Source organism: Vidua macroura, chromosome 2, assembly GCF_024509145.1.
Source record: "Vidua macroura isolate BioBank_ID:100142 chromosome 2, ASM2450914v1, whole genome shotgun sequence".
NCBI classification, from domain to species: Eukaryota; Metazoa; Chordata; class Aves; order Passeriformes; family Viduidae; genus Vidua; species Vidua macroura.
In genome coordinates this window covers 87,669,026-87,781,065 of record NC_071572.1, presented here as the reverse complement: position 1 = coordinate 87,781,065, position 112,040 = coordinate 87,669,026, and the positions used below count along the sequence as shown (strand labels likewise).

General features: G+C 38.2%; 3 protein-coding genes across 17 annotated transcripts; 2 read left to right on the top strand and 1 right to left on the bottom strand.

Annotated features, from left to right (window-relative positions):
* Positions 1–50,995: 50,995 nt before the first annotated feature.
* AASDHPPT (aminoadipate-semialdehyde dehydrogenase-phosphopantetheinyl transferase) lies at positions 50,996–81,848 on the bottom strand. 3 transcript variants are annotated; one of them, XM_053970237.1, is made up of 6 exons: positions 81,727–81,848; positions 80,306–80,531; positions 67,022–67,143; positions 66,129–66,290; positions 59,482–59,559; positions 50,996–54,846 (listed from the first exon to the last, which is right to left on the bottom strand). In XM_053970237.1, the coding sequence occupies exons 2-6, from the start codon at positions 80,514–80,516 to the stop codon at positions 54,688–54,690; spliced, it is 732 nt and encodes a 243-aa protein (XP_053826212.1). In that variant the 5' UTR covers positions 80,517–80,531; positions 81,727–81,848; the 3' UTR covers positions 50,996–54,687. The 3 variants fall into 3 exon arrangements, with proteins under 3 accessions (XP_053826212.1, XP_053826211.1, XP_053826214.1); XM_053970236.1 differs by lacking the exon at positions 81,727–81,848 and adding an exon at positions 81,316–81,480; XM_053970239.1 differs by lacking the exon at positions 81,727–81,848 and adding an exon at positions 81,043–81,131.
* Positions 81,737–99,392, top strand: KBTBD3 (kelch repeat and BTB domain containing 3). Of its 7 annotated transcripts, XM_053970231.1 has the most exons (6): positions 81,819–81,859; positions 86,398–86,446; positions 87,734–87,789; positions 89,315–89,447; positions 90,750–90,991; positions 93,763–99,392. In XM_053970231.1, the coding sequence occupies exons 5-6, from the start codon at positions 90,768–90,770 to the stop codon at positions 95,381–95,383; spliced, it is 1,845 nt and encodes a 614-aa protein (XP_053826206.1). In that variant the 5' UTR covers positions 81,819–81,859; positions 86,398–86,446; positions 87,734–87,789; positions 89,315–89,447; positions 90,750–90,767; the 3' UTR covers positions 95,384–99,392. The 7 variants fall into 7 exon arrangements, with proteins under 7 accessions (XP_053826210.1, XP_053826209.1, XP_053826204.1 ...); XM_053970232.1 differs by lacking the exon at positions 87,734–87,789; XM_053970233.1 differs by lacking the exon at positions 86,398–86,446 and having other exon boundaries at positions 81,823–81,859.
* A 1,956-nt stretch (positions 99,393–101,348) lies between these two features.
* On the top strand, positions 101,349–110,086 carry MSANTD4 (Myb/SANT DNA binding domain containing 4 with coiled-coils). Of its 7 annotated transcripts, none has more exons than XM_053971660.1 (4): positions 101,349–101,907; positions 104,992–105,104; positions 105,794–106,422; positions 108,076–110,086. In XM_053971660.1, the coding sequence occupies exons 3-4, from the start codon at positions 105,961–105,963 to the stop codon at positions 108,649–108,651; spliced, it is 1,038 nt and encodes a 345-aa protein (XP_053827635.1). In that variant the 5' UTR covers positions 101,349–101,907; positions 104,992–105,104; positions 105,794–105,960; the 3' UTR covers positions 108,652–110,086. The 7 variants fall into 7 exon arrangements, with proteins under 7 accessions (XP_053827635.1, XP_053827634.1, XP_053827636.1 ...); XM_053971658.1 differs by lacking the exon at positions 101,349–101,907 and adding an exon at positions 102,478–102,556; XM_053971657.1 differs by lacking the exon at positions 101,349–101,907 and adding an exon at positions 102,582–102,743.
* Positions 110,087–112,040: the final 1,954 nt, after the last annotated feature.

Here is a 112,040-nt window from a genome sequence, read left to right as displayed (position 1 = left end):
GATGGTTTTTAATACCTTCTATGTGTTTTGTTTATTAGAAATAATTCATATGAATCATCCACATTCAGAGCCACTGACTGCTACTTAATTATGATGCTATCAGTGCTGAATGAAGAATGACTTGATGGAAAACAAAATCCTTCATACAATTTATCATCCTGAATAACAACCCCAAATAATTAGAACTGTAGACTGCCACAGCATGCAGATGGTGCTGAAAAGCCAGCTATCTACAATCAGTCTAATCAATATGGGCTTATCTTGGCAAGGGTGTTATTCAGAGCCATAGAGAAAGGCTGTCATGCTTCCCTATTTTATGAGCTTCTCTACCCTTAAATGACTGTTGAGAGGTCTTTTTACTTTAACCTTATCATTTTCCCTGTATGTGGCATAAATGACGTTCAGAAAAGTATGCTCACATTCTATTGTATCATATGACAAATGAATAGAGACAAAGAAAAAGAATACAAAAACCACAGAAAAATTGCTAGGACTCAAAATGCCCATTGATTTTGACACAATGAGGAGGCTAAGTTCATAATCAAAAGAACAACAAAAAAACATAAGAAAATCAATATTAAGGTTTCCTTTGCCACCTTATTTGACTCTTTACATGACTTAAAAGATGGTTTTACATTCTTTTGTTCAGGCAATTCTTATCTGACATTTGATTTTTCCTCCCATTTTTGTGTAGTTACCATGCCCTACTTGCTGTTTAGCCACTTTATTGAGGCAAATAAAGCTGGCTTTTACAAAATCAGACTGAGGAAAAGGTCGGTGTTTTAATTTTTGCAGATCAATAAAAGCAACCTTTATAATATTTTGACTGCATGATTATTATTATTAACTGCTATTATTTATTATCACTATAATAATCATAATAATGAAATATATGTTTTTCTCTGTTCTGTGAAGAGTCAGAGAGATCTGCAAGACTGCTAAATAGCACCCAGAAACCTACACCAAGATTAAAATTACTGCTTCATCCAGTTTTGCATAAAAGCCCTTCTCACAGCTGGTCCTGCAAGGAGTTGAATGGTGATACCATTTCATTTTCCAGAGTGCTCTTAAGAGCATTGATGGTCAATAACATCTTATCTAATCAGCACAAAGAGGCAGAGAAAGTCTGTCAGTCTTGATGTTTACAGTGGAGAATCGTGGACATCTCTGGGGACAGAAGCAGCTCCTTGGTGGTGGAGGGGAGACATGAACAAAAAGGTGAAAGGGGACTCCTCATCTCCTTGTGACAGCTCCTGGATCTCTACAGAGTCAAAAATGCTGCATTCAGACCTTTTCTTTCTGTACCTCTTCCTGACCAAGGGCACTGCAGCAAGGGCACTTGGTCAAGTCTGGCTGCAGGAGACAAATGGAGCAAATTTGATTGCTCAGTGTAAAGGAAAAATTATGCTTCCCATGAGTGAAATCCAAACCTGCTGTAATACAACTGACATCAGCCAAGCTTTCTTCGAGGACTACAGCTAAATCAAACAAGAAAGGCTGAATTAAAAAAAAGAAAATTAATTTTTTTTTCCTTTATTGCAATTTTGGGAAAAAATGATCTGAGGTCTGCACAAATATTCTGTTGTGTGTATGGCATAGACAGTGCTCTCTAGCCCTGTTCTTGATTATTTTTTTTCCTTTTCTTTATTCATTAATAAAGAATTAGCTCAAACATGCATATATATTGACATAATTTGGGGTTGTCATGGCAATGATGCTATACCAGAAATAAATGCAGTGTGAAAGTATAGTGTAATTATAATGAGGACTCAGATTCAAAAGGAAATATTTCTGAGGCAGCTTTAAGTCAATACAATGTAAGTACCTTATTTGTATGCATTTGTGGAGATCTTATTTTTATAACAGATCCCTAGGCAGAAAGGGCATTACTGAGGGCTCACTGAAGACAATCAGATTCTTGCTGTTGATTTTAGCAATTGTTCTTTCAGGAGTGTACATTCATTTTGCTGAGCCTGTGCCTGTCAAAACACAATAAGCAAATTTATTCCTTTCAGCATTTTCATTTTCAATGCTCTCTTAGTTTCAGGCTTTGGCCAATGAATATCAGGGTAGATGCAGGTGAAGGGCAGCATTCTTACAGCCAGTCTGTAAATTCCTGCCTCACTTCACCTCAGGTGAAGGGCATGTAAAGGAAGATGTATGGAGAGGAGGAGGAGAGGGATGAAGATTAAATGATTTACAGTCACCAACGTGCTGCCCTTGAAAGAACAGCAAGGAACACAGAAGAATTGATGTGGGGCAGTTGTGGCAGACCATGCACAAAGCATCACTGGGCAGGGGAGGAGGACGAATCACTGATATGCCCTAAGGCATATCAGGCAGGTCTCATGTCTTGGAATTTCTCTTAATTAGTGTCATGATTTGGAAGGTAGGAGTGACATCATCAAAGTGCTTGAATTTTCTGAGCAGTAAAAAAAGGCTGACCTTGATAATACAAGTTCAGGATAGAGGATTGTCTCGCTTGTTACAGTAAGTCAGTCCCTTGCAAATATTGCTGCTGAGCTGTCTGCCTGAACACAAATGATGCTTCTATCACACCCTTTATGGCTGTGTCTCCTCCTATGGCATTTTTACCTCAAGTGAGTGTGGCAAAGTGTCCCACAGGAGAGTCACAGAGAGACAAAAATATCCATGGGAACAGTGCAGGATGCAGAGCTCACACTCTGGTTACATGGAGAGAGGAGAGGAGAGGAGAGGAGAGGAGAGGAGAGGAGAGGAGAGGAGAGGAGAGGAGAGGAGAGGAGAGGAGAGGAGAGGAGAGGAGAGGAGAGGAGAGGAGAGGAGAGGAGAGGAGAGGAGAGGAGAGGAGAGGAGAGGAGAGGAGAGGAGAGGAGAGGAGAGGAGAGGAGAGGAGAGGAGAGGAGAGGAGAGGAGAGGAGAGGAGAGGAGAGGAGAGGAGAGGAGAGGAGAGGAGAGATTTCAATTGGAAGTGATCTACAACAATCATCTAATCCAACTGCCTGAACACTTCAGGGCTGACCAAGCAATAAAGCATTAAGGCATAGAGGGCATTGTCCAAATACCTCTTAAACACTGACAGGTTTAGGGGATTTTCATATAACCTGTTCTGGTATTTGACCATCCTTTTGGTACAGAAATTCTTCCTAACATCCATCCTGAACCTCCCTTGCTGCAGCTTCGAACCATTCCTGCCACTGTATACCAGGGAGAAGAGCTCAGCATCTCCCTCTCCAAGTCTCTTCCTCAGGAAGCTGTGGAGAGCAATGAGGTTACCTCTCAGACCCTTTTTCTCCAGCTAGACAAGCCCCAGGTCCTGAGTTGCTCCTGAGAGGCCATTCCTTGCAGCCCTTTCCCCTGCTTGGTTGCCCTCCAGATGCATTCAAGTGCTTTCACATCCTTCTGAAATTGTGGGCATGGAATTGCACATGGTCCTTGAGGTTAGGTGGCAGCAGTGCTGAGCATAGAGGGACAATCCCATCTTCTGGGATTGTCCCATGGCTGGACATGTTGTGCCTGATGAACCCCAGGGTGGGCTTTGCCCTCCTGGCTGCCAGGACTCACTGCTGGCTCACACTGAGCTGCTGCCCACCAGCACCCCCAGGCCCCTCTCCAAAGGGCTCTCCAGCCACTCCTCTCCCAGTTGCACATGAACCCAGTGTTACTCTCTTCTAGGTGCAGGATCTGACATTTCAATGTGCTAAATTTCAGTGCTGGCACAGCAGGCACTAAACACCAAGGTTTCTCCAAAAATCTGTTACACTGAACACTCAAAGCCCTTAAGCAGTCACAGGCAAGGAGAGTTAGCCTTTTGGTTTTTAAGTCAGGTCACATTTTTACATACATATATCTGAGTGTGTGTGTGCGATTTTTACAACCATATATTTTCAACTTATTTATAACACATAATAAAATAATATCAAATATTAGGAGCAGTCTTAAAAGGCATAGATGAATAAGTAAGAAACACTTGGTATTAACAGAAAGGAGACAGTAAAATAATATATTCAGTGAGTTCATTATCACTTACAGGTGATTCTGATGCATCAAATAGCAGAATTAGAGTAGCAGGTTGGTGTATCCAGAATAATCATTCAAGGAGATAGATTTCCTGACAATAAGAGCATGGTTTTGGTTCAGGAATTGATTTTAATGGATATGCTATGGCTAAAAGACTACATAGCATTTTGAAAATTGAGGACTTGTTGTAGATGGTGCACCTTGCAGACAGATGATTCTGCCAAAGACTAGATGTCTGGTTTTCAAAGGGCAAAAGAAACTTTGAGTGACATGAATCTTTAACTTGTAGAACAGGCACAGGCTATTATCACAGTACACTTTTGAGCAAAGAGGGGAAAAATAAAGAAATTAAAAAGCTTTACATGCAATTTAGAGAACTGAGACACAGAATTATTTTTTCTTGCACAGAACATTGCTACTTTGGGGTCACTGAGAAGCAAGAAGGGTTTCCATGCCTCTGACATTAGTTGAGGAGGAAAATGGATTTGTAAAAGAGAAATTGTATTTCAGTGGCACTTGGGCAAACTAACTGACTACTAATTAGGCCCTGGGATTAGACTCCTGAAACAGGGCAACTGTTCTGTTTTCTTCTTAAATAGCAATTAAACTTTGGCTGCACTGCCTTCATGGATCAGTTCTGAATACAGAGAACTGCACTACTACACTGTTCATTCTATATTTAATTTATTTTAAAAGAAAACTACTAGATCAGGTACAGAAATGTTCACAGCCTACTTTTACTGTGTGTCTGCCATAAGATGTAATTGAGAAGAAGAAATCAATATAGAAAAAAACCCTTAAAAGGTTGAGAATATGTACCAGTAGTGTCAGGTATATGACAGGCATCAAGAATGCAGTAATTTTCCTTAAACAGTCATTATTTTTAAATGTAAAATTTAACATAATAATGTGTATTAATTAGTAACTGAGCAAATAAAGGAATTTAAGTATATAATCTAAAGTAATAACAAGGAAAATTAATTGTAAATAATAATTATGTAATTTATCTTTGAAAAGTAGTTCAGTCTATTGTGGTATCACAAGCACTAAAGTCAAAACAAATTTTTGTTATACAGGTATCTCCAACATCACTGAAATCTGAATTAAGAATAAATTAAAGGTAGCTTAACATCTCCAAGCACTGCTTCCTCCACACCGCTGGACCGTCTCTTGGATTTTGCTTACGGTACCACACCCTTTACCGTGCTCCTGACTTCTTAAAAAATTGTAAATGCAGTGGAACAACTTATTTGTACTTCTTGATTCTGACACCAAGTTGTTGTTCCAAATATCTTATTTCATTTCCTCTACATGTATTCTGTGTATGCATTTTTTTCACAGAAGTCAAGTTAAAGAATTCTGTATTCTTTTCAAGACACCTAATCTCATTTTGAAGACTGCAGTGCAATGGAAAACATGTCACTTCTCTATGTAATCTCTACAATTGGAAGTTTACTGATAGAAAATTACAGCTAATTTCAATGTTGAGTGTGATGACCTCAGTCCTAAGATGCCGCTTAATAATACTAATACTACTGTCAGTTAACTTTTTCCTTAATACTGGTAATACTACACCACAATAAAATAATTTCTTCCCCTTTTTATCATTTGCTGTTATAATAGTGAAAACTCAATAGCACTGCTGTGCCTTTAGAATCCCAAGCATTTGCCACTTTGTGATCCATCCCATCCTCTTCAGAACTGAGGGCAGCCCTGCGGTAGTGATCTTCCCCGTGAAATGGATAGACCTGCACAGCCATCAGGCAACACGAGATGGACCTGTTCCCTTCCTTGGCCTGAGGGGAAAATGACTCCCTGCAGCTTAGAGCCCTTCCTGCTGCCTCAGCTTTTTGACCTTGAGCTTCATTAGGATGCAAATGCAGAACCTTAGTTACCAAGCAGGGAAAAGAAACAGTGACTAAGTCCTATCTCTAAATACCTTAGTGGGCAAAAGGGAGCAAAGGGTTGTGAGGGTTCCAGTCTTGCCCATATAAACATAATGAAATTAAATAGCCAGATGTATAGCAAATGCATTTAGAGTAAAGATAAGATATACATCTTTAAGAGAGAGGATTACTGATGACTGAAGCCACTACCTAGAAGTGCAGTGGATTGTCCAGTGGACATTAATTGCTTGAAGTCACTTAAAAGAGAAGTGACTCTATCTATATTTTTCAAGATTACCTGTCTTAATTAATACAATAAATGTTTGGAACACCTTTATGGAAAAGCACCAGAATCAAGCTACTCCTTTCCAACATTCAAAACCACAAATCATAGGAAAAGATGACTGATAAACCCTATCCACTGCTGGATAGGCATTTGTTTACTGATGAGTTAGCACATAACAAGGTGGAGTTTATCTAATGTTTAACTTGTGGGAAACATTGAAGTGCAAATAAAGTAACAATATGAAGTAATAGTCAAATATTATTCATAAAGTATCCTTACATGCATACAACTCCCCCCCCTCACCGTCTGTAACATGCAGTCAACATAAATTCAGATCATAAAGGGATCACAGGTCACAATCGCTGCTGCCATTCATCATGAGACACAAAAAGAAAACAGACTCTACAAATCATGTGAGGAAGGTTCATGGGACTGAGGAGAAATATCAAGAGTCTTTATCCATGTAATATGCCACATGTGGCTCCCTGTTGGATCTGTTGCCAGCAGTGAATGACAGCTCCAGAAGCACGAAGGACTGAAGCATGGAGGCTTGGACAGCTTTCAGGTGTGAAGAGCTCTGCTAGAGCATCCTGCTTAATGGGAAAGAGCAGCTCCAAAAATCTCTCTGGGTATAACTGGTGGGTTTTAGCTCTGAATTTCACTACAGCTCAGAGACCACTAGGCTGCATAATATCCTGGCTGTAAAACTGAAGGAATGAAGTAAAGCAAGATGGGTTTAATTCTGTTTCTTTCTTCTTGCTAAGTGAAGTTAGTGTATGCTTCCTGGAAGTTCATACTAATACTGTTAAATAGTAGCATTAGCAACACAAACAAAAGAAGGTGAGAATTTACTAAGAAGGTGAAATGGCTTAGGATTTCTTGCCTTTTGAGTTAGGAGAAATATTTGGAATTTGTCTCTAAAATTTCTTTAGGAGTCTAAAATCAGGATCTTAAAAAAATAGATTTTTAAAACTTCCTCATGGTTCAAGCCTTTTTTTGTTTCTTGGCATTCAGGTTTTTGGCTGTTAAGGGTTAGGATTTTTTTCCCTCAAAACTGATGAAAACACACATAGGTTTCATTCCCTTTCTGAAAAACCACCAGGTGCTTGACGAATCCTCTAGGCATGAAATATGGTAGCTCAGTAGGTGGCTAGAACTGATGCACTTTTCCCTTTAAAAAGACATAAACTTGATTTCAGTATGAATAATATCCAGCTAAAGTAGCGATTCAATTTCGTAAAGAGCGAGTTAGAATGAGATGATTCTTATCCCACTAATGAGGACATTTGGAAGATGAACCAGAAATAGAAGTACACTTTGTACACAGAGCTAAGCCTACCGTGGACTTGGGGAGGAAGCAGCAGAGGTTGGAAAGCTGCATGTGGGGAGTACAGATGGAAAGTACGGCAAAGCCTGGCTGAGGCTCCTCTGTGGCCGTGGGTGGGAGTGGCATCCTCGAGTGCTGAAGGTGAGGGTATTTCTGAATTGCTTTCCCCACCTCTGTCAGCTTTCCTGAGTCCAGGAAGGTGACAGAGGATTCCTGCTGGCCCATGTACTGTGTACACAGGCCACTGTCTCCAATGAGACAGTCCAAGTGCTCGCTTTCTCCACTACCTTCCAGCATGGAGGCATTAGCAAGAGTAAAATAGGGCTTTGTTTACAGGTGGTGGGTCACTGCAGGTACCCAGCTGAGGTTGCTGACTGGGGAGCAATCTAATCTCCATCTGACATGCAGAAGGCTCACTGGAGGGGAGACATAAATCTCCTCACAAGCCACTCTGGAAAAGAGAGTGGGCAAGGACAGGAGCAATTCCTGAGTCCAGTGAAGGCTGCCACACCAACTCTTCTTTCTCACCTCCTGTAGTTTTGACTGTTATATCACCTGTTCCCTCTTCTGTTGCATTGGATTTTTTAGTTTTCAATTCTCTCAAGCATATTTTAATAGTGCATTAAGTCACACTCTTTATTAGAGACACATTTTTGTCCCTGATTCCCAGGCTGAAAACTGTCACTTCAAATTATTTTGGAGCCCACATGCCACAGAATATACACCAAAGCATGCAAGGCTTTGAAAGGCCTTCAGAGCTCTAAATATACACAGTTGTAATACAGAGGAAAAGACATTTGCTTTGATTTTTTTATAATCTTGAGTAATAGAACGCTGATAATGGAAAGTAATTGGAATTTTGGTCAGGAATTTAAAATATGAAAATATAAAGTGAAATTTCCATCTCCTAATTTAGAGAAAATGAGTACTTTCATCTTCACATTCTGGAGGGCTTTTTTGCAAACACCAGTAAAAATGCCTCATTATCTTCTCCAAGCCTCCTCTTAAAACATTTCTTGCCCTAATGCCAGGAACAAACTTACAGTGGTAAAACTGCTGCTGCAATGATCTAATGACACTCATGTTGACTGATGTTGTGCTACTGATTCCTTTTTGTTTCCATCTGCCTCTTTCCATCTGTCCCTTGTCTTGGATGGTAATGTCTTGAAAAACAGAACTTTACTTTTATTCTTTGATTATCTTTCTGCATATTTCTGTAAATTCTTCATTTCTGTATATTCTGCATCTACACATTCTAGGAAGAAGAAAAGAAGAAAATGTAAATACATTAGGATATTTGTATTGGCTCAAACCAAAGATATATCTCAGCAAGTCTCCTCCTCCAAGAACAGCCATCAGCACAGGAGTAGTAAAAGTAGGACTAATGACGACATCCAGATTTGAATGACCTGAAACTTTGGGACTTCCTAAACTAGAGATGTTATTTTTGTTTTTAATAATCATGGATTATGACATTTCCCATCTAAACTTGCAATGTTCATGTTTTCCTGTGAAAATGTGTCTCATATCTTAATTAGACTTTATTTTGTTCATTTTGAACCCTGCTGAGCAGTTTCATTCATCAACAGCTTTAAAAACTTGTGGTAGCATGGACAAATCCATGGTAATATTACTTTAGCAAGGTGCTGAGCCTGCAGTGTATGCTGCTGGCCCAGATCACTGCACTAACTGGAACCCCACTGATTTTGGTGAAATGTCTTGCAGCTGTACAACATTCACTGCTTATCTTTCATGGCCTCTGAGGTATTCAGTGACGTTCATATGGGTGAACTTCATATGGGTGAAGAGAAATTCTTGACTTCTCCTCTTGAGGAAGTGCCTACCCATTTTTCATTTCTCTGCACAGGAACAGAAACAGGAGCAGGGCATGTGAGGCAGTGTTTGAGGAGCCACAGCTCAGTTCATCTAGTGTTGTGCAGATTGTCTCACAGTAGACAGCATCAGCCAGTGTCTGTGCCATCACCTCAGACCCATCACTCTCATGTATGCTTGGGTACTGATGACCTCTCACACATGGGCAGATATCCAGCTTGACATGTCTGGGAAAGCAGACAAAAAAAATCTTGGGTAATCTCATTATTTGCTGAGCTTTGGAGCTCTCAAAGCATTATAGTTGTTCAGGGATGTGAAGAAAAGCTCCTTCAAGGCCGAGGTAAAATACATCTGGATGTGTCCATGGTGTTATAATGTTCCATATCTGAGCACATGTTGGAATGACTGCATCAGGAGTAGTGGCTAAGTGTTTTAAATATGCACCATCTGTGTTTTCATGCATTCTTGTTTCTGTTATTGGGATACTGAGATCTCCTATTTCTGTTATTAAGGTCAGATACTGAGAGCAGGCAGTGCAGGAGAGACACATTATGCTCTCAAATATAGTCCTAAGAAGCATCTGGGGCCTTGTGTTCCTTTCCTTGATGAGCACATTCAAAAGCACTTTTGGTGGTGAGAATATCTAAAACTATATTCTTCTAAAAAACCCCCAGAACTAAAGTCGGAATCACCAGCCTGCCCTTTGGAATACCAGAGGCAGCTTCACTGTTTAGATCCTGAGTAGCAGAAACTGATAACAGAGAGTAGTTTTATGTGACTCTTCTGCCCAGAACAGTAGAAATTTCAGATGGATCAGCATTATCATTGAATAATTCAGTCATGGAATAGCCTGGGTTGGAAGGGACCTTCAAAGGTCATCCAGCCCAACCCCCCTTGCAGTGAGGGTAGCCAAACCCACCGCAATACAATCTTTGTGAATGCGGGGTCTAACAGCAATTGCTCTGTCAAAAGTTATGCCCTGAGAACTGAGACTGTAGTCAGCTTCTGGACCAGTTAATGTTGAGTCATTTTTGCATTATGAAACAGTTCCACTGCAAGTGAGAGAGCACAGCTAAGGGGATGCTAATTCCATCAAGGAAGACATAGGTGAATTAATTCTGCTAAAGCTCTGAGATAGCAAATAGTGAGCAAACAGATCCACATATTTTCTGCTCATCCTGCTCTTACCTGGTCAAAATTAAGAGAAACAACTGAGTAGGGAGAATGAAAAAAAAATAGATGTTGATGGGTTTTATTGAGAAAAATAATTTCAATATATCTGTGTAGAAGAAACCAGAGACTGCAGAACAAGACAAATTTGCAGAAGGCTGTTGAGAAACCAAAGTCTAAATGCATACAGTCAAATTGAAGTTGTGGAGAACATTTTTTGACAAAGTTGCTCAGGAGAATACTTTGAAAGGTACCTAGATGTGATAGAAAAAAATGGTGGAATTAAACAAACCGGCTCTCAAGAAAATAATACGTGACTGCAGTATGGTCTCAAAAAGGTAAAAAAGCCCAACCATCCTTCACACATTCAGTTTTATGTTAAAGTTGAACAAATAACAGATTTTTTTATTATTACATTAATCAAAGTATAACAAGTTTAAGTTCAAATATGATGAAAATAATAGAAGTTCTGTTTCCTCATTAAAAGTTTCCCATTATTTTAATGAAAATTTACATTTTCCTATAAATTAAGTTTAGGTAAATATATAAATAAAATATAACTTACTTGAAAAAAGAAAAGTAATAAATTTAAAATATATTTTTTTAAAAGTAAGTCTTAAAAAAATACAAGTTCTAGAATGTAAAATACATAACAGAGCTCATTGTAGGCACAAATGAGATTTTGTATTTATGCTATTTATCCTATTGCTGAAAACTATTTCAACTCTTAATTTCACAGTTTGTCTTTAGACATCTAGACAAAGCCCTAGAATTGCTCTACCAGAGGCAATTTCCAGAGACAGGAAAATCGATAGCTGGCCCTTACTGCTCTTTTTTACTTCATTTTGTGAGGTGAATAGCAAGAGAGAAAGGTGACTTTTATAGGCTACAAACACAATATTCCAGCAGTGGCTCCGGCAGAACATGCCTGACCTGACCCTTACCCCTGTTGCCCCCCTTGCTTGTGTCACAGTCTTCTCCTGGAGTCCTCTCAGCATTTTGCCCCAGTCTCTGCCCAGAGGTGCTGTGTGGCAATTTCTGTCCTCAGAGCAGGCATAAGTGTTGCATAACCAGTCCAAACAGAAGTGTTACCTTTTTCCTCAGATTTCCTCAAATGTTTCAGAGCATGTTAACTTATATGGACCATTTCTATGACCAAAATGTCAAATTTAAATGTCTCATTTCATATACCTGAGTCCCTGTCATGGAGATGTGACAGTTATTCACTGCCACGCTTTCCTGAGATGGTTAATCCCTACCAAGGGTGGTTTTGCTTCTCATTCCCTACCTGGGTCTCAGTGCTGCTCATAGTCCCCTGGAAATAATTCCTGGTAGAGACCATACTTCTCATTTTCATCTTCTGGAATAAACTGCCCTTGGTATCATTGTTTTCAGATATCTTCATTTGCTGTTGTCACTGTGCTATGAAGTTTTTCTGGAATGATTTTTTGTAAAGAGTTGTTTAGTCACACAAGATCTCTGGGAGATGAGTAACCTGCTTAGCTGCTCCATTATGCCAGTTTTATGAGACATGAGCCACTTCAGTTTTTCTCAGCAGACAAGGATCAACACAAACCTGTACGAGCCCAGGATAATGTGGGAATTACCTGGCACAACAGCAGATGGAGAGCACACCCTGGTGCCCAGGGCAGCCAGACCTGCTGGTCAGACTTCAACACAACCTTCCTGAAGAACTGAGGGCAGAACCACATCTTGATGGCTGATGAATGCCCATGACCAGGGGGATGGAGGTGAGGATGAGAAACAAGCACTTCCATGTGATCTTACTGCTGCACAAAGATGGCTTTATTGTGGCCATGAATACTAGACTGCTGGGGAAAACACACTTTTTTACTGCTTACAGAAGATCTGTATTTTCTGAGACAGCTTGACAACGCCCAAGATCCTACAGGCAAGTAAGCAGCCTAAAACCCTTTATACTCATGTAAAAGGAGTCCAAGAGCTGTCTCAAACACAGAGGAAGACTGTTCAGCTGTAATTCTGGATTTCAAACAATCTAGCCAAAATACAACAGACACAGATATCCAATATGTCACTCATAATCTTACCAATACCTTTATGACTAAACAGAGCACTTAGGAATGAAAATATTCTTTTCTCTCTCTTGCTGGGTTTGGGTAGATTTGGCCTTATAGCTGTTTATATAAATATGAAATAGTAATCTAGCCAGCAATATAAACTATGATGTTTAATTTTGGGATGCCCTTTAGTATTAGGGTGCTCCTATGTCCTGGAGCATAGGAGCTCATATGTCAGGGACTGACTGTGGGATGGAGTGAAAATTACTACAAGGTACAGCAATGAAGAATAAATAGCTTCATAAAAATGATTTGTGAGTTTCAGTGGGTCTGTGACACCAAGTGAATGGCTGCAAATTTTACTGTAAAATTCTTACCTTCATTCTCTGCTTGAAGGTACTTGGTAAAAATGCATAAAAATCTACTTTCCAAGAAAAATCCTTTGGAAAAATTATGGATTCTTTACAGAAGCTCCATTTATTTTTTCACAGACTTGACATTTTTTAGGAAGAGTTATAAATTCATAACAGTTTTCCTGAGTGCTGAGATTTTGCATTTGGGAATATGAGCAAAATGCAGGATGTTCACAGTCACAATTATCATTGTATATTTATAAGTAGGGCTCAGAGTTGTGACAGCATTTGCATATAAAATCCAAGATATTTGTGTATTCCTTATATCTTTAATTGATTGCATGTCCCTATTCTTCATTCAAATGCATTTTAATCTTGGCTGAAAATTTCTACCACAAATTATCCCCTATGCAATTTGCAGTTTCTGATCAGATTTTGAAAACAAAATTACTGCCTTTGTGCTGTGTATTAATATTAGGTATGATGCAATTTAGATGCAATCAAACATTTAAGTTAATATTAAAGGAAAGCAAGCAAAAAACTGGATGCAAAATCTGGATGATAAGTCACAAAAGCGCATTACATTTAAGTTCACAGGGAGGGTAAAGGACTAGGAGAACAGTGGATTGAAGACATTATTCAGATTTTCAAGGAATTGTTCTTTTTAACTGCTATTCCATGGTGTTTTACAACAGCCTCAGGTTCTTCCATTCAGTCAGGGATGGGATAGGCCATTACTAACTCCCTAGAAGAAATTTCTCAACCATAACTACCTGACACTACTCTTATATGCTCTGAAGCCAGAGGACCACAGGCATTGGAAAAGGTGATATAACACTGAAAGAGAGAGAATTACTTCAGCCATTTTCTCTCAGTGAGTCATTCTGAATCCCACAATCTGCCACTTGCTGGACCTTCCATAACCCTAACACAGAATGAATAAATTCCTGGTGTGAGTGCCATGGCATGGAGTGACTTTTCAACACTGTTACAAACCCAAATAAATGCATAATTTATGCAACTGAAAATCCAAGAATTGTCCAGAGAAGACTGTTGAAGGATAAAGCATCAACATTATTGAAATTCCTTTGTTAGCAGTTTGTCGGTTTATTCATATCAAAGAATTAATGCAGTTAAAAATACAGGATTTTTTTAATGATCTAATCAAACCTTCCTGTGTCAATAATATACATACTATATGTTTCATGTCCCAGAACTGTAAAGATAATTTAAAATTCTCAGGCTGCAGATACATGCTTTGTTGTATTTGGAAATATTTTTATTTTATTCAGTAAAAGTCATTATTTCTAAATCTGTAAATCTATCAAGTGTGAGAGCCAATGAGCAGTATCTAATACATACATACCCTACTGAATAATTCTCTGGCATCTTCTTTCTAAAAATGTAATAAAGTAATTTATTACAAAGTTTGTTTGGTAAACAGAAATAGTTTTATATAAGTCTGTCACTGAAAATGAAGAAAAGGTCTATTGGAATGAACACCACTTTGAAAAGAGAAATGAAATGGAATTAGAGGTAATTACATTTCAGATAATCTGAATAGACAGCACATCTACACAAAAAATTCAGAGCAAATAACTTCTGTTCATCTTGTGACTGGTCTTTCCTTTCTTCACTGTCAGCCTAGCATGCTAAGGCTAGCTTTTGAAAAATTAGAACAGATTGTTTGAATTATCCAAATTCATCTTGCAAAAAAGGTCAAAGTCAGATTGATAAAATGTCATTGTGGTCTGGGATTATCTTATGGCTGTGTTTACACATAGCCCCACCCATGCTGTCTGCAGACCGGGATGTCTGGGGGTCCCCAGGGCAGACACCCCAGTACCCGACCTACCAAGACACAGAGTTCCTTGGTTTGTGCACGGGCAGGACCACACTAAACACAACCCAAGTCTGAGAGTGAGTTAGCTGTAAGACTACACTTTCCCATGAGAATTGAGGAGCTTAGAGCTCTTTTAATTTATTACTCTCCAAACAGCACTCTGTTTCACACCTGGGCCATACTCAAATGCAAAAATGCACTATTTCCTTGGAAAGAGCCCTACCCTTTTATAACCACCACCAAAAGGAAAATTGCCATGGTGTGTATTAATTTCTAATTATAAACTTGTTGCTTACAAATAGCTATTTTTAACAGAAAAAAAATCCCTCCTTTCACACTCATTTCCAGAAGTAGGAAGCTACACAGGAATTAACGAGCATTATTCTATCTTCCACAAATCTGGTATGTAACTAAGGAAAGATATTTTACCTTCATATGCCTCATATTATTCTTCCACAAATGGAAATAAAGACACTCTTCTTTTCTTTGTAGAATCCTTTAAAATCTTGTAACAAAATGTTCTAGAAAAGAGCCTGTTACTCCTGAACTGGTTGTTCTGCACTGTTTTCTGTCCATGCTGCATGTGTTTGTGACAGAAAACTGGAAGGAAGCTCTTAAATCAATGACTCCAGTCCCCTGCTTGAATTGCATCATTACTGTATATTTTTTTCCAGAAGACAATTGAGCTTTATCTTGAAAATATTTAGATGCCTTCTATTGAAAGTGTCATTAATTGCATGTAATGATGATAAGGAAATATTGTATTTTTATTGTTTTGAGCCTAAAAGCATTCCTGCTCAGTATATATCAGTTTTGAAGTTTACTAAGGGTTATTTTTAAGGATAGTTTTTCTCTTTCTCCCTTCTGTTGTAGTACTGTGCTTTGGTTTAAATATCTCAATGTAATGTGCTTGTCCCTTATTATATGCCACATTTTCCTTTGCAACTGCAAAGGAGTGCACAAAGGGGAGAACATGGCTTTGCAGAACAGCAGAGGAAGTCTCACAAAAAGCATTAATGCTTCTCACAAGAACCATTAGTATTTTTTTACCTGCACTGAACTTCAATCTGCCATGCAGGTAAAACAGACTGCCATGCAGGTAAAACAGATATTTCTAGCCTCTGCTAGAAATATCTCCCTCAAAACATCTGAGGAAAGCTCTTACTTTTTTATGTCCACTTCCCCGTGGTATCTCAGAAGATACCTGGGCTCACATAACACCATTTCTCTGCCTCATTCAGCTGATGAATTCCTTATTACTGCAGAAATTCTTAAGCACATGGTCTTTCATTTTATACACCATTAAATTTAATTCCACTTCCATCACTGCAATCTGCAATATCATGCTCTTCTTCCTAGCCTGACTGTCTGCTGGGAAAGTCATGATAGCAGTGAGTTCTATCATAGCATATTTGTTTTTGAGCTAAGATAATTTATGAAAATACTAGTAAATTAATCTCACAAGCAATTTTTGAGGAACCTCACTGTTACCTTTCCCTGGTGACTTACCCTCTGGAGATCACAATTTTCATTTTGTCTTTGTGCATTTCCCTACCCACCTTAAAGTAGTTACACTAATACATTACCCACATTGCAATTAGCTCACTTGTCCTTCACTCTCACTACGATTTTCTTAATGTAAAATGCCTACTATATTCAATTTAAAAAATAATTTTACTTTTTAAAGAAAATTAGTAATATTTTTACAGAACTTTACTTTGATAAAACCATATTGCATTTATTTATTTATCCCTGTGTCTTTTGTAATTTTTTCTATCAAAATTTGATTCAAAGCTGTGCAATCAAATTCATTCTTCAAATTTAAACACCTGAGCTGGGCTTCCAAATTTTAATTAATTAGTTCTCTTAAAAATGGGTAGATTCCCCACATGCAGAGGAAAAAAGCAGACATTTTCAAAATTCTTCTGAGGGCAAACTTGTCTGCATTACTAGGGTATTAATTAAAACACGAGCTAAAAATCTTCAAATACCATTTAAAAATAGTAGGAAAATATTTTATGTAATTTTATATCTTTGACTTGTTTTTCTTCTTTTCACCATTCTTAAATCTGTATTAACTTTTTTTTTCCTACAGTTTTCCCCCATGTAAGAGTGAAATTCATCTCAACTAATCTTAATTACTAGTTTAATTAGTTACTTATCCAGTATGTAGTTCCAAAGGCAGTGGTTCCAAATTTGCTTACAGCTAAAAGAGAGCCCAGATCTTCTCAAGGTAGCCACCCTAAAGCATTGTTCAAGATAGGTGAGATGAATTAAATTTGGTTGTAACATATTTCTTTCCACTGACTACACAAGAAGTACTCAGATCATTATAATGAAATTAGATGCTTAAAGTTTAAACAGTTAACATTTCAAATGGTTTAAATTAGGCAAGATTAATCCCACCCTAAAATATTGTTTTTTCCTTTTTATATTACCTCATTTTTCATCAGATTAACTTTTTAAAATTTATTTTTACAATCTTGGCTGTCTGCTAAGCTCCTTTGTATTAGGTGTCTCTCCTACTTATAATATAATTTTTCTATTTATTGCTATTCAAGCAGCTGTTATTCACCCATGCTCATCATAAAGCAGGACAATCCCTAATATTAACACATATATTAATGTATCTTTGTTCCTGCTAGCTTTTCCCGTGTTTTCTGCTTTGACTAATTTTCAGTTTTGTTCATCCATATTTTAATTTTTTGTGTGCAAATACACTTGAGTGGTTTAGTACATTTGTGCTGTAGTCCAGCACTCTATAGTTTCTTTCAGAATTACAAAAAAATCCATAAAAAGTATTGTAAAAATTGTAAAAATCATTATCCTGGCTCAAAAAGATCAACCAGCTTCTATTTAAATTGAAGAGATTAATTAAAAAAAAAGTTTAAAGATCTATTTGCCTTGTGCTTTTTAAGTCTTAGAGAATTACAATCCAATTATATTTCTCCCCAGCCATACGGAAAATGTGAAATATGCATAAATGCCAAAAAGGAAAAGAGGGAGAGATAAAGCAGTGGAGGTGCTACAGAATAGCATGAGCACCAAAGCTAAAGAAATAAATTTCTTGTTTCATGTTAAAATACTGAGTGATGGTAACAATGTTTGAGAATATTGTTACTTAGTTTTCCCTATCTCTTTCTGTGGATGATAATTCTGTGAAAAAATCCTCTATATATTTCTGTGAGTTCTTAAATTCGCCACTAGTCTCATTTTGATTGGTTTAAGGCATACTACATTTCAGAGCACCTTAGTCCAGCTGCTAGATATTTCCCCACACATAAAGCCGTTTTCAGTTTTATTCCAAAGTAAATCTATTCTGTTGAGCTCCAGGTCCACTTGTCTGTTACAGAGTTTGACACATTGACATCCCCTCTGAAAAATCCCATTGAAGTTTAGGGCTTCATGCAATTTTCATACATGTCTCAATCTCTTAAATCTTTTCAGAATGCTGGAAGCATGAGTGTACCCAGGCTGGGTAATGAAGCGAGCCTTACTAAATTCCCTTTAAGTGTCTGTCTTAATCCAGGTGATTGCTAAGAGAAGAACAGCAAATAATTGTTTGAAAAATGAGATACGATCCTAGATTCCCTAAGAGTGCAAGAAAAAGATAACCTGACAGGTGGGTTAAGAGGCATGCATTTGTTCAGACAGGCACACAGCGGTGGGTGAGCCTGGCATCCTCCCTATGCCTTCAAAGAGATCTCATTAGGCATGTTAATTGTAGTTGTTATCTATTTCTGATACATAGCACCAGGAGCCTCAGCAAGAGAATTCCGGTGGCCTCACCACATGTCCAGCCTCAGTGGTCAGAGGAGCACAAATAATTACATTATTTGTGGGCAGGCACCCTAAGATGGACCAGCTGGGTCTGCAATTTGTCCATGTGTTCAGAGGGGAGTCCTGCTAAGGCATCTGTATGGCTTCTGATAGCCAGGCCAGTTTGGGTGTTCTTTCACAACATTGCTTTTGTGCTGTATTCTTATTGTGTTGTAGCTGTGTTGTTGGATTCTCAAAGACTCTCCAATAAGATACAGAATTTCCATGACTTTTCTTTAAATTCTGAGCTGAGTATCAGAGATATGTGGTATACACACCAAGTGTGCCTAGAATAGATATCTCAAATTTTCAGCTAATGACAAGACCTAACTGTCTTTCCTACTGGCATTTTCACTTATATTTGTCTCTCCTTTTAGCCTGCTTTTAGAGACTTGTGGAGAAAAGGAACGCTTCCCAAAGAAAGACAAATGAGATAAGCTATCAAATTAGTTCATTTCAGCTGCTTTGTTCAAGTGACAGCTCAAAAGGACAGCAGGCTAAATGACTCAGAAGCATGAGAAGAATTTGAGTACAATTTATAATCTTGATACCCATTATATAATCTTTGTTTTGTGCTGTACATCAGAAACTGTATCATTAAATAAATTTCCAACCATTTTATTATTTTCTTTACTTAAATCTATTTTTAAGAAATTCCTTTTTCAACACATAAAGATTCATTTTTTGATGGATGTCTGGGGACAGTTCACAGGATTTTTATACACCTGTACATCATATGCTGCATACAAAGCAGAGACACATGCTTTAGAATGGTCTTAATGGTTTCAGTCAACTTTTGGCCCCCACCCTTTTTCAGATTTGAGCTCTGCTGGCAAGTCCATATGCATTGTACTCGCTCACGTCTTTGTCTTTTGCCTCAATTTATCTCAGTATTGGTGACTGGGACAGTTTAGTGCAATTTTTAGCTTTCTTTTTCTTTCCCTTTGAAGGTCAGATCTTAGGAACCAGAGTGGCAGAGCTGAGCAACAGCATGCTACTTCCCTGTGCCTCTGAAGGTTGCAGGGGGTACAGGCAGGAAAAAAAAACACATGACAGATGCTTATGAATGACAGACCCAGATCTGAGACATGTGACAACTTTTATCTATGCTGCTTGAACTGAATCAGATTGGGCATCAACTTTATCCACAATTAAACAAGTAGCTGAGTTTAATAAGAGCACTGCAGTGCTCTTAATGGAGCTTAAATGCCTAAATGGAGACTGCAGTGATAGTCTAGCCTAAGAAGGCGTAGAACAAGCCATTGCAAATCTTGACAAGAGGCATAGAGATCAAAAACTTAAATATCCTAATGGTCTACACCATCTGTTCTATAAATGTTGTATAAATGCTTCCTTTTCAGTCTAATTTATTACACCATTTTTTAAAAGTTCATGGGAAAGAAAAATATATGTAAGTATATGATTCACTATTCATTGGTATTTATCCTATATTATATCTTTTTTGTCTTCGTTTGACAAGCTCAAATATTATTTATAATTAACCTTAATTATTCTGTATGCACCATTCAAAAAAATGCAAAAACTACCCCTGAAGACCTAAAGTAGGAAAGCGTTGTCATACTCATGTTTTTCATTGCAGCTCTGGAATTTTTATAGAGCTACATGTACCTCCTTTTGCAAAGGAATTTAGCCCTGTCAGGCTGGGTAGCAGGGAAGATTCGTCTGGATGATATCTCATTCTCTGCATTGCAGAACTGCAGAATGTGGACTGGCCATGGTGAGGTTCACCTTGTGCAGTCTGGAACAGGCTCCAGTTCTAGCACCTTAGACTGCATATAAGATGCAACTGTTGTTCGAAAAAGCAGAATGAAAGATTTAGTGCTTAAATTAAGCTTTGATCGTCAAAAAAAATCAGGAGTACTAGGTATCAAGCAAGATTTTTTACAAGATTTTCATACCAGCAAAATGTAGCCACAAATATCAAACTCAGTTCTTCAATACACTTTCCCATTTTTGATGTAAATATATCTATTTTTATGTAAGCATATCTACTTGAGTATCTGCCCAAACTCTTGAGGCTCTTCTTTATAAATTTTGTGCAGTGTCTTCTGACAAACTCTGGTTTTAGTGGTCATTTCAATGCACTGCAATTCATGAGGCACTGATGCTCACGAGTCATGCTTACTTACTGTGTTATAAAGGAATTAGTTTTTCTTTCTCCCTCTCTTTATAAACATCACATTTTCTGTTTCAGAGAGATTACCAGCATGAAAGAAAACCTAATGGTGGGCCAATGGGTAGAAGGAATTCAGTTTTTAATGTACCGCATCAAAGACTGATGGCAAGGATACAGATGCCTTTGGGGGATCATTGGTAGGCAAGTCATTATTCTAGTCCTGCAGGCTTACATGATTTGCTATGCATAATTGAAGATAGATAGATTTTTCTTAAAGTTAAGAACAATACTAGTGTGTTAACAACACATTGAAGCAACTCATTCCTTATTGGCCACTATTAAATTTCAGCAGTGTTTCACTTCCCTTAATACTGCAGTAACATATTTTCTGGAAGAGTTTTTTACAGGAAGTGATTAAAGAGAAGGAAAAGAAAGTCAAAAGCTAAACTGAAAGTTTCTCTGTAGTTCAGTTTTTTACCAGACAGTGATATTGGAGGAAGAAGTGTTTCTCAGTACTGAAGATTTATGAATTGCACGGCACCTAAAAATGAATGCTGAGAAATTAAAAGGCGACTAAGGATTTTGGACTTACAAAAATTACTGAGATTTATATGGAGAAAGATTTAAAAACCTCTGAGGGATATTCAGAAACCTCTGCCACAGAGGTGATAAATCAGACTGATTGTGATTGGCAACAGAAAGAAATAGTGAAAAGAAGACCTGAGGGGGGCGTTACTAATAAACTCCCCTCAAAATGTTGGAAATTGAAGTTCTAGCTAATAAAAGGACAGCCTCTTTCGTGTGACACCCTGTGGAGGAGAGACCTGCCCTGAATTCGCTTCATGGCTTCCCAACAGACCATTATACTGCTGATGGAGACTGTACCAGGCATACTGGCAAGCTGCCTGACTGGTGGCTACCCTCCCTTTGGAAAACAGAGCTTTATTTATAACCTGAATTTATCTAATTCCAGTTTCCCATCACTAGAGTTTGTAGTGCTTCATTTGCTAGATTCAAGAGCTCTTGTCACAAGCCAAGTTAAAATGGAAATGGCAATCTCTTCCTTTAAAGTTTTCTGAAGCCAGTCAGTACAAGTGCTGCTCCTCCAGCTCTGAACCCTCTGGGATGGATCCTGTGCCCTTCTCCTCATCCCAGGCACTTTTTCTTCCTCCTGTCCATTACTGTGATCCCCCAGTAGGTATGGTGTGGGTGCTGGTCTTCTGCTCTCACAGAGCTAGTGAACCAGACACCTAAGGCAAAGAACACATGTTTAGGTCAAAAGCTTTCAACACAAAGAGAAAACATTTCTGTTCTGTTAATCCACCATTTCAGAGCTATTCAGTATCCCCTAATGCAGTCTGGTCCCTCACTGCCATCCTCAGGGTTTGAAAGGAAATTTTCATCAGCCCATCCAAATTAGCCAAGGCAAATATGGAACTGTGGTTCCTTCCAGGTATTTTTTCTTTTTTGCTACCTTTTTGCATTTCATCTCAGCCAGTTTATTTCATGCAGAAAACTTCTGTAACTCTGGAGACAGAAGCGGTCTGTTCCATTTGGCAATCATCATCAGGGCACTAAGAGACAAGACAAAGCATTTATGAATGTTTCACAGTGAAAGTCTGGAATTTCTTGTTCTGTTGTCATTGGCTTTACTGCTCCAGGAGGACAATTTCTGTATGCTGTTCTCTTTTTATAGCATGGTCCAAATTCAGGACAGCATTGAGCTGTTTTTTAGCATTTTATTCAACAGTTTGAATGCAAAAACATGACTGAACTGAGTCCTGTATTGGGACCTTTTTGGCATTAAGCTAAATGAAAAATTTGCACTATGGAAATGTAATTTACATCAAAAATAAGAAAGTATATTTTCCTTTTGCACTTTTCTTCTACAAAGTGCTTTCAAAATATTAATAAGTTAATCCCACAGTGATTTTGGCATTCAAACTTTGATTAAAATTTTCTGTAAATGTTAATGTGCCACTGAACTTTGAAAATGCAGACTGTACTGGAAAATGTGTTGAAACACTGTAGACTGGATTGAAAATGTAGGCTGTAGGCTGTAGGCTGTACTCAAAATGTATTCTGTCAAAAATGCTCATCTGAAGCATAAAAGGTAAAGAATGACAGATTATTCTTAATAATATTTTTCAAAGATGCTTAAAGGTCAGATGTGCATTTTAAATCTTTTCCCTTCTGAAGAGAAAACTCTTATCCCTTTGAAGTCTTGTTATCAAGCCCTTCTTTGGACTTTCTGTGACCCAGACCTTCCATTTCATCTCATCCACCTCTAAACATGTGTGTTTGTTCTTCTGACTCAGTGTTAGTGAAATCCTTCTGTGGCAACCAAACACAAAGCAAAAATGAGAATTTCTTCATTTGCAGATCAATTTTTGTGTAATGAAAATGCTGATATGCTCAGAGAAAACACCTAGAAGTTGTATCAAAGCAACCAGCCAACAATAAAACCAATGTAAAACAATAAGTCTTCTCCAAGTAAGCTGAGCATCCTGGGAAGCAGGAGGGGCTTCAGAAATTCCTCAAGGACATTGTTTATGGAAGGTACTTAACACCCTGTATCTTGGGCCTGTGTCAGTCCCTACAAACAAAGATTTCAGAGCATTGAGTAGTATTAAAAAATTACAATTAAAGTACATGAGAATAAGCATTCAGTGAGCTTGCTCTAACATCCTCTGGTGTATATCAGGAGTAATCCCAGTCAGTTTTTGAATTCATCCTGTAATACTCCCAATGGAATTATAAACAGAGTGATACTATAAATGGTGTAAAACTAGAGTTAGAGCCTGAAACAAGACCTTGTTGAATGTATGCCAAGGTGGCTCCTCGTTCCATGAGATTACATTCCCTCTTACACAGACAAAATGAACATAGGTAAAAAACAGCCAAAAAAGATCTCCTAGTTTTATCTCTCCTCACACAGAATTTTGTAATGAGGTCCCTGTCTGAGGAATACTTCCCAGATGCTATATTTCCTCACTGTCAAGCATTTCCAGCTGGCTATGTAAGATCATGCACTTCTCTGTCAGGCTCAGACCCACCTGAAAAAGTTCCATTTAAATATTCACTTTTTGTTCAGCATGCTTCATGACCATTGCAATTATTTACAACTCACATACTAAATTTCGTATGTTCGTGTGCTGTCTTCATTAGCTCTAATGAAGACAGAAACAGGCAGGAAGGTAAAAAGAGTCAGATCTGCAAAGGGATTTGGAGACTAAATTTATCTTTCCCATCCAGTATAGGGGCATCTGCTCCACGTTCAGGCATATTCTTGGAAATTCAAAGATGAATTGTTGCTTCTGTTTTGAGAAGTGGAGTAGGAGCAGCAATTGCTTAGGATTATTCTGTCCTGGTGGGCCCAGAGGAGTCTGAGCACAACTGAGAGACGTGAACTCTTAAAACTGACTCAAGTTGTTCCAGAGACAAAACAGCCCCCACATGGCCAGACAAGGGAAGAAGATCCCATTTGCCCTGACTAACACCAGTTTCAGTCTGATCCTCAGTCCAGATCCTCAGCTGATAAATTTGCCCTACAGAAAGCTCTGAGTGTTTTTCAGCTGATGAGAAGTGAACTGACAGCTGGTGTATGGTCTCTGTCCCTTAGGGGTGGCTTTTCCAAAAGAAAAGCTAGGCAACTTTCAGTATTAAGGTAATTTAAAAGAAAGAGGAAAAAAGAAAAAAAAATTCCTTCCCTGCCACAAGTTAAAAAGCATAACCAGGGCACCAGGGTGTGTTTCTTATGCAAGAAAGAAATAATCTCCTTCTGCTGTTGACATCACTTAATGAAGAAAATTTTGCAGCTGGTGAACAACAGAAGATATTTTCTTAGGGATAAAAATGGATGTTCTCTAAAAAATCTGACTGAAATCCTGCTGTGGCAAATTTCTGGAGACACTGGGACAAGGCAGCAAACTCACTGTAGAAGAAAGACTGACAGACCAACCCATGACTTAGATCAGAGAGCAGAGCAAATGATGCAGTGCTGTATGATGCAGACCTGTATGAATTATTTGCTGTGATTATTTTTGTTGAATTTAGATGTTTTATGTCTTTGCTGAATGGTTCAGAGAAGATAGGGTCTTCTATTTTTTTTTCAGGTTTCTTTATTTCTATGTAATGCATGTACTGGATGGGTGTGAGCTGTGAAATCTTGCTACAAGCTGGTTGCAGGACAAAAAAAAACCCTAAACAAAAACAACAAAAAAACCAAACAAAAAAAAACTCCCACAAACAAACAAACAAAAACCCCCAAGACAAACAAAAAACCCAAAACCAAAAAAACCCCACCCCAAACAAAACCAACACAAATTGATACTTTTAGCATCTTTGGAGAATTGTCAGGTTCTCATAATAAATGGTGAATACTGGATGTGAGTTCTAGGGGAGAAGTGTCATTATACAGATGGCTTTTTTTACAGTAATTTTTGCTGGGGAAAAGAGGCAAGTTCACAACTATCCCAGCCAGAAGCAAGGAAAGGGGCTTAACTAAGGTATACAGGCCAGGAGAAAGACTGCTGAGGTTCATGCAGTCCTTGGATTATAACTCACAATGTTCCTCCAAATGGGCACCAACAATATGGCCCGGAAGAGCTGGAGTGTGCTTGGAGTGACCACATAGCTCTGGGGAAAATAGTCAATACCATGGGGTCCCAGGTGGTTTCTACCTGGTCCTGCCTGAGAGGGAAGGACTGGAGGAGAATGTGATATAGATCTTGGAGGTCCACAGCCAATTCCATCACTAACATTGTCAATAGGGAGTGTTTGGTTGACAGGGCCCTTAAAACCACAAGACCCTGTTTGAGGATATAGGATAAGTGTGGAGAGATGGGAAACACCTGCCTCAGTGGCCTTCTCTAACAAAATGATTGTTTCTGGATGAAAGGAGAGCAGCATCTCCCACAATATCTTTGGATGCACGTGAGGACATGATGGTCTGGAAGGTGGACGAGCAGATGGTTTTGATGGGTGGAGAGCAGTGTTTAATGGGCTGTACTCCTTCTGGAGGCCAAGTACGAGGGGAATAACACATGTCTATCAATTATCTAAAGGAGGAGACAGAATTCCCCCCTCAGCAAGACTGTAGATAGCACCAAACCTGGGGTGCAACTGGGATCCAGGACCATGTGACAGGGAAGGCTTTCCCTATGCACACTCTGCTCTGCTTGCCCACTGTTGCCCACTGTTGATGTTGCTGAAAGACTCCCCTAGCTTCTTCTGCCTGGAGGTTTCAGGAACAAAGGGACATCATGATAATATAAGTTTTAAAAGCTTTATTTGTGTTAGCTAACTTTCCTGCTGCTTCTTCTTCTCTTCCTCCTCCTGGTAGCTTTGAGTGTTGCTCATGGGGAAGATGAACGTGAGAACTCTGCCCACATTTTAAAACTGAAGAGACAGATGATGAATTTGTCATTTACAAAAAGCTTTTACTTCTCTTCTTGATGCACTGAAGAAAGAAGTGCCTCCTCTTGAAACCAGCAGGAGTGCATTCCCTAGAAGGTTTCCCATTTAGCCCTTCAAATCTCTAGGACTCACCTGGACTTCTTTTGCCCTGAGGTCTTTTTTGTTCTTTGAGGCTGGAGTTTAAAGAAGGGGAAGTTAGTTTTGAGGTTTGCCTCTCACCTGCTCCCTCTTCTCTTGTTTTTCTTGCTTTCTTTCCTTCTTGTTGTGTGTTTTGATGACTTATACTTTCAGAGAAGCAAGGTGCTTCTGGAAATGTCTGTTGCTATTCAGATGCCTGGAGGAAAGAACTTTTGTAGGAAGCTGCTGAAATTACTACTAAAATCATATTAATTTTATGTTCTGCTGCTTTCCAACTTTAATCACCTCTGATACACTTAAGGGCATGGTCCTGATCAAGAAGTCTTGTTTATTGCTTGGCCTACATTTCAATGGAATATTCACTTAACACTTTTTTCCTTTTTGGAGATTCAGGGACTCAAGAGATGTGGGAAGAGCAATTGCCAGTGAAAACTGATGCAAAGAAGTTGTTGAAAACATCAGTCTTCTCCATGACAGTTGTTACACATCCCCTGTCTTATTCATCACGAGGGGTGTTGCAAAGTCAGCAGAGCCATGCAGAAGTCCTTGGAGGTCTGCCACATGATGCTACCAGAAGATACAGCACAGAGTAGTCTCATTTTCTGGCACACACATGTCCTGATGCGGAGAGGAATGCAAGGCGGAGTTGGAGGCAGTGCAGTAATTGCTTTTGAAATTAGGATCTATAGGAACTTATTCTCAAATTTCCCTAAGTCATATCAAAATGCTTACATTGTTCAATACATGGAGGAAGGAAATTTCCCTGTGTTATTGTTTGGGAAAGATACCCTTAAATCTCATTATACTCAGCTTTTTCAGTGCTGAATCCCATACTATTACGTAGCTCCCAGAGAGGATGCTCCTGGGAAAATGCAAAACATTGAGTTACAAATCCAAATGGCAGCAGCTGTGGACAGTGGGGTTGGATCTTCTCAAGTCAGCCCTCCTCAGCCTTGCGGAGCCTGCAAGCCTCTACAATGAGGTTTAAAGCTGCACATCTGGCACTGTGCAGGTGGCAGAATACAGAATACATTGCACGACACTGCTCCCAGGGGAAGCCAAGGGGCCTATGTGAGCACAACACAGTGATCACTCCATGGCAATGTTGGACAGCATATGCATTGCAGCCTACTCTGGCAGGTCAGAATTGTCTCTCAATCTGTGCCAGCAGATTGGAGCAAACATTATCCAAATTTACTTCAGGAGGCCATGTTTGCAACCCAGCACTCTGTGCTGAGCTCTTTGCAAATGGGGAATCTGGCTTTGATTACTGCTTTGATATAACTACTTGTTAAAACTGGAGGCTTAACATTTAGACTTCCAAAAAAGTAATTCAGGGCTGTAGTTCCTTACGTTCTTCATTAATCTTGCAATATTTGGTGTTTATAAGGCTGCACAGATGTAGGAACATGATTGTCCCATGTACCTTTGACTTGATCTGTAACCACAGCCAGGTGGGTGCAGGTGCCGTGGGACTCCCTTTGTCCATCAGAGCCACGAGACTGTGTGTGTGCTCATACTTCAGCCTCTAACCTTCTGGCATGGAATGGAACGAGTCAGAGCCTTTGATGTTTTCACTGATTGTGTCAGCTGTCCTTGTCATGGTCACCTGAAAGCAGGGAAATATTCGTTCCCATGCAATTAAAGGTAGTACATTTTAACACACTCAGGAGGAGTGAACTGGGCACAAATAACAATTTATTCAATTGCCTGACTGAACTTCTGAAACTATCCAGAGACTGATTTGATAGTGCTGGAATTTTTTCCCCATCATTTGGTTTTTTGGCCATGCATTACCTCACTGGCATGCTCAGTGGAGGAAAAAAATAACAGTTCCAGCCATTAACTCTGACAGTGTTATATGACATGCTGCTATTAACCTGAAGGAGTGAGAAATGATTTTTTAGTATAGGGATTGCGTCTTGGCACTATAAGTCTTCACAGACTCCCCCAAAGCATTATTTGTAAGCAACTATCTTTTCTGCATACGGTACAGCCTAGAGGGTTTTTTGTTCTCTGGAAGTGAACATACAGATGCTTCTTGCAAAATATAGCCATAGGACTTCTAATCTTGAGTTTATTCTAAATAAGAAATCCTTTCCTGTAATGGAAAATCCTGATCAAATTTAATTCTGAGAGCTGAAAATCAGCAGTGATTAAAACTTCAGTATCTAGACCAAAGAAACATATGTTTTAATGATAAATTCAAATGGTTGAATTAAGCAGCTCTATCTGTCTAATCTTTGATCTTCAGATTTGTTCTCCAGCTCTTTTTCTAGTACAGTAGACAAATACATTAATGGACTCTAATCTGGCAGTTAAGAACATAACAATGTAAAATGGCTTGAATTTGAAGTAAATCAAATTCAGACTGGAATACAGTGAACAGTTTTAATAGTGAATGTTGTACCTTTTGATCAGATTATTATTCATAAACTATATAAAATTATTAAATTATAGAGACAAAATGATCCAATTTAATTTTGAAAATGAAAATTCCCTGATAGCCTTTTGTGTCCAGAACATACCACATTCTTAAAAAAAAATTTAAATGTGTTAAATCAGTGGCCACCTGAGAAAATAGTAGATCCACTACTACTGTGCAGCAATGAACTTATTGCTCATGCCCTACACAATACATCTGTGCAAGTATGTCCCTGTTACTGAGTTGCCTCTAAAATGAAGTTGCCATTGTCAGAAGAGTTCCAGTCCAACTGTATTAAGGGCATTGTCCAAATTTCTCTTAAACACTGACAGGCTTGGGACACTGACCACCTTTCCAGGAAGCCCGATCAATGTTTGACCACTGGTAAAGAAATATTCCATCTAGGTAAAAAAAATATTTCTTAATGTTCTGTCTGAAACTTCCCTACTGCAGAGCTGAACCATTCCTACACAGCCTGACACTGGACACCAGGGAGAAGAGCTCAGCACCTCCCTCTTTACTTCCTCTCCTCAGGAAGTGAGTGAGTCAGGAGTGAAATGAGGTTGCCGCTCAGCCTCCCTTTATCCAAACTAGAAAATCCCCAAAGTCAGCTCAGGTGTATTCAAAAAATGGTCAAGCTTCAGAAGTTTGGAACATTTTTAATTGGAAGTGTTTTACAACAAGTAGTCCTTGGGGCTGGACATACAATTAAGTCCCGATCTCATTAGGATCCATCCAAAGCAGAAGGCAGAAGCCTTGTGTTATGGTCACACAGGTAATGATGGAGGCAGAATTGTCCATCATGGTGGCAACTTCAAAAGTTTTGCAAGAATGAACAGTTGCAGACAAAGAATTGCAAAACTCTGTCTTCTAGGGAGCCTGGCCATTCAACAATTCAACAAACACAGTCCTCTTGTCAAGTCCAACATCAGCTCCCTGTGTGCTTACTCATGCTGAGGAATGCCACCACTCCTAAGAGTAGTCTGCTTTCTGTCTTCTTTATTTGCAGATCTTTATTTCTGCAAATAAAGTGGCCACCCCTGTGAAGACAAGTTTTAAGCTGATTGCAAACTGGCCAGTTTGTAACCTGTTCAGCTGGTGCCATTGAATAGTCTTCATTCTAAACTGTAGGACTGCTGAATCTTTCTCTTGTTCCTGATGAGGAACATATTGCTCACCAAACTGACTCCAGATTATCTGTGTTCAGTCTTACACCACAGGGATTATTTCAAAGACCTCAAATGGAAGATGAATTATAGCTTGGAACTTCCTTAGTAGTTAATGAGTTGTATCCCTGTGATGAACACATATGCTTACCACCAGCAACTGTTAAGACAGAAACATTTTCATGTGTTAAACAGAATGAAACAGAACCACACACCAATCAGGTCTCTGTGACAAATAACATGAGATGAAAAGAGTTCATGAGATGCAGATTGGAGAAGCATACGAGCATGTGCAACCAGGCTGAGCCAGCTAGTTAGTACAAAAGCACATTACAAGGGTTATTTTTGACATACATTCCTAGAAGTCTAACACTTGAGCTAGCTTCACACCAAAGAAGAGCAGATGCAACTCACACTTTGCAATGGTATTTCAATGTTTGCACTCACCACAAGCAGAAAGTTATTGACAGTCATTTTGTTGGACTCATTAGAACAGAACCTGTTTTCTGCAATATTCAACCATCCTTCTCCTGTCAGAATTGAAAGTAGACCATGATGGCAGACTAAGGCGTCTCTTCACTGTTTTGATGATCTATGAGTAAAAAGGCAGTGGCTAATCAAGGTGCAGAAGGCTAATGTGAATGGAAGCACAGAGTGCCCTAAGATGTTGTTGACTTTCTTTTTGCTGCTATTTGTTGGGTATTGCCAAAACTGCTTGCTTTGAATAAACAGCTCTGCAGAACTTTTATTTTTGTAAAATTCTACTTTTGTTTCTCCAAAAAACCAGTGAGACAAATCAGGTCTGTGGATTCTATGCGGCTCAGATAGCTTTTAAATTTGCTAAATAGCACATTATAACTTGTTTATAGTTGTTATTTCTTCACTAAAACCTAGATGGACTGGTTAACCAAATGTTTTCCACTTCTGTCATATCTGCTGGAGTATGACTTGCTTCAGTAGAATATTCCAGTGTTCAAAACCTACCAACAGCAGGGTACCAGAAAATAATTTGAATCATAGCATTTTCTTGACAGGACACTGACCACAGGCTGGCAAGGATCTTTGAAAGTTTCCAGGTCTCTGAAAGTTTGTAAGTGCTGTTAGCTCAGGACTTCAACTGCGTTACCCAAAGGTGTAAGCAGTGTTGGGGCTCTGACTGCACTGAGAGGCTCTGCAAGTGCTTCCCCTCTCCTGTGGATTTGGCTGCCTGTGTTCCAAGCCTGCCCTGATAGAGTGTGGCTGGGTACCTTGGCTCAGACATGCAGCACAAGAGCTGGAAGGCTTTGGGGCCTCACTTCTTCACTGAGGATCTGTGTTAACAACCTCAGTCCTTGCCCGAGCTTCGTTGCAGGGGTGCCTGCACCCAGCATTGTACCACACTTCCCCTGCCCCTGCCTGGTGACCTGAATTCCTGGCTTGGCCATGGTCCTGCCTTGCCACTGCAGACCTATCTGACAATCACTGGACTGTGGTTATGGACACAGCATGTGCTCTGTCCTTGTTGTCTGAGTACCATGGAGCATGGCACCTTGGCGGAATGGGGACAGCTGTGTTACTGTAGCTGTCACCCTTGGCTCCTAAACTGCCTTCTTCCATGAAACAGCCTGCAGCTGCTGCTCTCTGACAAGCAGATGGTCCAAACAATTTCAAAGTCTGTAGAGGATTTTTAATTTCAAGTACATAAAGCATTCAGAAATTAGTATTTCTATTGTTCCTGCACTTTCTTTCTAAAGCTGAAAAATGAGCATTACTCCATGGGATGCCAGTAACATATTTGCCTTTCAAGACTGTTTATCAGTTTGATGCAAAGATTTGCATTGAATCCATTTTTATCTGAATTAGGTCTAAAAAGCAGATACACATTTTCTTCATCACTGTTCTATATGCTGAAACTGCTCAAGTTTAAAATCAATATTGCATTATTGTGCACCTGTGACAATATGGCTAGTAGCTTGTTTCCCAGCTTTTTTACCTGTTGGCTGCATATGAAATCCTTTTCAATCCAACACCTCTCTGGTTGGAATTTAAGCTTGTTATTCTGGGACCTGTCAATTTAAAACATACCCATATCACACTGTCCAAAGGTTGCTTGGCACCCAGATGACACCATGACACCCAAGGCTGCTTATGTGTGGGAGTATGTTCCTCAGAGGAATGGCAATTCTGAGCAGTTTTGACAAACCAGAACCAAGCATTGAAATCCAGCTGTTGAAAAGCAAAATTCAACATCAGGAGATCATATTTTTTAGCATTTTCAAAACTTACTGTTAGTAATGTTAGACATTTTTTGACACTTTTCTGCACTGGAGCTGGTATAAAAGTTTACTGACACTTTGTGGATGTGTTTAATCCATATTTGGGAAGTCTTAGAGCAAGTTCATAGACCTCTTGTTTTCAATATTATAAACAAGCCCAGTTTTTCTGTTATTACTAGTTTTACATGCCTACAATAAGAGGGTAACTCTAATGTAAACATCAATTACAAAAAAAATTTTTTATCAGTGTTGGGAAATAGCTATTGCCCCAGATGCAATATTTCCGAGTAGTGTGATTTCAGAACTTCAGAGTAAAAATGAATAATGAACATCTATGTCAAACAGTATGTCAATATATAAATGTTGAAAAACACCTTGAACTGCTGGAGCAAAAAGAATGTACTTTGCTTTTCCAAGACAGCATCACAAGAAAATTTGAAAACAGAAAAAATATTGTTTGAATGAAAGAATATGATGAGCAAGGTCACCTGGTGGTGACTTCATGCCTAAACTGCTTGTGGTGTATAAGCATGCCTGTTAGACGCTCACCGGAATCAAAACAAAGACCATCAATTTTGAATGTTTTTAATCCATAATCTCAAAATAGGTATCAGATGTCCAGCAGGGAAAACATGCAGATGAGGAGTGTTGAAGCCTGATGTGAGCAATGATGTGAGCAATAATGAAACCATACATACCATGAGAAATGTGATATGAACAACTGTGATTAATAAGGCACCTGGAAGGTGGGGTGTTTTCCACCCTTTGGTGTCCTCAGCTGAAGATTTCTGTTACCTTCATGTGAAAATATCGATGTCTTTTGGGGAAAAGACATCAAGCTATATGCTTTAGCCAAACAAATAATATTTTACTCAAATATATAGTTATATGATGAAAACAAATACATTTTTTTCTGTGATTTTGATACAAACCAGAGAAAATCAGACACACAATTAGATTATAATTGGAAAATGGATGGCTATCTGTCAAACTCCTTTGAACATACTCTTATTTTTTCCTGTAAGAAAAACAGATTGCTTGCTTCTTTATGGTAAATTACTGTACCAATGTACTCAGAATATCCCTTAATGGTGGTATAACCTAGTTAGATGCACTGTATTATCAAAATTTTCATTTCTGCATAAATTTATAGGGCGACTGGACTGCTGTAGTTTTAGAGTACCTGCCCACCTTATGTCTACTTATTATATTACAGATGCTGCTTAATTTTCTTATGTGCTTCTCTGGAGTTCATAGTGTTCCGATGAATTTGTAGTTGATATTGTAAGAGTGCAGTTGGTATTAGCTGAGCAGAACAGTTGTGCATCACTCCCATTTTTCGTTTTTCAATGAAAAATGCACATTCAAACACTGTTTCCCAAAGAACTCAGCAGTGACTGTACAGATGTCTAATGGTGTTGTACTAAGAGAGGATTCCCATTCCACTGGAGTTAAAACTGAAATGTACAGAAGAAAATCTGAAGCATATCATGCTGGAATTGGGCTCTAGATGATTGCAATTTTTTCTCCTTAAAATTAAGGGCAAAATTGTGAAAATTCCTGTTAAATATTATTTTTAAATGATCACTGATTGTACTTCATATCGGATTTAGTTATACATACAACTCTTAGTTATACATACAACTTTTTACATACAGACAAAAAATTGGAAGCCAGAAAATACTATAAAAATAAAAATAAATCAGAAGTGGTAAAGCAATGTATCACTGAAGAAATGTTTTATTTGTCACTTTCAAAACCAACAGTTTGTTTCAAAGCTGAATTGTGTCACAATTGACTACACATTTCAGCCTCACTGAGGTGGCCCTTTCCAACAGGGAACTGTTTAACCAGAAAACCCTTGAGGGTCTCTGACCTTGGGAGAGTGGATCAACCTGCCCAGAGATGCTGACCTCCCTGGGCAGGACAGCAGGATGTTTGTGGCTGGGAAATATCAGGACCCCCACACCTCACTGTGGCATGTTTGGAGAAGCTCTGCTCAGCTTTTGTGTCAGCTGTGCCTTTAACGCAACACTCTCCTTTATTTTTGTGATCTGCTTCTCCTGACTTGATGTTCCCACAGTCCCTTAACACATAACTCAGGGAACTGAGGCAACCTACACTTTCTGAGGCTATTTTCCATGATAAACAAAATAACAACATGTAAAAGCTGCTAATAAATGGCACATGCCTCAGGAGAGAAGGCATTACCTCAGTATTATCCCATTTTCTGCTCATTCAAAGACTCTCAAGGTCAAAGAGACCGAGGCCTCCCTCGAGGCAAATGCTAATGCCAGACTGGCTGTGCATGCCAAGCTGCCAGCCCAAAGGTTATGTGTTACAGGCTTTGACTGTCAATATTACTATACTGCTGCCTTTCTTTCCTATTTACCATTCCCCTGCACTGCACCAATTTTATGTCAGGCTTTTAAAAAGTCTCTTCTTCTCTTATCACCTGGAATTTTCGAAACAGTAGGTGAAGAGGCAGGCTATATATAAATACTTACATACATTATGCACAAAAAAAGATAGGTTGAAGGAACTATCTCCGGAGGATAAAACACTTGAATTCAAGAATTAAGAAGAGTAGGACTATCTGTGTAGCTTTAATTTATTCTTCCACCCTCCTTATATAAAACTGAAGTGCTGAACTGAGTTATTGTATCTCAAAAGACTTGTAATTTATTTTTTTTAAGCTCTGACTGAACCACATTTCTGATAACCTCATGCAAGCAAATACTCTGTGCTGCAGTGTTCCTTCCAAGAATGGGTGTGATCATACACTGCTACAGAAACTGATAAGCAAGTAAAAATATTACGAAGAAATCAAACCTGCATGCTTTGTATGATGCGCTAAAAAAAATTCTTCAATTAAAACATGCTCTTAAAAGAAACCTGTCATCTGGGCTGCTATGCAACTAACTGACAAAACCAAATTCAGGTTGGCAGTTCCATTCCAAACGTCTTTTTAAATTTTTAATCTATTACATTTAAAAGGACCTGTGAATGTATTTGCATTAGGAAAGGCACATACAGAGGTTTAAAAGCTGTCTGTGCTCATAAGGAAGGAGACAACACTTGGGACTGGGATTTTCTTTCTCATCTGTCCACCTTCCATGTAAGAACAGCATCAAGTTGCTAAGGGCAGAGAAAGGTGTGCTACATTCCCTGGCTGCCTGCTGGGTCCAAAGAGATGGGGAACTGGGAGAGAAATGAAAGGAGAATTCCTGTACCTCATGACTGGCACACAAATTCTGCTGTTACAGAAATCAGAAAGTGCAACATTTTGCAGTGTTGCCATTGGGCTTCCCTATGGGCTGTGCCACAACAGATGGACCTGAGGGTGAACACCTCTTCTAGGGTGGAAAGATGACAATTCAGACCAAACATGGGGGTTTTCTAACACCTACTCTAGACAGTAACAATCTCCACCCCAGCTCAAAAGAAAAATTTGAGTTTCGGAAAAAATACTGGGGGGAGAAGGGATTGGATGATCATTCCTCCTTTGTGAGACAAAACTAAAATGCTTTGCATGAGCCTGTAGAACTGAGACACCACCATTAAACCTGTACCAGGTGCTGGAGAGGTTGTGCTCCTGAGGCTGGTACAAACAATTTGCACCACTGTATATCCCAGAGGGAACTGTAGGTTATAAAACCTTTCACTGACCCAGCATCTTTAAATGGGTCTTTGCAGAGTTCAACTCTGTTGCAATTATATTTTTTATTCTCCCTCTGTTCAAACATTGCTTATTCTAGTCACAGGGTCAGATCAATTTAAAAAACATGATTTCCAGTCAGTGCCCAGTTCACTCAAAGAATTTCAGATACAACGTTTGCACAGCTGAAATTTTCTGAGCAAATGTTGCAGGCTGCAAATGTCTATGTTTGTGTCAGAGATGTTTACAACTCTGTACATGAAGAGAATTGTGCCAACAGGGAAGTGACAACTGCTTTCAAGGCTAAGAAAGATATATTTCCTCCTTTCTTGAAAATCCACAGCAAAATATGCCTAAGTTCTTCTGTTCTGAAATTTGAAAACTAAGCATTGTGAAAAACTTAAGGAAAATGTTAAGATATGCACAGAACATTAATTATAGATAATTATTTCATAAAGTAAATTTTAAAATATTTAAACTAGGTTTGCTAAAGTGTTTTTCTTCAAATTCAGGGGTTTATTCCTTCTGCTAATTTTGCATGAAAATCAGCTATTTCTAGAATTATATTTTGTAATGACATTTCAAATATTGTTTAATTAATACTGCTCACAGCAGCCTTTAGAATTAATGGAAGTTAGAATAAAACAGTAGATTTAAAAAGCTTAATACAAATAGTCACTATTTGTTCAGATTTTAATCTTCAAAAACCAGCAATTAAGGATAAGGTGATGAGACAGCACATCACATCCAACAAAGTGGACTGAAAATCCAATTCTGCAGATACAGATCTCCTCAGGACACCAGCAGAAAAATATTGCCTTTCCCAAAGGATACATGGGTGGAAGGTTGACCATACAGCTGAGTGACTGTATGGTCAACCTTCTGTATGTGACCTTAGTACAAACCAGAGACGTTCCAAAAAGAGGAAACTCTGTGCATGGTCCCCACACCTGCAACTGCTTTCAAAACTTTTATCTGCAAATTGTTGCTAGAGGGAATTGTTTGCTTGTATGTAGTTTCTGGAAGGTTTAATTCCTGCTTTAACCAAATGGATTTCCATGGAAATGTTATTTGTGAGAATAACCCATAATTTATAGACAGTTGCATTAAAGATAATTCACAAATTATCTACATTAACACACAAAGGTCATGCCATCTATATTTACTGTTATTATAAGATATGTAATTATTTTCCCAGTGTCTTAGGAGAAAAAAAAAGATTTGGAGTATTTTCTAATAGCACTAATGCCAGGATACAAATGCTACCTGAATGACTTAGGCACAGTGTGTTTGATAAAGGACTGCACTTTTCAGTAGCATATGGGCAAAAAACAACAAATGCTAATCCTTCATTCTGGCTTAGTCTTTGGGATTTGCTGTAGTTGCCACCAATTAGAATTCACATATTCTGCAGTTGAAAAGGAGAATAAAAATAAAAAGGATACAATGGTTTTAGTTTACTCAACTTATTCAACCTCTTATACTTATTTCACTCTGCAGCGCTTTTCCCAGGCAGTGACTGGGGCCCCTCTCAGCAGCCAAGGAATTACCTGGTCAGCACTGTGGAGCAGGAGCTTGGACACCAGCCCTGGGTGAAGAGCCATCAACACACAAAGGGTTCAACTTTCCATATTTTTCCCCTTGGAAAATTCAAAGTGAGACCATGCATTTGCTGTGCTGATGTTCCTATCAGAAATTGATGAATGAATTAGAAAAAAAATCTTAGTTTCCATCCCTTTGCCCTTTTCCACTTTCTGTGTTTGGCTCAATGCAGGATCATAAGTGTTTCTGCAGATGTGGTCTTTTTCTTCTATAGGTTTGTGGTGTTTATTTTAATATTTATACTAATTAGTATAAACAGCCTCTTCCATGAAAATTTGCAAAAACTTTGTAACCTGGATACTGCCCTTGGGTCCCTTGTTCACCTTCAGATGGCCCCTGAACTCAAAGCAACAGCCACATTGCATTCTATGGCTTGTCTTTTAAGCATCATCTGGTTGTTGACAGTCACTCTTCTCCAGATGGGAAAATTCATGTCCAAGTGCACAACTTTTTTATATTGGGGATTTATTTTTGATAGGTAATTTAGTTTATTTTCTACAGATCTGAAATGCTGCAGAGATAACGAGCAGTCTGCCCCATTTCAGATCTGGCATGAAGTGTTGCAGAATTTCCATGCTGATTCAAGTGGCACAGCTATTCATTTGTCATGCAGTTGGAGAAGTTGTTTATAACTCAGCAAATTCAGTTGGTTTCCATCTCATACTATTTTCCAAAAGATTTCACACCTGATTTTAATTTCTTTTTAAAATTTTCTTTTTGCAATGTTTCATATTTTTTGAAGTGACCTTTGCTTACAAAGAAGAGAGCAATTATTTCCGAGAGAAACATGTAAATCTCTGGACTGTCTTCATCCTTCTTTTTTGGCTTCTACTGCTGACATTCTCAAATTTTTTTTTGGACCACTTTTTAGAAGTTGTCAATAATGTTCATGAAATGGAGAACTCATACTGCAAACAGTAACATTTTTGATGGTTCAGGTTGTAGCTAATAGCTTCCAAATAACTATTAAGAAACAATTTTTTCAGAAGCTCTATCTTAACAGCACATATTAACCACTGCAATTTCACCTACAAATGCTGAAGTGGTTTACTAAAAATTCCTCCACTTCTATCAAAAAGAAAATATCACCCCTTATCTACTTTGTACATTCTTATATGGTTTTATTCTAAGAGGTTTAGCTGTATAAGGTTTGAACAGTGAAAAGCAATGAGTTTCAAGGCTCTCTCTGTACATTGCATCTTGAAAATTGAAGTAATCACACATGATTGTTTAAACATGAATGGAAAACAGTTATGCAAGATTTTTAAGAAATGCTTTTTCCTCAGCAACACTTGGTCATGGGGCAATAGTGACTTATAATGGCTATAGCTATTTATAGCTATAGCTATTTAGTTAAGCAGTTTTGCAGGAAGAGTTAGTAATTATTAGTCTTGTATTTCTCTTCTCCTGGAGAGTGCCAGTCTAAGACAAGTCTGTTCTGCTTTCTGCCATTTTTAGATAGACTTCTGAAATAGGTTACAGAAATAAAGAAAAAAGATACTATATATTCTCTGAGGAAGACTCCTCAATTGCAGGCACCTCAGACCAGCAGTGCAGGAGGCATTCCTGCCTCCTGCAAGGTATCTGCACTGGGGACAGACTGCAAAATAAATACCTGCCCCCTGCACCAGCACCAGTGTTGACTCCACGTTAGGCTGGATTTAAGTTGCCATTCTCACTGAAGTCAGTACACAATCACCAAAGCAATTGTCATTGACACAAATGAAATTGCATTCTTTAAGGAATTCTCCGAGCTGTCACCAATGCAGCATTGTGCAAAGCACAAAGCATAATAATGTTTCTTAAAATTACAATGATGGTACAGTAACCTTTACATGTGTTGTGTTTCTTAGGGGGGGGGTTTGATCATGTATAATATTATATGATAGATTTTAATGTACTGCAAGTCACTTAAATACTTTCATTTAAAAATTATTTTGAAATTACTGTTTTCCCAATTTGTTGCTGATATTAAGTCTTTTACATATTCCAAATCTTGTGCAAGCTCTTAATCGTTAATTGCTCAGAAGGCACCACCTTGTTTAGGTAAGTCATTATTAAATTTTTTAACCAGGAGGCTGGATGAAGACTCCCAAAGCCAGCATTCACCTTTCACTCAGAGTAAAACTGAAAAGCAGTTAAGTGCCTCCAAGAAATGAGAGGAGCCTTTGCCCAAAAAGCACACTGCACATTAATGTGGTTAGAAACTGAGCTGCATAAAAGGCAGAGTAACCTGGGAGGTGGTGCTACTCCCAGGCTGATCGACAACTGAGTGCTAAGAGAGAGTGTGTGATTTTGGGGTGGGGAGTGGTAGATGGGGAATGGGAGATACTCAGAAGGAACTCCTACAAATTACTTGTCCCCTGAGGAAACATAACTTGGCTTTATGATAAAGTCCCAAATACCAATAAATTTGGCCAAATAATTAGCCTTCTTTCACCATCTATGAGGAAAGCAGGCAGTAGATTACAGCCACTCTTCTCATGTTGGACAGCACAAATTACAGCATTTAAAGCCCAACAGAGCACTTAATCCCCCCAGTGCTGGGCACCAATATGTGGCAGCAGCTCTCTGGCCACAGAGAGAAACACAACTTTCCCAGGCATTGTTCTGGGAAAAGTCTGTGAGAAGATCAGAGAAAAGAATGAGAAACAAGTCCCATCTTAACTCTGCTGCGCCTCGTATTGTGAACATGTGGAATGTGTTATGGAGATTTGTTTACCAAAGGGTGGTTTCTTAATTAGCCAATGGTGATGATGCTTTAAGTAAAGGACCAATTAGGCCCATGTGTAGTGAACTAGGATATAAAAGAGCAATGGGTTTCTTAATAAAAATAATCAGCCTTCTGTAAATGCATGGAGTCTATGTAACTTACTACCCAGCCAGGACCCTTGCAGTGACACCAACAGACTCCATTTAATGATGTTCTGTTTTTCCCCAAAGACACGGATGTGCTCGGCACTGTTGAATGTAAAGGTACCTCACTGACATTTCAAACCCATGGCTGAAACTTTCTTCCTCTCTGGAATCTGTGCCCTAGCACCAAGAAAAGCCAAATCCACTGCTGGAAAAGTACCTTGTAAAATGTGAAGCATGGGTTTAATGCCTCAGCTTCAGTCATAGTTGGCTGCTTCCCACAAGCCACAAAGCAGGTTGCAGGCACTGCAGTCGCCACCCACTCCTGGGCTAAGCAGGTACACAGACTCTGCTCCCCATAAGGAGCATCCTCCACACCAGAATTCAGGCAAAATTTTTGTAATCCATGTGGAGAGCAAGACATCAGCTCCAGCCCATCAATAACTGTGGGCTTCAACATGCACCCTTGGTCTCCACCAGTATTCTTTTTGCAACATGAAAAGATGTAAGTGATGAGGTAGGAGGCAGGGATATCTCACCACTGTTTTGTGCTGAAATAAATGCTGACTTTTAAAAATGGGCCTTTATGTCATATGGAAGATAAATGAAGAAGCAGTTGGAGGCTGTGATTGAGGCTGTTCCACACGCCCTGCCCTCTGCCACTCAACCTCCCCTCCAGGTACCAGTGCTGAAGCCATAGTGGGCAGGTCAGTGAAGGGAACTGAGCTAGCTGAAAACTGTGCTCTCAGAAGTCTGCAGGCTTCTCTAGAGGACGCCTAAACAACATATGCTCGTGTTGTCAAACAGTACCTTTTAGAGGTAGCATCTCATTGCACTTCAGTTCTTCAGCATTGTGACAAATTCAACCTTTTGCTTGATGGATTGCAGTAGTGAAAAGGGGACCATAGCCTAAGCATGTGAATCATGAATAGGATGGAGGAGGTCTTTTACAGCAAAGAGAGGCAAACTGGATGAACATTTATTGATTTAGCTTTATTTATTATTTTGCAATATACCGAGGTACAGGACCTGTTCTAAACACCTAATACAGAAAACATTTACTTAAAACTTCAGCAGTTTTTTTTTTTTAAGCAAAGAGTTATAATTTTAAAAACCTCCACATGCGTTTCTTGCACCAGTTTTATTTTAGAAAGTTGTAAGCATTCTTTTCAGAAAGTTTATTAAAGCTCTTTTCCTGACAAACTGAGACAAAATGACAAACACAGATATGAACAGCAGTGTTCTCATTTGCATTTAGATAAACATTATAAACACAGCTTAAGTAGTAACAATTCTGAGAATACTTAAATGGTTTCTAGTTGTAAATGCTACGCTCCACTTAGCTTAAATAGTTACTTTCCATGCATCACTAGATTTGCATTAGACACCCTGTACTTCTACATTCAAACCAAGGCCAGCCTTGAAAACATCAGGAAGGGTGTGGATTTTGAATTGGATCATTATTTCCAGAATATTGCGCCAAACTATAATCTGGTGGAAATAGGCTGGAGGATTTTGAAACAATTGTACAAAAGATGTGACTTGAAAATAAATTTGAAATAAAAAATTAAATACAGCACACCTAACTAGAGTGAGTGGATACAGCCCCTGCTCTTCCTAGGCACAGCTCCAGATCCCTTGGAAATTCAAACCCAGTGTTTCCACTGGGAGCCTCTGAGCTTGACACACCTCAGTGGCAGAGAGGCCTGCTCACATATCTGCCTTTGCTGATTCAGGGTAAACTCATCCTGATTTATATCCATCAAAAGCTGTCTGGCAATAGCACAAGAAATGTGTTCTCCTGCAATAATTTAAATAATAATTATGTTATAGAAATAATTTAAAGGTAAATTTATATTGGCTGTTCAGCCAGGGCTGATTTATATGAATAGTTCTTCTTATTTCTTCATCATATTCTGTAAGTTGTTTCAAATTCAAGAATAAAATATGTGGTATTGAAGTAAGGAAATTTAGAGAAGAGACTTGGTCTGGTCAAACTTAAAGGACACAATTTTCATAAACAAAAAATCATGGATAAAAAACAAATTTGAAATTAATCAGAAGCCTAGTATGTGGAATAGAGAAGAGAAACCAGGAAATGCTTTTCTCCAGAAATCATTCCCAAACACTATTTGAACTTCACTACCTTTCTATGATTACATCTGACTTGAGGGAGAGGATAAGCCTGTGAGTTCAAACCAAAAAACTAGAGGAGAAGCCTAAGTACAATTTTAAAATGGTTTCTTCTTTTTGGAACTGCTGAGACAAGTCACAGAGGGGGTAAAGAAAGAAGCTGATAAGTGATCTTTGCTTTCCGATTCTTTCTGGAGATGTCCAGTGCCTGGAGTCAAGGAGGACAAAGTCCCATTTGCTCCCATATGGCAGTGCAGCTCACACACAAGGGTCTGACTCTCTCCTGGCCCATCTGCCAGTCAGTGCCTGCAGGACAAGCACCCATAGGCACCAGATGCAAACACTCCTCTTGTTTCACTTCACTCTGCTGGCTCTAGTACTCTCCTTTGCTGCATCCAGCTGGGACTAAACATAGACTAAACTGGATGCTGATCCTGTAAATGTGGGACAGTAAGGCACTTGCAGAAAAGGTCCAGCATCAATAGCCAACACAAGCTTTTGATCCCATGTGCATATCAAGTTTTCCTGGCTGCAGCACTGCTCAGCGATACGCAAGTCCCAGCTGCCTTCAGGCACAGGCAGGTAACTCAGCTGTCATTGCCAGCAAAGAGGCAGGGGTAGGCACCACTTCTGTGTGACTCCATCTAAGGACCTCCCCAGTCCCAGTGACAGCTGGGCCACCCTGCTGCATATCCAGCTCAGTCCTCGCCCAGTGACTGTCTATGTACCACCCCTGAAATAGAGGGAGAAGCTCAGAATAGAGGAATGTCTTTACATTAGACATAGAGCAGAATAAAGGGAGGGAAGCACAGGGTAACCATATTCTCTTCATCTCACCTTCTCTGCATGACAATGATACATTTTCTAGCCCAGGCAGTGCATTCTCATTATTTTGTTTTCATCCTCTTTGTGGCAAAATTTGATTTTGCCTCCATTGCGGTACAGGGCTGTACCTTTCGAGGAGTCTGAGGTCTGTTACTCATGAGCTACTACTGTATGGCACTACCCAGCTCTTACCAAGAGTTCAGTAAGTCAGAGTGTATTACATCTTCCTTCCCTAGTCAGACATAATATTAAGAATTTAAAAAAAATCATAATACTAAATGAACATAATACAGAATTTCAAACCCATCATCCCGTAGCCTGTAACAGTTTATGAAATTCAGTGGGTGCCAGAGGGGCATGGGATGTTTTGTCTTGCCTCTACTGCTCTTATTTCTCAAATGGTTGTGGGCATAAAAGGTCTGGGGTCTCTGCCTCTTGGGCTTTGTCACCTATAATGATGGAATTCCATCTCATACATTGTCCTGTTGTCCATCTTTCAGGAATGAGAAGATACTGCTTCTTCTTTCACAGTTTATATACATCAGCTCTTCTGTTGAGAAGAGGTATTTAAAGGCTTCTGTGTTGTAGATTCCCTTCACCGGCTCATACATACCTTTTGGACATGGCTGCTCCTGAGATCTTTTTGAAGTTACCCCAGGATGTTTAAAACCTATCAAAATGGCTGGTACTTAAAACCTCAAAGGCATTTTTTCTCGATTGCTTCATGCTATTCCCACAATGACAATCTTCTTCATTTCTTATGACTTACACATGCAGTGGAAGAGAAGCAGCAAACTAGTTAACTGTTAAGTTTAAATGCTGCTTTGATTACAGCTTTGCTCACTGTCCAATACAAGTCAGCAGCCTGAAGGTAAATGTCCAGATACATGATTCTCATTCACAGATGACATAATGAGTGATTTGGACCTCATAAGTCTGTTGGACAAAGATTGAAGAGAAGCAACAGCTCAGTTTATATTTATTGGATAATATATTCAAATATACTGAAATATTTATATTTCTCTCATGGGGAAATAATAGAAAACTTATTATGTACTGCAGAAAATAATAAACTCATAAGCATTTTACTTTTTATGCATAATTAAGCTAGTCACTGTTTCTGTTCCTGTGGTGTGCAACATAAATCATTGATAAGCAATTAAAATATAAAACAAGCTTTTGAAAACATTAAGCTAACATAAAATTATTCACTTGTCACATTAAACGAACATTTATCCAATTCCTACAGCTTAGCTGTGTCACCTCCAGCTATCTACTACATTTTGATACCTCTGAGAAATAATTTTATCCTTATAAACTTCTAAATACCTTAAGACTTAAAATGAAACTTTATATGTCCTTTATGCAAATGACCTCATAAAAAATTCTACTTGCACTCCGACTGCTTGCACAAACCACAGGAAACCAGTGTTCTCTTTTGACTTGCTGCACTGTTGGGGTATCTCTTTTTTTAAATCTTTTGGTGGGGTTATCTGCTTTTTTGCAATCTTTTGGCTAGAATCAATCACCTCAGTAAGAAGGCTTAACTATCTTGCATGTGATTTCATCCTTGCCATCAAACCAATAATTTAACACTTTTGGTTTAATTGACTCGATGCCAGACTGGACCAGCCTGGAATGTGCAAAGAAGCAGCAGTGGCTCAGGGCATCCCAGAGGGCTCACAGTGGCTGTGTAGTTGGCTTTTTTGGCTCTACCTGCACTGCTAAAGGTAAAGAAAGCAGTAGCCTGCCACTTAAATCCATTCAGGTATAGTCTAAAACTTAGCTGTATTCTGCTGGTAGTGTGTGTGGATGGAAGCACTCAGGAACCTTCACAGTGGATTATGCTGATTTCTGCTTGAACACAGCTACCAAAGCCTCTAAAATCCATTTATGTCTTTCCAAAACCCATAGACTCAACCAGAATAACAATTTTTTAGGACATTTTCATCTATTTAAAAGCTTGAATCCAAGGGCTCTGAGGCACTAAACAAATCAAACACTGGATAATAGAAATGTCTCAGCCCATTTTACATGTGAGGAAGCAAATGCAATGAAAACTTGATGCAGGTCCCATGTAAAGAGGAAAACAATGCCAATGAGACCCATGTGGCACAAACCCATACACCTTCCGTGCTTCATTATAGATTCAGATCCTGCCCCAAAAACATAAAAGAAAAAATATTTATTAAATTGACATAACCCTAGTCTGACTGCTGCTCAAAAAGAGTGAATAGCCATTGCATAATCTATGCCAGAATCTGGAAGACTCTACTCCTGCCTGAAAACAATGTCACAGGGTAGATTGAGCCAGTCTAACTCAATGCACCTTTCCCACCTCTGTAGCCAGCACAGAGCAGTGTGAGGTCTTCAGGCTGTGAAGAGGGAGCAAACTGGGAAGTAAAAATAGAAGTGGCTTTAGATTGAAGAAGAGGAAAACATATCCAGAGAAAAAAAGGAACTGAGAAAGAAAAAAGGGAAAATATAAAAGTGTGAGGGAAAATATCCAGATTCACACTGCAGGTATTCAATTACACTTGTACAAAATGGGAGTCCATTGCTCAGAATGCCTTTACAGTCAAGGGAAGGAAAATCTCCACTGCAAGAGGGACTCAGATTCAGTCCCCCATAGAGGGAAATTAAACTGAAATGGGTAAAAGAATAGGAGCAGGATGAAGAGAGTGCTGGAAATGTGCTGTGATTACACAGTGTTTGTGAACTGGCTTGGGATGTAAGCAGCATCACAAAAGAGACTTTGGCCTGCAGAAGATAAAAATATCCTGTCCAAGAAGTTGTAGGTTAAGCAGGAAAGCCTGACAAGCAGAGGCAATATACCCTAAGCACAACTGAATTATCTTTTTGTTCATACATACACTCACATTTAATTAAGTTATGATATTGTCAAGCCTTTGGCATACTGCCTGCTGTATAAACATTACTGGCACAGATATTCTATAATTTCATTACAGATTTACTAATTCAAATGGAGGAGCAGGCAGGCATGAAACCAGCTGGAAATTTCATCTGAAACCCACCTCTGGTTCAGACAGAGAAATGCAATGTGCCAGGGTGGCAGCAATGTCTTCACTCAAAGGAGCCACCTAAGGCCTCTGCTCATCTCTTTAGTGTATTAGCAGACAGACATCAAGTCGTTCTTGTCTCAGCACAGCAGCTCAGGATGATCCCCATGCACAACAACATCATCTGAGCTTGAAGGAGCTGCTGTTGGATTATTAGGTTTGCTATTGGTGGGATTCAATTACTCCTGCAGTATTTATGTAAGAGTAATGCAAAGGGGCTCCAGCTGGGACCAAGACTCCATTTTACTGGGAGACAGTTTCTTTCTGAAAAGGCCCTTGTAGTTTCAGCTGATGATACACAGACAGAGAGAAAACAGAGGCATCCAGAAGAGATTTTATTATGGTTGCAGAGAAATACAGGCAGCAGGCAGACACTAATTCTAAAATGACACTTTTATATTACCAGACATCCAGTTAAAACATAACCACATGTACTACAATAGTTAAAATAGAAGAAAGGCAATTTTAGATCAATAAAATAAACAAAAAGTCGTATATCATCGTAACAAGAAAATGTATGTTAAACATGCAGAAATATTACACTTTGGAAGCTAAAGGAATAGAGAAAAACATTTTACCACCAGAATTGGAAGACTCGTTAAAAAATATTTTATCACCAGAATTGGAAGCACCTTAATTCTTATCTCCCCACTGTGCTATTGTCCCATACTATTCGTAATTGAAAGTGCATGCTTTGACGTACATAAACAAAAAACTGACAGACTGGGGCTCTTATCTTAGATTCTGTAAATCCTAGAACAGTAGTTTTCACCACAAATAGCACACTAGAGATTCCAGTTTTAGCTGCTTTTGTACTTACCTTAAGAATTAAAGCTTCTTCTTCCAAAGTCTTGTTTGATGTCAGCTCAGGTGCTAGACTGGTTTGCAGTACTTGGCCTGATTCATTTTTCTCCCCAAATTTCCCCAACTTATGTGAGTTCTCAGAGACCCTCCTGAGCCCAGGAGAGAAGCCCTGCATGCCGTAATGGATAAACATCTGACTCAGTGTCCTGTGGTAGAAATGGGATACTTGAGAGCTGGGGAATCACCATGCATAAAAGATAACAGGTGTCCATTCTCAGAAGCTCAGGTTTGAAGAATTCACAAGAGTTGAGATTTAGACTTCCATTAACACTTATGCTCTTGATTACTCTTTTACCAATAATGTTATTTTACAGACACCAAGAGCAGGTTTGTCAAAGTCCTAAGGACCTGTACTGCACTAAGAAGATGTAGGCAGCATTTTCAATACTCTGTCTTACACCAGCACCATGAAACCACCTCTTCAAAGCAGGACACCGTAGTTATTTAACTGTGATGTGCCGACCAGTTTTTCTAATTAACAGGTGTTTTTCTACCTGCCAACCCACCATGACATCACCATGAGCTTCTTTCTCAGAAGCATTTGTTTTCTGAAACAGTTGCATCTGGTCTCTTCTTTCCAAAAATATTGCAAGCATGTACTGTAAAGGTACCATGGATTTTTCCTGTGTCCCACCGAATGTTGAACTAGGAAAACCCTCAAGAGCAATGGACTAAAGCAAAATAAACTCAATGCAGTTTCTTCAGCTCCTGTTGTCTTCCTTCATACAAAGTACCAATCATTAAATGATCAAGAAAATAGATATTTACCTACTATATTCACTTGTTTTCACAGTATTTTAACTCATGGATTTTTAATAAAAGCTTCCAACTGATAAAAAAAATTAATCTGCTCCTTCTCCTATTTGTTCAAGGCACTCTTTTTTCTTTCTCAGCTGCTGGATCTTAAATTTTCTCTTGCATCAGCCCAAGTTATTTGTACCCATTTGTATTACCCACTCTTGAAGAACTTCTCTGACATTCCTGGTTATAGAGTTAATAATGATGGGGTTGGTTTCTAGTTCTTGTAAAGCTGATTATGTGTGTGTATATATATATGCATATGTATATGTGTGTACTCTACATATCTGCATCAACATAGCAAACAGATACTTGCATCAACATATTTAAATTTTAATGCAATTGAATTTTCATTTGCCTTTGAAAAGCCTGTTTATACAAACTAAACAACTCAATCCAATCAATGCTGTACTCAGGCTGCTGTTGCTCAAAAAAAAAAAAACAACCAAACAAACCAAAACCATAATCATTCTATTAGAAGACTTCTGAAGTCCCCAAATTGGCTTCTAAATAAAATGTATGTGTTTTAGAATTCCTAACACATTCAGGGGGTCCTCACTCTTTCAGGAGTCCTTTAGGAGAAATTATTGCCTTCATCTGACATTACTTCCTTCCTTCCTTCTTTTAACTGAAGGCCAGCCTCAGAGAATAAGAGTATTTTCTGATTTCTTAAATGCATTTAAACAAGCAGTGCTACATTGGCCTATGGCCAGCACATCTGACTTTATCCAATCCAACTGAAACCAATGTGCTTCCACTGCAATCAGCAATTTGCTATTTTCTGGTTTTATCCCAAAAGGTGACCAAGAGATAACAATGATTTCTGCAGACAGTTGTTGTCTGACTGCTAGAGCTGAAATGCAAATAAATATCCTATTGCACTCTAGGGAAAACATTCTAAATTAACAAAGCAAATAATCTAAAGATCCTAACAAGCAATTAGGCAGAAACAATGATATCAGAAAGATCAGTCTCTTTGTAATACACTGTTTTTACTCACATGAGAACAGTAATTATGGTATGTGGAAAAGCAAAACTAGAGTACAACCTCTACCCACACAGTTTTACTATACAAAATTAATCTAATACATTTTCCTAATGTTGTACAGGCAGCTAATTAATTGTAGACCACGTAACCATCACAAGATTAACAAAATGCTTTTATGCAGGTAGTAAAAACTGCTTGCTCAGAATATTATTCTATTCAGTAAACAGTGTTTGAACTTAACTGCGGGAAAAAATCATTTCTCTAACAAAGATACCAGTGACCTCACTGAATAAACAGTTCACTGTGCCTTTCAAAAAAGCTCTCAATTAGGATGAGGAGCACATCGTACAACCAACAGATACAAGGATTGAGAATCCACTCACCTGATGGCAGCTGTGATAAATTACTGAAAACTTTGCTGCTGAAGCTGAGAAAACATAGGGTATTCATTTTAAAGAGAAAATATTTTCAAGGCAGTATTTTTTTGATTTTTGCCTGTGTGCTGTTTTAAATGCAAACCCCAAGTAATTTCAATAGGGAATCATTTAAATATATCAAAACACCCCTATGATGAAAAGTAACAAATGAGTATTTGTATACTTATTTGCAGAGGAAAACACAGACCTGTGCTTAGTTGAAAGATAAGATACTGTAAAGCAGTGTTAGCATATATATAGAAGTCCACTTTTATAAATATATAATACATTTATTATTATTGTAAAATATTACATATACAGCTTACTACATATAACATGCAATGATATATATACAATCTGTAATCATTTTTATAAAGATTATTAATATTTTTGCTAGTCTTATTGTATTTCCCTTCTGCACTAGTTATTAAGATTGCTACCTATAATACCTTAAAGCCAAAACCAGTGGTATATTGATATAAAGGCAAAGACTGAAAACAGTGGTGAAAACACGTGGTAGCAAATTCATGGGGCAGAATGTTTAACTCCAACACTGCAAAACAAAAAATCAAAACAGTCACAACATGGAGAATTTGATATTCAATGACACCAAGCAGCAGTATCACTCAGCTGAGCGAGGTAATTCCAGAAATTAGGAGGCAGCTTTAGAGCCCCTGCAGCAGTGTCATACCCAACAGCTGAGAAACCACTGCCTGCTCAAGGGGCATCAGGCTGCAATGAAAATCTCAGTGCTCTTGTGGAATATCTGACTAGACTTAAATGCCTACATTTATGAGGTAATTACCAAGTCCAAAGTGAGACATTTATATGACTTTAAAAATATGAAAGAAAGAAAACTGAAGAAAACTCTTATAAAACCCCTTCAGAGCTTTGCCATTTTTAAGTATAGCATTACCATTTATCAAAGCTCTAAGTCCTTCCAAGTTCTGGCATTACCTATTGGTCTAGCATTGCATCTTGGTTATGCTGGAAACCTTGGTGTTACTGCCCTAATTGTCAAAAGGCGTCACTAAATCCCTAGAATATATCTGGCAAGCATCCTGGTAAACCTTTGAAGTACTCTAGGTGCTGGAAAACAGAAGACACATTTCAATTGAAACACCCACTTTCTTACTGTTTAAATCACTTATAAATACAAAACAGGTTTTCACATGTTTTAAAGAAGTCTTGTGCAAGTAAAAGAGCTTTTTTTCTGTGAAGAAGCTCCTACTACAGCCTAAAAACCCTTTGTGTTCCACGTCCTAATTAAAAATAAAATCTTCAGAAATTTCATTTTAAGCAACACTGGGTAGCACTGTAGTCTTGTATTTGAAAATGTGCATCTTCCTAAGAGTGTTAAACTTCACACTACGTCAGTTTTGACCACATGATGAGAAACACTCCAGCACAGAATGCACCAATATTACACCTTATTTATCAGAAACTGGGTTGCACGTTATAAAATTAAAATTGGAGGAAGCTAAGTAGTGGAGAACTGGTCCAGACCTTGGCTTCTTGATTCATCTAAAATACGTCATTAAGAGTGTACAGTCTCATGGTCCCATAATTTGTTTCCAAAATAGCAAAAAAAGGAGTGCTACATAAGTGTTTCAGTAATCTTATCTCTTTCTTGATCTAAGTAACAGCAGGATAAGAATAATAACCACAAATAGACAACACAAACACAAAATAGTCCACATTTTATTGCAGTAATTATACCCACTCTTAGAAGAAACAGGATTCATATAGCGTCTGGCCATAAAAATCTGCATTTTTATGCAGAGCAAGAAAATAACATATTACAAAAAAATCACTTTTTGAAAAAAAACAAACCTTATTTCAAATGCTGTCTCTCTTGAAAATTCAGAATTTATTGTCATGCTTACATTTTCTACAAAGAGCAAAGTAATCAAAATGAACTGAATCTGAAGGATAATGAAGCACACCTGCAGAATTAGGCAGCAGTTAAGGCTGACAGTCTCAATTGCTGTTTTAGACATGATTGTATCAATTCTGCCAAGAAACACTTATCTTCTTTGTAGAATGTAGCACTATAATCCTGTAAAGCTCCCACAAAGGGCACTCTATGCTGACTTGCATAACCATCTTTTCAACTTTTTTGCAAATCATCTCCTTATTGCAGTGTTTTGGGTAAAGATGGTTGTTTAAAGTCGAGCTGTTGCCTGGATGTTTCCCAGATCACACATATAACAACCATATATACACTACCTCTGTTGATGCATCTCTGATTCCTTGTCTAAGGTGAGCATACTTGATTAACATCAGTGGACTTGATCGTATAAGATAGTAACAATATACATGCTGTATACGTTTACAGACTCTGTAAAAGGCTGAGGGAACTCTCACATGATCCAATTTTCAGTTACAGATTTTCACATCAAATGGCACCCGTCTCTTGTCACACAGTTGCTAACTGCCTTGAACCCAGTTTTACCCCGGAAGTTCCTAATCCATTTGACCAATTTTGATGTAAGATACAAAAAGTTTTGAACAAGTCCAAACTAAAACACATCTATTCACTTTTAACAATCTTTTCACTGAAGATCAAAACTTTTAAAATTTATTTTTTGGGCAGAGACTATTAATAAATACTTCTCAAAAACACTCTGTTGATATGCCACCTAGGACAGCAGATCTAATCTAAGACCAAAATCTGAGAATTTGAGAAACGGGAGGACAGGTCAATGCTGTTCCATAGGGAAAAAGTCTACCCAGCTGCAGCCACTGCTGGAAAAGGCTCATGTAGAGCAGAGCTTGTGTTTTTAAAGTTTCTTACCCTCACAGGCATGTGGTACAGTTATGCCAAGGACACGATATAGAAACAAAATAGATGAAGGAATGGAGGTCTGGAGAAGGAAACAGAAAGCCCTGAGGCTTTTAGATGTAAATGGGACAGAAGAATGATGGGATACAGCAAAGGTCAGATCACCTACCCTGGACTGGGCCAACAACGTGACCTAGAAAGGGAAGCTGGAGCTGTTCTCAAATGGCAGAGGGACTCTGTGCCCATTAGGACAATATTCTGTGGAAGTTCAAGTAAGCCAGTGTTGTGGCCTTGTGTGGAGAAAAGGCTCAATTATCTTTTGATCAGCAAAAAGTGTGATGGTGAATTAAAGAAGAAATTTATCTTAGAACTGTGAAATTACATTAATTTATTTGTACACACTAACAACACTTATTTCAGTATGTGCCTCCACAGCACATATAGTAAGAAAAACTTACTTCTGACTTTAAGAAGGATCATTCACATTCATAAGGAGTCAGAATGTCCTGCTGGCCTTTTAGTAACATGCTTTTAGCCAAAAATTCTGTAATGATCCAGCTGCTCTTTCCCACTGAGGTAAAAGCAAGTATAACAATTGTGTCCATTTGCACTGACATGAAACAACCTGACTCAAGTGGCTCTTCAAAAGGCATTACCATCACCTCACCTTATTGCTATTAAAATTAAAAATGAGATTAACCTTATTTTTCAAATAGTTCAGTGTAAATTAAAAGATACAGAAAAAAAAATCACACCATAAGAAACTGCAGTCTTCTAAATAATTCTTTATAAACCACTCTAAATTAAGATTTTACTTCATGGAGAACTAACCAAAACAAACTCTTTCTAACTAGATACAGTATTGAAAACTATCATATTCCTTGCAAGAAAACCAAGCACAATTTTCTAATTTAACAAAATTGGCTTGTCCTCTACTTACATGTAAGCACAATATTATAAATAATTTCATTAATACTTTTAAAACTCTTTCCAATGAAAGAAAATTTCTGGTTTGAGACACTGCTTTCATGCAAAAATAACTATTCTCTAATATGAAATTAATTCTCTTATCCCCAGAAATCTAGATTGGAAATTTTTCTATTCAGTTCATCCCATATTTGCAGTTTGATTCATTGTCCTAGCAAAAAAGCTGGCTACTTCAAACTGTCTGGCAAAGCTGCAATTGCTAGGTCCAGTGACTGATTGGCATATACTGGACCTCTGTGGATTGCAAATTATTTATTGCAAGTTGAATTTCATTTAAAAGACAAACAATCTGGAATACATGACTTAGAATTTGTATATAAAATATTCTGTATTTTTTTAAACTTCAGATCTGAAGTTACTGAACATCTAATTTAGCTCCTGTGGAGACTGGAGGGAAGAGTCATTGCTTCACTGATTTGCAGTTTTGGAGGGGATAAAAAAGCAAAACATTAAAAACTATGATTAGCATGCAGGATGAGAGAGTCATAGAAATGGAAGCAGGAGAGTTTAGCAGCATGTTTGAATTCAGAATTATTCAATGGAGTTCAGAGCTCCAATACTTGTGAATACAAGGTGCAGCATAGTTGTACACAGCCCCAAAGTCAATGAAAATCTATGTTTAACTGTAGAAGAGAAGGTAATTATTTTTGTGCAAAGATCATTCTGTTCAGAATGTTTTCTTAAATTTAGATGGACCACATGATATCTATGATTTCTAGAAAGAAGAGTGAGAGGTAATGTCACAAAACAGGATGTATTTCGAAAAAGAAGACAAAACATTCTAGATGTCTATTCAAGATCTACAGACCTCCAGAAACCTTAAGTAAAATGTCCTGTCATCAGACATTACAAGAGTATTTGGAAAAAAGTAAATAGCCTTCTTTTTTTCTTTGGGTTCCCCCCACGACTGATGCAAATGGAAGCACAGGAAAGTTGTACTGTTGTTTGGTTTGCATCTATTGCTGAGGAAAAATAAAAAAAAAGAACTATTAAAAGACAAATACTAAGTTGCGTACAGGAAGTTTTAATTAACAAAGATAAGAACTGAAAAGACTATGAAATATTTGTGAGTTAATTCCCTGTCTCAAACTATTTTTGCACACACGTAGCTCCAAGACAACTAACAGACCTTTTCAGCCTGGCATTACACAAACACCAAATGTTGTACAGCATAAGAATTTGTAGCATGTTTTTATTCATCCATTTGAGAATAAATGAATAATTTTTGTAAGAGAAAAAGCAGTATCATAATTTAAGCTTCAGCATAAATGAGTATGGAAACACATTTTTATATACTAGGCACTTGTGCACTAATAAACAACATTATTGTCCAACTGCTTTCTGTTCCTAGCCTGCAGAACTACTGAAGTGTAAGAACCACAGGCAAGGAGATGCAAAAAAACATGTTGGTTTAGGCTTCTCATTCAGAATTCCTTCATGTAAGGAAACATGTCTTCCTTGCAATTCCAATGAAGTGTCATGAAAATCGGGTTGTCAGCTTATATAGGGAAAGCTACATTATTTACTTATGTGCACTTATTCAAATTAAACAGGATAACAGCATAAGAAGTCTGACAAGTTTTTTTTTCTTATACACAGTCTTATCTTGAATGTGAACTCTGTTTCACTGGACCCTCCTGCTTTGAACAGAAATTGTCCCAATATGCAGAATCCTCAGGTATGACAGGAATACCAGATGCAACTAAATCTTCAAAAGTCAATAATGTAAATTGTGGTTGGTTAGGCTCCATGGAATGAACCTAAAGAAAACACATATTAGCATAACATGAATCAATAAATATCAATTTTCTTCCTGTAAAATTCTCTATCACATTTAAACTACACATTGCTTATTGAAGAAGAAAGAAGACAGTCTGTATTTGAGACTAATATCACTTCCCCTCATTTAGGCTATGCAGTAACTATTAGAAGCATGTAACAGGCCATGCAGAAAAATCGAGCTTTTTGTTGAAACACAGTTCACAAAACTGATGGAACAAGGGCTATAGAATGCAGCAAGTATGACAGAATGACTGTTTAAGTCCAGTAAAGAAGAGAAAGACCACCATCAAACAAATTGTACTTCGTTCTTCAGCAGATATGATTATTTGAAACAATTGTGCAAAGATTTATTCCACTAGGTGTGCCTATTTGTACTCATTTTAATACCAGTAGTCACTGATGTTTTGCATGCTTCTCTCAGACTCAGGTGCTACTTAAAAATGAAAGTGGTCACAATCAACCTGCAATTACCCATGTTAAAACCAATTAAATGTGGACTGAGATATTAGAGATGACAGTGTCACAGTCTCCATGTTAGTTTCATCACTCCAAGAAAAAAAAAAATCACATTGCAAAGAAGAAAAAATTTGGGTTTTTTTTTTTTTTTTTTGAGCACACTACTGTGCAGCCTGCTGTATGTCATCTCCAAATGTAATTGTTTGCAGACAGCAGGGCAGATAGTACAGCTTGCAAGAATCAAAGATAAATATAGCTGAGTCTTCTAAATGTGCATTTGCTGTAGCGATATATTCTTAATGTTTAATATTTCATAAAATTCAGTAGGGCTCCTCTTCAGTGGTGTTATTCAGTACATCAGACAAACTGACTCATTTTTGATGAGCCTGTCAGGGTCTCTCTGTGTGACACCACAGCCTTCTGGTGTATCAGCCACTCCTCCCAGTTTGGTGCCACCAGCAAACCTGCTGAGGGTGCACTGCACTATCATCCAGTTCATTAATGAAGATGTTACACAGGACTGGACCCAGTACTGATCACTGGTAACTGGCCTCTAACCAGACTTTGTACCTCTATCACCATACCCTTGGCCCAAACGTTAAGCCAGTTTCCAATACACCTCACAGTCTGCGTACCCAGCTCTCAGTATTTTTCTAGGAGGATCTTAGGAGAGACAGTGCCAGAGATAGATGGTACTGAAATACAGGTACACAATTACCCACTGCTCTAACCTCATCTACCAGGCCAGTCATTTCATGGCAGAAATTTACCAAGTTGATCGAGCATGACTTTCTCTTGGTGAAGCTATGCTGACTAGTCCTGATAATTTCTTTGTCCTTGCTGTGCCTGGAAATGGTGTTCAGAATTAGCTGTTCTGCTACCTCTCCAGCAATCACGGTGAAGCTTGCAGATCTGTAATTGCTTGGGTCCTCCTTCCATGTTTTCTTCCAGTCTTCAGGCACTTCTCCCAGTCCCCGTGATCAACTAAAGATTATTGAGAGGGGCCTTGCAATGCCAGCTGTATCCCATAAATATTACTGACTTACACCCATCCAGTTTGCTCAAGCATTCCCTGACATAATCCTCTTCCTCCAAGGGCGCATCTTCCTTGCTCCTTGCTCTTTCATCCCTGCAACCTGGGATTCCTGATGTCCAGCCTTGCTAATAAATACTGATGCAAAGGTGGCATTCAGCACCTCAGCCTCTTTCAACATTTGTCTTTTTGAGTAAAACCCTTTCCTTTGGCTTCTTTGCACTTAAAGAAGTGCTTCTTGTAGCTTTGAACATCCCTGGTCAGATTAAATTCTATTTGGGCTTTAGCTTTTCAAACTTCATCCCTGGATGCTCATAATATTTCTGTTTTCTTCTCATGTTACCCATTCTTGCTCCCACCCTCTGTATGCTTCCCTTTCTATGTCCAAGTTTGGCTACGAGCTCCCCTTCATCCATGCAGACCTCCTGGCCTTTTTGCCTGACTTCATATGCAGTTGAGATGGAACTCTCTTTTTGAGATGATCCTTTAATATTAAGCAGCTTTCTTGGGCTCAGCTTTCCTCTGAGGCCTTATCCCACAGGACCCTTCTTTATCCTTTGAGAAGGAGAAAGTTTGCTCTCCTCATGTTAAGGGTTGTGAGTCCTCCTCACTGCCCTAGGATCCTGAACTCCACCATCTCATGCTCTTCGAACCCTGCAGCCACAGACACATCTGTCACTCATCATGTCTATTCCTCATCCTCAGTGCACTGGTGTACAGGCACTTCAGAGGCACTCCAGCAAGTTGAGTTTCAGAAGACTTGGGGAAATTGTTCATAATTGTGCCTTGTAGACCCTTCCTTGCTTACATCCAAGTGCTGGAGGTGACTCAGTCCAAGGTCAGTTTTGAGGATGTTGTTATCCCTTTCTGTCACATCAATGTGAAGGTAGGTCAGTAAATAGGCAAAAAGCAAAAACTCTCCACTTCAGTATTTGAGCAGTAGGCTACTATTAAGAATAAATGCAGAGTCAACAAAATGGTTTGTGCTGTTGTAACAACACAAAAGAACTCTTAGCTGTCAATGCAGACTGAAAGTGAAAAAGATTGAGCTGCCTCTCACTTTATATCTTTACAGAAGCGACATGGTGTTGAGACCGTTCTGCTCATCTGACATTTTGGAGATGAGGTAAAGCTGCAGGAATGGTGCCTAGAGCCACACAAGTGACATTACAGATGCATACCAAAGCCTTAACCAAGCCTTTGAGCTAAGGAGTTGTTAACAGATGTAGTTTGAACTTCAGCATGCACTTGTCTGAAGGAAGTGTGTCCTGACTGAATGCATCACAACTCTTGTGAAGTACAGCAAGCGATCGACAAGAAACCTTGTAACCTACACAGAATTTATAAAGAATTTTAAACTCAGCCATCTTTTATTGAGACTAGCCTCACATAAAAGTCTAGATCTAGGTTAAGAGCACAGATAAATGTTCTGTTTCCTCAAGCATACAGCAGTCACTAGCATTTTGATAAGACTCTTGACACTAGAGATTTTTAATTCCAGTACATTGACATAACAATTGGTCTTTCCTGGGAATTGTAGGTACATGCTATCATTTTGTGAAGAAAGCTGAAAATAGATGTTCTGCAAGCAGGCCGTAATTAATTACTCATGTGATTGCAGAGAGGGAACAGACACAAACACTGACATTCTAAAACAATGGGGTAACATTTAAGCTAGAATGGGTAACATGTTAAGCTAGAATGAACAACTTTTTATTTTGACACATCTAGCAATAAATAGAATAATTTTTATGGTTCTTTTAAAAAGGGAGAAGGTAACGTTAATTTCCTCCATGTTTCTGTTAGAAGGAGGTCTAAAAAGGCACAATGCAACAGTACATAAATTTTCACATAATTTCCTGTCTGGGGAGTCTCAGAATGCTCTCTTGTTCTGCTTAAAATGACCTTTCTTCATTGAAGTGGGATAATGAAATTTAGGTCATCGTAAATTTAGTCAGTGGACAAGTAAGCCTTTGAGACTCTTGATTCAAAGACTTTTCATCATAACCTTTGATATCAGGACTATTTTTTCTATGATATGTTTAAGGTAAGCAACCATGATGGTGAAGGTCAATACTTAAAAATCCTGGATTCCTGCTTAAGTATGTCCTGCCAAAAAAAATGCACATAATTTCTTTAAAAATATTTGTCCACTGATTTATCACAGTAAATCCTCAAAGGGAATTTCATACCTCTTTTTCTCAATCTAACCAATACTAATTAAAAGGTCTGCCTCCCTTTGTTATCCAGGAACATAGACTTTGTTACCATGATAGTGTGCATTACTACTTTCATGCTTTTAACCATTCCTATACTATTTTTATTTTTTTCCTAGTTCCTGGTAGAATCTTTGTATCCAAATAACAGAAAACAACTAACCAATTTTCTTGTGAGCAACTAGAACACCAGAGAAAAATCTGGCAATTTGTCACACTCACATTTGCTGACTGGCTGTTTTGGCTACAATTTGCCAATCTGCCTGTCCCTTAAATTTGACTTTTATTGCTATTTTCATGACTAAGGTCTTTTTTAAATTACACAGAAAATCATGAAAAGCTTTTAAGTTGCTTTTCTCTTTCTCTCTATAGAGACACCACATGGAATGAAGACTAACACTGCTGTTCTTCCCATCTGTTGGTTGTTGCTGCTTGTCTCAAGGGTTATCTTGTCATAATGGTGTTTGAGCGATGGATCTGCTCTGGGATACAAGCACTGACAGTTGCCCACTAAAATCAACTTGGTGAGGTGTCACACAAGTTTAGCAGTCCAGATTGGTTCACTGTTTCCATTTCCCTCTGTGAAAACAATCTTTCCCACATGAGTACTAGCAGGCCGTGACAAAAACCACGTAATCTTCTCTTGAATGAACACATAGAATACATGCATTACAGACTTGACATTATCTGTTGCTGTCCTCTGAAACTATTTCTCCTTCACAGACTCCTGAAATAGGCACAACAGAACTAGAGGAAACATGTCAGTAGTACTGCTTGGTTCTGGCTAATGCCATGCCTAAGATAAGCCTTCTTCTAGGCCCTGTATATGAGATGACACACTCTTAGCTACAGCCTAAGTTTATATTCAAATGATCACCAAGAGATGAAACTGATTCACAATTCCTTACATCAGAATCCTTCTGTACAAATCCCTCCTGTTTCCCAAGTGCCACTGCAACATGATGATTATTATCCAAGCGGGTTTCCTAGTAAAGATGAAAAATGGCAATGTAAATACATTTTCTTTACTCTGTTTCTAGAGTATAGACTATATAAGTGTTTAGAATATGGTTCAGAACAATAACACAAGATCATATAAAATATTTTAAAATAATGACATTCGAAAAACAATAGTATTTTAGCAATTTTGCTGAAGAGCTCAATGATGCAGACACATTAAAACATTCACAGGTCTGAGGACAGATTACCATAGGTGACCACCACCTTATCCATTTGTAGATATTTGTATTTAAGCTTGTGACCTGAGCATTCCTTTATCAGTCCCTTCTAAGTCTCAAACCACATAACCCATCTTAGCTATCCTTTCTCAGTGAGATGACCTGCGAACCTCAAGGAGGTATTCTGAAAAACAGTGATGTCAGTGTAAACTTAAACCATTGGCTCTCCCTCTTGGTTTCAGACAGCATGTAAGAGCACAACTTTGAATTCCTGACATAGTCTGAGTACTGCTATGTGTAAATACGAATCAACATTTTTAGATGTATAACTATATATTTAGTAATATAGATTTTACCAATTTAACAGTTTGGTTTGAAAGTGTTTTCTTCTAGAAAGACTAAAAATTCATCCTAAGCAATTTCAGGAAAAGAATCCCGAAGACTTTTACTGTTTCTGAATAACGCTTATTCTACAGCCAAGCCATAATTCCACTGACTTTTAAAAATATATATATCTAAGGGGATGAAATAAAAATTTCCCTGCTTATTTATTCTAAAGTATTCATGTAAGTTTTGCACTTTCTAAACTAGAACTCAAGAATAACAAGAATTTTACCTAGGAAGATGATCCAATATTGCCATTAATCTGAAAATTGGAAAGTCATTGGGATATTCTCCTGGGACTTAAATCTGAATCTCCAATTTTGGCTTCCTTGGGAAATATTCTGACTGCACTATATTATAATATAAAGAAAGCACCATAATTTCCTCCTGTTTCCTCTCACAGGTTGTTGGTTGCCTCATTTTTCACCCCATTTAATCTAAGGAAAATGTCTTTTAGAATAATAGTATCAGTGTGCATCAGGATTTTCTACAGTTCATCTACTACACAGAATTTTCAAAGGCTTCAGTTGCCAGGATACCATTTCTGTATTTCTGTGATTCCAACAGCCCTGTGCATATACATATATATATATATATATATATAAAAATAAAAATAAATAATAATAATAATAATAATAAAAAATATATATATAAAAGCCAAGCTATTCAGCTCAAATCTACTCAGCCCAGCTCAGCTGAGGCAGCAGCTGCTCCAGGCTTGTGTAGCACCAGGACAACTGTAAAGTTGGGGGATGTTTCTGACGAACATGTATGCCTTGGCTGAGAGGTGCTGGTGAGGAAATAGAACTATGCCTTTACTTTGATCTCTTCAGCACCAAAACTGTGCCTATTTCACAGCTTTTGCAGTGAACTTTAGAACCCTCACCTACTTAAAAAAAAAACCCATCAAACTCATCTTGTCATACCTTTCTGCAAAGTGCTAGTAAGAAAATTAATATTTTTATTCTGTCTAGATTAAGAAAAATATTTAATATAAGAAACACTAAAAAACCTACAGCATGAGCAGTACTTTACATGACTGCAAGAGCTATAAATGTACTTCCTATGGGGTATTTTACTGGGTTTTCCACTCCTTTACTAGGATACTTAAAGTAAGTCAAGCATAAAGAATGCTATCTTGGAGGTAACCACTTGTAATCAGTGTGCATATTTCCTTAACTTCCTCAAAAATAAGAAAGACCATGAATATTAAACGCCTGATCAGGTGTTGCTAAACCATTTCTATAGTTCTGGGGTGGCGGTGCTTTGTGTTCTTCTAGATGGAAAAAAAATCGTATAATCCCTTTTTAATCACTTCATTTTCCACCCTTCTTTCATTTTTTTGCATGTCCAAGAGATCAAAGACAGATCAGAACAGAGGGCACAATACAGCACATTCAGCAGTGGCTTACACCTGTAATCAGAAATCTGCAAACAGCTTTAAGCACAGAATTTTCTTTTTGTGAGGTCAACTTATATTACTTGTTTGTTCAACTAAAAATATACTATACATACTATTTTACATATTGTTAGCAAAATAATGTTTTTTTTTTTTTTCAGTTCAAAGCTGCATTTATCAGGCAGTGATTATTTAGATAGACCTTCCCTGCAGATACCCTGCCCAATGAACAGTGAATGAAAAAGGTTCCATTTAATTTATTTCATGTATCCTCTGTGGTCACAAGAGACTTTTCAGCATCTTATAATAAAACATAAACTACGCCCTTCATCTATCTTTGCTGTTTCACAGCAATGTAAATCCAAGTGAAATACAGAAAGGAACATCTTTCCTGGCCTTTACTAGTGGCCAGCAAAAACCTTAAGCAATGGAATTAATGAAACATACTGAAACTATAAAAAACAGTGGATCAGCTTGTTTCCCTGGAGATATTGCTATACCAGCTTATAAAATTACTATCTTAAATGGAAATAGATGATTAACAAAAAGAGGACAATCCTATAGAATTCCTTCAGGGTAGAGAGTTTGTTTTGTTAAGATTCCTCTCTATAAACCAGAAGACATATAATGGGCCAAAATTTGTTTTTGTCTGCACAAAACAGAAGTGTTACTAGAGCACACAGAGATTTACAATGATCTCATTTCAAAGACTCGGCAGAATGATGTGTCTGGAATTCAAATTATTATGAATTCACTCAACAACAGACAGCTTATGATGAAACAGTACCTTCCCAGCCAGCAGAACTGATTGATGAGTAAATCTAGTTGGATTAGCTAGTCTTAGAAATGAAAGTTTCTATTATTATTTATTCCTGACAATGCAACAGGATTAACTTCTCTTACTGAGGGTGAAAGATGCCAACTACAGTTGCACACCAGCAATTACTAAATATATTTCAAATTGACCCAGGTAATCTCTCTTTAAAATTCATGTTCTGGAAGTAATTTATTTGCATATAAACAAACCAAGGAAATATTTGTTGTGAAAAAATGCAAAAAGTTATCTGTGCAACAGCAGTCCTGCCAGATGATTCTTAATGCCAGAGCAAAATTTAGGATAAATCATGTGCTTTCTGTATTAAATAATTGTATCCAAAGTTGAGGTAGGTACAAAAACAAATGTGTTATGTCTTATTTAAGATTCTTCTTTAATATTGATTCCAGTAAGGACTATCCAGTTATTCTGCCTGATCAATTGTACACAACTGGGACTAATAAGAAAAGGGTCACAAATATATTTAACATTTTGCAAATGACTAACTAGGAATTTATTTTTCATCATCTCTTAGAATGGCTTATATTGGAAGGAACCTCAAAGATCATCCCAGGGACACCTTCCACTAGACCGGGTTGCTCAGGGCCCCATCCAATCTAGCCTTACACACTTCCAGGGATGGGGCATCCACAAGTTCCCTAGGAAACCTTTTTCTGTGCCAATATAGTTCCAGTGGCAGTATATTTTTCCATATTTAAGATCTGCTACAAATCTGTCTATCTTATAAACTTACATTGATCTCTTTAAATGATAGAACTTATCATAACTGTTTTCTATCAACTTTGTTCATTTTTACTAGAATTAACTACTATTTCATTCTTGTCATAGTAGTAGGCAGCTCATATCACTCAGCCTCCTCACTGGCAGGGCGTTATGAGAAACTGGAGTCCTTGACTTTGTTTCAATGTGTTAAGAGCACTATTCTCATCCTGAATTCAAAACACTGCACTATGCCTGCTACTAAGAAGAAAATTAACTGTACCAGAGATGAAACTAGGACAATTTTCCAAGTTTATTTTCTTCAAAGGAAGTAAATGCAGCATATAGAATTACCCATAATAACAATCATCATCACCATCATCATAATGACTCCATCCTAAATCAACACCCTGACAAAATACTGTTATCTCTCTTCACTGGGCTAGCTGTCCTTTAGTTATTGCCAAACAAAGTCACCTTTTCAAAATGAGGAAAGCATGTACTGTCTACACGAATAAAGCATATTCAACATATATAGCAGACATGTAATATATGTCATAGAGCAATATACAAAAACAAGACCCCAAAGCTAAATCCTTCCATCAAGACCAAACAAGAAGAGCCTGTTTCTGATCAACTGCCTTCCATTCAAGCCAAAAAAAGTGGGGTGTGAATGAGGGCAAAGATACTTCGAGCAAAACTAAATCCTTGGTAAAAGGACCACACAAAGTCAACTACAAAACAAAGTAGTTAACTTGGTATTTACAATGAAAGAGGAGAAACCTTTTTCCACTGTTCACAGAAAATTCTATCTAGAATTTTAATTGGCTTTGCTCTGACTGTGAACAGTTACAGGGTGTCTAAATAATGCTAACTTTGATTTGTTCTGATTCATTAGTATTTCTCTTGACCTTTTAGTCATGACAAGTATAAGGTGGAGGATCTTTTCCTGGTCTTTATGAATTTAAAGTTATCTTTTTTATATTACATGGTATTTTCTGAAGAAGATTTCAGAATATTTTTGTGTAATTTAAATGGATAAAATCCCCTCTATTTCTCCCTTCCATTTTTAGTAAATTAGCTCCTTTTTAAAACTGAAATGAATCAATCAAAAATATGTGATAATTGAATTTTAAACAGTCTTGCTCTCATTGATCACTTCCTTTCACTAAGATATAGGTAGTTCTGAAATGTAGAAGCGAGCCATTATATTTTTTTATTTGATAGACAAAGCTCCCTAAAGTAAAATTGGCACAACAGGGAACCTAAGAAAAGACTGTATCAGAAATATGTAGTCTTACAAGTGACTCTTTCAGATTTCTCAAAATTAGTGTTTTCAACTAAAAAGTTATTTCAAAAATCTGACGAGACCAAAAGAAAGAATCTTCTAAGTAAGAAAATGGACATAAAATTTTAAAAAAACTTGGGAAAAGACAAAATAGTAAAGCAATGCTTAATTTTAAACTCTCCAGAGATTGGTAACTGAAAAACATTTTATTTATTTAATTTTAATGAATGTTGATATTTAAATGAAATTATATCCCAATTGAGCTTGTATTTAAAGGAAACTTGATATTAAGCCCTTTCTTTGAAATACAAGAATCTGCCTCATTATAATGCTGCACTCTTGGGAAGCAGGTGAGCAAATGTGGAAGTGGAGACATTCCTCAGACAAAAACTGCATGGATGTTCTAGCAGTAATTACTAAGTAATAAGGAAAATCCAAAGAATTAGAAAGCATTTAAGTATTACAGGGAGCTATCTGCATCATCATCTCCAGACTATTTCTGTCAATCAACCACAGGCACATCAAAGACCAAAATCAGGAGTTCCAGCATTCAATGAAGACAGGCAGATGCTCCCTTGGCCATGGGACACTGCAGTAACACAGAAAGCTTTCTGGTACAGGACGTATCACAGGCTTTCCCAATAACTTCTTTTGCCAGTGCAATTCCAACTAGTGAATTTCATGACATACTAATATTGCTATACTATATAGGAATTGAGTAAGAGGACTGACTTAGTATGCACAGACTTGTAACACAAAATCAAAAATGGACAGGAATGCTGAATGGAGGAATGAACTGTGAAGAAAGAAACTTATACTCTGAAGTTAAACATTACTGGAACATTCATTCTTTCATACCATGTGCACAGGGTACATGTAGTTTGTATACTAAAGAAAATAAACATAAAGCATAAATTTGTCACTTAGACAGCTCTATTGGAACAGCTGTCTCCAACAATACAAGTATTTTCAAAATGCAAATATGTATTTGAAACTGAATAATCTTAATGAAAAGTGCACTTGACAGTTTGTTCCATTTTTTGCTTTGTTTCAAGGGCTTGAACAAACATGCCTCAGGGGCGTAGAGAAATGGGATTGTAATTTAATTTGGTCTTAAAGCTTGATTTTTAGGTAATTAAATAATTTGAGATAATTATGAATCGGAATCATATCAGCTGGAAAACACCTTCAACACCAGCAAGTTCCAACTGTTAACCAGCACTGCCAGGTCCATCAGTAAACATGTCCCTCTCAGTTTTTCCCCTATGTATCCTTTAAATTACACAAGATGATACTGATAATTTCTTACCAAATCTGGAAGGATAGATGTTTTAGTGATAAGTCCCAATAACTCTGAAGAAGGAAAACAGAAGCCCAAACCCCAGGACTCAGACTATTGAGATCAACAATTCTAGATCAACTGATGAAGAACTAGATGATGAACTTAGAGATGTTCAAGAAATCAGGTCTGAATATATTTCTGTGAACTTCCTGCATACCTTAGGATGACGTTCCCAGAGTGCAGGAAATATATTCCAGGCACAGGAAAAATAAAAAGACATTATAACAAATCCATATATGGGATGTCCTTGCAATCTTAAAAAAATTCTTTAAAATGCTGCAGATTTACATCCTCAGTTTTGATTAATATAAGCTCAATGGGGTTATACAAAAGAAAGATGTGAATTTGTAATTTAAAAAAAAAAATCCAACACGCAATGCAACAATAAGGAGTTGAGACTGCTTATCACTAATGAAAACATGTTCTTTACCTCAAATATCCACTCCTCTTCTTTTTCTCCATCCAGAAGCATTTTTGTATCCTTATACACCTTCCCTATTTCCAGTTGTAATGGAGACACATTAAATTCAATTCTTTGCAAGTTAAAGCCAATTCCAACTCCAATAGCCTTTAAGAAGCTTTCTTTTAAGGCCTAAAAGACATAAAAATGTATTTTATTTACACTGGCTACAAACTGTTTTTTAAACTGCTATTTACTGTTCTACAAACATTACTTCTGAGCACACACTGCAAACAAAATAAATTTAAGACTTATACTACTAAATATGAGGGTAGACTGATGAAATTATCAAGAGAAAAAGTTATCAGCATAGTTTATACCCAGCCTAACCAGCTGCAATTAAAATAAATATGCAATTGAAATTACTCAGAAGCACATACAGATATGTGTATGTGAATATGAATGCTTTACCTTGTTCTGGCTATGTTTTTAATACTACTAATAAATCCCATTGGAAATATCAGCTGTACCATGGTTCTCAAAGTTGTTCTGATATTAAAATAATCACTGAAATATAAAGTCCAAGAATATCTCCACATGAAATAGTATCAGGTAGCACCAGGGGTGTTTAGATTGGATAATGGGAGAAACTTCCTCATCAAACAGTTTTTCAAGCACTGGAATAAACTGCCCAGGGAAGTGGTTGAGTCATCCTGAAATTCTTTAAAATATGGATAGAGGTGGTGCTTAGGGACATAGTTTAGTGGTAGATTTGGTAATCTTAGATGTCCTTTTCAACATAAACCATTCTATGATTCTATGCAACTACAGAAAGATTACATTTTTACTATGATGAAAATAAAAAATTATATCAGAAAAGAATGTGAACATTTGCAGACTTTGAATAGGAAAAGAAGTATTACCCAGTGCCGATAAAACATATCCAGCTGCATCCATTCATTACTCATTGACTTGATTACATCCCACTCTGTTTCAGTAAACTGTCGCTTCATTATGTGAAAGAAATTTGGAATTGAGCTACTACCTATAAATCAGACAGAGATATTTACAGAAATTTTAACAGAGTAGTAATAATAAGCAAATGAATTACCTCACATTATGGCTCTAGAAAAAAATCGTAAGTAAAGAAAAATTATGAACCAACTCTGCTCCACAATTTGAATTTATAGTGCCTCAAAGCAGTGAGCTGATGGTTGTTCAGGATGCAGCATCTCCAGCATTCTCTAAAAGGCAAAGTATTTAACCAATGATAATTTTATATAAACATAAAAAATTTATATTCAATACAATAGTAGGATATACAGTCTCTGGCATCTGACAGCTTGATCTAGTAACATTTTATAAAATAGCATGCTGTTTGTCAAAATTTATCAAGCTATTCTGCCTCCCACCTATGCTGGGATACAGAAGAAACACTTTTTTAAGCACTTAGAGAAGCACAGTCTTCTGAATTTATCACACACATATTAAGCTATTTGGATTGGATTTATTCTGGAAGAAAAATGTGGGTAGAGAGGTGCCCATAATAACAGCAAGAAATACACCAATGGAACCCTCCAAAAAACCCAGCCTCAAACTACCAAACCTTCAAATCCTTAAATTTAAGCTTCCTCTAAAAATAATCACAGCTGTGTGGCACTGCAGCAGCTCTTTGGGGGCTATACCACTTTTCCCCACTAGTCCAAATTTACCTTATAGAAGACACTACAGTGTGTAGTTATATTGATCAATGGCATTTCTATAGTACCTTGAAATCTGTGGACCTTGTTACAAGCTTGGCTACCCATAGCCTATGTTAATCAGTATCCCATGCAAGCTTCCAGCTGGGAAGTCCAGCTGGGCTTACAGGTGGCAAAAGAGACAATGGCAGAAAATAACCTCTTTTCTCTAGTAGGGATAATAAAAATCTGGATAGAGACAATTCCATATATTGAGACAATTTCTTTGATAGGTTACTCAATGTTCTTACTAAAAATATAACATCAGTCATATCTAATCCAAAACATTTTCCCCCTCCTAATACCATGCTACTTTGGAGAACCCACTCACTAAATAATTGCTTAAGATGCATATTCTAACTGTAGTTGTGCCAGTAATTCTTTGAGTTGACTGGGCAAGGAACTTTCCTTTTCTATGCTCATGTTCCCCATCCTAAACCAGGGGTAAAGGCATCAAGCCTTCTCTATAAAATGGTTCTCTTCTACAGATATCTAAGCAGTAAATAAAAACAGGTACAGCAGTAATAACTGATCTGAACAAATGTTACAATGATTACAATCTGAACAATCTGAACAATGTTACACTAAAGCACACATTCAGGTTTTCTCACAATTTCCAAACCATACTGCAGTCTGACATACATGTCCCACAAGACATGGCAGTGACACTTCAGAGATGCCCTCAATTGCAGAATTTTGAGACAGTTGCAGCACTTAGCTAATGGAATGATCCAGAATAGTCTAAGGACAGTACTAACTCTCCTCTGGAGAAAATAACAGTAGAAGAAAAAAGCAACCACAATGTTATGTATGCCGATGAATTACTGAGGCAAATTCTATATCCATCTACTTACACAATCCAACTTCCCTGAAACAAAAAAAAAAAAAAAGAAAAAAAAAATCGTTGAACTTGGAGAAAGGTATTTTCTTTTACCTCTGTGTTTGTATGGTCCATTTTACAAACAAATAACTACAAATAATTAATACCTGCTCTAGACAATCCACATTTTTTCCCCCTTCTCTCTTTTCTTGAATATTTAAGACAACAGTGATAAGGCTCCAGCCTGTTCTTGTGATTCAAACTACAAAACATTCCATAATGTCCTGGTGTACCCTTCCTCCTCTATTACTTTCAGAGAGCCCTCCTCCTTTCTATAACCCAGGACTACCAGAGAAAACCACATAAGACTACTCACACTACACCACCTTCAGCATGGTACATAAAGGTTCCTGCGTTGTCAGTCCTGCTATCCCAGCTTCATCACATGTGGTGAATACACTTGATGCTTAAACCATTTAGTACACCAAGTGCATATCAAATCCATATGCTACTGCTTTCTTCCTCATTGTTCACCCCTTTTATTGCCCTAGGTTTCTTCAACTGTTCAGCTACCCTTCTCAACACTCATGCTCAAATTCACATTGTGCTTTCCCCTCCACTCCCACCTTCTGTCAAGTTCCTCCTTTGAAAATCTCGGGCATCACTTTGTCCTTAAGTGCACTCACTCCCCATTTCCTTAAGGCAGTACAGCTGCTCTGCTCTGAGGAACAGATCAGAGGACTTAGGATTCCTGTTCTCCACAAGTTACCTGCAGTACCATAGCCTGCCTAGTCCATTCCCCCCTATTTGCTTCACTAACAGAGAAAGACAGATTTACAAAACCATGGGGAAAATGTAGGTTGAAAAGGACCTTTGGAGACCACCTGGTCTAACCTTCTGTTGAAAAACAGAGCCTTATGTTGGGCTACCCAGGGCTCTGTCAAGCAGAGTATTTCACCCCTTCTCTGGGGAACCTAGTCCAGTATTCTGCTGTTCTCATGGTGCAGACTTGTTCTACAGAGACAGAACTCCCCCGGAAGCAACCTGAGCCTTCTGCCTTTTGCCCTGTTCCAGTGCATCCTCATGAAGACAACTATGTACATCCTCTCTGCACCTACATTTCAGGGAGGCTGTGATTAGATTACCCTCTTTAGAGCTTTCACCTCTTCAGGTTCAACAAACCCAGCTCCACCAGCATTTTTACATTAGTCAAGTTCCCCAACCCTCTAATCACCTTGGTGTGTCCCTTTGCTAAACATTCTTCAATTTTCCCATGTCTCTCATGACATAGGAGAAATGAAGGAGACAAAACTAGAAGCAGCAGAAAGTTTCTGTTTAAATGCTATGTTTTTTGCTTTTAGTTTGATTTAAAAACACAGACTCAAGTTGTGGTCAACTACTTGCCACAATTTCTAAAAAACTTTCTTTGAAAGAACTGGAACAAGTCCATACAGCAATTAATTATTTGGTTTTAAATTTGCATTTCTAAAGTAGCTCCCCTTCATCAACTTGTTTCAGAAATAAACTGACTTCTTAAGTACTTCTTAGTCAGGAAATAGAGTTCTTCAAAATAACAAACTAACTCCTTTTAGTGCTGAGCATTAATTATATTGCTGTCTCTGATTTTAAAATACATGCCTTGTTAATAAACATCAGCTCCTTAAGAGTATCAACTGAGTAATCTTTTAAAAATTGCATTCTAGTCATTAAAAATAAAACCTAAACCCAAAGTTAAGTTTCTTCATTAAATTATAAGCACACAACACCCTGGAAATTTCAGGAAGAGTGATGAGAGGAAATAGTGAGTGATACTGGAAAAAAGACTCCAGTATTAAGCCTGGAAAGTAAACATGCTATATACAGGTAAGCGTGTGTGTTCCTGTGTATACATATGTGTCTGCATTTTGGACTTTTTGTGTGAGCTATTTACATTAATACATAATGCCATGTTTTCCAGTGCAATGACAACTAGGTTTTTGTTAATTTTTTTTAAAGACTAGGCAAAAAAAATGCTTTGCATTTTCCCTGTAGAACAGTAATATCACAGACCAGATATAAAAGACTGATTTTAAAAAGAGGCAGGAGTGAAAAATAAGAAGACAGACTATATTTTCTAGTCCTGTTTGCAAATGCACTGTAGAAATAGTACATAAATACACAATCATTTCCCCCCCATTCTTCTACCTGCTAAAGAATCCCAACAAGCTGCATTTGTAGGAAGATAAAAGCAATCAGAATTAAGATCCATGTAAACTCTGATGCTATTAATAGTGAAAATTACTACCTATAAGGCTAATACAGAAATTTTTTACATTTTTACAAACATCAGGTTAATCATAAATCAGCTTTGGTAACACAGCGTATACTTCACAAAGGCAGGGTGCAAACTTGTACCAAAAATTATTAGAACCATGCCATGCATTCTCAAAAACAATGAGAAGAGTAGATGACTGACCACCTTCACTTCAGGTTTTATGAGTTTACAGTCTTCAACTTTGTTTGGTCAGATACAAACAAACTAGCTTATAAAGCTACTACTGCCAGCTCATTGATCAACTAATCTCCTGAAAAAACACAACAAACAAAACCAAACCCAAACAAACACTCAAAATGAAAATATGAAACAAATGCCAGAATGCAAACAACCTCCTCATCAACTTGGACTGCATAAAAGAAACAGGTCAGTGATTAAGAACTAATACCTAATCAATACAATACGTTCACTTTCAGATGGAAAACATGTAAAGTGGCAGTGTGACACCTCATACATAGCAAAACAAACAACTGAAGCATGAACAGCTCAATCTACCTAATAATGTGAAACACAAGATAGCTATGAAGTTTCTAAACTAACCCACTGTATTGGATGAATGTTTCAAGTCCTGGACTCTTGGGCTGACAAGAGCCTTCTTTTAGTGTAGGACCATATTTGATCATATTTTACATCTCTAAAGGAAACCAAAGTAACCTGATACAGAGAAAACATTTCTTCTGCAACAGATGCCCAAGCCCTAATTGTTTATTAATAGCAACTAATCCTTGTACAGACATTTAGAAACAACACAAGGCAAATAATTAGTGAGATAAATGACTACCTTACAAGAACCAGATAGAACATTAACAATGGATGTTACCTCAATCTACTAGCTCACACAGCTTTTGTGTGAATTGGAAATTGGATTTACATTCTCTGACCTCCACACTTCCTGTCAGTATCCTGCAATTTTCCCAATTCCATGTATGTTAAACATCTATTCTCGTCATGTTAACGTTGATGTGTTTTATCTTGGCATACACCAGAGAAGCACTAACTCTTAAATGCCTGAAAATTTGACATTGCCTCCTATGAGTTACTCAACATTTCGAGATTATAAAAATGTCAATCTGGAAAATTCAGTCATAAGGAGACTGAAATAATTTGATAATGTTTTGATATTTTCTTTGCAGATAGCATCATTAAGTCTCTGCAATATTAGAGAAATTGCTAAGGTTTCAATTGCATTAATGTGGTTGGGTCTAACAGCAGTGATGAAGATTTAAGCAAGCTGCCTTGATAGTCAATGTAAAACAAAAGGAAGTAAAGAGTCATAATGGCTTAGATAACTCTAAAACTTGACTGGAAAAACAGCAGCTATGACTTGGTTAAAAAAAAACCAAAATAAAATTAAAAGCTGTTAACAGCATACCTCATAGCTGATCAATTTAAAGACAGGTAGCACACTGTCTGCAACAGATTCATGCTTTTTGCAATTTATTCTGAAAATTTAAAAAAAAAAACCCAGATCCTCTAAATTTTTGTTCAGACTCCAGAATATTTCTACATGCTCTTTCCATACCAAACATTCAGCTGAAATATACACTTGCTATTGAAGAGCTTGCAGTCAAACACACCAGGGTGCAAGCTCATGGTTGTATCTTACCTCTGAGTGGAGAAAATAAAAGCATTTAAAATACAAAAGGTCTTAATCACCAAGATGACTCAGGGACCTCAAATTCTTTGAGAAAAATGCACTTACAACTAAAAAGTGATAGCAAATAAGATAATGAGCAGTAATAACATAAGAAATTTCTTAACTTGTGTTTGCCAACTCTTATACCTTTTACTTGCTTGAGTTCTTTCCAAGAAGTTGTGTGACCAAAGCTAGCAGAGCTCTAGGTAGCCACAATATTTCAGCAAGAACAAAAATGACCCCACAAAAAAGACATTTTAATCAGTTTTTTATTATAGAACATATATCAGTTACAGCAATCACTGCATTGCCAGAACAGCAGGAACTCTACTTCCTTTCAACAGTTAAGACGTTATGCTGCATCACACTAGAACACAAGCCCAAAATCTAAATAAACATAAAAATACACTTTTCTTTATAAAGCAAGTCATGAGGACACAACCACAGATGTAAAAAAAAAGTCCAGGTGGTGTCTGACAATCTATAGTGTTACACTACATAGTACTACCAAGCCACCAGATGTCTGAGAAGTTTTATTACATTTTATGAAGTAATATACTAGAATGTCTTTCTGCACATTCAGAGATATTGAAATAACTTAATATCATTTAATTAAACCTACAACTTAATATCATTTACTAGTCCAAGAAAATACATAAGCAAAAAAAAAAAAAAAAAAAAATCACATATAGCAGATCTCCATTTCACAGTTTGTAAAGCAGGAAAAGTTAGGTATTTCGTGACAGTGTAGCTATAGGGAATGCACACCCGTCTTTAAGAAGCTAACACCACTGCAGAACCTGGGGTTGCATTGGAATCCAGCTGGTACTTGGTATATAAAATACCATACTGGATAAAAGGGGTGGGGAGGTAGCCAATTCTCAGTACCTAAGTCATCCTCATCTTCCATATGAATTTCACTACATGATTCACACTTTCTAACACCTCCTTCATCTGACTAATGCAAATTTTTCCTGGGAAGCTCTGAGACCTTAGAAAGCACAAGCTGATTCAAACTGAGCTGGTTTCCCTTAAACGGTCTGATGAGAGATGTCTCCTCTAAATTTGGTGTGGAAATGGTCCTCAGTATTGAGACACAGACTCTGGGACTATGTCCTTCAACCTCATGGTATCCTATGCAGTAAATGAATCTAATGAACAACAGAGCTGCTCTTTAATGGTAGAAGTCAGGACACTGCACAGAAGCCTGTCCCAGAACATGAATTGCACAGCCGAATGCAGTAAAAATATCCCTTATTTTCACACTTAAAACTTTCCCACCTCTGTCTGTACACCATCCTTCCCTCTTTTCCCCCTTCATAGTGAAGTCCTAAAAACCACACATGATGACATAAGCAGTATTAGTGTTTTAAATTTGGGAATCAATCTCTCCTACATAAGGACATTCTTTAAAAACAAATAAACAAAAATCCAAAGAAACCAAAACCTTAAAAAGCCATTCGTTTGGCTTGCCAGCAGATGAAAGAGTGTTTGTCCCACTTGACAGCTAAAACCCAGCATGTTTTGCTTTGTTAGGTCTTCCCACAGAGAAGAGACAGCAGTCAACTAGTCACTGGCATGTTGTCCCCCCATATCCTTCCCCATATCATCACACAAACTAAATTTTGCCACTACAGGAGCTGTCTTTTATCCAGCCAAAATATACAAGGAAAGATGCAAGTGGAAGATAAATGTGCTGCATCATGGCAAAAGCAGATGAAAAAGCAGAGGCCCACAGATGACAAACTGATGAACTTCAATGGTCTATTCACCTGTATCAGCTGTATCTACTCTTGTAGATATCATCTCCAAGTGTTTGCTTTGCTTTTATTAAGTTTGTTTTTACTAGGAAAGAAAAAGGAAGATATACATGCTTAACACAGAACCCAACAAGTCTGATGAAGAAACCGGAAAACTGTGTAGAGCAAGATATAACTTTTTAATATACTACAAAATTGGATTTTTTAATAAAATATAACACAGCACATAATAGCTATGAATGCTTAGAATTCCCAACACCAACCCAATAAATGGCAAGAAAACATTTACCTTTGGAACTACCAAATGTCTCCCAATCCTAAAAGCTCCTGAAAACCTGACATAACATAAGCAACCTGTCATCTTTATTTAGGACATATAAAAATATTTGCCTTGTTGAAAATCAGAATTTCTCTTAGAAAGGAAATACATCAGGAAAATACAGCTGAGCCTATTTATATTACATTTATTGAGAAAAGCTGAAATAGTTAAGATAAGTTTCTAGCATTTCATAAGTCAGGATAAAAAAAATCTGCAAGTCTGTCTCTAAAAGACTGTCTCACAACCTTGAAACCAGTAAAGGCTCCAAACTCTAACACCTGTACATTCAATATCCAAATAAACTTCTGACAACACAAAATAAAGTCAGCTTCTATGTTGCAGTCTTGCAACAAATATATGTATCTGTAGAGCTGAAGCTATTGGAACTGGGCAGTGTTAGCAAGAAACTCCTCAAAAGGCAATTTTTAAACACCTACATAGTAATTACATAACCTTAGTCCTCGGATCACATTTTTCTGCTGCACTTTCTTAATTTGGAAAGCCAAAGCTAACTGTCAAATGCTGAAAATCACTTTTAGTTTTGTTAAAAAAAAAAAATCAGTTCTATTTAGCTGTTCATTGTGACGGTATAACTTAATTTCCCAAAACACCAATTTAGTAATAAATTGTGATTATTGTAAATTCAATGTGCAGAGTGAAAAAAAAAAAAAAAAACACAACACCAAAACAATCTGACAAGCATTTTTATAGTTACTCTTCATTCCAACTGTTATTTTTAATAAAAGCTCCTAGTTTAGGATTTTTCTTTTCCTAATTGCTAGTTTTTTCCTCATTTTAAATATATATTCTCCACAGCCTAATTTTATAGTTCTGCATTTTGCCATCAGTTTATATTTTAATCCAAATCGTTTTACATTTTTCTATTAAGGAAATAGTCATAAAGGATTATGAGTGTTTCTTTGGAAAATAAAGGAATTTTCCTTTATAGAAGAGATTTAATCACAATATCAACTTTCTTTCACAGTTCATCAAGCATTGGTGCTTTATCAATTACAGAATTGTGTAATTCCCAGTTAAAACTGTGTTAGAAACATGAATAAAGCACAGCAATGAAACTGCTATATATTATACATTCTTTAAGAATACATTTAAGATGGCTGTTTCTTCCCAGTTGCAAACAGAACAAGGACAAAGAAATGCCTCCCTGTTTACTCAGCCTAAGTGCATAATATCACTGTGATTCTTTAGCTCAACAAGGATATCAGCTGTTTTAACATCCTTCACATCTAAAAATGATGTGTTTACATAAGTATTTGTAAATTATGACTTCTTTGACCTGTAAGAAGTAGCACTTAAATCAAACCCTTTGTTAATTTCTTCATTCCAAGTATTGCACCTACACACCTAAAGCTGTAACATTAGCTAACAATTTGGTGTTTATCTCTAGCAGTAAAAGATTAGATACTGATTGCTGCTATGAGATATACTGAAATACAACAATAAAACCAAAAACAGTTAAAACTTTGTTTAAGGTAAAGGTAAATCACCTTAAGGACAAAAGCACTCTAACGAACAATCTGATTTGGAATTTGTTTCTAGGTCAGGAAATTCTTATTGAAAAGCTGAAACGAAGCAATTAAATAAGGATTGCAATTCAAAAAATTGAACATGGCTAGCTAAAAGACATGCCAAATGTCTGAACGATGATGTAGGTGAGCCTAACTCGATTAGGCTTAGGAATACACCAAAATTAACAGCACAAAGTTCAAAACTGTTTGGAGAGAGAGCTTTCCTCCACTAGCTAGACTGAAGTACAGTATTTAGCTTCTTCATGTGGGACTTATATACATATCTGATATGCTTCTGATTTGAAGAACTCTATCATCTCTTGCCCTACCTCACCTCAATAATGAGAATAAAAGGTGAAAAATGAGTCAAGTTCTTTTTATATTTCCTTGCCTCAGAGAAAACTAGTTTCAAATAATTAGGTGTTTGCACATAATAGCCTACTTTCTTAAAAAAGCATTTATTTGAGTATTTTTAGATCAAATTACTTTTTCTGTGAAAGTCACATGCAGAAAATTTACCCTTTTGTGTCTTTTAACAAGCAAGCCTAGCATAAAATCAAAATATTAATGAGAAAAGCTAATTCTACTGCATGCCAAATATTTAATTCTGGAATAAAACTGAGATTGGAGATGTCTGGATCAAAGTAAATACAGTGGGATATGTAAGAAAGATTGCAGGCTGATTTTCAAAGATATGGGATGAACTGTTAATTTATTTATCTTTGAAAATCCATCTAAGCTAAAAAATTGCATTAGGGAAAAGAAATTCACTTGCACAGCAGGAAAGCTCTTGAGCCTAAGATCTAAACTTTTTTCAAATGCTCAAGGCAATCTTTATTAAGCTATAATTATTTCCTAAGTCTCTGAAAATGTTCTACTTTACAGAGCTTAAGTGACTGGTCAATCAACATCCCACACACCACTCAAACCAAGTCGACACTTGTTGCAGAATTTCTTTTCCATAAGCTAAAAAATCAAACACAACCTCATTTTTTTCCACAGGAGTTAACAGTATTGTGAAAATCCTTCTCACTTCTTTTTTGAAAGGCTTAAAAAAAATTCATACGCTTTACCTGGCCAAATATTGTCCACAGACACTTCTACAAACAAATTTACAGGACAGTGTGCATTTTTCCAAATTACTCAAGAGTTCATCTTAAACTGTTCTAAAGTGAAGAAAAATAATCATTGATCTCAGTAATTCTTCAAAAATAATTAAACTGAAAGACTGATTTAAATCGACAATAACCTGCCAGATAACCAAAAGGCAGCAACACACAATACCTGAAGAGGATATTTTCCTTTTCTACCATCACTAGAGTATTTACTTCAATATCTAAATAGAGGAAAAAAGGTGATAAACTGTTGCACACTTGTGGAACTTTTGTAGAACTGCTGCTTTTTGCAGTGGTAAGAATAGCTTCTAGTGTGACCTTTGAAGAAGGCTATGTCTTGCAATAGTTTCATTTCTCAGATTTTAATAAGGAAGCACAAGTAAGATGGAAAGACACAGCTTCTTACGAACAAAAAGTAAAACAAAAATACATAGGATGGATTAAGAAGTGACATAAAATGTTTATGGGCACCAGGACTCCTTGTTAAATAGTAGCACACAAACAGCAGACTTCTCAAAACTTCCAGCTGCATGATAGATATTCTTGTATATCTGCACTGCAGATTTTGCATGCTCGTTGGTTGAACAATAAAGGAATGTAAGAGCTACAATACTAGAGACCTCAATCAAGATGCTGTTGGAGAACATCATTGGATGAAGCACTTTGTATTTAAACAAGTGTTTGAAGAAAACAAACAAACCTACTGAAATGTACTTTGTTCATAGGGAACTCTTTGTCCTTGTAGCTGTTCCAAGGAAAGAGATTTATAGTGGATCCACCTTCAGAAATATAATGTACTTAGCAAGTGCAGAACAAGAGCACCACTCAGTGGAACTATCAGAGAAAATAATACTGCTAAAGTCTGTGTTACCTATTCATAGCCCAGCAACGAAAAAGAGTTGAAGGTGATTCTACTAAGACAAAAATATTCATAAGAATAATTTCATGTGAAAAGATGGCCAGCTTTAAATTATAGTCTCTGTAATATTAAGTTCTAACCTAATATTACTTATTTACTGGCTCTTTCTCCGATATACAATTATTACATTTCCATTAGTATCTTATTTCTTTTTCAAAAATACAAATTATAATTACAAAAAGGAAGACATATGAATCATCTTTCACTGTTCAATTTTTGGAATCACCAGCATCTCCCAAAAACACTAAACCCTGTCTGTATCAGATCTCACAGTATTACTTAGTCTTTAGACTTCAGAAATAAAGTTTAACATGCTTCATAAAACTTGTCAGCTTGACATTGACAACATGCCTTTAAAATGCCAGCTACATTTACACCTGCATAAAATACCAGCAGAGGATGTAAGATATCCCTACTTCCACATATAATTTTTTTTTATTTTTCTATATAAATTTGAATTTTGCAGTTCCCAAGAAAAGCTTCAAATACAAGTGCTTGAATGTTTTGGTTTTCACTATTTACCCACTGAAACTATAAACTTTTTGTAATGAGGAATTAAAATTAGTGAGTCCTGTGGTAAGGCCAGTGGCAGGCCAACCAGAGTGTTTCCAAGGGTGCTGTGTCCAGGTATTACCTTTTCCATGGCAGCATGTGGAGTGCTGTGTTTTAGGTCTATGCCTAAGCCAGTGTTCATACCACACTGGTATCAGCAGTGTTTGCACAGCATCAAGGCCTTCACTGTAACTCTGCTCCCCCAGCAAACAGGCGGAGGGTGTGCAAGATGCTGTGAGGAGACACAGCTGGGACACCACCTTGCTTGCTTTGCCTGAGAGAGCTATGGTAAAAGTACCAGCTTCAAGTTTAATCAGGTTATTTGGGCCCTGTGTTACCTGCAGTCCTGTCAGGAGTGCCCTTGTACCAAAGAAGCCTCACCCACTAGACACAATTCCTGTCACAAAACACGCAACAGCTCTGGTGGAGGACCCTCCAAAGGCTATCCTGTGGCCTCACATGCTGACCAATGTGTTCAGAGTGAGGGTCTACAGCAGGTGTGACTCACGGGAAAGAACTTCAGATTGCAGCAAAGCTTCTGTGCATCCTAGCTAAACATGATAATCCAAAACTGTACAGTTGTAGCTGTCATTAAAAAGGTATAAAGTGATCAGACAGAAAGTTATCTGTCAGTGTTTACCTGAATCTCTCCCTTACAACACAACGTACTTTGCAGCATAAAATGCTGGGTAACTCCAAAAACTGTGAAGAAAGATTCTCTAAGAACACAACTACTACTGTCATATGTGGTTAAATGTTTAAGGACGATTCTAAAAAAAACCAGAATTCCAGTGAATCATAAGTCCCAGTATGTTTCTCCTTTAACCCAGTCATGCTCTGGTGAGCATTTGCAACTAAATCATCGCCATAAAACTGTATTTAAAAATACACTTTGCTACAATCCTAATTTTGATCCTGAAGTTCACTTCACAAGTTTATTTTATGCAAATGAATAGGCCAATAACTAAAGTTTATTAAGTTTAGTCTTTTCCCAAGAGCACCTCACATGTTCCGTCCTCATGATCCCCTCTCACTGAGGATTACTGCATATTCACAGCCAATCTGCGTTGCCAGTTGGCTGACACATAAAATGTCCATACATATGGGACAACTGTGTAACACAGTCTATGGAGTTCTTATGGGGATAGAGCCCATTGTCCCTTTTTGGGAAGACATCCCTCCTTCTGCCTCATACACAGCAAATCCATAATTAAAGTATTTGCAGATGCTGGTAGCGCCCATATAATAAAAGGATTCATGATCTTGTTTTCCCAGGGTTCTACTTCTCTAAATGAGAAATATATCCATATCTGTCCTACAGTGCACCCCAAAATAAACAACGAGGAGTGCATTTTACAGCTAGAAATCCCAAACACACAATACATTCATACACTCTCTTCTAATTACACTAAATTTCTAGGACACGGATTGGTTCTTTGGGAAATGCGAAAATGTTCAGTACTCAAACACTGCAGAATCTGCTTTAGTCACCATAATGAATTACCTGGAAAATCAGTCTTCATAATATCAATGCCAACTTGAAGCTCAGGCTCAGCTGCAAGGACTGCATAATCTCCTTGGTGAGAGACATTGAAGTTGTAATTTGAGTTGATACTGAGTAAGTTACTGGCCAGGAAAGGTTTTCCTTTTGGTGTCCTTTGCAAGTGTACTTCATTCCAAGGTATGCACAGCTCCTCTGCAATTAATTTCCGCATCAGCAGGCGACCAGCCTATGAAATAAAATGGAAGTAATTCATACAGAACTATTGTGCTACGTGGTTGCTAAAAAATCACCTGCCTAAAAAACGTTGGTTTATTACTATTGATATCAAGTAGTGTATTTTAGCGAAAGAATTTAAATTTCTCCCTTTTGTAAAAGCTGTGTCAAGTAAGTTTAAGCAGAAGAGTCCATCAGAATATCAAATACATTGTCACTATTAGCACAATTAACACAAGTCCCAGCCTAGACAAATCACAGTACTTCCTTTCTACCTTAGTAACTTATTTACGATACTTTATGGCACAAATAAATACTTTTTACACCACCCTGAGCAGTAAAATTATCTCAATAGTCTTCCTTTCAGTACATCTATTCACTACCTAGGCGCTAAATGAAACACTCAACAGCTAGAAGTGATGAGTAACTCCTTCCACACTAATGAGCAGGCACGTATTACTGTATTATTAAGCGAGATTTAAACCCTGGATCTTCTAAAACAGCTTTATTCTCCTAGTCATTACCCCGATGTCCTATGTACAGTCCCTCAGGGTGCGCTGATTTTGTCTCCTGACTTGGTATCACGACTTAGAAGTTGTAAAGTCTTTCAGAGTAGCTACTGACAGCAGCCTGCCGTCCCTCTTGGCCCCTCAGTGAGGCAGAGCTTCATACTTTTATACAGGCCTTATCCTTTAGCTTTACATCCCTGAAATGCCCTCGCACGGCATGTGCGACTAATCAGGAATTTGGGCAACGCTGACTGTGCAGAGACAACCGCGTCCCGGCTCCCCATGTACCAAGGCGGCTTTGGCATCGCGGGCAAAGACAAACTGGCCGATGCGCTCCTTCTCCTCGGGCTGCACCAGCTGCGCGGCCAGCAGCCACTCGCGGCGGCGGGGCCGCCAAGCGCCGCAGGGGAAGGCCCAGCGCACGCTGCCCATGGCCCGGGCTCGCCGCGCCGGCCCGGCCGCGCTCCCTGCGCCCGCCCCGCGCCGCCGTGACCCGCCCCTTCGGGCCTGGCGGGAGCCTATCGGCGTGCGGGAAGCAGGGGAGCCCCGCCCCCGAGAACAATAACCTATCCGATGTCAGAACTCCCTGTGAGTGACAGCGGAATGCGCCAGGTAGCGACCTATCAGGGGAAAGGCGGTGCCTGCGGCGGAGCTGCACCCGCGGCGTCGTTCAGCGAGGACAGATGGGCGGGCTCTCACCTGGAGTGGCGACTGGCGGAGCCATTCCGAGTGCAAGGAGCAGGAGAATGACGTCGGAAGGAGCCAATCTGCCGGCGTGGCTGCTGCGGAAGGTGGGCCAGAGCGGTCGGTGAGCTGCGGGTGTTGGCTGCAGGTGGGTGTGCGCTGCTCGGAGGGAGCGCTCAGGGGGGATTGGCGCTTCGCCGCCTGCGGAGAGGCGGCAGTGGCGGGGAGCGCCGCATGCGGCGGCCGGGTCGCGCTGTGAGGGAAAGGGATCCCTTTGCCCCATCCCGCCCGCCCTGTCAGAATTAGTCCTCCCTTAGAATGAACGGAGCCGCCGCGGGGCGCAGGCGCGGGGGCCTGAGCGTGCGCAGTAGGGGCGCTGACGCCGCTGCAGTCCCCCGGCGGGCGGGGCGGGGGCGATGGCGGCCGCTGCTGCGGGGCTGGGCCTGATGAGGCTGGGGCGGCCCATAACCCTGGCCGTGGCACAGGAACGGAGTTGCCCGCTAAATTCTGCCTCTCTCGGCCCTGTGCGGCACTGGCAGGTGGTTATACCCTCGAGGGGGCGCCGGGGGAGGTGGTTCTTAGTGGCAGCGCGCCCCGTTGCGGACAGGAGATGCGCGGCCCATCTCTGCCATCAGCACATCCTGCTGAGGTGTTGCCCTCAGCGCATCAGTCCTGCTGGAGAGCCGTCCGGGCCCCTGGCAGAGCTGTCGCAGCGGGCTGGGCTCTGTTTGTCTTTTATTGACTATCAAGAGGAGCTGATTGTCCCGAGAGCAGATGCAGCGCTCTGCATCACTAGCAGCGTTCTGGCTCCTAAGCATCTGTGTAAATAAAAGGCTCTTGTATCCCGTGCTCACTGTTCTGTTGAGAATTCCAATAGTTGTCAACTGGATTCCTATTTTTCCTCAATTATAGGCCATCTGTAAGTCCTCAAAAGGTAAAAAATTTGCTTGCCCTTTGGTTCTGGAGTTGAGCCATAGCTAAAAAACTAGGGCCTATCTGAAAATTTACAACCCAACTTTCTGTTGCTTGCCAATAGAAGTACTTACACTTCATCCATCCTCTATTGACGATGTACAAATGATGCAAAAATGCTGAAAATTGTATTATTGCAGGTATTTGTTACAATCCTCCTTTTTTGTTGTTGTTTAGCATTGCTAGTGCACTGTTAATATGGAAAACTGCTGTTTCTGCACAGGCCAGAAGGTCTTTCTGTACTGAACAAGTCTGTTATAGCTGAGTATAGATTAGTCTTCGCAAAATATTTTAAACACAGAAGTAACATTGAATAAAAAAAATGTTTAATCAAGGAATCAATTGGGTATTTGACTTACTTCAAAATATTATTCCTATTTTTCTCCATGATTTAATGAAGCAAGGAATGGCATAATCTTATGCATTATGCAAACCCATAGACAAAGTTAACTGACAGCAGAGAAGGATTTAACACAGTCAAGAAAAAATCCCAGGAAAATGCTCTTCACCAATATCAAACTGTAGCTGAGGCTTACATTTCAGACTTCGTGTTCTGTGCACTTTGAAAATTGTGGCATTTATATATTTAGATACTGATAGATGGTAATACTAATGGACTGTGGATCTTACCTAGTTCCAAAAAAAAACCCCTCTGGTTTGATTGAAAGGTTTAGCTTGTCCCTACTCTCTGCTTAAGAGATTTAAACATGTAGCACTTTTTTCACTAGTGGATTAATTTTTTTTTTAATGAGCTTCATGTATAAATGCAAACGGAAGCTCAAGATGCATTGTATGATATGTAATGTAATTAGGATGTATTCAATATAAACCCACACTTTTAAGTAAAACATGCTCTTATTATAAGGCATGCTAAATCATTCTCTAAAGATGCTCAATATTGCATGCATGTTTTGAAAAAAAAAACACATTCACATGCAAAAGTGACAGACTACAGAAGCCATTAAAAGCTGTCATTTTCTTTTACAGAATTTGCAGTTATTTTCAGCAGAATTAGAAGTACAGTGTGTCATTTTAATTCCTTTTCTTTTTCTGAAAATTAAAATTACAGTTCTTGATAATTTTTGGCTAAGAAAATAATTTGCAAAGTAACTTGATAAATTGGAGAAATTTAATTTTAAGAGAAAATCCTGCCAGTTTTACTTGTTTTAAATGATTACTGCTTTATCTTAGTGGGTTCATGTGTTTATCAGGGAACATGCATTTAATGATCGCTGTTTGAAGAGTGGGAATCTTCCACTTTGGGAATGCCTCCAGGAATTACTGCGATTTCCTTACTTCCTACTGATACCATGCTAGATTTTTTTCCATGTTGATTTTTTTATCACTTCTAAAGAACACAAAGCTTTAAAGTCTCTGTGTCACCTGAGAATACTGTCTTAACATCTATTATTGATAAATGTCATTTTTGTGGATTAAATGTATCAAAATGTCCTGAGCAGTTTTTTTTTTTTTTGCTTGTCCTAAAATGATTGACTGAATATTATTTTTCTTTGAAGTTCAGTTATTTATGAAAAACCTGTGAGACTCAGTTGCATTGAAATTTCCAGGCAGGAACTTGGAATTTTCTTAGTGCTTTCAATCTTAGGCAATCAGTGACAATCAACACATTAATGGAATATAAAAGCACAGAACTTGTACTCAGTATTTATAGTTTAATTACATTTTAAACCACTCTTGTCTTTTTAGTCAGTAATTAGAAGTGTCACCAAATCCTACAGATATGTGTTCCACTTATACTCACCTTAATGAATGTTAAATTAGATGCACAGTGTAGAGTGGTGTCTTTAAAATTTATTAACAAGTCATTAATTTCTCTCCTTTTGAATGGACAAGGAATGAAAATAGCAAATCATCTTGATGGGTATACAGTAGACTCAATAATATAATACTTTTAACATTAGATTGTTGCAGTGTGATTTAACGGTTTCCCCAGGACCCCTGATTCCTCCCCTGAAGGTGTCCTCCCAGGTGTGTCACAATCACTCCTCTTTTCCCCACCCTGACCCCGAGCACTGTCTGTCACTCCTGGCATTCCAGAAGTGTGTGGAGTGATTGGGCAGATTTAAAAGATGCCCTCCACCCCCAGGGGGGCATTGGGCCATCCAGGTGTCCTTTGTCCCTTGAGACCTCCTCTCCTGTACCTGGTTGGTGGACTCCCTACCCATCCCCTCCTCCCTTCCCCCAGGTAAAAGAGAGGGAAACCACGCGGTCCAGGCAGTTCTGATGGAGCAGTGACCGAATTCAGAGGCCTGCAGGGAGTTCTTTTGGAGCTGTTGCTACAATCAGAGGCCTGCAGGCCAGAGTAAAAGCTCTGGATTAAACCCTCAATCAGAACCGACTCCTTTTCTTCACTCCTTTCCTTCACCTAAAGGATTCTCCGACAGCAGGAAACCTGAGGAGCGGACACTCTGCGAGAGGAAGCTCCATCCCACCACCACCTGAGCTCCGGCATGTCTGGGCTTGTCTCCATGCGCCCAGCTGCGACATCCAGCTAGCCAAAGGTGTCTCTGGGGTGAAACACCAGCAGCAGGGGTCAGACAAGCCAGGGCACGTCCCCTTCTCTATATTGGAGCCTCCAATATTAGATCTTAGAATGCTGATCTTGACCTTTTCAAAACATACATTAATGCAGTGTTAAATTTTGTATGGAAAAAAAACCCTGAAAGTTCGCTAGAGAAATCTATACAATTTCTTTGTCTTCACTGTGCTTAATTCTGTCATTCTAGGTACCTAAAGTGTTCTGTAAAATACCAGCTCTTAGATTTCCCTTTTTTAAAATCCTGGTCCCTAGTAAGACATGCTATCCAAGCTGGGAGAAGGCCATGTAATAAACATAATGTTCCATTAAAGAACAATTTATTTCTCATAAGTTACCTGCTATGAAGTACGAAGATTTAATTTTTTTTAATTGGTGAGTGCTGTAGCACAGCTGTATTGTGCTTTCAGATAAAAGCAGATAGATTGTTTTACAATTGGTTGTAAATAATAAAGTACCAAATCAGGGTTGAGTTTAGACTGGTTTTGCCGGCCGTGTTGGAAGAGGAGAGAATGTCTACCTATGTCTACAGTGTCTACAGTGTTACTTGCAATTTTGGAATGGCCACTCCCTTGTGCTGGGTACAGTCTTGAACCTCAGTCCCATTCCAAGGGTTTGTTTCTGTTTATTGTCAGGCAGAGACAGCGCTAAGGGGCTTTTCCTGGCTAAGTACGACGAGCCATGAGCTATGTGTGATACTTATGTGTGCTCAGTACTTCCACAAAACAGAATTCCCTAGGCTATTTCAAAGTCACACATATTTGTATGCATATTTTTATCTCACTATTACAAAGTGATCAGTTTGGTGTCTTTGCCACTATCTTTCTCGACCCTCATTTGGGTGTTCATGCTTCACTGTTATTACACGTTCTCTCCCTAGTTTGATATCTTTTCCTTGGTTATTCACCAAGAAATAATTGCACATCTTCCACCATTCTCAACTTCATTAGCATATTTAAACTTCTGTAAACTTCATTTTATTTATCAGTTGTAGCAGCTAAGGCTATCTTTTCAGCAGAAGTGTTTATTAATATATGTACATTATGTGAGTATGTTCCCATCAGTGCTTTGGTAGGAACTACAAAAGATTCTGCACAAACAAAAGTTCATCTCTGTTCAAAGGTCCCTTCACACTTCTATTTGCTTTACTGTTTCAGATCTGGTGGAATGGATGTGAAAGTCATTTTTAGGAGGTGTAATGCAGTGGTAATGATTTTATTGTATACCTGTATGTTCTGAAAATGTCTGTCCTGGATGTTTTTGGTCTCCTTTATGAGTTTAACAGTATGCTATGTTTATAGTCTCCTAGTGTAATATCTAGATTCAACATATATCCAGGTTATTAAATTCATGTCTAAAGGTCATTTGAACTTCCCAAAGGAAAAGTATAAGGAAATAAATTACACATTTCAGTGTCTTCTAGGTACAGAATTATAAGAACACTCAAGAAGGATTTTTGAGTGCTCAATAAAAGACAATCATAAATATGTTACATCCTCTATATATCTTTGGAAAGGGAGCATTAGCATTGTTGAAGTGAAAAGTTCCACTAGAAATTCAGTGAGGTTTTGGCAGCTGTTTGCATAGAATAAAGGTCAGTTAAACACTTTCTTGTAGCTTTTTACAAATGCTTAGATACTAAGAGGAACGTGTGTCTATCTCATATTTTGACTATGGTCTTATCAGAGTTCTCAGTGTGGTTACCTGGCATCTGGGTCAATGAGCTCATTACGTTTTAGACTGCTCTGTCCCTTAGTGTCCTGGGAAAAAGACAGTGTTAAAAGTGGCAAAGGCTTGTAACTAGGTGATCCCTAATGGCCCTTCCAACCCAAACCATGCTATGCTTCTACAACAGAGGAGTCTTATAAACAGCACAACTAATGAGATGTGGGCCCTTATTACTGGATTTTGTGACAGATCATAGGAATGCTCTTACCCTCCGAGCTCCCAGGTGGTCCCTTATTTGACCCATCATAATGACCAAAAGTAGCTTACTATCCCTAGCCTTCTGTTCAACTGCTGGCTGCTCTGTGGCCCTACACAGACTGGCCATTGCTTGTCACTTGACTGTCAGGCATGCAGAATGCCTGGCCCCTCAACTGGAGACCTGTACAGATAGTTTTGAGAGGTACATATATGTTCCCCACACGTGTTATATGAGGTTGACCTTAATAACTGTGAAGTTTGTATCAGTTTTCACTGTAGCAGGCAACTGGCCTTGTGTTTGAGGTGTCTTACAATAAAAATAAGCAATGTTTAACTTTTAACTTCAGGGGAGTTTAGTTTTGGAATAGTTTTCAGTTGTCTTTGTCAACCAGTTGTTGGTTTGTTGTTTTTTGGGTTTGTTTTTTTTTTTTTTTTCAGAAAAGCAGGCTAATAGCTAAGGGGGCATTTGCCAGTGCAAGATTGTAAAGGTCCAGTATGCGAGCAGGGGGGTTTTGTCAAGTGGTGAGAGATTGGATCACGTACAGCAGTTCTTGTGTCATGTTCCAGGAGAGGCTGCAAGGCCGGTTGCTGAACAGCACACAGACGTGTCTTAAAAAGCAAAAGTAAGAGATCCCGGTTCTAATGCACCATTTACTGGAGCTTGGTTCTTGGTAACCCACATGAAGACAGACTTTGTAATTGGAATCCTGTGGGAGTTTATGGAGCAAATAAAAGGAGGGGTGTTCCTCAGCATTCCTGAGCTGCAGACCTCTTCAACATATGTCTGCACCCCCTATGTTTCTTAACCTTTTGTCAGAATTGATCAAATATTTATAAAAAACCCTACTGATAATTAATATGGCTTTGTAGAAGAATGCATGAAATAATTATAAATGCCTTGTTTAACATACCAAGTTTTAGCTGAATTGTTAAGAGAGTTTGGAGGGCTATAAAATCATCAACAGATTCAGTGAAGTGGTACATTAATACCAAAATTATAAAGTAAGTCAGGAATTGGCTACAAGACAGCTGGAAATTGAATTTTTAATATGTATTTTTTTAATTGAGAGAAGGGTGAATTAGGCTAAGTTGTTGCACAGTGTTCATTACTACATTCCTTAATCGTGGACAAAAACTTTAAAGATACACTGCTGAATTTTGCTTTTAAGAAAATAATGAGATACTGCTGTTAGAGATTAGGATTTGGATGCACTAGATGACTTGGAAATTGGTCTAGTGAGACAGTGATGAGGTCTGAACTATAATGTTGTACAACAGATCTTGTATCAGTGAAAGAAATTGAGGATCAAACCAGAGTAAAGAGAAAACTGCAAGCAATAATAAGGAAAACCAGAAACTCAGCCTTATAAGTGGACCTTGGAAAGTTTGACAATTATTCATTCTAATGACACTTGAGAGAGGACATCAATCAACACTTCTTACAACTTGGATAGTTGTAAGAATGAATAAATATACAAAGGAAAATTAAATCAATTAACAATTTTAACAGAAGAACAAATATATGTAAGCATTAATAAATTGATGTGTAATTAAGAGGTTTACAGTCTCTGCACCGTGTACTGGAATAGAGTTTTTGTGGTAATAGTGTGGTAAAAGAAAACTTTCTGAAACATTGATTGCTTGTATGAAAGTGATCATATGATGTCTTGCCTAAAATAGCATAGTTCGACTTGATTATAGTACATGTTTCCATGTTCATAATACAAATATAGATATTACTGAAATTGGTAATTTCGTCATCAGAAAGCACGTTGTAGGTTGGATCTTGCTATAGAAATTACATGTAAGTGGAGAAAGATGTCTAGTATCTATTGTCAGTTCCAGAATTTTGCAGAAAGGTTTATGTTTCTTTTAGAAGAAGTGTTATTTGATGTGATGTCAAATAAACTTTGAAATTCACTTACTTTTAAAAAAAAGTTCCATTCAAATGTGGGAAACTAATGTTATTGAAGCAACTCTGGTTTTGAAGATTCAGCCTTTTGAGGAGCAGGCTTTTAAATTCATAAGAAAAGGGTATTCAAGAGAATTCTGGCATATGAAAAAGTTTCATGATTTATGGAAGTTGGGGTTTCTGAGGCCATACATTATCAGAATAAATGGTGGTCTTCTTCTTCTGTATTTTCCTAGTTCCTCAGGCTTAGAATGGAAAGAGTGAATACGTTGAGATTGTCTGGCCATGGGAAGGAGAAGATGCCTGCTCCAAGGGTGCCAGTGCTGGCAGCAAGATCACTGGATCTCTTCTCTTCCAGGAGACATGGAGGTCTATTTGTTTGGAGCTACCCTGACTAGATAAAGTGTAGATCAGTCTGCTGTTAAAGTATCTCACATGAAGAAGACTGCCTGATGGTTTAGTTTGCTCTGAATGTATTGTGTCATCAGATGAGCCTTTTCAGAAAATTAAAAACCAAAACCAGTATTTTCTTGTTTCTGGGTTTTGTTTGGAATTTTTTGTCCCCTGTCAATTCAGGTGGGCCATTATCCGTTGCTGATTTTAATTGGAATTGCGGAAGCAAAATCCTGGAATAAAAAAAAATTGGAATGTTTCTTTAAGCTTTAAAATAGGCAATCTTGATTCAGATTTGCAGTAAAGGCAGTTTATGCATCTGCAATATATAACTAGCTCTTTAAATAGGTCTAAATAAAATATACTAGTGTTTAAAGTTTCTTTATGTTGACAAAGTGGAATAAAATATTTTCATTGTAAAAAATAGTTCAAACCAATTTACTATAGAAAAAAACACACTTCATTGTAGGGTTTTCACCAAAAAAATAAAAAAAAAAAAAACAAACTTGGCTGCTGAAAGGGAGATGGAAATTTAAATGTGTTCTAAAGCCAGTTAATTTACACCACTGTAAGTGAAACTCAGAGTGGGCAAACATAAAGCTTCCTAACAAGACTAGAGGTACATGACAAAATCAGTTTCAACTGATTAAACACTCAAAGGTGTACTGTCCCCAAACTGTCTCTAAATGACCCTGTTTGGTAAGCCCCAGCAATCCCGTTATTCAGGCAGGCTGTTGGTGTTGTTTGTATTCCATTATTGCAGTCCAGAGTGCCTCATGGGAATCCCCTTAGGATGCAGTCTAATAACCTCTGTCTCCCTTCCACTACAAGATGTAGAGTGATCAGCCTTTTGGAATGTAAACTATGTAACAAAGTTTTCTTTTTTCATCCTAATTTTACATAAAATTTTAAGAATTTGGGGGGTTTTTGAGGGTAAGCCTAGGACTAGTCTTTCTCTTAAATGATAATTAAACACACTCCTTGATGTGCTGTGGACTTTACTGAAAAAATTCCTACAGGTGGGTATTATCTGCAGAATTGTTCTCTGATATATGGCAGATAATCTACAAAATTTACCATGCAAATATATTTTACAAAGTAGTAGTATCAAATTCAGTGTAAAAGTCACTTGTAACACAAATTTCTAACTTTGCATATGAGATACAAACTAAATTCAATTCTGGGAACTTCTTTGTTTGTTTTATGGTATACTGATTTTTTTTTGTTTTTTTTTTAATAATAAGACTGTAGAATCAATTACTTATTTTTCCATTTCAGGAATAGATTGAAGAAAACATGGCCAATCAACGGGATTACATTAGCAGACCTATTTGCAATGGAATTTCTGTTCCTGAAAATAAAATCAATTCCTTAGTGGCTGAAGGTCATGGACAACAAATTCTAAAAGTACTACAAAAGTTCAGAGAACAAAATATATTTTTTGATTTTAAAATTCGTGTGAAAGATGAAATAATTCCCTGTCATCGTTGCGTACTGGCTGCATGCAGTGATTTTTTCAGGTAAACCTAATTTTGGCATGAGTTTGCAGGAAATAGATTCTAAGTTCTCTGGGAGGGAGGAAAGGAATAGAATTTTTAAAAGTTAAAAAATTATCACAATTTACATATATCTGCAGAGTTTTGAGCACAGCATTCAAACATCATTTTAAGGGTATGCCAGATACAGCTCCTTGTATTTTCAGAAAGTCATGAGGACTTTATGAATCAGATTCTGACAGCAATGGAAACTCTGAAATACAAGTGTCAAATCATAAATGTGTGGTTCTGCTGTTAGGTTGAGCTGACACAGGTTATGTATGTTTAAGAGTTAACCTGTTGCCTGTAACAGTACTTGAAGATGTCCAAGGATATTGTTCAACTTTTTATATGATAGTCTATGTACTTTGACACATTTATATTGTGAAACGTAACAGATTGATTACAAATACATCTTGTACTGAGCAATCGTGGATAAATTGTAAATAACTTCGCAATGGAACTGTTTTTTCTTGTCCAAGAAGAGTGGTCAGTATAGAAGAGATTATCTTCAGAGGTATTTAAACAGATACACATACTTTTCCTAAACTACAGATTTCAGTCTTTCAGCCTGAAATGGATCTTCTTGTGCTTAAAGCTATGTATTTTTAAGGGACAGCCTTCATTCACATACAGAATATTAATTTATAAATAAGACTTGCTAACCTTTTTATTAGACAGGTTCAAACTTGCAGTTCCACACTGAAAGTGTTTCTGAATAGCGTTTACTCAAAACAAAACTAAGACTCTAACAATGAAAAAATGGACTCTTGGGAATGAGTTAATAGCCTCAATTCAGTTGCCCATACATAGGTGAGTGTTATTTTCAAATGTCCTGGAAGATCCCATGGTCTAAGTGAGTCTGCCATATATGACAGAAGATAGCTAGGTGTGTTCTAAGAGTTACTGAAAAAAAGAAGAAATGCACATGAAATGAGCACTTTCTCCTCTGTAGGAGCAGACTTGTTTTTTTTCTGTGACACACAGGACTACTTTCATTTGTCTTTAACTGCTCGACAGCACCGAGATCATCTGGTAGAAAGAAATACTAGGATGAAATAACTTCCAGTGGTAATTTTTAGAACTGAAGTTAAGCACATGGAAATGCATGTGTCCTTTTCATTACCTACAGACTCTTCAGATTAAAATCTTCTAGGAGAGATCTCTCCCTGCTCCTAGCGGTTGATAGGGCATATAATAGCAACCATCAGATTCAAAAGTTGACCTGGAATGCAAAGCCCATTTTTTACCTTCAAGGAATAAAAAGTACCTAGGTCCACTACATACATTTTGAAATGGAACACCTTTTGTCTTCCTTGGCCTTTGGACTTCTCTTAGTTTCGGCTTCATTGTGTAAACCAAAGAATCAGCAACATATTTTGATCCTCACTTGTTAGCTTTCAGAGTCAAAGCCTTTGCCTACATTGATCTTCTTCTACTAGCATTGTTCAGTTGCTATTTTACTCCCTAATTAGATATTTCATAGCTCATGGGTTAATGAGTAAAGAATTATAAGGGTCATCGCTTAGTATGCAAAGAGGTCTTTGGGATACAGGTATCTTATTGTAATTTTATGTTCTTGTTTGGGAAGTCAGACAAGTTCCTGCTTTACCAGATGTTCACATCCCAAAGAGTATGTGCTGTACACAGGGATGGCTTTTTTCCTCTTTGGCTTCAGCAAAGGATGAGATTTTAAAAATCCCATACAACAAAGATACTAAGTGTATAACTGAACTATGATATAACACTTTTTTTAAATATGAATTAACTATGATGTATTAATATCCAGATTCTCTACTTCCCATTTGATGATTTATCTGACTCTTCCTCCACTATTATCTTGTGTCCTATTCAGAAGCCACTGCTATCCTAGCTTGAGGCTTAATTTCTGGGAGGGTAGGGCAAGAGATATTGCAGCACTATTCTGTTGCCAGGACTTACCCACTTATAAAACTTTAATTATTTTATCTTGCCATGTTAGATTGTGTGAGAGAGTTAGATGTTATTACATAGTTAGAATAAAGCAGTTAAAGTTGTAATAAAATTTCCACAAATCTCCTGGTCAGTAGTTCATTCCACAATTTCAACCATCATCTTTGTATTCAGTCATAATCTACTTTCTGCACAGTTTCATTGTGTCATGCAATCATATCAAAATCTCATTTTTTTCTCTGACATTGGCCTGTACTCATACATCTCTCTTTCAACTCTAAAGCAAGAATTAAGTTTCCTTGTGTTTTTTCTCCTCATTTGTCCCTTACCTACTTTTATTTCTGAGGACTACACCCATCATCTGTCTGGCCATTTGCTCAGCCTGCAATTTGGAAGTGGTTTTTTTTTTTATATAATTGTATGTACTCATCCACATTGCATGACCTAACTCATGGGACTTTTTTACTTTGTATTTTTTTAAATCAGGCTTTCTTTCCCAAAGTTGAAACTGATGCTGTCCTGAAAATTTTCACATTTTCTGTCACACTGAGAGCTGCAGACTTCATCACCATTTGTGAAAATCCATACAAAACACAGGTGCTATGATTTAGTTAAGCCATCACTTTGAATATGTTATCACAAATCTTTTTTTTTTCAAACACACCAAGTAAATTCATTGTTCATATAAGAACTTCCACATTTTAGACCTGTTTTAGACCAGCCCACATTATTACGTGTCCCTAATTGTCTCCTTCCACATCAGTATTCTCATCTGTTTGCTAAATCTTTAATTTGTGTGTTTATCTTCTGTATTCTATTCACAGAGCCATGTTTGAAGTTAATATGAAAGAACGAGATGATGGCAATGTTACTATTAGTAACCTATCACCCAAGGCAGTGAAAGCTTTTCTTGATTATGCTTACACAGGAAAAACAGAGATAACCAATGATAATGTGGAAATGCTCTTCCAACTGTCGTCATTCTTTCAAGTTTCACTCCTTTCCAAAGCTTGCAGTGACTTCCTAATAAAAAGTATTGATCTTGTGAATTGCTTACAGTTGCTTTCTCTATCAGAAAGTTATGGGTCTGTCCGCTTGTTTGATCATGCACTAGATTTTGTACAACACCACTTTTCGTTGCTGCTCAGATCAAGTGACTTCTTGGAGATGAATTTTGAGATATTACAAAAGTGTCTTGAGGCTGATGAACTAAATGTCCCTGAGGAAGAATCAGTGTTGAAAGCTGTACTCCAATGGACCAAACACAACTTAGAAACACGGCAGAAATACCTGCCTAATTTGATGAAAAAAGTGAGATTACACCAGTTACCTGAAAAGACTTTGCAGGACTTTCTGCATTCTGAAGAACACTTACTTAAGAGTGCTAATTGCTCAGTAATAATCAATGATGCAGTTAAAAGTGTGCAGAACTTCAGTGGATTGTTTCCAGATGCACGTCCTTCAACAACAGAAAAATATATATTTGTTCATAAAACTGATGAAGATGGAGAAAACAGACATACATTCTGCTACAACATCAAAACAGATAAATGGAAAGAACTACCACATACTCATATGATTGATCTGCCAGGGTCAAGTTTGTCTAGCTATGGAGAAAAAATATTTATAACTGGAGGATGCAAGGGTAATTGTTATAGGACTGTCAGGCTTCATATTGCTGAACCGTTTCATGATGCCACTGACCAAACCTGGTGCTACTGTCCAGTCAGCAATGAATTCTCCATCGTGTCAGCTATGAAAAAACCGAGGACAATGCACACATCTGTGGTAACCTTAAATCAGCTCTTTGTAATAGGTGGAAAGACCAGAGGAGCTCAAGAAACTCGGAGTCTTTTGGATGTAGAATCCTATAACCCTCTTTCCAAAGACTGGAAATCTGTAAGCCAGTTACCAAGAGGTATCTATTATCCAGAAGCAAGTGCATGCCAGAATATAATTTATGTCCTTGGCTCAGAAGTAGAGATTACTGATGCCTTTAATCCATCCCTTGACTGTTTCTTTAAGTATAATGCTATGACTGATCAGTGGTCTGAGCTTGTAGCAGAATTTGGGCAGTTTTTCCATGCAACTCTAATCAAAGCTGTTCCAGTGAACTGTACATTGTACATATGCGATCTCTCCACCTACAAGGTTTACAGTTTTTGCCCAGAAACCTGTGTTTGGAAAGGGGAAGGGTCTTTTGAATGTGCTGGCTTTAATGCAGGGGCAGTTGGGACAGAAGACAAAATTTATATACTAGGTGGTGATTATGCTCCAGAAGAAATCACAGATGAAGTTCAAGTCTACCACAGTAGTAGGTCTGAGTGGGAAGAAGTTTCACCAATGCCAAGAGCCTTAACTGAGTTTTACTGTCAGGTCATTCAGTTTAATAGATATAGGGACCCCTGGTCACCTGTACTGACAATTTGCTCTGGAGAATTTTGAAACTCCCAAGTCAAAAAAGTCTATTTAAATGCACAAATTGTAGAACAGTTTTTAAGTATTAGTTTACAGATGGAGAAATATGTCTTTGTTTGTTTAAATTTTCAGTTCAGATTAAATGCTGTAGGATTGCTTTTGGAAGACTCGATTAAAATGTCATTCATGCTAGTCGTTACATAAGACAGTATTATATACTCAATTTTATATACAACTCTTCTCTATAATTATCAGAATAATTTTCAAAATTATATTAATTTTCAAAAAAGAATATTCATGAGGAATTAGTTGTGTAATATGTGTCATTATTTCTGTAATATTCACAGTTGTCCCAACAGACAAATTGCTGAGAAAACTGACTGTGATACTGTTTTCCCTATGTAACTGAAGCTTAAAAACCATTTTCATTAGTGTTATTTAGATTTTCTATGTTCATAAACCTGTAAGAGGAATTCATTGTCAGCTTTAACTTATCACAATGACCTCAGCAAGGACAAAGTGACCTTCACAGTATTAAAACTAGGTATCTAACTTGAAGAGACTGATAATTCCTGTCATCTTACTTCAGCTCTTCAGTTTTACCAGTTTTTCTCCATCCTTGTGCCTTAGTAGTAGCTTTATTTTGTGTTTCCATCCCATTAACTGTGGCAAAGTAAATTTCAATAACATACTGCAGGATAGGTAAGATTTATACAGGACAGATGGTTCATGTGATATCTTTGCTTCAGTCATGTGTTTTCTTCAACTAAAGAAAAAACACTTCAGGATGTTTTCTAACAGAAGTCTTCATCTCTGAATTCTTCAGTGCTGCCTACTAAGCAGTCACTAGGCTGCTTACAGCAGCAAGCTGTAAACTGAATCCTGGCTGTTGCTTCCGTTAACTATGGGAAAAGTTTGTATCTTGTCGTACATCAAATACAAAGTTGCAAAACTACAACCCCGTATTAAAAGTCAATAGTAAATAGTATTTCAGAGGTGAGAAATCATCTCCTGTGGTTTAAATTAATTAAAACACTTTATCTTGAACTTCATTGTATTTTTAGATATTAAAAAATTACACAGTAAACACTACACAATATATTGCTTGATAAACTTTAAGTAGTCAACTATGATAATGTTAAAATTTTAATGGACTTTTAGTACTAATATTAGTCTAGCCATACATTCTGAAGTAAATTTGATCTCATGCTTACAAAGTCAGTCTTCTTTCTGACAGGAGGACACTGAAATCAGCTAGGTTTCATAAATTAATTTGTAATCTTCCACAGCCTGAGAATTTCCGTTCTTACCAGGTATCCAGATAAGACACTGAGAGCCCTTATGTTCCATATAAGTATTGTGAAAGCAGTATGGTTGTCTTTTGCCAGACAGAATAATGGTTCTAAACATTTAATCACATCTTTCCAAGTAGTTTAAATAATGAATAAAATTTAGTGAGGCATCAGAGACATCTTTCATATGTTTTGAGACAGCTGGTAAGTTCATTGTCACATCACTACTGCATGTACTTTTTGCAAAACCCAAGCTGAATATTAATGCTTAGAGCTTAATATTGCCTAGAACAGGCTTCTGTTTTAAACAGTAAACAATGGAAGGTTCCAATTCTGTGACTGACTCTGTAATTTGTTATCAGATACCTTTACAAATTTAGATAATATTAATCATAACAATTTTCATAAGTATGTAAAATAAAATCATGTACATTTGGACAAGATGTTACTAGAGCAAGACCCTTCCATTCAGTAATTTCTGTATATTAATATGTGTATCAGTTCTGTAGAAGTAAGTAGCTTGCTACAGTATTTCAGGCAACTTCCACATTTTTTTTTTCTTTTTTTTTTTCTTTTTTTTTTTTTTTTCTTCACAATAAGACTCCAAATCATATTTTAACTAAACATAGCTAGGTAACCTTTACAATCACCTTGCAGAAATGCAAGTATTTTTATATTGGGACACAACTACTTTCTGTTAGTGCAAAGCAAATGTATTGAGTAGAGAGAGGAAGAATACTATTCCTACTTACTGAAATAATGGGAAAAAACCAAACACATAGGAAAATGGTAGTTTTAATGAAGCTACTCAGGGTAGCATAGAGACTTCATTAACCATTAATTATTGCAACTTGTCACATCATTGGAATACAAGGCCCAATTCACCTTTGCTTGTGTATTTGTGTTGCGCTTATACCTGAGTAATATGAGTATGCAATTTATGCACTGAGAAAAATAACATATGCCCGTGGTACATGGGTATAAATAGCTATGCAAATTGGAAGAGACTAGAGAATTGCAAGGGTGTTTTAATTGCCACTGTCATGACCAAATTGCTGGGTCACATAAACAGCAAGCGAGTGAGTCATTGAGGTGATGCTCTTTCCTTTAAGTTGTTCCCTACAGCAGATCTTTTTGGCAGTCTTCCACCCAGCTACTTGCTGTAAGACTCTGGCATTTGACATCACACAGAGCAATGACGTATGTGAGAAATTCCTCAGTATACAGTATACTGACTGAAGCTGAATTGGGAAAATAGACATGCTTCTTTAATATTCTACACTATACTTGTGCAGGAACTAATGTCAGTTCCCAGTTTGACAAATCATTCATGGATTTCACAGGGAGTTGAGCTCTTACTCAGTGATCAGGAAATAATGTAGTAACGTCAGTTACTTCCTAGCTTTGCTTACACAAAAGTTACTGTGAAATGGTACTGATTTTCTGCAGTTAGGCAGGTAAGCCTCTACTACAGTTCTCACAGAAGGAAAAAGGATCATTTACGACATGTTCACATATAAAGTATTAAATCTGGTAGCAGAACTGAATGCAGAAGAAGCAGAAGTATTAGAAAGTCATGGTTATAAACAAGGCTTTATGATAGAAGAAAGGACCTACGTTCCAAACCCTGTGATTAATTGCTAAAGAGGTAAGAAATCTCAGTGAACTACAGAAAAGAATATGAATTACTTGCATGAGTAACTGTTGTAGTCTGGATCAAACAGATTTTTCAGTCTACAGAGCATTTATGCAATTAAAAACAAAAGTCACAAAATTAATGCAAAGTGAGTTTTTTAGTATCTTTTATGACTTTTCAAAGCTCTTTGAATCAAAGCTTTATGAAAAGAACCTTCCTTTAAAAATAGTAACTGGATTAATGATTATGTATGTTCTCACTGAAATACAGTGATATTTAAACATACAAAATGCATGTAAAATTATAATCTACTATTTGCACTTAAATGATGTAACCAAAAGATTTATAATAGTATTCTATTTTATGTCACAGAATACATTATAAGCATGACCAGTATAATATACACAAAGATAATATATATTGTATGTGGGATTTTAATATCCAGTGATGATTATATTGGATGATCTTAATTTTTAAAGAATGCTATCAAAATGTTATGGCACTTTGGTAATGTTATCATACTGGTTTACTTGTTATAATAAATATCAATTATTCAGGTGTTTATTGATTATGTTTGCAAAGACCCGATGATTATTATTTAAGGACTAATTAATTTGTTTCTTATATTCTAAATACATTTGTAATAAGTCAGTTTACTGCTGTTAAAAATTCATTATATTTACAAAATGGGGTACCTTTTCTGGGTCAGATTTATTTATGGTATTATTCTGTGATAAACAGTTTTCTAACTGTTTACCTCCTCTGGTTAGTATAGAGTAGTAGGTAAGGTATAGGCTATAGAGTGTGCTGACTGCAGTTCCTAATGTGGAGATTAATTTTAGATGTTTCTGTTTGTAGGTGACCAACAGGAGGCAGCATAAGATCTATTTTAATTAAAACAGACTGAAACCAGGGATGTATTTGACAGTATTTATAGTTGAACATTATGCTCAATTTACTTTTTTCCTTCTAACACCCAATAAAGCATAGAGAACAGTAACATTTCGCTGCTGCCTGGGCTCTGCTGATATGTGGAAAGTATGATACTACACGTTTGCTGAGATGTTCCATTCTTTTGTGAAATAAAGCACTGAGCAACTGAATCCTTCTCGGGTCTCTCTCTTTTTTTTTTTTTTTTTTTCTTTTCCCCAGTGAGTTTCAAACTGCAGGGACTCTACAGTGTTTCTAATGCAGGTAATCACTTTTGGGGTTTGTTGGTTTGGTGTTTTTTTTTTCAATTGGAGAACATTTTGAATGCCATAACCAAGAATGCAGTTAGCATGGATGAAAACTGCAGTGAGCGGGGGTTTATAATTATCCTTGGACTTTGTATTTGTATATCCTTTGCATACTGAATTACTGTTCCCATGCTAATTTTAATTGTCTGCTGAAAAGTTCTTAAGTTTACCATTGTAAGGTAGTAATTTAAATTGGTATAATTTTTTAAAAATTAGATCAGATTGATATACAGGGTTTTTTAACAGTTGAAGTATTGCAAATGATTGGGTGTTTATTGTTACTGAAATGGACTTTCCATACTAGTAGAATGAGCTTTATATAGAAGGAGATAAAAGCTACAAAGTCCAAAATTGTATGCCAAGGCTTGCAGAAGTGGCATCAATACAAAGTGACGGAGCCTGGTGTTGTCTTGTGTCCTTCCAAAACTTAAAATTCTCTAACCCTGAGACTCTTCTATAGATAAATTAGAGTTAACGGCAATACAAATTAACTGTCCAACACTCCAAGGCCTTTCCCCAAAAGCCTTTCAGCTAGCAAAAGCCTTTTGGAGACATGTACAAAGCATTCCAGCAGCATTCACAATATTAAAAGCTTACATTGAACAATGAAGGGATTCAGAGACCAAATCTGAGAGCTTAGGTTGTGTAACCCTGTGCACAATCAGAAGAAAATTGTACATGTATGTTCTACAGATCCAAGGAGTTCACCATGGACTTAAATAGTTTGTGTCTGAAGTAGACCATATGGTAGGGATTTTCTTCCTGTCATCAAAAGCAAAGAAGAAAGAATCTGGATTTAATGATTAAAATACACATAAGTTCAAGACAGTTCACATAAATGAAGGAGGTCCAAGGATTTTTGTTAGAGGAAGCTGGTATACACCAGGATTTTTCACCAGTGATCCACAGGCTCCATAAAAGTAGAGTAACAATTCTGGGAGAAAGTAGAGCTATTTAGGTTTATGTGTATAGCTACTCTAGGAAATCATATGACTCCTAGTTAAAATTATTCTAATGGATGCTAATCATATTTAGTGGGTTTGTCCTTCACAATAAAAGGATATTCAATGAGGTATAATTAGGACTAATTATTTTTGCAGACTAGCAGAGGATCAGACTGTTAATGACCTCCCCTTTCCATCATTTGTCCACCTACTTGCACCTGAATCTAATTTGAACTAGCTTGCAAGACCTTTAGGGTGTGCTTTAATCTTATTTCTGAGCACTAGAAAATTGCCAGTTACTGGTAATAATGTAAAGAGAAGCCAAGTTCATGTATGGGTCTCAGTAAGAAATATCCCAGTATTATAAATGTCAGCAATGTGGCATGGTCTTGCTACACTACTCCTCACCATTTTCCTTTCTAACTGGATTTTCAGTACACAGTGGGGCAAGTATGGCAGCAAAACTATCAGTACCTGTTAGCAAACTGGTAAATGAATAGCTGGCTGAAACTGGAAAATACCATTTTAAGGAGATTTGTAGTTTCATCACAGTTATGGTTACTTAAAGTTGTATTAATCAAATAACTACCCGTCCAGTGAAAGAACTTGGAAAGACTGATCAAGTAACTGTTAACGAATATGTGAAGTACTAAATGCACGCATCAGGTTCGGCAGAACAGAGGTACCAAACTTCGAGAAAGTAGGGTTACATGATCAAGGCACCAGGACCTAACACAGAAGGCAAGGACCGGACACATCTTGTGTGGCCGAGGGGACGAGGAGCCCCGAGCCCGAAAGCTCCAGGAAAGCGTTTTATGTGTATCTTCACCCACATCAATGGCGTGGTGCAGAACTTCCCGAAAAATACTTTTACTTCTTTAATGACAGGATGTAATAAACGTCACTTCTCCATTTTAATCACAAGCCGCGCAGTTCAGGAGGAACAGCCGGCTGCCGCGCTCTCGCTCTGGGCAGCAGCATCATAAACCTAGCGGCCAAACCGGTGGCTTATCCACGGTTACCCCGCACGTTCGGACTGCCCCGGCTTCTCCCTCCCTCCCTCGCAGGCCGCCTCCCCACGGCGCCCGGCCCCTCCCCGCGCCGCGCCCTCCGGCGAAGCGGCAGCACCACACCCACCCCTCGGAGGGTCCCTGGCAGAGGGGGGCGGGCCGCGACAGCCCGCAGCCAATCACCGGCACGCCTGGGGAAGACAAGCGGCGGCTGCAGCCAATGGCCGCCCGGCGGCTGCGCGCAGCGCGGCCCCGCCGGCGAGGAGCCATGGGGACTCCAGGCCGCCTGGCGCGGCAGGGCGGGGCGGGGGAAGCGGCGCACACGGAGCACCAATCGGCGTGCGGAGAAGAGTGACAGGCAGGCAGCTCGCCCAATGGGAGGGCGGTGGCCGTTGAAGGGCCGGCGGCCCGGAGGGGAGCGCCGGGCGCAGGTGAGTCGCGCGCGCGGCCCCCGGGGACCGGGCGGGGCGGGCAGCGAGACCGGCCCGGGGATGGGGCGGCCGCTCCCCCCACGGCGTGTGGGCAGCCCCCGCGGGGGTTCGGCGGTGGGACTCCGCCGCCCTCGGCCCCTGAGGGTGATGAGGCGATTGCCCACCGTCTTATCTCCCCACGGGGAGGTCCTGTTCCTATTTTTCCTTCTCCCGGGAGAGTCGCGGGGCTCCGCCGGCCGGAGCGTCCCTGGCTTGCGGCAGGGCCCGCGGGCCCATCTGCTCTCTGGGCCTCGGGCTGTGCTGGCCGGGCAGCCGGCCGTGCCCCCGCCTCCCTTTGTTGCCGCCTTGCTTTCCCTGCAGCGCTCCGGGTGGGAGCGCGCTGAGGCCGGACCCGCGGCTGTGGCCGCCCTCCCGCCTCCAAGCGCGCTTCCCGCGCACGGCCGAGGCCTTCTGTTCCCCTTCGTGGCCGTGGCTCCTCCAGGGGAACGGGAGCTTCGGCCTGATAAGTCTGTGCCTTCAATTGCCTGAATCCCCAGCTGCTTCCCACCTTCCGCGCTTTCTCCCTGCTTCGTTGAATTATCTTTTTAGGTGCTGTTGGTTCCCTTCTGTTCCTGCTTTTTCGTTCGTGTAAATCGCCAGCTTCTTGCAGGTCTGTGCTGGGTGATGTGTTGTGCAGCGCCCAGATCCTCCTGTACTAAAAGCCTTTTTACAAAAGCATAAGTTGCTCCAAGCCAATGTAGCCATCTGTTAGGAATCACAAAAAAGTTTTCTAGAAAGCCTGAGGCAGAAAATACTCAAGACCCTAATTTTGCTTAAGAAAACTTAAGAGATAGCAGGTACTTGTAATTTGAATGGTTTTTTTTTGTTTCTTTTTTTTTTTATTCAAGCATAAGCCCTAAAAGTTTTGTTTTTTTTTTTTTTTTTTTTAAATCAAGGCATCTTCTTTTGTAAAAAGTAATGATTTTGTAAAATTCTAGTTTGATGCTAGAAACAATCTTCCACTCCTGGTGAATGCATGGATCTTTTTGTTTGCTTCATTGTTTGTTTGGGGCATTTGATAATATTTTTTTGTTGGTCCAACATGTGGTCCAACAATAAAGTGTGAACAGAGGAGACAGAAAAGATAGAGGCAGAATGAGGATGCTTCTGTCTTTAACTATGCCAAAGATATTCAGTGTATACATAGTCTGTCTATTTTTGGAGTTTCCAGCTTAGTTTTACACTACTTGTTTCTTTTCAACCCCAACAGTTTGTTTGGTGCAGTGATGAGAGCCTTCTTGATCACAGGTTGCTTTTGGCCTGCAGGCCCAAAGTCAAAGCTCCATGTTGCCATCTTTTCTGGAAGACCTTGAAGTCTTTATGATGTCATCAGAATTGAGTTTTTTTTAGCAAGCACTTCACATTTTTACCCAAATTGTCAAAGTATGCATTTTGCATTGCAATTCTCCCCAGCTTCTTGTGCACCTCCTCACTGGCAGAAATTGAAAACTCCTTGGTTTAAAGTAAGCACTGCTTAACCACAACCAACACGTTGGTGTGTTGCCAACGTTATTGGCACACTAATCCAAAACACAGCGTTGTCCCAGCTACTAGGATGAGCATTAATGCTATCCCAGCTGCTGAGGTTTGGAATATTAGTTTTTTTTTTGCTGTAGCTCTCCAGAAGTTGTATACATTCTAGCTTATTTACATTCCCATCTCTTAGGTACTTTGAGAATGTAACAGCTCATTTTTCCTCATTAAAGACTAATATCCTGGAGACCATCTGGCAATGGCTAAGAATGAATATCCAAAACCTCAGCTTTGGTTAGATAATAATTAGTTATCTAGTTAGTATATCAGATAGGTACACAGATAGGTACATCTTTGGGAGTAAATATACTGTTAAGACATTTCACTAACTCTGTTTGTATTAATTAGAAAGGAATTGTCCTTAAAGCAATGTGCTTTCAAAAAGGAAAGAGTTAAAGAGGCAGGGTGTCCTTACCAATTGGAAGTTGGTAGTCATGAGTTTTAAAATATATAGGTTTTGCTGATGTTTCACTGGGAAATTCAGGGGCTTGTATCAGATGTGTTCTAGCAAAAGTTTTAAAAAGTCTAAAAGAAAACTTTATCTAGTAAAGGAATTGGTTGCCAATAACTTCAAAGTTAGTATTGTAGTTCTTAAAGGTTATGTCCTTGGCTTATGGCATAAAATCCAAAACCGAGAGGAGACACTTAACAAGCGTGGCTGGGGAGGTCAGTCAGGTGATGTAGAGCACTGGTGCAAGGAGCAGTGGGCTGGCCCCCAGGGTGGCCTGACATTTGCATGTTTTAACTCTCAGCCCTCTCCAGAGCTAAGGAGAAAGCTTACCTGTCAGCATTTTCCATGTTGATGTAGAATTGTATTTGGAAGATGATGAAAATTTGATTTGAAAACCCAGTTTATTTTTTGTTTGTTTTTCTGTGTTTGTTGGCTATAAAAGAATGTTGCTTGACATGGAAAACTGCAAGTGAGCCACTTATTTACTGTCAGTAGTATATCGGAGATGAAGAACAATGTCTAAACTACCAGACATTATTTCCCGAGTGGGGAGTTGCAGTGCAGTGTGCTGATGTGTATGCTTTAACCAAGTTTAGGGAGACTAATAGGAGGAAAAATACGTAGTAATTTAAGAATCCTGTACAGCTGGGAGGGAGTTATTTAAGAATTAAGTCCATTAGTTAGTAAAAATTGAATCTATAATCTGGAAGCCATTTCACTTCAGGTGGACAATGTCTTTACTGCATGAACAATGAACAAAAAGCAGCTTGAAGCTGCCTGTAGTGTATAGTGAATCCCTGGCCCACTTGACTTCAAGCCTTTTAAACCTACCTGCAGTGGTAGGTAACATGGTACAAAAGACTGTTCAAAATAATCCTAAATTGAACCTATTGCCAAGCAGTCTGTGACCAAGAACCATTTTTGATTCTTAGTCTTTCTTCCAAGATTTGGTGGGTTGTTCTGGTTTTTCTTTTTTTTTTTTGGAAATATGATCTGTTATTAATGCAGTAATAATATTCATTACTGTGATAATAGTCCCCTCACTCTCCACTCCTCTGCAGAGTTGCACACAGTCTGTCAGGTGAATTATGGGGATTTGTGTTCTCTTCAGCATCAGGCATGGGACTAGCTGGTGCTGAGGGTAGAGCACTGGATGAACTGAAAAGCTGCCATGGTAAGAACATGAGATGTTCAGCAGCCTGAGAAGGACATGGGAGGGTTTTACCATGGGCATATAAAATGACTTAAATCTATTTCCTATTAAGATGTGTCTAATGAATGACATTTGTTTTAGTAGTTATTTTATGACATTCAGCAGGATTGGTTCTTTTATTTATGATTATGTCAAGTTAGAAGAGCCTTGAAAACGTAAACTTTTCATATTAGTGTGCTTTTTTTTAAAATGAAAATTGTTTCTTACTTAATACATGTCTCAGAAATTTCAGTACCCCAAACATTTCATGTTTTTGAAGTAATGATATAATAATTTCAGCTTCTTTTGTAAATAGTTGAGCATTCAAACTGGAATGTGTGTGTCAAATTTCAGTCATAAGGAAATCCTGATTGACAAAACTCCTTAAGAGCTAAAGGAAAATATCTGTACTTTTCTAATGGAAATACTAAATCAACCTTAACATTTCATGACGTGGATATATTAATATATCCATGGTTTTATAATTTATTGGAGATTAGAGGAAGTATCTATGACTACTTTGTATTGAAAGTTTAACAAAATGGTTTTCCTTTATCAAATAAACAGTTAGTTCAAACTATGCATTCCTTAAATGATGACTTAGGAGTCAAGTTGTTAAAATATTTGGTGTATACCTTGGAGATTTATCTTGTTTGCTCTTTTTCTCTTAGGAAGCCTGACAAATAGAAAAATACAACAAAGTGAAGAGAAAATTCACTTCATGAGAACTGAGCTCTGCTTTCATTTGCTTTTTAATTTATTTATATTAGTAGCTGATTAGTGTCAGATCATCTCTGTAGTCTGCTGTGGTGAAATTACTAGGTTAAGCCTGGAAAAAATGAAACAGTTAAAAAGAAAAAGAAAAAGCAATTTTAGTGTTCAGGAAACTCAGACTCTCCTTAAGGAAATCAGAAAAAGGAGAGAAGTACTATTTTCGAAGCAACTTAATACAACAATTAATGAGATGAAACGGAAAGCTTGGGAGGAAATAGCAGAGTGTGTCAATGCTGTAGGTGAAGGAGAGCAGAGAACAGGGACAGAAGTGAAAAGGAGATACCTTGACTGGAGAGCACTCATGAAGAGAAAACGTCTGAATGCAAACATCAAAGTAGTAGGTGCTGGGTTTCACCTTCCTTCATCCAATTTAGATGACTCTCTCAATGAAGACATGGATGAGAAAATGGGATTTGCAATTGAATCTAGTTTTGAGTGGCAAAATATTACTGACTTCAGAGAAGCTGGTGGATCTTTAACAGAAATCAAAGTAGAAGAGGAAGAGGAAGATGCGCAGAATTTTGAAGTGAGTGACTGATAAACATGAGCTATATGCAATATGACCTTTGCTTCATTTCAGCATAAGGCTTTTTACTGTGTTTCTTCATAGCATCTGTTTCTGTTTTTTTCTGAATGTGTGAATTAAACTGTAGAAATAAATATAATTCAGAGACATGGTATTCAAATCTACTTGGAATTGTCTGTAAGGTCTTGGATGTTGATTACTGGTTTGATATCCCTAAACTTTGAGTATGTCTTTGCACATATATTTTCTATTTGTGTGTGCCACAGATAAGAATTAGTTGAGTCAATGCAAGAAAAATAACGCTGTTGAAGGAAACTGGTCATTTTAGTATTCAGAGTGCCTCGATGGATGAACGGAGAAGTGCACATCTTTAACAAATGAAAGTAAATGTTACCTGGAGGTACAGAAAGAAATATGATACTGCTTGCATTTCTTGAAATGAACCTACAGGAGATAAAAACATTGCTTGAATTAGTCAGCCTTTCCTCTTCGTCAGAATTTTAGTGTGAATTTGACAAGTAGTAGTGGATTATATAGACATGTTGATACTCCTAGTAGTACTGTGACAGTCTTGGGATAGGCAAGCAACTGGAGTACGGTCAAATGTTGGGATAGTTTTGCTGTTCCTCTTTAAACAAAAGGGGTTTATAGTTCTCTTTTCCAAAGGGAGTACTCAAACAATTTTGTTTGGGGTATTTTATTGCTTTGGGTTTTTGGGGGAGAAATTTTTTTTTTTTTTTTTTGTTTTGTTTTGGTTTTTTTTGTTTTCTTTTTTTGAGTAGGAGGAGTGGGGAGGCAACTCCTGTCTTAGCTCTGTTGATGTGTATGCTGGGAGAAAACCAGTGTAAGCTGTTAGATGGCAGTGAGAACTACTGTCAGACAGTGCTGAAGAACAGTGTGTGTCTTCTCTAATGCCTTTCTCTTGCAGCGTACTTATTGGGAGAAAATTTATCTCTTTTGTACTATGAGTTTGTAAGGGCTGTGATACTACACAAAATGTTACAGTCTGCTGAGAGCAGTGGTCCTAACCACCCCATCATGCATCACAAATAGCTTTACAGCAAATGTGATAATACAAAATAGTTAAACAAGTCCTGCTTGTTGACCCACTTAATAGAGTTGGAAGAGTTAGGAGCATGTGAAAAAATGTCAGTGTTAAATGTTTTTTAGGAATGGAATAGCCCAAGTTATTGAAGGTTAGGCTAGCTTACATAACACATAGCCTATGGATCCATCTGCTCTGATAAATAATTAGTCACAACAAATGCCTGGTGGCTTACATAAATGTCACTCAGCTCTATGAAAGGTAAGAACAACATATGGTCTTCTAGATCCAGTTTTCTGTCAGTTGTTCTGAATGATCTGTAATAACTACTGTGCTGTATTTTCTGGATGTTTTTCCAGACAAGATTTTTTATTTTTCATTACCAGATATTAACTTGCAGATAAAACCTGTTTCTCTTCCTGTGTAATGATTAAAAAATCTTATTACATAGCATGGTTACTTCACAACATACAAGTTAAACAGTTTTGAATAGCTTTAAAGATGATGAAAAAATGCAGTATGTTCTTTTCAGTAAAGTTGTATGCAACAAATTTATTCTGGCATAAAGACTGGAATGTAATTCTTGTCTGTCGCATTCCTCTCTGCAGTTTCCTATTGAGGAAGAAGAAGAAATATTGTCATCAGTTCTGCCAGATTCAAAAAAGGAAAATGACCTACCAGACTTCCCTCACATCGAAGAATTTGGAAATCTGAACTCTGCTCAAGCTAGGCTAGCCTATGAAGATTCTCACTTGCTTATAAATCTGGAGAAGCAAAAGGTGGAGTTGGAGAAACAGCGACTGGACATCGAAGCCGAAAGGTTGCAAGTGGAGAAGGAGCGCCTGCAGATTGAGAAGGAGCGGTTGCGGCACGTTGACTTGGAGCGTGAGCGGCTTCAGATTGAGAAGGAGCGACTTCAAATAGAGTGGGAGAAACTCAGGCTAGAGACTCTGCATGCTGAAAAACCTGCCCTGGAAAATGACCTCACCCAAACTGAAAAACCAATCATGCAGCCTCTGGATCTAGAAACTGAAAAGTTAAAACTTGAAAAAGAACGTTTGCAGTTAGAGAAAGAGAGGCTGCAGTTCCTAAAGTTTGAGTCAGAAAAGCTGCAGATTGAGAAGGAGCGCTTGCAAGTAGAGAAGGAGCGCCTTCGAATTCAGAGAGAGGGTCACTTGCAGTGAACAGCTCAGCTAAAGTGTCAATGTTAGTGTTTTGATGTTTCTAAATTAGAAGTAGTTCTTTCCTTGATACTGAAAGTGTCCTAGAGGCTTAACATTCTTCTGTTCAGAGTTGAATGTTGATGTTAAACTGAAAAAAAAAAATGGTGCTCAATATGTCAGTGTGCCTACACTATAAATGATCTTATGTGTGAAATTGCTTTTCAGTGTATCAGAACTTAAGTGTTATGTTCTCTTGTCTTCAGTATTGTGCTGTATTAGTTCAGTATCCTCCTCTCATAGAGGCCTCGAAAAGAATCCAGGCTGAACCTTGTACTTGTTGTCACTGTACTAGCAGGAAGGAAGGATCAGAATAAATCAGCATTAGCTGTGAGGACATGGTGCTAATGATAGCCTATATGGTAAAGAAGTATAATTTTGGCAGAACACAGGAATACAGAGTCATTATGAGACCAATTCATTAAATTTTATCCCCCTCCTGCTTTTTTTTCTCCACCCCCACAACTGGGAAAACAATTGAAGAGTTATCTAGAAGTTAAAGTACAAGTTAAATTCATTGCAGTTGTGTTTACTGTTGTTCCATGGCTTGGACTGAATGTGAGTGCAGAAAATAGGTTTCAGTTTTTATGGTGGGGTTTTTTTTGGATAAAGTATTCATATTAGGCAAAGTTACACATCAGCCATGCATACTATAAGCTGGCCTGTTGGTTTCACCAGGCAGTTAATGCTTTATGGAGTAGAGCACCTGTGTTAGCATAGCACAGGGATTTACTGATTGATCAGGCATGCTGTCTAAAGAGTCTGTGATGAGCCCCTTAAGGAAATTGCTAGATCTTGTTTGTTCTTGGAAGGCAGCAGCTGGTGATAAGAATCTCAGAAATGGAGACTGAGCACAGCCTGAGAACCTCTGAGCTTGAACACTTCTGCACTCATTGCTGGTTCTGCCTGGCCAGTGCCAAAGTCATGTCTGCAAGGCAGCCAGAAGAGGCTTCTGTAGCTCTCTACGTAATATATTTTAATTACACAAACAGAAATGGTCAGTGCTGAAGGCTGTTAGTATTTTTCATAAACAGTGTAGTCATATAAAAAAAAAAAAACAAAAAAAAAAAACCCAAAACAAACAAACAAAAATAAAACAACACCAAAACAACCAGCCAAGAAAGGAAGCTTTCTATTATTTCATGTATGTTTAAATCCCAACTGAGCCAGACTTCACCTTTCTCATCTTTCTGCAAGTAACTGTCTTGTTAACTCCATTGGAAGTGTAGAACTGTGGGAATACTAAGTCTAAACATATGTTGAGTGACTTAGGTGAATTTGTGTGCAAGTAAATAATATTTATACCACACTACAGGTTTACTTTTATTCTGCAAAGATTATTTTTTTATTACTGAAACAAGTGTGCTTCTACAGTGGAAATAAATTTGACTACTACACTCCAAAATGACTCTTGAGGCTTTTTCACAGAGAAACTAGGCTACATCTGAAGAGAAACCTGGATACTGAACACTGCAGCACCCCAAAGTTGGTGGTGCCTGTATTCCCTGTGTAGTCAGTCAGAAAGATGAGGCACCTTAGAGCTAAACTTAAATCACTTGGGACTTACTTGAGTAAGGAAAAAGGAAGGAAACATCAACCAGTTAGATAAAATGCCCTGGGGAAAGTTTCCCTGATTTTTTTCTTCCTAAATGTGGTGGGCTGAGCTCAATGGGACTCCAGGTGCACACCAATATTGCTCCATTACTCTTCAGCTGGACAGGGGAGAGACATAACAAAAGGTTAATGGGTGGAGAGAAGATCAGGGAGAGATCACTCAGCAGTTACAGTCATGGGCAAAACTGGCTCGACTTGGGGAAATTAGTTTGCTCTCAATCAGTTAAGAGTAGAGTAATGAGAAACGAAACCAAATCTTTAACTACCTTTCCCACAGCATTCCCTTCTTCCCAGGCTTAACTTCACTCCTGATTTTCTCTACCTCTCCCTGCAAGTAGTGCAGGAGGATGGGGAATGGGGACAGTGGTCACTTCAGCACCCACTGTCTCTTCCCCTTCTTCCTCACACTCTTCCTCTGCCCCAGCATGGGATTCTTCCCATGGGAGACAGTCTTCCATGAATTTTTGTAACAGAAGTCCTTCCCACATGCAGCAGTTCTTACTGAAGTGTTCTGGTGTAGTTCCTACAGGGTGCAGTCCTTGAAGAACAGGCTGCTGCAATGTGGATACCCTGTGGAGTCTCAAGTCCTGCCAGCAAACCTGCTCCAGTGAGCTCCTCTCTTCACAGGTCCTGCTGGGAGGCTGCTCCAGTGCAGGCTTCCCCCAGGGTCACAGCCTCCTTCAGATGTTTCCACATGCTCCAGCGTGGACTCCTCCATGGGCTGCAGGTGGATCTCTGCTCCCCCATGGGCTGCAGGGGCACAGCTACCTTGCCATGGTCTGCACCATGGGCTGCAGGGGAACCTCAGCTCCAGCACCTGGGGCACCTCTGCCCCTCCTTGTGCACTGACCTTGGTGTCTGGGGCTTTTTTGCTTGGATATTGTCATTCTTCTCCAGCTGCATTTACTTCTGTGCATTTTCCTGTTGTTAAATACATTATCCCAGTGTCACTAGCACCATCACTGATGGATTTGGCCATGACCAAGGGCAGGTCCATCTTGGAGCCCCCAGGGATTGGCTCTGTTGGCAGCTTCTCTCAGCAACCACCCCTGTAGTCCCTCCTGCTACCAAGACATTAGGTCACAAATCCAATACACTAAAATAAAGGGACAAATTGGCAGCTCCCTGATATGCATCATGCAAATTGATATTAAAAATAACTTTCTGTGATTTGGAGAAAATACTTATCTTTTCTTTTTAAAGCATGAAAGAGGCAGAATTCACAGAGTTAGTCAGGTGTCTAGTGCATAGAACATTGATCAAGATAGTGGGACAGCATGGATTTTATGGCTGTGTGCCCTGAGGTGACCAATTTTCTAGATAAATAATCTGACTGCCAAACAGGGTCAGAGTAGGAATAAGGGGCAACATAGCCAGCTCTGCAAGAGTTAGTGACCAGAAGGACCAAACCAGAAGAGAGAGAATGTTCCCACAATCTTATGTGGAAGATGTGTCTTGCCAGGAAGGAGCAGATGTGGATTCTGGCTCTTGTTTTCACAAAATTCACAGAATGACTAGGTTGGAAGAGACCTTAAAGACCATAGAGTCAAACCATTTTGACAGGTATTTGAGCTGCTGCTTGATCCCAGCACCTCTGTCTTCATGAATTACTCCATTTATCCATTAGCATAATGATTTGTATTTTACATTTAATGTCTTCAAAATTGTACAAAATGCACAAAAGAGCATTAAAGGTTTTAGGGAAAAATAGGTAGATTAATCTGAACCATCTCTGAATT

What these genes read in the sequence shown, in the direction of transcription:
- AASDHPPT (XM_053970236.1), bottom strand. Translation starts at nt 81,459, where the DNA reads ATGGGCAGCGTGCGCTGGGCCTTCCCCTGCGGCGCTTGGCGGCCCCGC. An exon ending in AAGAGGAGTGGATATTTGAG is followed by an intron (nt 59,560 to 66,128) that starts GTAAAGAACATG and finishes CATCTTTACTAG; the next exon opens with GAAACCCGCTTGGATAATAA. An exon ending in TTGTACAGAAGGATTCTGAT is followed by an intron (nt 54,847 to 59,481) that starts GTAAGGAATTGT and finishes TGTTTTCTTTAG; the next exon opens with GTTCATTCCATGGAGCCTAA.
- KBTBD3 (XM_053970235.1), top strand. Translation starts at nt 90,768, where the DNA reads ATGGCCAATCAACGGGATTACATTAGCAGACCTATTTGCAATGGAATT. An exon ending in GCATGCAGTGATTTTTTCAG is followed by an intron (nt 90,992 to 93,762) that starts GTAAACCTAATT and finishes TTCTATTCACAG; the next exon opens with AGCCATGTTTGAAGTTAATA.
- MSANTD4 (XM_053971659.1), top strand. Translation starts at nt 105,961, where the DNA reads ATGAAACAGTTAAAAAGAAAAAGAAAAAGCAATTTTAGTGTTCAGGAA. An exon ending in AAGATGCGCAGAATTTTGAA is followed by an intron (nt 106,423 to 108,075) that starts GTGAGTGACTGA and finishes TCCTCTCTGCAG; the next exon opens with TTTCCTATTGAGGAAGAAGA.